We start from the raw sequence: 144,179 nt of genomic DNA, 5'->3' as shown, positions 1-144,179 counted from the left end.
CACCACTATCGGTTTGTTTAGACAATAAATTTAGTTGTTTCCAATCATAACATTACCGGTATTAGGAAAGTGCCTTTTATAGGCATAAAATATGGTGTAATGTGTTAGATGTTTCCCAGATGGGTCATAATATTTTTATCTTTCTTTATGATGTTTACTAAATACTACAAACTGTATTGTTTGTTCAACTTCAGAGATTTATCAAATCATCTAACTGGAAATATTTTGTGTGTGCAAATATTGGAATAAAATGAAGGGCAACATTATAATTTAAACAATTTAATTATTTTCTAACAAAGTACCATAAAATAAGCTTCTTCATGCGCAAATGAATCTGAAGACATATGAAGCATTTTAGCTCATGACTAAACTATGCCCTTTACACATAAGGTTTCAGGTATATTTGTAGCTACACGGCTTTGAAATGTCCTAGGACCTTTTTTGGCACTAAGCAGGTAATAGTCTTTGCACATTTCCCAATATATATTCCGGACAATTATTGACAGCATTGTAACATGTATTATTCATTGTTCAACACCAATATATCTTTCATCTCTAGGTTGTGCAGGCTATTCATTGTTCAACACCAATATATCTTTCATCTCTAGGTTGTGCAGGCTTCACCGTCAATGACACCAATATATCTTTCATCTCTAGGTTGTGCAGGCTTCACCGTCAATGACACCAATATATCTTTCATCTCTAGGTTGTGCAGGCTTCACCGTCAATGACACCAATATATCTTTCATCTCTAGGTTGTGCAGGCTTCACCGTCAAGGACACCAATATATCTTTCATCTCTAGGTTGTGCAGGTTTCACCGTCAATGACACCAATATATCTTTCATCTCTAGGTTGTGCAGGCTTCACCGTCAATGACAAAAATCAGTTGCTGGTTATTCAGGAGAAGCGTGGGCCTGCTGCCTTTGGGCAACATTGGAAACTCCCTGGGGGACATGCAGACAAAAGTACTTATCAGGGAATATCAAACCAGTAATTCTTATAAGGGAGATGATTATTTAGTAGTATTTATATGTGACCAAATATTACTACATGTACCTTAATGTCAACAAGGGCTTTCAATCAACTTTGAAATATTTCCATAGTTCAATACATGTATGAAGTGAAAATCCAAATTTTTTTAACAAGCCACAAGGTCGAAATCTGGTTCCTCTTATGTGTACATGTATATTTAAAAAAAAATAATCTGAATTTGTATGGCCCAGAGATATGGTATTTGGCATGTAATATTGTATTGTGTTCTTCTTTTTGCTTATATTTTTTTATAATTAAAATTCAAATACATGTACTTTCAAATATGGCTCCGGTCCGTGGAAGCATACTTCTGCCAGGTTTAGCTTAGATGGCTGTATATAGAAAGCCTTAGAACTTGTTGATAAAATTGGTCAGCTGCCACATTTATTACCACAAACCTCACAAAACCTGCTCAGATGTGATAAGTTTCATCAGGATTCAGGTTATTGCTGTATGTACGGCCTTTTAGTCCTTTTGTTCAGTGATTGATTCCCTTTACGTTGCACATATTTTAGTAGCTGTTAAGACATTTTCCCTTTTATAACATGCAAAGATGAAGCCAGCAAAATCTTAATAGATGTTTGTACATTGAATTTCCGTCATAATTTTAACAGATGAGATGTTGGGTGAAGCAGCAAGGCGCGAAGTGCTAGAAGAAACAGGGATAGACACAGAATTTTTAGGCATCATCTGCTTCCGTCACATGCTCAACTATCGCTATGGGTGTTCAGACTTCTACTATATCTGCCTTATGCGCCCTGTCAACGCAGAGCAGCCCATCAAAAAATGTGAGCAAGAGATTGCTGCATGCAAATGGATGGATGTAAGTTCAACATATGAATTGACTGGATAATATAAAATGTTAGAACGTAGATTTAGTAAAAACCCAGTTTTAAAGTCTGTTTGTCTGTATGTAGACACACATTTTCTGTAGTCAGTCTCCTACACCCCTTAAATTTAAGGCACTGTTCCTCATGATTTGAACATGCCTTGCGTTTTATATCACCATGTTAACACATTTAAAAAAGTATGCACCATTTTACAACTCATGCATTCTATATACATATATATATTCTGTACTAATGTTATGATTTTTTATATTCACTGATAGCAAAATACCTTTGCTGAACCTGCATTCGTCCACATTCAGTTTGTGACATCATGTCGTCATGAGTCTTTTTGAAAGTTTGGATATTTTTGTAGCCAGTCATGTTAAGGTTACCCTTAAAAAATAGGAAAACTGTTTCTGCTCAATAACTGGAGTTTAGATAGAGATCCTGCACAGAAATTGTATACAAATGTTGCTAACATGTAGACCTTGGCATTGTATATAGCCCTGTTGGATGAAGGGCAAAGTCACTGTTGTTTAAAATAGAAAATGTTAAGGTCACCGTTACTAAATATAGACCAGATGTTTCTAGTTAAGATCTTAAGTTTGGATTGGGGAGATGCGCCACATCTTGTGTGTATTTATAAAACCTGCAAATGTATCTTGAGATTTACACTTATTTTCATTTAATTAAATTAACGATAAACATTTAAGACATGGTTTTCTTATTTTTCTTGTTGTGAACACTATTTTCTGTGCACAGACCATTATGACCCAGACCTCTAAAGGGAAGTATTTTGTGATAAGTTGGCACTGTTGTTATAGTTGTTCAGTCATCATGGAACTTATTTGAAATCGGTTCATGTGGAGTCAAAAACTAGGTCATTAAAGTATATTAAAGATAAGGATTGTTAAAACTTTATATGCTGCATTAAGTTATGTGTGGTCAAAATCTAGGCCACCATATCAAATAAAAAAATTGTTTGCAAGGGGATTTTCTAGAGAAAAATGTGTTGAAACAATAATAAATAGCCCCATAGTCAATATTTAGTCACAAATGGAAGAATAATAGTTAAAACTATCTACTTTTATTGATAGGTGTACGATTAACACAATGAATAGTCACCAAACATCTCTTTGACAGGTGGACGAGTTTATCAGAGACCCAAACACTACAAGCGCCAACAATTTCTTTGCGGAGTGCTACAAGCGTGCATTTAAAGATGGGATCCTTATTACACCATCAGATGTTGCCTCGCATGACAAGAAGACCAATCACAGTGTATATTCTGTCAGTAGTATTGAACAATTAAACAAAAGCATGTGATTTGCCGTAATGCAGTACACCCCCGAGTCCTAAGTCATTTATAAATCCTTTGTAAAAAGGGCCAAGGCTCTTGTTAATTGAAATGGGGCTCTTTTGCAATAGTTATCTTTATGTACAACATCTGAAAATAACATTAAATCTTACACCAGCGGAGTGGTAAGCATTAAGTATTGCACTTGTCTGTATGTCTGTACATCAAGGAGCTTGTTGTTTTTATCTCTACTTTTATTACTAAGTGGATCTTGCTCAGTTAACTGACCTTTATGTGTAGATGGTGTTATATAACAAAAAATTAAGTGCAACGAGTTTTGGCAGAGTTACAGTCCTGAAATGTTGTTTTCAACTCCTCTTCAAAAACTGGACAGATCTTGCTAAAACTTGTCTGCTGAATGACCTTAAATGTGTAACTGATTGTTAAGAAAGGAAATTTGGCTGAGATGTGAGACAAGCTATTGCAGAATTACTACCCTTGGTCTGTTTTTTGTTTTACTTTTGCTGAAGAATCCAACTTCTCATTAACGGCTGGGTTGATCTTACTCTTACTATTACAGTTGAATGACCTTTTTTAAGAGTTGATAATCATTAAGGAATTATTGCTTCGACAGATTTAGGCAGAATTTTTGCATATTGTCTTAGTGACCACATTTTAAGGCCACCTGAGCACAATGTGGGTGGGGCATTATTTTTTCTTATATGGCTATAGTAAAACATTGTGTAAACTCTTAAGTCAAATTTATTGTCCAATCTTCATGAAACTTGGTCAAAAGATTTGCCCCAATTATGTCTTGTTTGAGTTCGAAAATTGTTCAAGTTGCTTAAAAACATTGCAGCCAGGGAGCAGGGCATTTGTCCTTATATGGCTATAGAAAAACCTTGTAAACACTCAAGAGGCCACATTTATTGTTCGATCATTATGAAACTTGGTCAGAAGATTTGTTCCTTTGATATCTTGGACAAGTTCGAAAATGGTTCCGGTTGGTTGTAAAACATGGCAAACAGGGGGCAGGGCATTTTGCTTATATGGCTATAGTAAACTTATTAACACTCTTCAAGTCACATTTATTGTCCAATTTTCATGAAACTTGGTCAGAATATTTTTTTAATGATATCTTGAACGAGTTTGAAAATCAGTTGAAAAACATGGCCAGCAGGGGGGGGGGGGGGGGCAGGAAATGTATCCTTTTGTGTCTGTATTAAAACCTTGTTCGCACTCTTTTAGCTACATTTATAGTTCACTCTTCATGAAGCTTGGTCAGAAAATTTGTTTTAATAATACCTTGGGCTGCACTGGTCAGTTCCTTTGCATCTCAGCTGAGCAACCTTGGCCTTTCAGGCCCTCTTGTTGATACAATGTGGATTTGTCCATGTTCAAACATTTCGTGGGGGCATCAATGTCTGTCACAACTATTACAGGCAGTTAAAAAAACTTAAAACTGGTTGTTAATTCTGTTTGTATTGATTGATTAAAGAATTGTTTGTTCAGTCTAAAAAATCTGTTGGTATGGATTATAAAAGACTTAAAATGTTATTGTGATTATGAATTTAGGAGAAAAGAATGCTAAAATGGTGGTGTGTTTGTTGGTTTTATTTAGGCCTTAAATTTGTTAAACTAGAAATGTGATAGTAGCCATCGGACATATATATGCCTTCTTAATCAGGTTTTGTCTGGAAACTATTCTCATGTCGAAAGAACTGAACCAAAATATGGAGTTGAACAATTTCATACGCTGGTTAATATACAGTCAAGTTACCATTACCGGATCAGTAGCATAATAAAGTTGTTCTTGTGAAAAGCAATAACTGTTTTGAGACTTCTTATACACCAGTTTGATTACCGGTAAATATTACCTTTGCTTACTGATTCAGCAGTCTTATTTTTAAACTCGTGCATTAACGGATCAGTTGTAGCCATAATGGATCATGTGATAGAAACCACTCAGGGGGCATCTAACGAGCTATTTTAACTGGAACGTGTTGTTTACAATGACCAAGTTACATTGCCAGTTATAAATTATAATCATTTTTTGTGTTATTGTTTTCTATATGTGATCTTGTATCTACACTTTATGCATGGTGTTCTTGTGTGCATTATCTGTTAAAAATCCTAAATAGATCGAAAAGATATGGGTATCTTATAAACCATGTAAATTTTTTTATTCATATCTAATCATCGATATTGAACATGGAAAATAAATAAAACATTAAGATTGAGATCATTTATACATTATAGTAAGAAACAACAAGATTTGTATATATTTTATTGTAATATATTATCAATACGCATATTATCACGCTTGATCGGTTATTTGTATGGGATATTTGTAATTATTATAACCTAACAGATTGGGTCCAAATAAAGTCACATGCTAATTTTGCTAAGGAAAAGTAAGCCTGTCAATCAATCTATGGCTGATTTCCAAGATGAATACATGGTTAGTCCTCATTCTTCATCTGTTCCACAATGTCCAAAAGCGTTGAATGTCCAGTCTGGCCTGCACTGACATCCAATTCAGAATGCTCCACGTACTCCCCATACATGTCGTACACAAATTTCCGCGCTTCCTTTGTTACCCCATTTTCCCCACAAACGATTAAAACTACATGCTTGCCATCTGATACTTTCATTTCACTCCTTTCAATAATGTTTAAAGGTGCTTGTTTATACAGATTCATAATTTTCTTATCAGAGAAGGAGGAATCCTCGGGTAAATCATCCAATATACTTGACTGTCTTAATACTTTAAATGGTCTTTTCTTTTCTTGTAAAGGCTCAGGAATATAGTGATCATCCTCTTCGTCATTTTCTGATTCATCTTCAAGTTCATTATCTGACAATTCCATTTCTCTTTCTGTTAACTCTTCAATCCTATCAACCACCGCAATGTTGCCTTTAAGAAAATTTTGTTCATCTTCTGAAAAGCAGTAAGTTGTACCAATTAACATATGCAATTATGGACAAATTGAAATGGACCTTTTTAAATACTTAATTCACCTGCATTCTTACAATATTTTATATTAGGTAGAACACAAATATGTAACCTTCACTCTTTATTCCATATTCAAATATTTGAGCCAAATGATGTCAAACCTATTTCAACTAGAAATGGCCAGCAGAGGCCGACGCATATCCCCACGCCGCATGTTTGACCCAGAGGCGCCCCAGTGTTGGTAATGGGGCCATGCATAGTTGAGATTGACTGTATTGTCATAAGAGATGTTCAGTATCAATTTGAAGTAAATTGATGTAGAAATGAAGAAGTTAATGTAAAATAAGTTATTTAGTAACCTAAACAAGATGTGTTTGTGAAACATAATGTCCCCCTATATGATGTTTGACCTTGTAGGATGACCTTGTGAAGGATGACCTTGACCTTGACATTTCACCACTCAAAATGTGCAGCTCCATGAGATACACATGCATGCCAAATATCAAGTTGCTATCTTCAATATTGCAAAAGTATTCATAAAATAAGCGATTTGGGCCACATATATTTGACCTCTGACCTTGAAGGATGACCTTGACCTTGACCTTTCACCACTCAAAATGTGCAGCTCCATGAGATGCACATGCATGCCAAATATCAAGATACTATCTTCAATATTGAAAAAGTATTTATAAAATAAGCGATTTGGGCCACATATATTTGACCTCTGACCTTGAAGGATGACCTTGACTTTTCACCACTCAAAATGTGCAGCTCCATGAGATACAGATGCATGCCAAATATCAAGTTGCTATCTTCAATATTGCAAAAGTATTCATAAAATGAGCGATTTTGGCCACATATATTTGACCTCTGACCCTGAAGGATGACCTTGACCTTTCACCACTCAAAATGTGCAGCTTCATGAGATACACATGCATGCCAAATATGAAGTTGCTATCTTCAATATAGCAAAAGTTATTGCAAAATGTTAAAGTTGGCGCAAACAGACAGACCAACAGACAGACCAACAGACAGGGCAAAAACAATACATAAAAATGAGTGAAAATCTCTGACCCTGCCCCATCCCAACCCCCATTACTTTTGACCGAGGGTTCAGATCAAAATTCCAAATAGTGCACTGTCACACATATGCTCATAGCTACCATGTGTGTAAGTTTCAAGGTTCTAGAGCTAATAGTGTAGGAGGAGATAGTGGCCAGGACGGAGGGACAGATGGCCGAGATAACCACATAATAGATTTCAAAATCTAAACGCGGACCCTAAGTTCAATTTCAAGGTCACAGGAGTCAAAATTTTTATGCGCATGGAAAGGTCTTGTCCAGAACTGATACACATGCGTACCAAATATGAAAGCAATAAATGAAGGGCCACAGACGTTATGAGCTTTTTTGGAATCGCTGTCGCAGATTTCGAAACCTGAACACGGACCCCAAGTTAAAAGATTTCATGCGCATGGAAAGGTGTTGTCAAGAAACACATGCGTACCAAATATGAAAGCAATATCTGAAGGGACACCGTAGGTATGAGCTTTTTTTAATCAAGGTCGCAGATCTGAAACCTGAACGCTGACCTTAAGGTCAAGGTCACAGAGGCCAAACATTTTATGCGCATGGAAAGGTGTTGTCCAGATACACATGCATAACAAATATGAAAGCAATATCTGAAGGGACACAGTAGTTATGAGCCTTTTTGGAATCGCGGTCGCAGATTTCGAAACTTGAACGCTGACCTCAAGTTCAAGGTCACAGGGGTAAAAAATTGTATGCGCATGGAAAGGTGTTGTCTAGATACACATGCATACCAAATATGAAAGCAATATCTGAAGGGACAGTAGTTATGAGCATTTTTCGAATCGAGGTCGCAGGAAAATCTCTGACCCGGCCCCACCCCAACCCCCATCACTTTTGACCCAGAGGTCAGACCAAATTCTGTCACTGTCGCTGGTATGCTCATAGCTACCATGTGTGTAAGTTTCAAGGTTCTAGTGCTAATAGTGTAGGAGGAAATAGTGGCCAGGACGGACAGACGGCAAAGATAACCACATAATCCCCACTAGTTCTCCGAAAAGCGTGGGGATAACTATGCCATTGAAAGCCTGCGGTTTTATCGGAGTTGTAAGTATCAAATAAACATACAGAAATATACATTTAGTTCACCATTTTATTGGCAATAAGTCTCGTCATACTTATTTAGCTGCAGATACAAATGTTGATATGCTTTGTAAAAAAGAGTTGCACTTGCAATTATAGAAAATTTACGCTAAGAGTATCCATTTCATGGATAAAGGTCATATTCACAAGCAAAGAGAAAAAGTCAACATGTTAAATTGAAACTTTGCACACTTTGGGGACCTTTATATGAGTTAACAAAACAAGGCCCTAAACTCTGACTTGCCAATAGGATTTATATGGCCCCTTTTGTTTTCAGAAAAATCAGGAAATGTTTGTGCACAACATTCATCTTAATCTGACCAGGCCTGGGTTGCATAAGGGGTCAGATGGGTCAAGGTTAAGGGAGGCCTGGGTTGCATTAGGGGTCAGATGGGTCAAGGTTAAGGGAGGCCTGGGTTGCATTAGGGGTCAGATGGGTCAAGGTTAAGGGAGGCCTGGGTTGCATTAGGGGTCAGATGTGTCAAGGTTAAGGGAGGCCTGGGTTGCATTAGGGGTCAGATGTGTCAAGGTTAAGGGAGGCCTGGGTTGCATTAGGGGTCAGATGGGTCAAGGTTAAGGGAGGCCTGGGTTGCATAAGGGGTCAGATGGGTCAAGGTTAAGGGAGGCCTGGGTTGCATAAGGGGTCAGATGGGTCAAGGTTAAGGGAGGCCTGGGTTGCATAAGGGGTCAGATGGGTCAAGGTTAAGGGAGGTCTGGGTTGCATAAGGGGTCAGATGGGTCAAGGTTAAGGGAGGCCTGGGTTGCATAAGGGGTCAGATGGGTCAAGGTTAAGGGAGCTATTGCTACAATTATACTGACAGATGACACATAACACTATAAATGACAAAGAAAAGTGAAGTGCACGAAATTATTTTAGGGGACAGGGCCTTTTCTTTTGGGAAAAGGCATGAATGAGGCACAGTTAAAGAAGGAAAGAAAGCCATGTAGTATTTAACCTAACCAAATGTCAACAGACAAAGTCAATCAATTTTCAAACCATTCAGGGTCTTGGTATCAGTGATGAAGACCTGAAGGTTAGTCGTGGTCGGCAGTAAGGCTGTAAGTTTTGTCCATGGTACGTCACAGAATGTTGGAACCTTCAGAGCTCCCAACTCCGAGTTCATTAAGATGGATGCATGCCACACATTGTAACTGCCTGAAACAAGTCATGGTTTTACTGGGAATCATATAATTTATATGCTCAAGTACACACATTTAATATTATTAACCCTTTGCATGCTGGGAAATTTGTCGTCTGCTAAAATGTCTTCTGCTGAATTTCTAAAATTAGCATTTTCTTCGATTTTTTTTTCAAAGAATACTATCAGAATAGCAAACAGTTTGGATCCTGATGAGACGCCACGTTCTGTGGCGTCTCATCTTGATCCAAACTGTTTGCAAAGGCCTTCAAAATTCGGTTCCCGCACTGAAAGGGTTAAATACCTATGTCATCATAGTACATGTACTGCAACAGTAAGTTCACACTGTTAAACATATAATTTGCCAAAGAAACTGCTATAACTTTTCAATAATGTAAACTGTGTAAAACACAAATAGCCTTTGAATAAAAAGTGTATAAGAACTAAGTTCAGTTGAATGTAAACATGTATAGCACTTTGTAACAGTGCATAAAATAATCCATCTAAGTGTTTTAGAGCTGACAGTGTATTCTTGTACACTATTGACTGTCAAGATAAAATGCATACTCTCAGTCAGCCTGCTTATAAATGCAAGTTATGTGCATGTTAGGAGTGTATGGAAAGACCAGTTTTAACAATATTCCAAGTTTCAAAATCACAAGATGCTATGGTATTTTTTTATTTGAATACTGATACCTTTGATTGTAATGAATTGATCACATCCAGTTGATACTGCTTCCTTCAATAACGCTGTTAGGCGAGCAGGGTCCATGACTCTGTCACAGATAAGTGTTACTGGATGTACAGTCTTTAATGGTTGGAGAACTTCGCCATCTTTGGGTTTCTGAAATATTCCTGTTCACGAACATGAGAAATAGGTACAGACATACAGTTGATTTCAAATCAAGTGAATATACAAAAATTACCATATGAACCATAAACAGGGGTTTCAATTGGCCAAAATCTAAAATCCTGAAAATATGCCTATCGTTTTGGGGCCAGAGCAAAAAAGGGTTAATAATTCATGTAACTTTGTGTACTATTGTATATAACTGTGTAAACAATATGTCAAAGTAAAATAATTTGTGTTTAAGATGACATTTTGTGACATAATCTTAAAATTCCAGATAAAAAATCCACTGATTTATATCAATATCAAAATTGGTCCTTAAGGGCCAAAATCCTGATTTCAGGCATAATCCTGAACTTTGACGCCTCTGATAAACATATAACGCAAAAATATTTCTTATGCCATATGCTGCAAACGTAGCTCCATACCAGTGTGAGCATTTTAGACGTCTGGTCCATAGCTACCCTTCTGCTAATGACTCACCGAAACCTTTATAGCAAGCAATTCAGCTCTTAACAAGACATTAAAAATGCACAGGCTGGTGTGAAGCTACCCTGATCAAACACGGCATAAGACCAATTTGTGAACAGTTATGCTCATATACTGCTGATTGTCGTTTCTGGATGAAAAAAAACTAATGATTAAAATTATTGCAAAAGCTATGCATAACTTGCTCATGGTGAGCTATTGGGATAGGGTGATTTCAGTAAACGTTTCATTTACCGTAACCCTTTAGATACATATTTTTACGTACCGTATTTGTAGTCCCTTAGAAAGTAAAATTTCATTAAAGACCTTTCTTACTAGATTCAAGTTTTAAAGGCCTCATTTATTACCCTTAAATACTGATGAGCAGCAAACAGCAAAAGACCTGAACAGACTGTGAGTAACTCGCAGGCTGTTCTGGTTTTATGCTGTTTGCATATAGCGCCATTTTCACTTTGCTCATGAGTGGGAAAGGGTAAAATGACATCTCCTAAAGTAATAAGCAGAATCAGATGAAATTTCAAAGGAACATACCATGAATGGCCCTCCAGGATAAAAATTGTTAAAATTGTTCAGGTCCGATGATTTATTAGGAAACAGGGCCGAAAGAGATTTAAATAAATATCTCTGACACCACAAGGACCAAAGGTTAAATAAGTGAAATTATGTGTATTATGTATGAAGCAGAGTATTATAACCCTCGACAATGTTTGTTCAAGTTCTGATCATGGGGTCAAATCTGGCCTAGCCCCAGATCACCAGTTCTGATCATGGGGTCAAATCTGGCCTAGCCCCAGGTCACCAGTTCTGATCATGGGGTCAAATCTGGCCTAGCCCCAGGTCACCAGTTCTGATCATGGGGTCAAATCTGGCCTAGCCCCAGATCACCAGTTCTGATCATGGGGTCAAATCTGGCCTAGCCCCAGATCACCAGTTCTGATCATGGGGTCAAATCTGGCCTAGCCCCAGATCACCAGTTCTGATCATGGGGTCAAATCTGGCCTAGCCCCAGGTCACCAGTTCTGATCATGGGGTCAAATCTGGCCTAGCCCCAGGTCACCAGTTCTGATCATGGGGTCAAATCTGGCCTAGCCCCAGGTCACCAGTTTACACAGACTCATTCAGGGAATACCTTTATAAATCTTTTCTGAAACCTCCAATGGCTTTTGTTATAATCATTTTATCCCATACAAACCCATACAAACCATTACGGAATCGTTTAACATTCATTTGTACAGAAGGTATCTTAAAAATTCTTGTTTAAATCTTCAAAGCCAATGCCATTCATATTTAGAATGTATCCACATCTAGAATTTTTTTTTATTTATCCGAATTTAAAACTGGCCTTGTCCAAAGATAAACATGATTTATATTATTTATAGAAACTTGTTTGAAAACTAGGCGTATGCGTTCTTGAGTTATCATTCAAAAACCATTTTACTATTTCTGGTCACCGTGACCTTGACCTTTGACCTAGTGACCTCAAAATCAATAGGGGTCATCGGCGAGTCATGATCAATGTACCTATGAAGTTTCATGATCCTAGGCCCAAGCGTTCTTGAGTTATCGTCTGACAACCGACCGACCTGACAGACGGACATGAGCAAAGCAATATACCCCCTCTTCTTCGAAGGGCGGCATAATTATGTAAAATGACAAGGCCCAGGGGTGTAAATAATAATTTGTTACGTAATATAGTGGTCCTCAATTAAGTTTCATAAATTCATGCCCCTGCAGTCGAGAGAGGCCCAAAAACAAGAGATCTTAAATATAAAATAATACATCTTAGCTAAAGTTTCTTGTTTGCAAAACTTTTTCATCATGACTACCAAAATATGCACAACCTGCGCTGCTCCAGCCATATATTTGGTAACCTAGTTTAAGTTACATGATTTTTAAAAATTCATTTCTGGTGCAGAATCAGTTTTGTAAAACTTACATTATAAACTTAATCAAAGCAACAAAACCACCCTCCCTCCTGTAATTGCTTCAAACAATGAATTTTCTTCACCATTTTGCATAAATTGTAGAATACTACATGTATACTTGTTTTTAACTGAGTAACTGAAGCTGAGTACATCAATGTTAATTGGTTTCTCTACTAACTACATTTTGTACAACATTTCAGAATAAATAAAATATTCCTAATCCACCACTTACTTGTTATGCTACATTTATCATATTGACATATTAAATGCTAAAACTTGATGATCAAGATGTTTGAATGATACTTCAGTGAAACAATTATGATGATAATGATTTAACAGGAACTTGTAATTTGATTTATTTTCATGTAAAAATATCATTAAACTGATTCATTTTTGAAAACTTGCAAATATCTTATAAAGAAATATTTCTAGCCAATGATACAGTCTAAGCAAACATAGTTTATGATCTAAAGTTAATGCCCCACCCCATAACCAAAAACCTGGTCCATGCTAGTACATGTATAAACAAGCAATATATTCAGAAAGTGCATTTGGTCTTAAGCAGTTCAACGAAATGTCTTACCTATGAAACCCTCTGGTTCTGACAGTTCAGTCCATACCCGCAAGTTTTTAAAGCTTGTCTTATAAACAGACACATCCTTGAAATCCACATGATTCAAGAAATCTAATTTATCAATGCCACTAAAGAACAAGCATTTAATTTTCAACCCAAGGGATAGGGCCTGCAAAACTGTCTTTTTGCCTTCTATCACTATTTCACCTTGTTCTCTGCCTTGCTTTGATTTGGCGTGCACCAAAAGACTACTGAAAAAGGATATAATTTCATTTATTAACAAGGGACAAAATTGTCACAAAAACAGGTTTTCATTGTGAAAAAAAAATCTGATAAAGGGAGAAAACTCAAACTGAACTTTTGAAATGAACAAACAAAATTAACCCCTTTTGTAAGTTTGTTTAAAAAAAATATATATTTTTAGTCGTGGGGACCTTGACATTGGAGATATTGACGTGATTCTTTCGTGCGACACACCGTCCCATGATGGTGAACAAATGTGCCAAATGATTTTAAAATCTCACAATGAATGACATAGTTATGGCCAGGACAAGCTTATTTATGGCCATTTTTGACCTTTGAACTCAAAGTGTGACCTTGACCTTGGAGATATCGACGTAATTCTTTCGCGCGACACACCGTCCAATGATGGTGAACAAATGTGCCAAATGATTTTAAAATCTGACAATGAACGACATAGTTATGGCCCGGACAAGCTTGTTCCGCCAGCCCGCCAGCCAGCCAGCCCGCCCGCATTCGCCAATCTAATAACCAGTTTTTTCCTTCGGAAAACCTGGTTAAAAACCTGGTTAAAAAAGCAAATGACATTATACAAAGTTTTAATTTGTATAATGATTAAGAAATTATAATTACTGAATTTAATTTGAAAGCAACATGCCTAATTTCAAGTATACATGTAGTTGTTAAAAGAAATTTTTTAGTATCATTATCAGAGTATTAACATTGTTCTTGAGGAACTTGCCCTACAGGACATCTTCCAGTGTTATGATACTCATCCCAGTGTTATTGGTACTTGTCCTATCTACAGTTAGACTTAATGCAGTAACGGTTAGTTAAATTAAGACTTAATTTTCTTTCTTTATTTTTTTTATACTAAAGTTTATTGTTCACTTCAAATTGATACTGAACTTCTCTTATGACATTAGGGTCAATCTCAACTATGCATGGCCCCATAACCAACCCTGGGGCCCCGCCCACATAGACCACACCCACCCAAAATTGCCTTTACTATAATTTCTTCATTTCTACACCGATTCACTTCAAATTGATATTGAACTTCTCTTATGACAATACAGTCAATCTCAACTATGCATGGCCCCATTACCAACCCTGGGGCGCCCCGCCCACATAGACCACACCCACCCAAAATTGCCTTTTACTATAATTTCTTCATTTCTACACCGATTCACTTCAAATTGATACTGAACCTCTCTTATGACAATACGGTCAATCTCAACTATGCATGGCCCCATTACCAACCCTGGGGCCCCGCCCACATAGACCACACCCGCCCAAAATTGCCTTTTACTATAATTTCTTCATTTCTACACCGATTCACTTCAAATTGATACTGAACTTCTCTTATGACAATACGGTCAATCTCAACTATGCATGGCACAATTACCAACCCTGGGGCGCCCTGCCCACATATGTCACACCCACCCAAAATTGCCTTTTACTATAACTTCTTCATTTCTACACCAATTCACTTCTAATTGATGATGAACTTCTCTTATGACAATACGGTCAATCTCAGCTATGCATGGCCCCATTACCAACCCTGGGGCATTATTGTATTTATTTTCAACTGCATCAGATTTAGCCCTGTTGTATCTTTATTTGTTTTATTTTCACATTAAAAATGTAATAAAACAACACGCCAGAATAAGCAGCTCATAATGGAACAAAAATAATCTGTGGTTGCAGCCAAGCTGTAGTTGCAATTATTCACAGCAGTGATTTTTTTTGCTTTAATTTGTTACAGCCTGTGCCATTTGAATTGGGAAAATTAGCGCGATAAACCGTGAAATTGGGAAAAATAGCGCGATAAACCATGAAATTGGGAAAAAATAAGCATTATAAATAGGATTATAAGTAACAGAAGTGATATTGTTTTTAAGTGCATGTTCAGGGAGTTTTCTAGAAAAGGAGTCTGGTCAAATTGGTTTTTTTTTTTATCAATAAAAGTGGCAAGTTTGGGAATGATTTATGGACAAAAATGACTAAATTCAAGTTATATATTTTGTAAGATGTTTAAAAAATAAAGTTGAGACCTAGATTTAAGAAATCATAATTAAGTTAGATTCTATATGAGACTTCTTTCTAAAAAAAAAAAAAAAAAAAAAAATTTTTTTTTTTTTTTTTTTTTTTGGAAGTTGAGCTTTTTTTGGAAAATTTTGGTCAGAATTTTGGGAAAAAACGTGTATTTTTGCGATTGGGAAGCAGCCGAAATTCAGCTGTAAATTTGAGCAAAAAAAATCACTGCACAGAATCAACAGTTTCAATGAAAACTTGCACATTTCCATCAATATGCACCTGTTGTTGCAATTTCACAACCTTTACAACTACCAGTGCGCAGTTGCCAATTTATAAAAATTGCTACAAAAACGTGCTCATTAAGAATGTTACCAACAATAAACTTTGTGTATTTTAAAGGCATACACGCATTACAAATTGTTCTGTTGTTTTCTTGATCATGAAAATCATATAAGAACAATCAAGACTCCATAACATTTAACTTGTAAGACTTTCTTTTGTTGTTTGCAAGGGGGCCCGGGGGACATTTTCCTTAAACTATACTATTGAATTTTATATATCCATCAACAAGTCATTCCACTTCTTATTTCAGCCAGTTCGCAAATGCTGGGTTCTACTGTCATACAAACCGTGATTAAATTAAAGACTATCATGAATAAGAAACCTAATCTTTCCTGACCTTGTAAGCATAGATTGCTGAGTTGGAGAAAACATGACATATGCTAAAAATTATTTTGCCCATGGGACCCATTTTTTCCACAAAAGCAATGAAGAAAAAAGTTATGCATTTGCAATCATTTATGATAAGGCTGTTTAAAGTTCATGTCCATCTGAAAAATAAAGTCTCGACTAATAAATTACTCATTAGTTTGTCGGTTTACCTTAAAGTTTTGTCACCTTTTTCCAGCCAGGTAAATTTTATAAGGTTTTCTTCATTTAAAGCCACCTTTTTAGGACGTGTTTCTTTTAGTTTTTGAGCATTTACTTGTTTCACACCTTCAAAGTCTTTCTTCTTCCGAGTAGCTACACCTAAATCTGTTGTCATTGTTTTAATGGGGTTCATGCCGGCTTCAGATTTTGAACCTTTTTGTATCATTTTATGTGTACTTTGATTAAGTGTTTCATTTAGCTTTTGAGCATTAACATGTTTGTCAACTTTAAGGTTTTTTTTTTTTTGAGTACTTTCACCTAAATCAGTTTTGATTGTTTTAATGGGGTTCAGGCGGGTTTCATATTTTGAACCTTTCTGGAACTTCATATCACTATCAGTCTGTTGATTTAATGTTGCTGAAGCTTTAGACAAATCCTTTTGTGTATAATGTTGCAATAGGCTGTCTTGCTTATGTTCTTTCAATGATTGAACATTTTTCTTTGGCTGACCAGCAAATTCCAATATGCTTCTCTGGACAGGATCATTAGGGTTATATGTTACAAACGCGTTTTTCTTTGGATTTTCGATCTTGCTTAAATTCTTAAGTCTTAAAACATCCTCTGATGGAGATATTTTAATTCGTGTATCAACTTTACGTCTTCGGGCATAATGACGCAAATTATTTTTCAATAAACTTGCGTAAAGTCCGAATAGATAACATGTTCTAATGGGCGCTGCCATTTTGTTTGTGTCCAATATTTTGTTTTGCGAAAATCGCATACGACCCTAAAGGTCACAATATACTAAATAGTTTCCCTATATAATTCAATGTAAAAGCGACATCTTTAAGCGAAAATAAATGCAACATTTTGCACAAAGAGACCCCCATAACCATACCTTTTCTTAAAGGCCATTCTAAGCGGAGTCGATTTGTGCAATAAAAAAGATATATCATGTACGAACCAAGAATGAACTTGTCAAAATCGACTGTTTTTGCAACTCTTTTTTTCGGCCGTTTTCTATTGGAATGTAACCTTTTTCAGTGCAATGTTTCACTATAATCTCCAAGTTAAACATATTTCAAGGATTTAGTAATGAGCATCTATTCATGCCCTACTACTTTCTCCAAAAGATAAAGCCAGTACAATAGTTTAAAGTGTACAACATGCCTTCGAATCAACTATGATATTTTTTAGAGAGTACAGCTTTATACTGTAACCTATATACTTTCTGACACGGTGATGTGGAATCAAAATTTGCTGTTTTTAGGTGGAATTTCAACTGCAGTTGCAGCTGCGGTTTATGTGTTTTGGGGACCAACGCTAAAAAAAGAAAAATCGCGGTAGGGAAATATAAAACAGTTTTACAACCTTTTTCATTTATTATGATATGGCTTGACACTGATAAAAAAGCAAAAGCATAGGCCTACATGCCATAATTTTTCAGACCGATTCCGGGACATTGAGTTAAATTGTCCGGGACTTTTGCCGATTTTACGGGACATGTATAAAATGTAGCGATATTTATAGACATATGCATTTTTGGTTATGTTTTTTTTTGTTTCGCATCGTTAATTGCAAAAGTTCGAAAGCCTATCCGAAATACAATTGATCTATTAACGTCAAATTAAACATTACTACTTCTGTTACTAGATACAAGCCACGTGTTTTCAGTGTAAGTGTTCTGAACATAGATGGTGACGTCACTGCGTTATTGTTATTAAGACCGGTGTGTAACGCGTAGTTGTTGATACGCCTTTATTTATTTATAACATTTATATAATAAAAAAATACAACAATACAGTACCGTTAGATCGTCGACTCAAATCAATTCACAATACATACAACCAATCACAATAAAACAAATACAACAAAACAGTACCGGCAGAACGTCAACTTAAAATCCGGACAGTCACACATTAGTTACACACTTGTTTCGCTGCTACACACATTTCACTGGTGATCTTAGTTTCGAAGCATTTCAGACGTGTGAACAACTGCCCTTTGCCCTTACGCAGCGGGAAATAATGACATAGTAGATTAAAGTCAATTAACAACCACATTAAACAATGCCGCCTTTTCGGTTTGACAGCGAACGTGAGACAATCGATATGATAACAGGACCCCTGTTAATTGATCGATTTTGACACGTAGCGTAGTCTGCCTATTCGGGTAGGCATTGTCATGGAGACGCTGCAGATATACACAGATTCGAGGTGCAGTTAAGCCTAAGATAAGGTACATGTATATATGGATTTTGTAAATTCCGGGACATTTGACAGATTTCTGGGACAGCGGGACTAGTTCTTCATTTCCGGGACTGTCCCGGACAATCCGGGATGTATGGCATGTATGGCAAAAGTTGGCAAAACAACACTCAACAGGCAACACATACTCTTCAATTAAATTGTTGATTTTGTTTGCCTGCTTTTAAAATAAAAAATATCCATCATTGACATGGAGTCATAGGAACTGCTCAGCCTTAAAATTAAAGGTTTACATTATGATTTTTATGATATATTTACTTATCAACACGAAGGGCCTGTTTAGGCTGTTAGGTTTACAGGCAACTCATACCTAAGTCAAGTCACATGGTGGTCAACTCGCACGTTGTTTGGTCAACTAGCAAGGCAGACAAGTCATACCTAAGTCAACTCGTACCTTATTCAAGCTATTGATGTGACAGTTGGTTCTAGATGAGTTATTTTTGCATAAACACAATTGAAAAACACTTTCAGAGTTTAGTTCAATAGTTTTTATTGCAATATTTTTACAAAATAACATATTTTTTGTGTACAAAATATTTATTTCCTTACCGCAATGTTTGCCTCGTCGCGTCAGACAGTAGACATATGAAAAGGTACATGGGAGGGGCAGTCCATGCTCTCCCATTTAGACGTCTGTGCCAACCTAAAGTAAAATTTGAAAGACAGTTAATGTTTCGTCTGTACTTTAAATAAGCAATCTATATGAACAATGGCAAAATCCACCACAAACTCCTCTACCTCCACTTCTCAGCACAACAGACAGCCAATCTTCTGAAGACAAAAGAAAAACATGGCAGTATTTAAAAAATTACTTACATTTTAAATTTCGTTTTAATTCACTTCAATTTTTATCAAAATTCACGTACAAGTTCGAGGGGGATCTGTTTGGCACAGTCGCCTCACGAAAATGTGCAAACTCATCTGGTTGTAGAATGGTTTTCGCACAACCTGAAAATAAACGCTACGTTAAATATCTCACATATGTCGTTTCGTAAAGATGATTTACAAGTTTATCGAATGGTAAGATACCACATACATAAAAGATTTCATTACCTAATTTTCATTTTAATTTTCTTTAATTAAATTTAAACCTGATCATAAAAGTAAAACTAATTCATTACAAGCTAAATTAACTTTAATTGAATCTTGCACGGTATACAACACCTTTTACACCATTATCCGTGTTGTGACAAATACTTAAGTACACTTGATTAATTATCATACCAATTAACTTTAATGGATTAATGTTTGGCCATTTGAAATATTGTTCGTTGTTTATAATACCTTTCACACCTCTTACACACAGATAATAACCTGTGAAAAACACCGACCACAAGTGTAAAAGAGACATTAATTGTGACAACCGTATATTCAGATAATTAAAAAAAAAAAAACTATCTATGATTTATACTTATAAACTACTTATAAACTGCTAATTATGTAATATCCTTCATCTACATGTATTTCTGAATTTTTTTTGGGGGGGGGTGCGAGTTGACTTCAAAAAGTGCGAGTTGACCAAAAAAGACGTGCGAGTTGACCCAAAAATGTGCGAGTTGACCAAATAACGTGCGAGTTGACTACCGTGCGAGTTGATTTAGGGACAAGTTGACCGGCACCCGCCTGTTACCATACTTGTATATAATTGTTGAACCAGGCATTACAAAAAGAGTTTTTACTAATTCCAAAAAATATTCCCATCACTAGTTACATCACATTAAAGTTATCATGAACTTTGGTTTTTGAAAGCTGGATCCTTCCCCTCAATTTTATAAAATTACCAGTCTATGAGAACCTGTTATGAATTTTAAGACAAAGCCCTTACACTTCAACTATGCAATGGTTGCGTAGTCTTGTATTATTATGCCCCCCTTCGAAGAAGAGGGGGTATATTGTTTTGCACATGTCGGTTTGACCGTCCACCAGATGGTTTCCGGATGATAATTCAAGAAGGCTTAGGCCTAAGATCATGAAACTTCATAGGTACATTGATCATGACTGGCAGATGACCCCTATTGGTTTTCAGGTCACTAGGTCAAAGGTCAAGGTCACAGTGACTCTAAATGGTTTCCGGATGATAACTCAAGAATGCTTACGCTTAGGATCATGAAACTTCATAGGTACACTGATCATGACTGGCAGATGACCCCTATTGATTTTTAGGTCACTAGGTCAAAGGTCAAGGTCACAGTGACTCGAAACAGTAAAATGGTTTCAGAATGATAACTCAAGAATGCTCACACCTAGTTTTTAGCTCATCTATTTTTTGAAAAAAAACTATGAGCTATTGTCATCACCTCGGCGTCGGCATTGGCGTCCTGTTAAGTTTTGCGTTAGGTCCACTTTTCTCAGAAAGTATCAATGCTATTGCATTCAAACTTGGTACACTTACTTACTATCATGAGGGGACTGGGCAGGCAAAGTTAGATAACTCTGGCGTGCATTTTGACAGAATTATGTGCCCTTTTTATACTTAGAAAATTGAAAATTTTGGTTAAGTTTTGTGTTTAGGTCCATTTTATTCCTTAAGTATCAAAGCTATTGCTTTCATACTTGCAACACTTACTAACTATCAAAAGGGGACTGTGCAGGCAAAGTAATGTAACTCTGACTGGCATTTTGACAGATCTATGTGTCCTTTTTATACTTAGAAAATTGAAAATTTGGTTAAGTTTTGTGTTTAGGTCCACTTTATTCCTACAGTATCAAAGCTATTGCTTTCATACTTGCAACACTTATTAACTATCACAAGGGGACTGTGCAGGCAAAGTTATGTAACTCTGACTGGCATTTGGACGGAATTATGGGCCCTTTATACTTAGAAAATTGAAAATTTGGTTAAGTTTTGTGTTTTGGTCCACTTTGCCCCTAAAGTATCATAGATATTGCTTTCATACTTGGAACACTCGCAAACTATCATAAGGGTACAGTAAAAGGACAAGTTGCATAACTCTGGTTGTCATTTTCACGGAATTATGGCCCTATTTTGAATTAGGAACTTTGAATATATGCTTGAATTTTGTGTTTCGATCCACTTTACTTCTAAAGTATCAAGGCTATTGCTTTCAAACTTCAAATACTTTCATGCTATCATGAGGTTACTGTACCTGGCAAGTTGAATTTTACCTTGACCTTTGAATGACATTGACTCTCAAGGTCAAATTATTAAATTTTGCTAAAATTGCCATAACTTCTTTATTTATGATTAGATTTGATTGATACTTTGACAAAACTACTCTTACCTAACATACCACAATAGACTCCACCCAAACCATCCCTCGTGCCTTCTCCCCCCCCCCCCCCTCGAATCCATCCCCCGCCCTATTTTTTTTTTTTTTTTTTTTTAAGATCATCTCACAAATGACCACCACACCCTCACACTATTCCCCACCCCCCACACCCCCCAAATTATTTTTTTGAAACTGCCAAAAAAACACAAATATTTATTTTAATTATTTTAGTTTTGAAATATCGTCCAACCATCGCAACCAAGAACCCCCTTTTTTCCGCATTTTTGGAAGATAATGTAATAATGTAATAAATGTCCACACCCCCACACTATACACCCCTCTTCACTCCACCCCTCCCTCCTTTGTGATTGAAATTGAGAGTCCCTTCACCTTTAAAAATAAAAATAGATGAGCGGTCTGCACCCGCAAGGCGGTGCTCTTGTTATCTTTCATTATTCTTTTGTATCCTTGAAGGCTGAAAGGCTTTACAGCCCTTGCCCCCAGAGCGGCTTAATTCTATATTTTATTTTTTGCAGGATCATTAGTGATGACAGCATGAAAGAGCTATACTAACTTTGCTTATTTATGTATTTATTACATGTATATACCTATAGAAGTATGTTTTGTTCATAGATTTTGAGACATAATCATATTATGTGGTGTTTGTACATGAATAACTTTTTTATCTTTGGTTTTGTGTTATTTACTATATAGCCTTGCATCATGCATACATGTAGATTAGTGTTCAAGTAGAACTGCTTTGTTAGTTGTTAAATATTTTATGTTAAAGAATAAAATAAACATTAAATGGGTGGATTTGGTCAGCTGTATGGGGAGGAGGAGGCTGAATATGTCGCGAAATTAGTCAGTGAAAACCAAGATTTGGTCAGGGAAAAGTCAGTGAAAACCAAGATTTGGTCAGGGAAAAGTCAGTGAAAACCAAGATTTGGTCAGGGAAAGATCAGTGAAAACCAAGATTTGGTCAGGGAAAGATCAGTGAAAACCAAGATTTGGTCAGTGAAAAGTCAGGGAATTTATTTCATCAGGTTGGTGGCAACCCTGATAAACTACATAGCAACTTCTATTTGGCTTACTGGGGGGCATAGTGTTTCTCAAAGAAATCTTGTTTGCTTTAGTGTTTATGCCCTGTTATTTTGCTGAAGCTTTTAACCAATGTGTTGCTCATGCAGCCATACTACTTTAACCCTTTGCATGCTGGGAAATTTGTCGTCTGCTAAAATGTCGTCTGCTGAATTTCTAAAATTAGCATTTTCTTCGATTTTTTTCAAAGAATATTATCAGAATAGCAAACATTTTGGATCCTGATGAGACGCCACGTTCTGTGGCGTCTCATCTGGATCCAAACTGTTTGCAAAGGCCTTCAAAATTCGGTTCCCGCACTGAAAGGGTTAAGGCATAGTCTTGAAATCATAATTGTTTAAAACTGACAAACAGATGTTTAAAATAATAGTATTTCAGAAACATATTATTACTTTTTTGTGTAAAGAGCATAGCAATTTTCTTTCAAAGTCCTACAAAGTCCTAGCAGTTCTCCCTTTAAATAAACTTTTATGCATATAAATCAGATGCCATTTAAGACAATTATTTTCTATGTGTCCTGTTGAAATTCTCTTCTGTGCTGGAATTATCCCTAATTAATATCTTAATACATGTGTCGCTTATGCAATAATTTTTTTCATACTTATTTTTTTTTTAATTGAAATTGTTATGTCAGATAAACTTTTTATGCTCCCAGTAGGGTGGCATAATAGCAGTTGAAATGTCCGTCAGTCCATCCGTCTGTCCGTTCGTCCGTCATAAAACTTTTACATTGTCAGTAACTTTTGCAATATTGAAGATACATGTAGCAAATTGATATTTGGCATTTATGTGTATCTCATGGAGCTGCACATTTGAGTGGTGAAAGGTCAAGGTCGTCCTTTAATGTCAAAGGTAAAATATAATAATCCAAGGAGGGTAACAAGCTTTAAAGGAAGATTATTTCTATTTATCGATTGGTTGGTACAGATAATTTTCACAAGGGAACTAATATTTTTAAAACTTAAAAGCGGCACAGTAGGGGGCATTGTATTTCTGACTAACACATCTCTTGTTCAGTAATAACATTGATTGCAGAAAGTCAGTCAAGTACTTTTATTGAACTCAATGCTTACAAGCCTTACAGGTAGCTATATGGATTTATAACTGCAAAATGTTTTACGCTATAGACAGCTAGATGTACTGCATGATGAATTGCAAAACAGGATGTTGGTGTTTCAGTGTGTTTTTATGCACCCGGTAGGATGGCATATAGCAGTTGAACTGTCAGTCAGTCTGTCTGTCTGTGTGTCCGTCCGAAAACTTTAACATTGGCCATAACTTTTTCAATATTGAATATAGCAACTTGATATTTGGCATGCATGTGTATCTCATGAAGCTGCACAATTTGAGTGGTGAAAGGTCAATCATCCTTCAAGGTCAACAGTCAAAAAATACAATCCAAGGGAAGTAATAAGCTTTAAAATGGAGATAATTTCTAAACCTGCCAAATGATATATTGAAATTTTATTTCACAGCAGTGCAATAGGGGGCATTGTGTTTCTGACAAACACATCTCTTGTTTTCCTTTAAATACGGGCTGGTAAAGGGACCCATTCCTTATGGAATAAAAGTGTATATTTTCCCAAATGGAACCTTAATACAATTTGCAGTTGAAGGTTTCCAAATAAATAAATCAATAAAGCTTTAAATTAATAAAGTTTATTTCCTATCCAGCTCTTTAAGTTGGACTTTTGTTATGAAATCACTCATATTTTCAATTCTAAAATATTTGTTATCGAAAAAACACAAACAATAATTTCCCAATTATAGTCCCTAAACAATAGGGCCCCATCCCCATTCCCAAAATGGTCATTGATTGGTCATTGTCGGCTCGGATACTACTTACATGTGCCCCGGGTACTCTTAAGTATACTTACATGTACCCTGGGTACGGTAAATATACTTTCAAGTACACAGTCGATAATAGACTGTACTTGAGTTATATTTCTGCCCAAAATCCGATGTTGTAAAACACGCTACCGATTACCTTAAAACGACATTGTTTATCTTAAACAAACTTCTCTTTAAAAAACTGCATCAGCATGCTTTTTGAGTATGAGTTTCGATAATATAGAGGCCATTTAACAGACAATGGACGTAAATGTGAACATAATTAATTTAAAAATAGCCGACAATGACCAATTTAGCGTGAACAATTCCTGGGTACGTTTTAGTACATTTACCGTATCCGAAGTACATGTAAGTATACATAAGAGTTCCCCGGGTACATGTAAGTAGTACCTGAGCCGACAATGACCAATCAAGCCAAAATGGTGGAAAAAAACACATCACACTGACACGTGACTGTGTTTGTGCCTTCAGGTGCGATTTTTGCTCATTTCAACTGATTTTGCCACGTTGAAAGTCAAACTTATTTACAAATAGTTATTAACTTAGCTTGATCTTGGGTTTTGTTGAACTCTGTAAGGGAGCGGGGAGAGAACACTTTCCTCCCCTGAGGTGGTTCTTGAATCCCATCCCTTGCCTTATGGATGATATACCTGCAAAGTATAATTTCTAACAATACTGTTTAATTGCATGGTATGTATGATTTTTGTACATTCAGGACTATGTAAAGGATTGGAGAATCTTGGAAACACATGTTTTATGAACGTGATATTACAAGCATGGGCAGCAACTCCGTCTGTGGTCAGATGGCTAGAAGAGTGGCTCAACAAGAACAAAGACAATGTGGGGAAAGGAAGCCTTGCTCCACACTTACTTCATACACTACATGGTATGGACACTATAGCCTTGCTCCACACTTACTTCATACACTGCATGGTATGGACACTATAGCCTTGCACCACACTTACTTCATACACTGCATGGTACGGACACTATAGCCTTGCTCCACACTTACTTCATACACTGCATGGTACGGACACTATAGCCTTGCTCCACACTTACTTCATACACTGCATGGTACGGAAACTGTAGCCTTGCTCCACACTTACTTCATACACTGCACGGTACGGACACTGTAGCCTTGCTCCACACTTACTTCATACACTGCATGGTACGGACACTGTAGCCTTGCTCCACACTTACTTCATACACTACATGGTATGGACACTATAGCCTTGCTCCACACTTACTTCATACACTGCATGGTATGGACACTATAGCCTTGCTCCACACTTACTTCATACACTGCATGGTACGGAAACTGTAGCCTTGCTCCACACTTACTTCATACACTGCACGGTACGGACACTGTAGCCTTGCACCACACTTACTTCATACACTGCATGGTACGGACACTGTAGCCTTGCACCACACTTACTTCATACACTGCACGGTACGGACACTGTAGCCTTGCTCCACACTTACTTCATACACTGCATGGTACGGACACTATAGCCTTGCTCCACACTTACTTCATACACTGCATGGTATGGACACTGTAGCCTTGCTCCACATTTACTTCATACACTGCATGGTACGGAAACTGTAGCCTTGCTCCACACTTACTTCATACACTGCATGGTATGGACACTATAGCCTTGCTCCACACTTACTTAATACACTTCATGGTATGGACACTGTAGCCTTGCTCCACACTTACTTCATACACTACATGGTATGGACACTATAGCCTTGCTCCACACTTACTTCATACACTGCATGGTATGGACACTGTAGCCTTGCTCCACACTTACTTCATACACTGCATGGTATGGACACTGTAGCCTTGCACCACACTTACTTCATACACTGCATGGTACGGACACTGTAGCCTTGCTCCACATTTACTTCATACACTGCATGGTACGGACACTGTAGCCTTGCTCCACATTTACTTCATACTAGGGATGTCAACGAATATCCGAATATCCGAATATTCGGTCCCGGACCGAATATTCGGATACTATTTTCCGAATCGAATATTCGGAAGAAAAAAATCATAAAAATCGAGTAATTTCAAAGACTTTGTATTCGTGAAATTTGCTTCAAACATTGTACAAAAAGTTGTTCCTCGTGTCATAATGTTTAGTCCGGATAATTCGTCGCTATGGTGATGACAGTATACCGGTCATAAATCCCGCTAATTGCCTAACAAAGACAGTCACTTTGTGTCAAAATTATGATAGGTTCTAATCGCATCGGCAATCAAAACACCGACCTGCACTTGATCCAATGACTCGAATTACATTTAAAATTATCAAAGATACGTTTAAGTTCAGTTCAAATTATTTATAGATCTAACTGTTTTGTCATGTAATTATTTTGTCGTCATGTAAATATTATGTTTCTCGTTCTATTGTTGATGTACAATATTAAAGCACGTGTTCGCTATGTAAATACTATGTTTAAGTTCAGCTTAAATTATTTATAGATCTAACTTTTTTGTTATGTTATTGTTTTGTCGTCATGTAAATATTATGTTTCTCGTTCTATTGTTGATTTACAATATTAAAAGTTCAAAAACAGTTTTCGTCATTCAATTTTAACAATTAGCGACGGCAATGCTGTGTCAATATTTAGTCACTTCCGGGGAACTTCCGGTAAAAACGAAAGTAGAATTCATGGAGTAATGGTACGGTAAACATAGTTGATTTTTTTCTAACAGATGTTGACCGAATATCCGAATATTCGTTCGGAAGGATGACCGAATATCCGAATACCAATATCGGTATTCGTTGCCATCCCTACTTCATACACTACATGGTATGGACACTATAGCCTTGCTCCACACTTACTTCATACACTGCATGGTATGGACACTATAGCCTTGCTCCACACTTACTTCATACACTGCATGGTACGGAAACTGTAGCCTTGCTCCACACTTACTTCATACACTGCACGGTACGGACACTGTAGCCTTGCACCACACTTACTTCATACACTGCATGGTACGGACACTGTAGCCTTGCTCCACATTTACTTCATACACTGCACGGTACGGACACTGTAGCCTTGCTCCACACTTACTTCATACACTGCATGGTACGGACACTATAGCCTTGCTCCACACTTACTTCATACACTGCATGGTATGGACACTGTAGCCTTGCTCCACATTTACTTCATACACTGCATGGTACGGAAACTGTAGCCTTGCTCCACACTTACTTCATACACTGCATGGTATGGACACTATAGCCTTGCTCCACACTTACTTCATACACTTCATGGTATGGACACTGTAGCCTTGCTCCACACTTACTTCATACACTACATGGTATGGACACTATAGCCTTGCTCCACACTTACTTCATACACTGCATGGTATGGACACTGTAGCCTTGCTCCACACTTACTTCATACACTGCATGGTATGGACACTGTAGCCTTGCACCACACTTACTTCATACACTGCATGGTACGGACACTGTAGCCTTGCTCCACATTTACTTCATACACTGCATGGTACGGACACTGTAGCCTTGCTCCACATTTACTTCATACACTGCATGGTATGGACACTGTAGCCTTGCTCCACACTTACTTCATACACTACATGGTATGGACACTGTAGCCTTGCTCCACACTAAATTCATACACTGCATGGTACCGACACTGTAGCCTTGCACCACACTTACTTCATACACTGCATGGTATGGACACTATAGCCTTGCTCCACACTTACTTCATACACTGCATGGTACGGACACTGTAGCACCACACATACTTTATACACTGCATGGTATGGACACTGTAGCCTTGCTCCACACTTACTTCATACACTGCATGGTACGGACACTGTAGCACCACACTTACTTCATACACTGCATGGTATGGACACTGTAGCCTTGCTCCACATTTACTTCATACACTGCATGGTATGGACACTGTAGCCTTGCTCCACACTTACTTCATACACTGCATGGTATGGACACTGTAGCCTTGCTCCACACTTACTTCATACACTGCATGGTACGGACACTGTAGCACCACACATACTTCATACACTGCATGGTACGGACACTGTAGCCTTGCTCCACACTTACTTCATACACTGCATGGTATGGACACTGTAGCCTTGCTCCACACTTACTTCATACACTGCATGGTACGACACTGTAGCACCACACATACTTCATACACTGCATGGTACGGACACTGTAGCCTTGCTCCACACTTACTTCATACACAGCATGGTATGGACACTGTAGCCTTGCTCCACACTTACTTCATACACTGCACGGTACGGACACTGTAGCCTTGCTCCACACTTACTTCATACACTGCATGGTACGGACACTATAGCACCACACTTACTTCATACACTGCACGGTACGGACACTGTAGCACCACACTTACTTCATACACTGCATGGTACGGACACTGTAGCACCACACTTACTTCATACACTGTATGGTACGGACACTGTAGCACCACACTTACTTCATACACTGCATGGTACGGACACTGTAGCACCACACTTACTTCATACACTGCATGGTATGGACACTATAGCACCACACTTACTTCATACACTGCACGGTACAGACACTGTAGTCTTGCTCCACACTTACTTCATACACTGCATGGTACGGACACTATAGCACCACACTTACTTCATACACTGCACGGTACGGACACTATAGCCTTGCTCCACACTTACTTCATACACTGCATGGTACGGACACTGTAGCACCACACTTACTTCATACACTGCATGGTACGGACACTGTAGCACCACACTTACTTCATACACTGCATGGTACGGACACTGTAGCACCACACTTACTTCATACACTGCACGGTACGGACACTGTAGCCTTGCTCCACACCTACTTCATACACTGCATGGTACGGACACTGTAGCACCACACTTACTTCATACACTGCACGGTACGGACACTGTAGCCTTGCTCCACACTTACTTCATACACTGCATGGTATGGAAACTGTAGCCTTGCTCCACACTTACTTCATACACTGCATTGTACAGACACTGTAGCACCACACTTACTTCATTCACTGCATGGTACGGACACTGTAGCACCACACTTACTTCATACACTGCACGATACGGACACTATAGTATAGCCTTGCTCCACACTTACTTCATACACTGCATGGTATGGACACTGTAGCCTTGCTCCACACTTACTTCATACACTGCATGGTACGGACACTATAGCACCACACTTACTTCATACACTGCACGGTACGGACACTGTAGCACCACACTTACTTCATACACTGCACGGTACGGACACTATAGCCTTGCTCCTCACTTACTTCATACACTGCATGGTACGGACACTGTAGCACCACACTTACTTCATACACTGCATGGTACGGACACTGTAGCACCACACTTACTTCATACACTGCATGGTACGGACACTGTAGCACCACACTTACTTCATACACTGCACGGTACGGACACTGTAGCCTTGCTCCACACTTACTTCATACACTGCATGGTACGGACACTGTAGCACCACACTTACTTCATACACTGCACGGTACGGACACTGTAGCCTTGCTCCACACTTACTTCATACACTGCATGGTATGGAAACTGTAGCCTTGCTCCACACTTACTTCATACACTGCATTGTACAGACACTGTAGCACCACATTTACTTCATTCACTGCATGGTACGGACACTGTAGCACCACACTTACTTCATACACTGCACGATACGGACACTATAGCCTTGCTCCACACTTACTTCATACACTGCACGGTACGGACACTGTAGCCTTGCTCCACATTTACTTCATACACTGCATGGTACGGAAACTGTAGCCTTGCTCCACACTTATTTCATACACTGCATGGTACGGACACTGTAGCCTTGCTCCACACTTACTTCATACACTGCATGGTACGGACACTATAGCCTTGCTCCACACTTACTTCATACACTGCATGGTATGGACACTGTAGCCTTGCTCCACACTTACTTCATACACTGCATGGTATGGACACTGTAGCACCACACTTACTTCATACACTGCACGGTACGGACACTGTAGCCTTGCTCCACACTTACTTCATACACTGCATGGTACGGACACTGTAGCACCACACTTACTTCATACACTGCACGGTATGGACACTATAGCCTTGCTCCACACTTATTTCATACACTGCATGGTACGGACACTGTAGCACCACACTTACTTCATACACTGCATGGTACGGACACTGTAGCACCACACTTACTTCATACACTGCAGGGTCACACACTATAGCCTTGCTCCACACTTACTTCATACACTGAATGGTACGGAAACTGTAGCCTTGCTCCACACTTACTTCATACACTGCATGGTACGGAAACTGTAGCACCACACTTACTTCATACACTGCATGGTACGGACACTGTAGCACCACACTTACTTCATACACTGCACGGTACGGACACTAGCCTTGCTCCACACTTACTTCATACACTGCATGGTACGGGAACTGTAGCCTTGCTCCACACTTACTTCATACACTGCATGGTACGGACACTGTAGCACCACACTTACTTCATGCACTGCATGGTATGGACACTGTAGCCTTGCTCCACACTTACTTCATACACTGCACGGTACGGACACTGAAGCCTTGCTCCACACTTACTTCATACACTGCATGGTACGGAAACTGTAGCCTTGCTCCACACTTACTTCATACACTGCATGGTATGGACACTGTAGCCTTGCTCCACACTTACTTCATACACTGCATGGTACGGACACTGTAGCCTTGCTCCACACTTACTTCATACACTGCATGGTACGGACACTGTAGCACTTAAGTTGGATTATTGAAACAGAACAGCTATGACATAAGTATTGGACATTTCTACATACATGAATAATGGTGTTATTTTAGAAAACAAGATGCCAGTAATGTGTTTTTCAATGTGTTGGATTTTAAAAGTATTTGATACCTGTATATTATTTTGAATGTTTTTTAAATTATTTAAATGAATAGGAGTAATTTAGCTTATGTCTTTGTTGAGGATTCTTTTGCCAATACAATTTGTAATTTAAAAATATAGATTGTAAAACAAGTTAAATCTTTTTGGGAAAGTTCAGCAGGGAGAAATGAAACTTTAAAGACAAGCTGTTTGGGCTAACTGGCAGTAAATAAACCATTGGTACGTAAAATATTATACTAGTCTTCATAGTATTATCTTTTTCTTCTGACAATTATTTACTTGATATGTTCTGCAGTTGTGAACCAAGTGGAGGATGAGCCAGATGATGTGCATTCACCAGCCAGCATTATTGGTGCCCTTCGATCTCACAGGTGGATCATATCACATGAACAACAGGTAACCTGTCTCCATCAAATGTACCTTGCTTGTGTTTGAGTAGTGTATGTGAATGTCAATAACTTGCTAAGGTGGCCTTGAATCATACCATGCACACAAACTAAGGCATATATGAGTCGTGTTCTGAGAAAACTGGGCATAGTGCATGTGCATAAAGTGTCGTCCCAGATTAGCCTGTGCAGTCTGCACAGGCTAATCAGGGACAACACTTTCCGCTTAAACTAGATTTTCGGTTAAAAGGGACTTCCTTTAAACTAAAATTACCATTAAAGCGGAAAGTGTGGTCCCTGATTAGCCTGTGCGGACTGCGCAGGCTAATCTGGGACGACACTGTAGGCACATGCATTATGCCCAGTTTTATCAGAACACGACACAAACCATATTTTGGTGATTCGTGTACCGATCAAATTCAAAAGGGTGGACATGAAAGTGCACAGACAGTTATTTAAATGCATTGGTAAACTGTATATCCAGAATGTCGTGTGGATAAAGAAACAAGGCTAAAGGGTTTGTCAATCACAGTATCTTCATGCCTAAATTAGATTTTTGCTAAGAAGCGACTTCATTTTTAAACTAAAAATGTCATAAAAGTGGAAAGTGTCGTCCCTGATTAGCCTGTGCAGACTGCACAGGCTAATCTGGGACGAAACTTTACGCACATGCATTAAGCCCAGTTTTCTCAGAACACGCCTCATATAACCAGATAAGGGTATACAACTTGTGTGCTTTGATTATCAGTCTATGCTCTATTGATTATAAGTTCCCCGCAACAATGCTAATTGGCTTATTTTGGATTCATCATTTCTATGTCAAACTGACACAAACTTTTCCAATACCCTCCAACTCTCTAAAATATGTTATTAAAACTTGCACGATTGTCCCTTGTGAAGTTTTCCAAAAGCATTATTTACTTGTAAATTTGACTTTTTATAATATTATTATTACAACTTGCTTCATTCATCAATTATGTTATGTTGCATCGCAAGCAGTATTAGATTTCACATTCCAATGTGTGGCTTTAATGTTATTTGTTCACCCTTAATCATACATTGTATGACATTGAAGGATGCACATGAGCTGTTCAACGTCCTCACCACAACTCTGGATGAGCAAAGTAAGAGCTACCCCAGCACTCCGTCCTGCTTTGACCTTCACGCACTGCAGGTGGGTTGACCATATAAGTTGCATTTTTAGAATATGGGTCTTATACCATATGCTGCCAGACTTTCTCCATCCTCCATGATATTTTGTCTGAGTTAAAAGAGGAAAGCTAAGCTCGCCCTACTTGGATTCATACGAGTCGCTAATGACATGCTAATCAGGTGCAACACTTTCCGCTTTTATGACATTTTACATTTAAATGAATTCTCTTCTAAGCAAAAAATCTAGTTTAAGCGTAAAGTGTAGTCCCTGATTAGCTTGTGCAGACTGCACAGACTAATCTGGGACAACACTTTATGTACATGCATTGTGCAGACTGCACAGACTAATCTGGGACGACACTTTATGTACATGCATTGTGCAGACTGCACAGGCTAATCTGGGACGACACTTTATGTACATGCATTGTGCGGACTGCACAGACTAATCTGGGACGACACTTTATGTACATGCATTGTGCAGACTGCACAGACTAATCTGGGACGACACTTTATGTACATGCATTGTGCAGACTGCACAGGCTAATCTGGGACGACACTTTATGTACATGCATTGTGCGGACTGCACAGACTAATCTGGGACGACACTTTATGTACATGCATTGTGCAGACTGCACAGGCTAATCTGGGACGACACTTTATGTACATGCATTGTGCAGACTGCACAGGCTAATCTGGGACAACACTTTATGTACATGCATTGTGCGGACTGCACAGGCTAATCTGGGACGACACTTTATGTACATGCATTGTGCGGACTGCACAGACTAATCTGGGACGACACTTTATGTACATGCATTGTGCAGACTGCACAGACTAATCTGGGACGACACTTTATGTACATGCATTGTGCAGACTGCACAGGCTAATCTGGGACGACACTTTATGTACATGCATTGTGCGGACTGCACAGACTAATCTGGGACGACACTTTATGTACATGCATTGTGCAGACTGCACAGGCTAATCTGGGACGACACTTTATGTACATGCATTGTGCAGACTGCACAGGCTAATCTGGGACAACACTTTATGTACATGCATTGTGCGGACTGCACAGGCTAATCTGGGACAACACTTTATGTACATGCATTGTGCGGACTGCACAGGCTAATCTGGGACAACACTTTATGTACATGCATTGTGCGGACTGCACAGGCTAATCTGGGACAACACTTTATGTACATGCATTGTGCGGACTGCACATGCTAATCTGGGACAACACTTTATGTACATGCATTGTGCAGACTGCACAGGCTAATCTGGGACGACACTTTATGTACATGCATTGTGCGGACTGCACAGGCTAATCTGGGACAACACTTTATGTACATGCATTGTGCAGACTGCACAGGCTAATCTGGGACAACACTTTATGTACATGCATTGTGCAGACTGCACAGGCTAATCTGGGACGACACTTTATGTACATGCATTGTGCAGACTGCACAGGCTAATCTGGGACAACACTTTATGTACATGCATTGTGCAGACTGCACAGGCTAATCTGGGACGACACTTTATGTACATGCATTAAGCAGACTGCACAGGCTAATCTGGGACGACACTTTATGTACATGCATTGTGCGGACTGCACAGGCTAATCTGGGACGACACTTTATGTACATGCATTAAGCAGACTGCACAGGCTAATCTGGGACGACACTTTATGTACATGCATTAAGCAGACTGCACAGGCTAATCTGGGACGACACTTTATGTACATGCATTAAGCAGACTGCACAGGCTAATCTGGGACGACACTTTATGTACATGCATTGTGCGGACTGCACAGGCTAATCTGGGACGACACTTTATGTACATGCATTGTGCGGACTGCACAGGCTAATCTGGGACAACACTTTATGTACATGCATTGTGCGGACTGCACAGGCTAATCTGGGACGACACTTTATGTACATGCATTAAGCAGACTGCACAGGCTAATCTGGGACGACACTTTATGTACATGCATTAAGCAGACTGAACAGGCTAATCTGGGACAACACTTTATGTACATGCATTAAGCAGACTGCACAGGCTAATCTGGGACAACACTTTATGTACATGCATTGTGCAGACTGCACAGGCTAATCTGGGACAACACTTTATGTACATGCATTAAGCAGACTGCACAGGCTAATCTGGGACGACACTTTATGTACATGCATTAAGCCCAGTCTGTGCGGACTGCACAGGCTAATCTGGGACAACACTTTATGTACATGCATTAAGCCCAGTCTGTGCGGACTGCACAGGCTAATCTGGGACAACACTTTATGTACATGCATTAAGCCCAGTCTGTGCAGACTGCACAGGCTAATCTGGGACAACACTTTATGTACATGCATTAAGCCCAGTTTTATCAGAACAAGATTCATATGATGATCTAGAGCTTTGCTCGACACAATTGGCATGACACACATATTCACATGAAGTAGCTTATAGTGTGTTGTCTCTTCTACCAATTGTTATGCCCCTGGTAGGGTGGCATATAGCAGTTGAACTGTATGTCAGTCAGTCTGTCCGTCCGTCCGAAAAAAACTTTAACATTGGCCATAACTTTTTCACTATTGAAGATAGCAACTTGATATTTGGCATGCATGTGTATCTCATGAAGCTGCACATTTTGAGTGGTGGAAGTTCAAGGTCAAGGTCATCCTTCAAGGTCAAAGGTAAAATAATAATAATTTCAAAGCGGCATTCTCATGAAGCTGCACATTTTGAGTGGTGGAAGTTCAAGGTCAAGGTCATCCTTCAAGGTTAAATGTAAAAAAATTTCAAAATCAAAGCGGTGTTCTCATGAAGCTGCACATTTTGAGTGGTGGAAGTTCAAGGTCAAGGTCATTCTTCAAGGTCAAAGGTCAATAAAACAAAAACAAATTTATTTTTTTCAAAGCGGCGCAATAGGGGGCATTGTGTTTCTGACAATCACATCTCTTGTTTCTAATAATAAAATACATTGCAAGCTTAAATGTTTAGAAATATATTTGAATAATTGTTATGTGTAATGTTTACAGGTATACTGTTATTTGAATCTCCAGAAATGAAGAGTTCCTTATACTAAAACTAACATAGTCTATTGCACAATACCCATATTTTAGAAATAAATCACAAATTGTTATGTAATCAGTAACAAGAACAAAATTGAATTATTTAATTTTTGTATCAATAATATCTTTAAAGAATAGAGGTCACAAAGTAGTAAAATAGTGAATGTCTGACATTATTTTCACCTTCAACTTCACAAAGCTTGGGAGGCAGAACGTCCTGTAATTTTCTTCTTGCTTTATCCCGTAAAAGTGAATATATACCAATATGAACATTTCATTATTGCAATTGAAAACCAATCTATAAGACTAAAGAATGTTATATAAAATTCATTAACAATCTTTACATGGTGCCAGTAATCAAGTATTGTTAACTTAAGTGAAATGTTATGCCTAGCTATTAAACAGTAACATATATTTGTTGTAGAAACCAAATTGTTTCAATGTTTTATGTAAAAAAATCTGCACAGATAAATGAGGATTTCCCAACAGAGATCATGTCTTATTATCCCCCGCAATAGGCAGAGGGATATTGTTTTGGTGAAGCATATTGGCAGGTGATATCAATTCAACAAATTTGCTTGTTTACATGAAGGAGTTTTCATGTTATCCTTTTCTATTGTAAAATAATTGAGTATTTATGCCAAAGTTGATCTGATTGAGATTTTCCCTTGATGTTTAATCTATTTGTATTAGAAAACAATTACGTATTTATGCAAAATTCGATCTGATTGACATTTCAAATCATGTGCAGCTTTATAGTTCAAATTTTTCTGTGGAGCAATGTGATCCTCCTAAGAAAGGTTGTGTTAGCATTGTACTGGTTACTTCAGATGTCTCAGCGCAGTGGTTCTGGAGGAAACCAAGAGCCTGTTCCGGTGCCCCACATGCTGCGTAACCGTGACAATGACAGCCCATTCAGGATGCTGATAGCCAGCCAGATGGAGTGTATTGACTGTAAATACCGCCATCCCGTCCGGTATGACCTCAATAGCACCCTGTCCCTGGCCTTCCCGAAAACTGCCTGGGTGAGTTTAATTTAAGTGGGAGCGTTCTTTGGACATATTATAGCTTTTGATAGACTTTTTTAATGACAGGTTATTATGTATGGCAGTATTGCTATAAATGTCATTTGCAGGGTAAATTCTGAATGTTGCCAAACAAGCTTAAGTGTATTTATAGCAAATAATTAAAGCATGAAAATCATTGTTTTTTATGCCCCTGCGTTCAAGTTCACCTAAAATTCAGTGATAATTTTAGAAATCAAAAGAATGAGTCCCAGGGACTCACAGGTTTTAAATCTATGGGTCTCAGAGAAAAAGTATGGGTCCCATCTATGAGCAGAAGAAAAACATAGTGGATCAGGGTATTTCAACATTTTAATGACAGCACATGGCTATCTAGTCGCAATTAAACAGGAAACTTTAAAAGGCAACTCAACAGTTTATGACTAGATTATTCAAGACTTAAACAGGCCATTGTACATCACATTCACGCGTGTGTAGTGCTACAAACAATAACCCCACTTGACCATTATAATAGATGAGCAGTTTTACGTCAATAATTACATACATATATCTCAACGACTGTAGCCATTTAGATGCAGCGTAATTAATATAAAAAGTTTCCACTTTAAAACAAAGCACTACAAGTTTTTATTCATCATTCAAATTAAAAGCCCAGGCTTACCGCGAGGAAAAATTACATTATTTCTTATTTTCGCATGTTTTATATGAAAAGCACCAGGACTGTTAATTTGTTGCTAAAAAATTTCAAAAATTTCAGAAAAATATAGTGTTATGCAACCCAAGATGCTTCCTATTGTTGAATACAAAATTAAGCTTTCCAATGACCCGGATGATTGATTGCGAAATAGTATCAAAGCGCTGAAGGCACTGAAGATGTTCGCTTTTGCATAATGTAACACGCAATTCATTTTTCAAAATCAATTGCAAGTTTGAAATGAACACACGCCATTCAAATTATAAAGTGTGTGTCATAGCGCACAGGTCGAGTTTTGTGTGCTCTTTTTATCATCCTTATTATTTCATAGAAATAACTTGGACAAAATAAAAACAACATGGCTTTTTGGACGTTCTGAAAGCATAGAAAGTATGATGAAAATGGTAATGAGAACTTAATATAAAGAAAATTTGCAGTCACCATCATATTAAATGAATATTTTGGAATATCAAATAACTATCTCACCAAGAATATAAATTCATAATGAAAGTTCCGTGTACAAAACTTTTGATTTTTGGCACCATATACAAATTCAAAATATACAATAATCTTCGTATCTTGTATGTGGAGGAATAAAAGTATACAGTCGAAACTGACCTAACAGCCACCTGAATTTACCGGTCACCTGCAGACAACGGTCAGTATGGAATCCCCCCGACGAAAAACACTCTATATTACACCTGAATTTAACGGCCACCTGTCCATAACGGCCAACGGCCACTATATTCAACTCCGAAATTCCTATTTGAACTGAAATCAACGGTCATGCGTCAATCGTCACGAAAATTAAAAACACTGCACATTATTTGTCCGTCTATTTTGCAGTTAAAGCGTTTGATAGCAGTAATTGCCTTTGATATTATAAAAGCGGACCGCTGCGAGTAAACAAATAATAAGGTGTTGAGAAGGTTTGTTTTCCCGGGATAATTGTGGGGGTTTCTTCAACAGAAAATATGTCAGAGTTTTTGACACGTTTAAAGTAATAATCGCTAATTAAATGACCGCTAAATAGTACATTGTACTACTTACAGTATTGAGTATCGATTTTAAAATAACATTTTCGGATCATTCTTCAAAAGAGCTTTCTAGCGTTCACAACACTTTTAAAAGCAATCGGAATAATAAATCACGGAATAACAATGAGTGGTGAACGTAAGTTCCTCACATTAGAGGAGCGAGTCAAGTGTTTGAAACTGTTTGAATCTGGAAAAAGTTCGCGTGTAATAGCAAGTGAGGTCTGTGTTGGACGTACGCAAGTGCAGAGTGTGCTTAAGCATAAGTGAGAAATTATGTAGGAGTATGAATCGAATGCAAATGTGAGTTTGAAGCGTTGTATTTTGTATGAGGTTGTTGAATTAAAATGCTTTTTGTGTGATGTTTGCGTACGAATAAATTTTAACAAACTTTTTGCGTTTTTTAACCAGGTTTTCCGAAGGAAAAAACTGGTTATTAGATTGGCGAATGCGGGCGGGCTGGCTGGCTGGCGGGCTGGCTGGCTGGCTGGCGGGCTGGCGGAACAAGCTTGTCCGGGCCATAACTATGTCGTTCATTGTCAGATTTTAAAATCATTTGGCACATTTGTTCACCATCATTGGACGGTGTGTCGCGCGAAATAATTACGTCGATATCTCCAAGGTCAAGGTCACACTTTGAGTTCAAAGGTCAAAAATTGCCATAAATTAGCTTGTCCTGGCCATAACTATGTCATTCATTGTGAGATTTTAAAATCATTTGGCACATTTGTTCACCATCATGGGACGGTGTGTCGCACGAAAGAATCACGTCAATATCTCCAATGTCAAGGTCGCCACGACTAAAAATAGATTAAAAAAAAAATAAAAAAATACAAAGGGGGTTAATTTTTGTTGGTCATTTCAAAAGTTCAGTTTGAGTTTTCTCCCTTTATCAGATTTTTTTTTCACAATGAAAACCTGGTTTTGTGACAATTTTGTCCCTTGTTTCTTATTGGAACGGTAAAATATCACCGTACTTTCGGTTTATGAAAGCGAATCCGCTTTTTAGACTTGTAGGGACGTGACGTCAACGGCACGTAACAAGTTTTATTTATTGAATAATCAAGATGCATGAGTAAACAATTATACTAGCGTTGATAAAGTCATTGCTTTAGTTTAATAACAATATGAAATTAAATCAATCTATAAGATATTATTCTGTATTTTTCAATGTACGTATATTCTGTTATTATGCTTAGATAACGGCAATGAGCATTTGTGTAACACCGTATGCAAACGACTGGGTGGGGTAACGACGTAGCAATACTACCAACTGACAAACCATCTTAAAATTGTGATCCGAATTCAACGGTCACCTGTGGACAACGGTCACTTTGGTCATTTCCCTTGACTGACCGCTGAATTCAGGTTTGACTGTATACACATTGCTGTTTATGCTTTACTTGTTACCCGAGCAGTTCACACAGTGTCAACAACGCTGAGATAAACATAGGTATAGAGCACTAATGCGCTTTTTAGGCGTAGCTGTTTTACTCAGTTTTCATCTAAGTGACTTTTACATAACGCCAACAGACAGGCATGAATATTTTCGAATATGTAATATGCTTATTAGAGATACAACCTCTGAATTTTTGCTACATCACTGCGTATGTGCTCAATTCAAAAGATGTAGCACTGTTCAGTGTAAGGAATTCTGGACTACTCTCTGTATGCTCAAACGACACAAATTGTGGCCCTGTTACAATTACGCGTTACAATCCATCTCGCAGAATTTCACTTTCGCCTCCAAGATGAGAAAACAATCATTAGCAAAATAGTATAGTGTCACGATAAGAGAAAATCGTTTAATTATCATACCACAATGTTTGCCCTACTTGGTCAGCACGTCTGGAAATCATTCCTAAATGTGTGGATAGGCTGCCATTATTAACAAGTTTGCTATTTTGAATTCTATTTTGTATCAAAAAGCATTGTTCTTAAATGTGGTATTTTCAATTCACAATGAGATTTGTAATGACCCTTGTCATGCGAAAATGGGTCTTATTCCATATGTGCCCATCACATAAATAGCCCACTCAGTTATCTCTCAGTCTGGTATGGAGAAACATAACATATTGAGCGATTTTATAGCGAACAGCATTGCCTGTGGCCTAACTGCGCAAATGCACATGTTTGGTTTAACAAACACTTGCCAAAACGCAAGACCCATTTTCGCATGACGGCGCTATGGACGTGTGATTTAAATGTGTCGAAAGAAAACTGCGTTTAAATCAAATATCAACATACGATATATTTCGATAGTGAGGAAAGATACTCATAACAAGGCATATGAGGACACATATAAAGTGCTCTCCCGTAGTATATTTTTTATCTACTCACACTAATGTGTGGTTTGACAATGCTAACATACATTTCATGCGGTGAATATGCAACTTACACGTGAAAAACACAACACAATAGTTTAACTTGTGTTAAATTGTATTTATTTATTTAGAAAAGTAAATTGCAAACTTTATTTCAAAGTCAGCGTATACGCCGACTACCCCGGTACATTTTTTAAAGATATTTATTGTTATAAATATATTTAATATAATATATTTAGTTGTTTTGGGTTTTACAGATTATAAAGCATTTTCGAGGTTGCTTATAGTATGCCTGTATTAATTGATGAACTCGTATCCAACTGTCTATGTATTGATAACTGTGAATATAAACAAGCTAAACCTTCTACTAACCTTCTACTAATGCGTTGCTAGCACCCGTAAATACAAAAGATCGCCGCTATCTGTTGAGAACCAAAGAACGTTTTCCAGAAATACCCGCTGTAGTAGCATGAACGAGGTTACGAAACAGGTCATTCGTATTATTATTATAAATTGTTTGTTATGTTCAGCTTTTGCAATTATGAAACATTTTTTTGTTTTTGTCTATCGTATCGCTGAAGTTATTGTTGAACTTATGTTCAACGTTTTATAAATTGAGAATATAAATAAGCGTAAACTTTTTCCCGAATCTATTAATAGCCTCAATTTACGAATGACCTGTACTACGTCATTGAGGTGTATGTGAGAGCATAACCTATTGCATTGTTATCGCCCGTGAACTTTCCTTTGTTTATCGACATGCAGGCACATCTATTTATAACCTCATATTATGAACGGACTGAGCAAAAATACTACGTCATGAAGACGCTGCAGAAAGTGGACTATTTTATTCATTCATAAACATTCTCCTCCGCGATACATTCAATATGATCATTGTTTATTGATTCTTTTCTATAAAAGCACCGTTCGAAACTATTGCATTTTACACGATATAAATATAATGTTTTTATTTGTGAATGAATATAATTGGAGAACTCAAACCTCTTGCATAAATTATACAATTTTTCTCGCGCGGATACGGGTAGTAAGCGGGTATTGGGCTCATAGTAGCTAAGGCGTTTGGACCTGAATTTTAGACTTACCACCTTAGACGGTCGCTAAGCGACCATCTAAAAATGGCGGCCATTTTTTGTTGATTTGCAAGTTTTTTGGTCTTAATTTTTTTTCTCTGTTCGCAAAGTATTTTTCAGTAGCACAGTTTATACACTTTTAGGATTGTGCGTCCACGGGACGTATATATAGCAAATGTTTGCGTCCTCTGCGATTTCTATGTGTACAAGACGCAGGACGCAGACCTAAAATTATCCCTGAAAATTACACTTTTTGTTTAACATCAATAACACATGCCATCTTTGATACTTGCATTGATGTTATCTATGAAAACTCTAAACACAGTAGCATCACCTGACCTTATTTTGACCTTGACATTTACATTCTTTTTTACTCATGGCTTATTCGAATGGGCAAGTTAATCATACTGACCAGGCTGTTAACCCTTTGCATGCTGGGAAATTTGTCGTCTGCTAAAATGTTGTCTGCTGAATTTCTAAAATTAGCATTTTCTTCGATTTTTTTTCAAAGAATACTATCAGAATAGCAAACATTTTAGATCCTGATGAGACGCCACGTTCTGTGGCGTCTCATCTGGATCCAAACTGTTTGCAAAGGCCTTTAAAATTCGGTTCCCGCACTGAAAGGGTTAATTGGGGAAACTGCGTTTATTGGAGCATCTCTTTATGACAATTTTATACTCTTGTGCAATTTTTCAGAAATAAAACAGTACTGATTTTAGTGTATTTCACAGTCAGTAAGAAAATATACTTCACATTTGTACAAAAAGTTTATAGACAGCTTCATGACCGTATTATTTCTAATGCTGTCTGATTTACTGCCATTCTCATCTATTATTTGGTACCATACTTTCTCTAGAAATCCATCAAGTTGGAGTCTCTCCTCCAGAAGTTCATCACTTCAGAGATTGTTCACAATGTTGAGTGCCCCGGATGCAGGAAGGTTCAGCAGCAGAAGAACAAGAAACTAATCAAGGAAGGATTCATTGAGGACACACCAAAATCGTCTTGCCTGAAACGACATACTATTGGAAAGGTATTGTGTTACCCTTTCTAAATTTTTGTTCACAAGCTCTGTGGTATGTGTCACTGACAATTTCTGTTAAATCAAGATATGGTTTTTGTCCCCTACCGGTGAATCCGGAGGGGACTTATGGTTTGCACTCCATCTGTCTGTCAGTCTGTCTGTCAGTCTGTCTGTCAGTCCATCACACTTTTCTGGACCCTGCGATAACTTTAAAAGTTCTTCATATTTTTTCATGAAACTTGAACCGTGGATAGATGGCAATATGGAGATTATGCATGTCATTTCATTTTGTTCCTACGTCAAAAATTCTGGTTGCTATGGTATGTGAGTCTTCTGACATGAACTACAGAGAAAGAGTAAATTTCAGTCCGGTCCATTGATTTTGACAAAGTTATGGGCCTTGGAAATTTTTCTAGATATTGAGCTGTCTACCTACATGACTTACAGATAAAGTGTTAGTTTCGTTCCGGTCCATTGATTTTTGGCGAAGTTATTGGCCTAGGACTTATTGTTTCCTACCGGTTTCACCGGAGGGGACTTATGGTTTGCGCTCCGTCTGTCAGTCAGTCACACTTTTCTGTATCCTGCAATAACTTAAAAAGTTCTTAATATTTTTTCATGAAACTTGAAACATGGATAGATGGCAATATGGACATTATGCACGTCATTTCATTTTGTTCCTACATCAAAAATTCTGGTTGCTATGGCAAAAATAGACCAGAAATACTGCTGAAAATGGTGGTTTTCTGGATCCTGCGATAACTTTTAAAGTTCTTTATATTTTTTCATGAAACTTAAAACATGGATAGATAGCAATATGGACATTATGCACGTCATTTCATTTTGTTTCCACGTCAAAAATTCTGGTTGCTATGGCAACAACAACAATTCTGACAACGGTGGAATTTCTGACAATGGTGAAGCCGGTAGGGGACTATATTGCTTGTCAATAGTCTTGTTTTAATTTTGTTGTGGTCAGCTTTCAAGTTGCTTTTTTACAATTTTTTTTTTGGAAGTGAAAGTGTTGAATGTTTTAAATTCTGTTTTGTTTTGTGCCTATTATAAGTATAGTAGTTGACCTTTTGTACACATAAACAAAGGTTTTGTACTTTGAATAATTTATATATAGTGCTACCTATTGTGAAAATAGGTCTTCTGTCATATGCACCCAGCGTCAAAGTCTTGCTGGTCAGGAGTTTATACTGTCTGCTTTTTAGTCTAGCAAAATTATATGGACTCATTAGGGGACAGAGTGTCTCCAGTCCAGACAGTGGGTGCTGGTCTAAATCTACTCTGGCTGAACATGGCATAAGACTCATTTTCGCATGACACAGCTCATGTAAATGTAAAATTCTATAGCACACATTAACTAGTTGAATTACTCAGCTTCATTTTAGTGCCTGCTGTTGCTCCTATGATTTGGTCAGCACAGAAATTTTAGATATTATTTATATGTCAACAAACAGGTCATTTTCAGTCTTATTTCAATATGAAATATGAATTTATTAGTATTTAATTTCCTAATGAATAAAGTATTATGTATTTTTCAAATTCTTCTGCTCACAGCTGCCACAGAGTCTGTGGTACTAAATGACAAGACAAACTTTAATACATGTAAAGCACTGTACGATCCCCTGTATTTCCTGTATATCTGCCTCTCTCAGCTACCGCAGTGCCTGTGTCTTCACATGCAGAGGACCCAGTGGCTGGACAGCGGGATTCCCCTCAAGAAGTACGAGCACGTGGTATTTCCTGAGACGCTGCACATGGACGACTATGTGTACACAAAGTGCGAGTCACGCAATGGGCTGCTGGGAGGGAAAGCTCTGTTCGGGTAAATTTCATGTTTCATTCTATTCTCTATTTATCACTCCAGGGTTTGACATTAATTTTTTACGACTGTTTAAGTAAATTTAATGATTCATTGATTTCCTATTTATCACACCAGGGTTGGATATTAACTTTTTTACCAATCAACCACTGGTCTAGTAACTTTAACATTAAATAAAAACAGACCAAATATAAACCAGAAAAACGTTATTATTTCTCTCACGTTTTACACAAAGTATCATACACAGATATAGAAAATGTAATCCAGATCGATTTGTAGAATCTTGATTTTTATTAAAAACTATTTTGATAACATGTCTCTTTTATTACAAATTTTAATGCACTCATTTAACAAGAGCTAACAAACAGATGTGTGGACCTGTCCAGCGCGAAAGCTGTTCAATGAGCAAATATCAAAGCATACAAAAATGACTTCTTTTTTGTCTTTACTGTTGTTTGCACTATATGATGACATTGTGTCTGTTGTAAACAAGAACTTCATTTGATCAATGTCGTTTTGGTCTGGATGTCTGTCATTCTGTCCCAAAACTTTAACCTTGCATTAAAGTTTTGCAATAACTTTTGCAATATTAAATATAGCAACTTGATATTTGGCATGCATGTGTATCTCATGAAGCGGCACATTTTGAGTGGTGAAAGGTTAAGGTCATCCTTCAAGGTCAAAAGTAAAAAAATACAATCCAAGGGAAGTAATAAGCTTTAAAAGGGAGATAATTTCTAAACCTTTCAAATGATATATTAAAATTTTATTTCAAAGCGGCGCAAAAGGGGGGCATTGTGTTTCTGACAAACACATCTCTTGTTTTAAATCAAGCAGAATTTACGAGTCAATATTTTTAAAAATCTCAATAGAGTTATAGAGCCCTTTTGGCAATTGTAGCTCTACCTGTGAACCAATAGAACCATATTGAAAAATCTGATTTTATGACAATTGTGCATATGGAAAATTGATCTTAACCAAACTTGCTGCCTAATCAGGGTAAAGCCTTATGGTCATGCCTGTATCTTAAAGTAGATTTTTGATACTTAAGTAAAATAATGGTTACAATATATTTTGTCTAAAGCTTATATGCACTATGAAAAAAAGTTTTTACAAAATTAATCAAGCTTTTTTTGTTTTCACTAGACCATTCAGGCCAGTCTCATGAGAGATTTTTCACCCAACTGAGCTTTTAATAATCACTGTCGTTCAGACATGCCCTATTGTGGAACTTGGATACCAAATAGAACTTGACAATCAGAAAATCATATGATTTTATTGTATTGTTTACTACAAATTCACTTACATTACTACAAATTCACTTACATGCCCCAATGATAAATTCACCTACAAATTGATGTCCTTTTTTGTATCAGATATATGCAAATGAAATGCTTTTAAATGTGTCCATTATACTTTAAAATCATTATTTTTATGTCCATTATTACACTGAAAATATATCAAATCTGTAAATGTATTTCAGGAATACTGTGGTACCCCTTCCCACTGTCTCGCCTCTCACCTCCCCAACATCTGGTCATCTGACGCTGCTAAGAGCACTCAACTACGACAGCCGCATCTCCACCCGTGGCCTCTCATTCCAGTCAACGCCTCCTAGTCCGCCTACAGCTAACCAGCAGTCAGACATCAATCACAACAGCCCAAAATCTTCTCAAGACTATACCTTCAAGCTTACCTCGGTTGTCATGCATTTAGGCGATGTGTTTTCTGGTCATTTTGTGACCTACCGTAGGAGTTTGTTGAGAAAGCGTGGCGAACAGTTCAGCTCTCAGTGGTTGTGCACGTCTGACCATGCAGTTAAGGAAGTTTCCCTAGAAGAAGTGCTAGCTACGGAGGCTTACATGCTGTTTTATGAGCGGGAATCCTAAAAATAGGACCAATACTGTTGATTAAATCAGACATTGACAATGATGAACACATTCTAATCAGAGAAAAAGTCATTCTTATTTTATCAATTATGCAATTCAAAGTTTATTAAAAACTAATATTCATTGCGTATTTGACTACCTGTTTGTGAATCAGTGCATTATGATGAGTTCTTGTTCTTCCAAATATTATAACATCAACCAGTAGTTGACAAGTTTGAAATTATTCAAGCAATTTATGTTTTATATAATTACATAGTTAATGTGTAATAAATACCTGATAAAAAGTCGGTTAGTGTATGGATATTATATGGACTAAATAATGGTGTATAAATGCTCAAAATCTTCATTATTGATAATCAAATGTAATGTTTTATAATCTTGATGTTATTAACACTGCAATGTCATATTTGCAAATGAAACATGTGCAATATGCAAGCGCTAATTGTGAGATATTTGGGTCATGCTATATTGGGCATCTTTTTTCGGGTGTCTTCAAACTTTACCTTGTTGCCATGCTAGAGGACACAACTTTCATCCAATTTTGAGGTTACTTGGTCAAATTAATTTTCTTGACAATATTCAGACGAAGTTGGAATCTGGGTCACATGCATCCTAAAACTACATTAGGTAAATATTTATAAAAAACACACTTTGTAATGTACCTCGCAGTCTTTGGAAGCCAGTTAGTTTAAAAATGACCAACCTGTGTCAAATAACTAGGTCAAAGAACAACCTTTTAACCACTAGAAAACGCTTGTCTACAAGGTCTAGGGTCACAACTGAACTGAACATTTCAGGGACATCATGCCCCTTGTATATATGGGTGTATGCATTTTTTTTGTTATATACACAGTGTTTTTTTTTTTTAAACTTATAAGCCACATATTACAAATATTGCATACATCACATACAATCTGTATAGAAATACTATCCATATTTGTATTTTATTTCAAATGATTTTGCCCACACATGGATCATAATAATATCAAGAAATCAGCACATAATCCCTTAAATCTTTGTATGTTGCCATGCAATAAAACATGCCAGATAAGGCGTTATTTAATGTTAGCGCTCATTTTTCAGCACATTTGCTCTATGTTTGGCACATCATAGTATAGTGACATTTCACAACTTGCACTGTTCTCATATTAAAGTTTTAATATTGCCACCATGCCATTTGTTGTTATGCAACCACACTTGTTAAAACATTTATGCTAAACGAAATACTTTTGCAACTATTTAGTGTTTTTTTTGTGCATTTGTGTTTATCAATATATAATTTCGGGGCCCGTCTTATCAAAGATCGTACAACATTATTACCTTACGATGCAATTTTTGAAGCGCCATAATACGTAACCGTCACATGTATAATTACTTTTGTTGAACATTTCCATTCATTTTCAACGTAGCTGTCAAATATCCTTCATATTTGAAACATACAAATCATAATCACTTATATTTTAAAATTACAAAATTCAATCGTAAGTTAACATTGTCGTACGATCTTTGATAAGACGGACCCAAGGTATTTATTTAGAAAGGCTAATGTTTTAAAGGGGCGTTTTTACATTTTGGAAAATTGACAAAATAAAACAAAATTATTTCTGAATCGCAAATTTTCGTTGTAGTTATGATATTTGTGATGAAACAGTTATACTGAACATTTACTATGCTCTAAAATATCCATTATATGCATCTGTTGATGATTTAAAAACCTGAAAGTTGCAACGTGAAATGTTTGAATTATTTGGAGAGGTCTGTTGTTGTCCTTATATTTTGTAATACTACGAGGATTGCCTATATGAAAAACATCAGTCATTGTGTAAGCACGGATGGCCGAGTGGTCTAAGATATAGACTTTTGCTCAGTGGTTCGAGCAGTCCGAACTTTTGGCACAATATTCAAATACAGTTGAACCCTTCTAAACCGGACATCTCAGAGACCGAGAGGAAATTCTGGTTTAGAGGGGAATGGACTATTTTACTTTCAGAAGGTCAATTACATAGCCTAATGTGGAAAAACACACACTTTCAGCAAATTTTAGTAGTTTATTTATATATAACATTCATTCATATTGCATCACATAAGAACATCCAATGAGACATACGGAATTCCATAAACAACAGCCTACTGTCTACTGCTGACTGCCAACTGCTTACTGCAAACTGTCTTCTGTCAATTATACTACTATAGTTAAATAGTCTACTGTTTACGGGCTACTGTCTACTGCTTACTGTCTGATGCTAACTGTCAACTGCTGACTGCCAACTGTCTACTGGAAATTTTGAAAAATACAATTGATAAATAACAATTGAGCATATAACAAGAATACTGGGCCAAAATATTACACCGTTGAGGAGATAAAGAGGTTCTGGCTAGAAAGCATGGTATGTCGTACAGGTACAGTACAAGTATATGGCTTGAAAGCATGGTAAACGTACAGATACAAGTATATGGTTATTGGCATAGATCTACTATGTTAGTAATGCTTTTCACGAGTTATTCAACGGACGGACAACCCCCCTGTGCAGTCCGCACAGGCTAATCAGGGACAACACTTTCCGATTGAACTAGATTCTCGGTTTAAATGGACTTCCTTTAAACGAAAATTACCTTTAAATCGGAAAGTGTCGTCCCTGATTAGCCTGTGCGGACTGCACAGGCTAATCTGGGACGACACTTTACGCATATGCATTATGCCCAGTTTTATCAGGACACGACACAAATCATATTTTGGTGATTCGTGTACCGATCAAGTTCAAAAGGGTGGACATGAAATCGCACAGACAGTTATTTAAATGCATTAGTAAACTGTATATCCGGAATGTCATGTGGATATAGAAACCAGGCTAAAGGGTTTGTTAATCACATTATCTTCATGCCTTATAACGGAAACAAAAGACGTAAATTATTCACCCACTGCGATTAATATCACCATGATCGAATGCAAACGAGTTCTTCCGCTCGATAATCGCGTGTGATTTGTCAGCGGATAGAGCGCCGTTGGGATACGACGAATTTTATTGAGACATATCCCGCTACCATCGTGTTGTTCCCATGTAAAACAAAATTGAATGTTGATAATACATCTGCAGCAGTGACGATGAAAATGAATGTAGAGCCGACTTAATGACTACGTTGTATGACCGTACACTGCGTACATATAAATGGGTAGGTACGCTCACTAACGTTAAATGACCGTTAACTCTTTCAGTGCGGGAACCGAATTTTGAAGGCCTTTGCAAACAGTTTGGATCCAGATGAGTCGCCACAGAACGTGGCGTCTCATCTGGATCCAAACTGTTTGCTATTCTGATAGTATTCTTTGAAAAAAATCGAAGAAAATGCTAAAATGCTAATTTTAGAAATTCAGCAGACGACATTTTAGCAGACGACAAATTTCCCAGCATGCAAAGGGTTAAGACAAAGACTCATGAACCAGCACAGTGGCAGCCTGATATAACCGTATTTGACCGTACTGATAAAGAAGTACGTGTGTTCAATCTTGTATGTTAATGACTACTTGGTAACTATGACCATACTCATACAGAGATACGTATATTCACTGTTAAACGTACGCACGTGCTGTCGTATATGACCGTATCAATATAACGCACTGATATATGCCGTAATGGTTTCGTTAAGAATTACTTTCCACCAGGAGACCTTTCCGGAACGTTACAAGAGTGTGCATCAAACCTCTCCGGTCGCAAGGCGGTTATAAGAACCCAGACCCCTACACCAGTTCCATATTATAAATTTAATTATACCCCCATTACCACTGGTAATGGGGGCTATAAAGGAGTCACTTTGTCGGTCTGTTGGTCGGTCTGTCTGTCCTGAAAATTTCATCCGATCTTCACCAAACATGGTCAGAAGTTGTATCTAGATGATGTCTATGTTAAGTTTGAATATGGGTCATGCCGGGTCAAAAACTAGGTCACGGGGTCACTTAGTGCGTTTTAAACCGAAAGTTTGTCTGGACCATAACTATGTAATTTATAGTTAGATTTTAAAATGACTTGGTTCGCCATATTTCGACAGTGTGTCATGCAAAAGAAGTACGTCGATATCTCCAAGGTCAATGTCACACTTGGAGTTGCTAATACATTAGCTTGTCCGGGCCATAACTTTGTCATTTATTGTGAGACTTTAAAATCATTTGGTACATTTCCCTTCATTGGACGGTGTGTCATGCGAAAGAATTAGGTCAATATCTTCAAGGTTAAGGTCACCCTTTGAGTTCAAAGGTCAAAAATGGCCATACATGAGCTTGTCCGGGCCATAACTATGTCGTTCATTGTGAGATTTTAAAATGACTTGGTACACTTGTTCATCATCATTGGACGGTGTGTCATGCGAAAGAATTACGTCGATATCTTCAAGGTCAAGGTCACACTTGGAGTTCCAAAGTAAAAAATGGCAATAAATGAGCTTGTTCGGGCCATAACTATGTAATTCATTGAGAGATTTTAAAAATGACTCTGTACATATTTTTTTTGTTCACAGTCATTGGATGGCTTGCCATGCGAAAGAATTCAATAGTTCAGGGGTCAAATGGCTATAGATGATAATGGCATAATACTTCTTAAATATCGCCATAAATTAGCTTCTCTTGTTTTGTGGAGACAGCATGCAAAATATTCTGTGTCAATGCAGCATGTGGGGGGTGTGCGTCACGTCTGTGACAAAGCTCTAGTTATACCTGGTATGTTCTGTAAAAGTACGCACTAGCCTTTTGTTCAATTGTGGGTGCTATTAGAACTTAATATTTGTAAAAATTTGAAGCGACAAAAGATTACAATAAATGACTGGGAATAAACATTAGCGGAGCTTAAGTCCTTTAGATCTTTTGTCCATCTCTTAGATTTCTTTGCAATTAACTGATCACGCATGCAATCACTACTGGCGTATCTCTGTGAAAATGGAGTGTGTGAAAGAAGTGCTGCAACGATAATGCGATCTATTTAGTTTGTTTTCTTATGCATAGTGTTAGCCAAAATACTTGTATATGGGCAGCGTAGTGCGAAAATGGGTCTTATGTTATATGTGCATTCGGGCGGTCTGGTCAAGAGTAACAATTTCCATTTTAGTCCGTCAATATGCAATGGTCTAATAAGCGGGCATAATGACTTTTCATTAGAGTTCACGAATATAAAGGCATATTTGGATCTACACTTTTCGGATATGTCTTAAGACCCATTTTCGTAAAACGCTCATAATATTTGAAGCTCGTATCAGGCTTTCAATAAAAGGATATTTTTCAGTTCAGCCAACAATTGTTTTAGGATGACTGTTCCTGGTTGTTTTTGCTTGCCATTGGCCATAATTTCACATACTAAAAGGGATAAATTGGACAATGCAGAATTGGCCCGAGACCCATAAACCTGCTAATTTGGAGAATTATTCGCAACGGAAGATGCGGCACTAACTTATTTCACGTACTGGAGCATTAGCTTCGTATAAAAATACAGGCTAATATTAGTTAGCAGGAAATACCCAATAGCGTTCAAAATTCGTTCCAAATTGTGTGGGTTAATACAAGTTTTGCTGTGACATACCGGGACTCATGATCCTCACAGAAATCAGCCTTATGACATCATGACCCTTCAAATTAAGACACACAACCATTTTGAACAATATTTTTTCGTACTACCCTGTGTACACATTATGGTAACTAATACTCGGTCAAAACTCAGTTTGCTTCGATAATAATCGAGCAAGTACGGATTTGGTTCAGTACATGCACTATCCCTAGAACCCCTGAGATGACATCGCTGTCACATTTGGATAAGAAGATCAACAGCTTCGCTAGCTGTCATATAGCGTATAGTGAGCCTAAAATAACCGACTGTGTCGTGATTGCGTTATGCCCGTTATTGGGTTAATGATGATATGATCGGATGGATATTACGAGTTGTATAAGTGTTTTATGAAGATTAATGGTCATTTACTAGTATATAAAACCGAAAATATATTACGAGTCAAGTGTTCGATTGATTCTTGTTTAAAGACGACTTGATAAATCATGGGAATATATAGAGAAACAATTGAAGAATAAAGAACACTACTATTACGTGTGCAATTTCATTGAGTGACAATGTCCGAGTGTTAAGAATTGTTTAATTCCCCCGCATTAGATTGTGATTGACGGAGATACCTGTTGTTCAGGGTATTCCATTCGCTTTATGACAATCTTTGAATGTGCCGAATACGTTAAACATGTCAGCATGATGGTATCTTTGTTTTTAATTTTGCTCGCGGATGTTTGCCTGTGTGGTGGATTTAAGATCGGATTAATGATGCCCAAGCAGACGCCATATCCGGGATTCCCGGACATATCAACTTCCGGTGGTGCTGTGGAGCTGGCGCTCGACGAAGCTCGAAATAAGTATCAGAAGGTAGTGTTTTTAGTAGCTCATTGTGGGGGGATTGTCACATTGCATACGTCCATAAATTTATTAACGAGAGGTCGTGTTCTGTTATACCAGTTGTGAATAAAACATTAAGTTTTCTCCTGAAAGGTGTCTGGGTTTTCATTGTTTGCTAAATTATTAAAATTAGATATAAGGGTTGAGGTCAAAGCGCATGTTAAAACAAAAACATGAAACGAGCCATGTATTGCTCGATTACCCACATCAATAAGTAGATTTCGCTTGAATTCCATGTACCTCGGAGTATGGACGGGTCCCTTGACGCCGTACCCGGGCTTTATTGAAGTATACTTAAGAGTAACTTGGGTTCGTTTCAGTAGCCTCTTAGCCGACAATTACAAATAAAGCAAAGGTAACAATCACAAAAGGAAGGAAATTATAAAGAATTTATTTAAATAACATATGCCTACAACTTTTTCCAATAAGCTTTTATTCGATTTATTTTATCCACCAGTATGCAATTTCGTATATTTATTTTTATTTAAAAAAAAAAGAAATATTTCGTCGACAAATTAATTTGCCGATTTTTGATTAAAAAAAAGAAATTTTCGTCGTTTATTTTCTGATTTGTTTGTGATACTTGTCTGCGATGAATCACGGGTGGGGGTCACTTGAGAGTCACTTGCAGGAGGTGGGCTCCATCTATTACAGGCCCAATGATTAGTCAATTGTTATTAAGTGATAATAACTTATCATTCTTCTTGCATGCGAATTAAGTCGTACCTTGTTATTTTTTGCTGATTGGTGGATCTTCGTGGCCGTTTACGAGAGTTTGAAGCGATGAAGAAAATGTCAGAATATTCTTATTCAATTACAATCATGGTCAAACTGGCGATGATCTCACATTTAGCGGAGCCGATTGGAGACTGTGCGAATATGATGGATAATAATTAGTATGAGCACATTATTTTGCTTAGTTTTAAATAAAGCTTCAAGTGCTTTGCTTCTTAAATATTTGATCATTTTAAGTACACTAATTGGTCAGAAATGTCACTTTCACCACTGGCTGATATTATGTTCTTTTCATACACGTTCACCGTCTGTTCCAGGCATAAAAGGTAAACTCTGCATGCGGTCTGATATCTCTAGCATTACGCTTTTCAGAAATTTAAAGCAAACCAGACACACACTTAAATGTATTATTGTTTTATTGATATATACTCAGCAACACAATTTTTATAATATCATCATTCTTTGCCATAATGTTAATTGGGCTCGATTGGTCATTTTCGGCTCGGGTGCTACTTAAATGTACCCCGGGTACTCTTTAGTATACATGTTCTTAAATGTTCCACGGGTACAGAAAGTATACTTAAACGTACCCGGGAATTCTAACGCTTAATTGGTCGTTGTCGGCTTTTTTAAAATTGTAATGGTCATGTGTATTTCAATATTTTGTCAAATGACCTCTATATGATTGAAACACATACTAAAAAATAGGTTGAGGCAGGTTTTGTTCGATTAGAATTATGTTATGTATTCCGTAACGCGTTTTACGACATGGCTTTTGTTTGGGAATAAAACTCGGGAACAGTCTAAATTGGCCGGGTGCGTGTTGTCATGTTTTCCGTACCCGGGGCACATTTAAGTACACTTAAAAGTAACCGCGGTACATTTACGTAGTACCCAAGCCGACAAAGACCAATCGAGCGTTAAAGGGTTAATTTTATATGCAACTTTAATTCAACAGTTGAATTTGTAACAACATTAAGGAAAAGGAAATTCGATTGTCGGTTAACATGTCACTTCGGTTTACTTAACTATGTGACAACACCACCTGATATGATCAACATATGCGGTATTAAATGGTTTTGCTGTGATGCGGAAATGCTCCTTTAGACCATAAACCATCCCTTCATGCCCAGGCTTATAGCTGTCCCAGCTGATATTTTACGACCAAAGTTCTACCGCAACAAATTGACGTACACCATCTCATCTTGAGCTTGTATTACTGCCCATGTCTTAAAATAAGATGCTGAGGATTAATTGTTATTATGCTTTTCGCTTTGATGTTTATATGACATTATTACTGTCTGTCACGACCTGACAACGGCCAGATATTTTGGAGCGTATTCGCGGATTGTCAATACACGATGCAAGCGTATCTTGCAGTAGGACGCAAAAAAGCATTGATCTCAACACAGTGCTTGTACCATGGCACATATTTAATAATATTGCATACTGAATATATTAGATGTGTATTTCGAGTAACCAAGTTCTTGGAATGACTATAAATAAAAAGACAAGTATATAATAGTATACGCGCATCATCATTAACCCATTTATGCCTAGTTGACTCTCCCATCCTTCTAAATTGGATCAATTTATTTCTAAAATTAGGGATGTCTGGTATATATTTTTCTATATTTAGAATATTTGTTACAGAAATTCTTTTAAGCAAACAGCGCAGACCCAGATGAGACGCCGCATTATGCGGCGTCTCATCTGGGTCTACGCTGTTTGCAATGTCCTTTTTTTCAGGACGGTAGGCATAAATGGGTTAAAAACACTAACTTTTTTTAATGATCCTCAAGTATACGATGTGAATAAGAGATTTGGTTTGCAGTAAGACGTCTATGTACACTTTTATACACGTTGCGAATAAAAATACACACCCTAATTATCGTTTTCATGCCATGTGAAAACTTTACCAAACTTGCTTATAAATTATTGTGTAGCATGTGAGAGAAATATGAGATGTCGCAGAGTTATCAGTTGCCTTATTGTCTTAGTTTCTTGCAACTCGCGGGTTTCGAGGGGACTGTGCGAGGCCTATCAGCTCTGTTTCGGTCATTTCAAAATAAACAGATTCCGCATATGGTGAATTTATTTTAGAGAGTAATAAAATTTTTATGAAAGGCTAGTGCGTTTTGAACGCGCAAGTGTTTTAAAAACACTCTTTAGTTTAAGGTTTTAGTCCAAGATGTATTGGTGAATATTGATCCAAATATTTTTTATAAATGCATAGTCGGTATTATTTTCTTTGTTTTTTTTTCTTCAGAATTTCACGCTAGTGTACAGTGACTCGGGTTGCGACGAGGGTTTGTCTATATTGAAGAGCTATGAACTTGGTACGTTAGAAAAGGTCGACGCCATTATAGGACCGGCATGCGCCAAATGTGAGTCAATAATAACCTAATATTGCTATTCAACAGTCGCGTAGATTTAGGCATCATCAGCAGCACCAGCTGCCGCCGCCACCGCCATCGTATAACTATTGTCTCATTCCCAACAATGACTCATTGGCGACAATAAGTATTACTGTTGCGAATATATTTTAATTCAACATTTAAGAAACTAAAAAAATGCGCATACCATCTGTATATACAGATTTCAAAACTTTGCAATCAATATCCAATACTCGGTCAGAATACAGCACACATCAGTAATACATTTGACAGCAGGGCACACAAACATGACAATAACAGCTCGCTAGTGTTTCCATTTCTAGAATTATATCAGCCGTCGTTTATACCCAAATTACTGATAAAAATTTGGAAACCCTCAACGACATCGTAGCTCGAGTATTTCGTGCTATCCGCAAGTGCTCAAACAAGAATCACCGTTTATCACTTCCTATCTGATCTAAGTCAATTTTCTGATAACGATGTCGCAGCCTTTTTATCCTCTTATTTGTTTTGCAAAGCGAGTCAATGAGCGCAAACCATCGACAAAGAAGGCCGCGATCCGGTCTCGATTGCTTTACATTGTCCCCACATCAGTTGGAATTTTGATTTAACTATCCTCTCACAAGAATGGCGTATTTGCGCACTTAATTTCACTAATCTTTTAATAAGCGTCAATATTTATAATATGAAGCTTTATAAGCTAATGTCAATCAGTGGTTAATAAATCAACCTTCAAATCGAATTACGGGATTTTTCTAATGTCACAGGCAGATATGGTGTATAACATAGCTATCTTTAAGTACACTAGATCATAACTAAACATCAATCTACCCCGACAAATGATATAAAATTTGGAATTTTCAAACGCAGCAAAATGGACTGTGTATTTATAGGGCATATGGCGTATTCTGTTGCTGACGTTTAGTGATTTTCAGAGTATAAAGCAAACGTCTGGTCTTGTTTTTATCTTAAACAATTACATTAATTTATGCAAGATTTCTTAATGAAAAATCAATAAAAGGTGCAGTATAACGTTCGACGTCGATTACGAGTTAAACGACAATTAAGGGTGTAAGCTTTTACAACCTATTCATCATTAATGCTTATTATGGGTTAAACGTTGAAAACCAATTACGTATTTAATGAATACCAATTACTAGTATGTTTTTACGTGCATCGCCAATAAGGGTTTCAAATACGAGAAGAGTAGTCAAAAGAAAATTTTGTGACTTGATACCATCGAAAATTAAATTATTCCGCGCTGTGTTTTGAAGTTGCTCCAGTACCAGGAGTACCACGCGAACGCAATTTGCTACCTTAGACATTCGGTTTATTGTTATATAAGTAACTATTAGAAGAGCATCTTGTGATATCTTGCGGTTTAAGTTTATCTAAATCAAGACGCTTCCAGAGATTAGCAAATCATCGTGTAAACAATGTAGGCGGTTGCACCTGTACATAATTGTAATGGTAAACAAACATGCCAGGGCATGAGGAAATTCATGGTTCCATTGACTTAATTTTTTTAGGGTACTTGTATGATCAGTGATGTGCTTAAGTATTAAAACACGTGCAATATGTTGTAAACATTTTTATTTAAAAAAAGGTTTCTTCATATTGACAAAGGGTAAAGGGTAAGCAATTTTGAATCAATGAAGCCGGTAAGAAGATCGCATACCAGAACCAATAAACCTCACAATGTTGACTTTTAAAGACACCTTAAAAAGAGGCCATACGAGCTCACCTGAGACACAAAGAAACTTTATAGGTCTAAACAAACCTTTCTTCTCGCAAGATTCACATTTAAATTTACCCTTTAGACCTGGCAGTCATGTTTTTCAATGGAACGGAAACATTTTCGAATTAGGTCTAGATAACATTATAAAATTCTGGACACATTTCGCAAAGATAGGGTACAACTGAGCTTAAGACGATTAATAATGTTTTACTATTGACATATAGGGACAACTTCCCATCACTGGCACTCAATGACATATAGGGACAACTTCCCATCACTGGCACTCAACTGAGATATCATCAGAATCGTCTGAGAAATATTTATGATCATTAAGCAAAGCCGTGTCTAAAAAATTTTTTCCATATGACCTTGAGACCTAGTTTTCATTTCACTTCACCCACTTTGAAACTCGACCGATATATCGGCACACATTGAATGACCAAGTTTCCGACTGACTATTGGGGTTATTTACCCTCGGGACTTCGGTTAAAAACCATTGCCCGAGCACACTGCTTAACATAGAACTCTGCATAAAAAGCCGAAAACGGCCATGAAATGGACAGCCCGATTTTACTGGGCTGTACCATTGGTGTAAATATAAAACTTTGCAGTGTTGGTGCGGTGCCTTAATAAAAATCTATTGGTTTAAAAATATATAACCTTTATATGAAGCGTTAAAAAGACGCAGTGCTATACAGTGAATAGGCCTAACGCGGTTAAAAAGCGGCGTTTTAATTGGTTGATGCGCTTATATAACGATGGCGCTGATTGGCCGAAATTTCTTATTAAGGATTGCCAGTAGGTCAATCCGTTTTTAAAATAGCTTTTCCCACGGCTGACTTTGTACTTTTAAGAAATAGTAAACAATGATGGTTTATATGCAAAAATATAAATGAAAGAACAAGAATGAGTTAATCCAAAAGAACTTGGAGTTGTTTTTTAGTATTAGATTACTATGTTTTGTTACGTTACTGTACTTATTATTAATTTATATCATTCATATGATGTTGTTATTGTATGTTATTCTTTGTATTGTTTTTAAGGAGGAGAGAGAGAAAGAATAGCCCAATTTTTATAAGTAAAGATGGTGAAAACACACATACTGTTGTATGTGGCAGCATCATTACCAGACCCACTGTTCAGTATATACTGCAATGGGTTTGTTGGAGTCTTTAGACTTTGTGATCTGTGGTTTAAAAATTTGAATCCAAATAGGACTATTTTAATATATTAATTATAGAAAAAAGGGAATACACAGATGTGTAATATGTTTGTGTAACAATATAATAATATTTGAGGGTTTTCCAGATCACAAAGTGGTTGAACATTGCCACAATATGTTTACATGCATAGTCAAGTACCATTTTTATGTGTATGTTTAAAGTTTAAACTAAATGCCAAACAACAAGATCTAATCATAAGAGAGATATGTTTATATCTAAGAACATTTATTAATAGGGATGCCAGAGCCTGATTTAACAGCTCTCAAATGTAGAGTGAAGTTGCATGTGCAAATGCAATTATATGAGAAGGAAAGGAAAAAAAGAAAAAAAGACAATATATGATATCACATAGAGTGTGTAACTCTCAATTATATATTAATATTGCAATTGAGTATTGAGTTGTTAAAAAGTTAATGAGTACAAGTTTATGTATGTGGCTCAATGTTGAACACTTGCAGACAGGGAATATAGCCGTAATGCTCCAACATAAGACCCTGTCTGTATGGAACTTAAGGAGGATTGGGCTATGGGAAAGAGAGATCCCCCCAGAGTGGCATTAAAACAATATTTAAAAGTGGGTTTAGTAATAAACCCTTATATGTTAAGGACAATAACTTACGTGTCTCCAAACGGTCACCTTCATAGGGCCACATAAAAATTAAGGGTAAGACAATGTACTTTACAGTTTAAAATAAGACAAAGACAGCTAAATTTGTACAAGATGTACATTATTTACAATATGTACAGGACTATATGCATTTATATATTTAAAATACATGTTGCCACCCTGGAGGGTTAAAAGGAGGAGAGATTTTTTGGAAGTGTAGGCCGATGTGGGTGGGGGAAAAGAAGAGCCAGCAGGGGTGGTGTCACTCAGTTGTACTAAGGGAGGTAATTGTGATGATGAAGTCTACAATGGTTGTTTCCCCTGGACCAGAGGGAGTGCACGGTAAATGAAAAATAGTGTGTATACTATTGAAGGAAAATTGATAATGGTAAAATGTAAAATGGTAAAAAGACCAAATATTACCTAGATACGTTAAGATAAACCCAAAAAGCTCTAATCTATCAAATATTATTAGTATACTGATGATAACATTGTAGGAAATAATACTAAAGTACCTTATATGGTATCCAAAATAACAATTAGACAGTAAAACCGAGGCAATTTGCTATATAAAATAGCAATTTAATATAAAAAATTAGGATATTTGCTATTAAAGTAGCAATTTGAACATGAGTTACTGCAATGATAATAAAATTAAGGCAATTTGCTATATAAAATAGCAGTTTTCACAAAAATAAGGAAATTGCTACACAAGATAGCAGTTATGATAATCCTTAATGTGCTCCAAGGTACAAGATTAGTACTTTCAGCAAGGTCGACAATACTTTGTCCTAGATAGGGCTAAATAGGTGTTTATAATGGTATAAGGCCCTGCACCGTGCACTCCAGTCCGACATGGTTCTTCGAGTTTGAAGGGGAAAGGGTGGGGTGTCAAAGAGGAAGGGAGGGGGTGCAATGCAGCCAACAATCCCAGGTTACTGGACAGCCTCGTCCTTTCTTGTAATAAGAAATGCCATAAAATATGATTATATTAAAAAACTGAAAAATGTAAATGGTGGACTAACGTCATGCTCTCATAAAAAATGTATTAAAATAAAGAAGACCAGGTCAATGCCATTGGCCTGATTTAGAAAGGGCGGGGTAGAACAATAAACCCATTAAAAACTAAAATAAAGGTTGTGTAAAAGCGACACAAATCCAACACAATTATTTGATTACATCAGGTTTGTGCAGAGATTACACATTTTTAAAAGAAAACAGTCACAAGACTGTATAATTAGGTGGGTGTTGGCTGCTCTCCCTCCCCCAATGACCTAGATTTTGTCAGTTATTTGACAATCTAGTAAGTATTTGGCGAGGGCAGAGAAGACCGGGCCCCTAGCTGCTCCCTTGGGGTCTAGCACGTTGGTAAGGTTAAAAACTAGTCCATGGGAGTGCAATGCAGCTTCAAGGTGGTCCCTCTGCACCTTATGGTTAGGACAGTGTAGCAGCATGTGGGGCGCAGTGAGAGGTTCCTGGCACCTAGGACATGCAGGGTCTATACCGAGGACATACTTTCCTGCGCCACCGGGTAATAGGGTGGTTCCCATCCTCAGGCGCGTGATGGCTCTGTCAAGCACAATGCTTGCCGAGTATCTGTCAGGCGGCCTGAGGGTTTTCGCAGGTCTAGTAAAAGTATGTCGACGGGAAGACAAATTGTCGGTCCGGAGATTCCACTCGCCCAAAACAAATTTCTTTGTCAGGGAGTAGATCTCAGAAGGTGCCAGGGGTTCCCCAACATCTACGGCCCCCCTCAAGAGGCCCTCTTTGGCCCCCCTGTCGGCCTGTTCATTCCCACTGATGTTGACATGTGCTGGACACCATACTAATGTGACCTTTAAAGATTTATCTAGGCACTGTTGATGAAGTTCCAAAATGCTAGCTAAAATATCAGGCCTAGATCTGCTATTTCTGTTTTTTATGGACTCAAGAGATGACATTGAGTCTGATAAAATAGCAGTTTTAGTAGGTTTATTGACCAATATCCAGCACAGAGAGAATTTAATTGCCAAAAGTTCTGCTGTAAAAATAGAGAGATTGTTGCTGAGCCTGTGCGTTTTACTAATGTTTTTTGAAGGGATTACAAAAGAGTTGGCTACCAAACCAGAGTTAGGGCATTTGGAGCCGTCAGTGTAGATTTTTAGATGCTCAGCATACATATTATCTATAAGAGAGAGAGCTTCTGACTTGATGAGTTGTGGCAAGTCAGTTTTCGTTATTTTATTAGAGAGTGATAGGTCAACATCAATGGGTCCAAGCGTCCAGGGGGGGGCCTTGGAGGGCCTCAGGTCTGCTACATGTACCTTGTCGAGACCGGCATCCTCAACCAGGGTCCTAATACTCGCACCAAAAGGTAGGGCGACATGCTTACGCTTAAGTATTTTCCCCTTGACGAAAGTGCCAGTCCCGACAAGTTTGTTTACGGGGTTTGAACCATGCCGAGACTTAACCCTGGCCCAGAAATTGAGGGACTGTTGTTTTCTACGCAAGTCAAGAGGTAACACACCGGCCTCCTCCTCTAGCAGTGCATCCGGTGTACAGTTTAGGGCTCTCAGAGCTATCCTTAGGGCCTTGTGTTGAATGGCATCAACCATTTTTAGGGCGTTTGGCTTAGCACATGCATAGATTTGGGCTCCATAATCTAGCTTTGGACGTATAAGGGACTTGTAGAGTGTTAAGAGGCTATTTTTATCTGATCCGAAACCTGTGCCTCTTAACATCTCATTAAATTTAGGTCCCTTTCGCACCTTTCTGCCAAATATTTAAAGTGGTGAGTAAAAGTTAACTGTTTATCTAGGTACATACCTAGAAATTTCACCACTTTTTCAAAGATAATTTTGGTGCCGCCTAAATTTAAGTCCAAAGAGTGCTGAAATTGTTCGCCAAATAGTACTCCTACTGTTTTGGTTGGAGAAATTTTGAATCCCCATTCAATTGCCCATTTCCATATGGAGTCTAAGCCTGCTTGAGCCCTCTTTTGCAGGCGTAACATGTTAGACCCCTTTAACCAAGTGCCTGAGTCATCGGCAAACTGGGAGATAACCATTCCTGAGTCTTTTACGGCATCAGGTAGACCGTTTACGATGAGGGAGAACAGAGTTGGGGATATTACGGACCCCTGAGGGGTTCCGCGATCAGTTATGGCTACCTCTGATAACTCCCTATCGACCCTGACCTGGATTTTACGGCCCTCTAGGAATGCTCTGAGGTAGTGGAAACAGTATCCAGTGATTCCATAGTCAGCTAGCTTTTTTAGTATGCCGAAGGTCCATGTTAAATCAAAGGCAGCCTGAAGGTCCAAAAAAATTGCTAATACTGATTGCCCTTGATTTTTTGCAGAAAGAATATCATGTTGTAATCTAGCTAGCTGATCAAGAGTAGATCGCCCCTTCCTAAAGCCAGACTGGAAGGGGTTTAGTATGTTATTTGATTCCAATAAGTGTTCTAATCTATTTTTGACCATTATTTCTAGTAATTTACCTGCATGTGATGTTAGACTTATTGGTCGATATGAGTTTGGATCATTTTTGTCTTTACCAGGTTTAGGAATTGGAATCACTGTGGCCTGCTTCCACTCGGTAGGTATCCTGCCTGTCCTATACACCTGATTGAATAGGTTAAGCCAGATTTTTAGAGTTATGGCTGGCATATTTTTAAACATTAAATATGCTATTTTGTCAGGCCCCGTGGCGGTGTTGCTCCTGCTGTTAATGGCACTTAATAATTCTGTAATAGTGAAAGGTAAATTGAGAGGCGTGCTATTATCCCCAGGCTCATTTAAAATATTTCGGTGCTCAGTCTCAAACCGCTTTTGATAATTCAGAGTTTCAACGGGAAGGTTTGAGTCACTGGAGACAGATTGGAAATGTCGTACCAAAAATTGAGCCTTGTCCCTTGGGGTTGTGGCAATTTCGCCTTTGTATTTAAGTAGCGGTACAGGAGTGAATGAATTTCCTTTAATTCTGTGAATTTTTTGCCAAAAATCCCTAGTATTTTTCTTATTAATGATAGCTGAATCACAGAATTCTTTCCAATTTTGAGTTTTTGCGTCCAAAATAACCCGCTTTGCCTGATTTTCGAGGGACCTATAATTAAGAAGATTATGCTCAGCGGGGTTCTTTTTAATGATTTTTAAAGCATTTTTACGATCCTGTACCGCATTGGAGCACGCCTCATTCCACCACGGGACCCTATTTCTGGCTTTGACCTTGCCGGAGGAGACCGGTATGCTACATTCCGCTATGGACAGTATCCTGCTGGTTAAGTTAATACAAAACAGATTAGGATCCTGGGAGTGAACATCTGCAAGGGAGAGATCTGAGCAGAGGTCCCTAAACTGAGCCCAATTAGCTTTATCCAATAAAAACTTTTGCTCCCCTGAGCATTGGGCCTCAGTTCCCTGTGCAATATAGTTAAGCAGGGTAACCTGTTGTGGGAGGTGATCAGATCCCATGGTATCTTTAACAGTTGCCCATGCAGACGCACTTGCTATCCTGGCATTAACAGCAGTAAGGTCAATGTGGGAGTTTAAACCAGTGGGGTTAAGCCTGGTTGGAGAACCGTCATTGAGCAGTATAAGATCTTGCTCGTCCAACCATTCTATTACCGCCCGACCTTCTGCATCTGAATTTATGGAACCCCAAGCAGGGTGATGTGCATTAAAGTCGCCTGTGAATATTACATCAAAGGGTCCTTTAATGGTCCTTAATTCCTTAAAGAGGCCGTTCAGAGTTTCAAGATCACATCCTCTTGAATATAAGTTGACCAGGATAAGAGGCCGGTTCTTGTCAATAACCAATTTAATTGCTAATGCCTCAATAGCAGTGCTACCATCAGATTTAAATTGGTTGTTCACTCCCAGGTGTTCATAATTAATTGTATTTTTAACATATATGGCAAGACCACCAGCAATATTTTGGTTTGAAGTAACATAATTCTTAAATTCGCAGTTATACCCTGGTATTTGCTTTACAGAAATATTTGAAAATTTAGTTTCCTGTAAACATATAATATGGGTATTAGGGTTGCAGTCAATAAAATATTTTAATTCAGTAAATTTGTTGGCGGAAAGACCACCAACATTGAATGATATTATTTGCAGGTTACTGTCCATAGTGGTGCGAAATTAACTTGCGTTTAATCTGATTAATTGAGTGGTGAGGAGATTTAACTCCTAGTTTGTGGCCTGCACAGGCCCCTTTGAGTTTCGCGGGGGTCCTGGCAAGCCGAACGTGTTTCTTATTTGCAGGGCGGGTACCGCTGGCCGGGGGGGGGGGGGGCATCCTGGATCTGCTACTACTATTGGAGGATCCCCAGTTCCAGAATGGATTTTATAAGTTAAAATTTTATCAGGGGGGATAACCTTTGTTATTGCTTCTCTGCAATTTTTGAATCGAGAATCAATTTTATTATAAATGTAAGATATAACTCGACTCCCAGTGGGCCTTTTCTGGTCCTTTATTATCTCAGCAACCAGATCCGCCAGCTCGCTGAGATATATTTTCCTATAGGTGGGACCTGTTGCTGGCGGACCCTTGATTTTAATAAATGAGTCACCAGCAAACGAGTTGCGTCTGCTGGTGTTGTCGGAAGGGGAGCTCATTGGGGATGTCTGGGAGTCGAACATTCTGGGACGGTTAGGGGGGACACTAACTCGGGGTTCCTCCTCTATTTCACAGATACCAGAGATAGAAAGGTTCTCCAATATACTGGAGTGCACTGACACCAGAGAGTCTCTCCCCGTGATATCAAACATAGAGTCGTCCGACAGTGTAGGACCACTACAGGTGGTGTCGCTAGCACCGTCGGTCAACGTGGTGGACGGGGAGGACCCCCTGGTAGCCACAGGAGGGCGTCTCTGAGTGGGTGGATCCCCCTGGATAGGCGATACAGGGGGGGTGGTGCATAAATCTGGTGTGTGTTTGGTTACCGGTTCCACAATAGTAACCTTAGGGGGGGATTTCCTATTTAAAGGTTGAGGGGGGGTACTCTTACCCACTAGCCCCTCAACTAAAGGACATGACCTCTCGGTTTGGGGCGTGATAATACCGGCAGAGGCATGTTTGGTTGATGACTTGGAACCGGTTGTGTTGATTGTGTTACGGGCGCCCACGCTGTGGCTCGCAGTGTCAGGCATAAATAGCCTGCTCTCCGCCTCGGACCAGGTGACCCCATAAAAATGAGCGAAGGTGGCTAAGGAGACAGCCTTCTTATAGGAGGGGCACCCCTGGTAGGAAGCAGAGTGCGGGCCGCCACAGTTGGCGCACCAACGTGTTTTGTTGGTGCACCTTCTCTGGCAAGTAGTTCCGGCGCAGCGGCAACAGGTAGTGATACTGGAGCATTTACCCCTGCTGGCCATGTGTCCAAAACCCTGGCAGTTAAAACACCGGGCAGGTTGGACCGGGCAGGGACGAATGTCAAGGGCAATATTCGTGCCCTTCACAAGTATTTTATTAGGGACTGGGATAGATGTAAGGAAAGTTATTTTGACCAGTCTCGGAAAGCCAGGGGGCGCAGGGCGATAGGGGTTAACCCTTTCCAAGTTAGTTATAGAGAGTTCGGAAAGGGGAATCGCAGGGCTAAATATAAGATTTCCTTGAAGTTCCATGAGTTCCTGACTTTCCGGGATCCCTGCTATGAAACCTGAAACTGACCTCATGTTTGAAGGTGATAAGGCCCGGACTGCGACGCTGCCAAGGTGGAAAGTCCCTCTAGAGAGTAGGGTGGCAAGCGCCTGAGCGGACTTGAGTTGCAGTAAAATGCAACCGGACGCAAGAGGCACAGTCCGCTCAATGAGTCCAGGGAGCTCCTTAGCCAAACACGAGGCCAGTTGAAATATAGTGAAAAAAAGACATAATGGGGCCTACGCTTCCAACTGACTGGAGGAGGCACTTAAAGGGCATGATGTTGTGAGTAAGATGATGGGAACCTAACCCTGAAAGTGCCTCCCCTAGTAAAGGGGCCAGGTTCTTGCTCTGCCCCTTGGATGTTTTGTTGTGAGAGGACATTGTAGGAATTGAATGAGAAAAAGAAATCGACAAGGTATAATGAAAGAATAATCACTACAAACGCAATCCTGGGACAATCAACCAATATATATAAATTTAATCTAATTGCCGTTAATAACCTGACAGTATAACATAAATAACACGCACCGCACCGGTAAATAACCCAAAAAGTTTATATAAATCAATAATAATGCTATGTTAAGTCATTTGGTAGTTGCTGTATACTGTAATATAAAAACCAAGAAAAAAGTTTCCGAAAACCAAATGATGTCCGAAATAGTGCTATTAAAGAATTTACGAAAAAGAAAAAAAAATAGTCATGGACGGGCAGGGAATCAGTAGCGGTAGTGTAGTGGATTTGGATTTCTCTGTACTTGCAGGGCCTCTCTGTTTTCCTGTAACTTTGGCGGTTAATTTCAGAAGCTTTAATATATTCTTTATTTACAAACAGCCAACATGGCGGCCGGAAACACGATCTGTGATTGCCAAGTTTGGTGTACATTGGGCCATAAATAAGGCCTCCAGTGCTAACACGGTACATGTTGACGACGAATTACGCATGGCGGACCAGGAACGACGTACAAACGTTCACCACAAAAATCTTACCGGAAACGCTCACGTGAAGACTAGAAAAAACAAAGACCGTGCTTTGTAAGATACCATGAAAACATTACGTTACCTTAAAACCTTACATTGTTAACATTTAACAACAATAGACTTAACAAAATATTGTTTATGACAAAATACGTTCTGGAAGACAGTATATGACATCACACAATTCAATAAAGGCTGTCACTTCATTCTTTATAGCACTATAATTGTGACAGAAAATGAAAATAACTTTTGAACAGCAAAAACACATATTTTAAATCAGTAATAAATTGAAAATAAAAGAATCAAATACACAAAACTGGCGCAAACATTATTTATAACAATATCTAGCTAGTTTAAAGCATAAACAATTATGCTAAAAATCATACATTCAGTAGCTCATAAGGCACAATAATATTGTGACAATATTATAATATATAAATTGTTAAAGCCATACAATTGCACATTTGTCCATATTAAAACCTTATTGTTAACAGTATTTGATACCAGTGGGCGAAATTCTATTAATAAGTATAGCATGCAATTCAGATCCACTATATTGTGACATAAACGTTTTGCTAATCAATAAGGCTTGATTGGTCATTGTCGGGTCGGGTACTACTTACATGTACCCCGGGTACTATAAAGTATACTTACATGTACCCCGGGTACAGTAAATATACTAAAACGTACCCGGGAATTTTAACACTAAATCGGTTGTTGTCGGCTTTTTTTTTGGAAATTAATTATGCTCACATTTTTGTCAAATTTTCTGTTAAATGGCCTCTATATTATCCAAACTCATACTCAAAAAGCATGTTGATGCAGTATTTTTAAAAGAGAAGTTTGTCTCATATAAACAATATCGTTTAACCGTAATCGGTAGCGCGTTTTACGACATAGGATTATGGGCGGGAATACAACTTGGGTACAGCCTAAAATCGACCGGGTACGTTTAAGTATATTTACCGCACCTTTGGTACATGTAAGTATACTTAAGAGTACCCGGGGTACATGTAAGTAGTACCCGAGCCGACAATGACCACTCGAGCATCAATAAGTAACAACTATTTGGCATCACTTCAAAGTTAAAATCACAGGACCACACGTTGATCATCATATTGTACTCAAGCCGTCAAACATAATATTATACATGTATATAAAAATGTAATATTATTAATACATTTTACTAGATGGTCAGTTACTTCAAACAAACTTAAATCAAAAGACAGTGTTTTAAAACAATTTTGGCTTATGATTTCCATTTTATTCCAGATTTGTTTTACTACAAACATATTAAAATAGACATTTTGTATAATATGAGACTTTAAAGATTCAATAAATGAAAACATATGATACAGAATTATCTCTTTATTATTTCAATTAGCTTACTGCCTAACTATATATTCACTGCACATTTTTGACTGTATATAATCATTGAAAATCCTTTTAAGGCTAACAACAACAACTTACTCCAAATGTTTAGACATACCTTTTATCTTCATTTACTGCCATATGAGAATACCGTGTACATAATATTTTTACAAAATGCATGTTGGATCTTATGACCAAAAACAACAACTATCAATGTTAAATTACCCAGAAAATATGTTTAACAATTAATATCCTGAGCGCAATAAACTACAGTATGAGTTTAAATTTAGTAGCAAAAAATATACGTCTGATTATAAAAAGTAAAAACATCCAAATTTTCAATTTTTGCTGGTAAACAAAAACATTTTGTAAAATAAATGTGAATCAGAATTAACAAATGCTATACGCTTTTACCTGGTTATTTCTTATTTTAGTAGTGAACATTGGTTTCCAGATCTACTTAACACCTGCTTTACAAAGAAAAGACTTTGTGTTTCATGTTAATAAGATAAGAACTCTTAATCATGTTCACTGAATAAACTATTACATCATAGTTGATGTAGCAAATGACGTAAAATTAAAGTAAATATCGAGACGAGTTTAGCTTCTCTTTCTACACGGTATTCTTTTTAATATTTTTTGAAGCCCAATTCCATATAATTTGGTAACTTGATTTTGATGCAAATGTGAAAGACAACTCCAAAATCAAATTGCATGCAAGAAATTTAATATCATACAGTAATCAAACCTACAGTTTGCAATTGTTCATATTTTAATAGGCACTCACAAAAATTGCATTTCAAGAAAATCCTGGTTCAATAATTATTTTAAGAACTTCCAAGAAATTACCACAAGAAAGTTGGTAAGTTTATGCTACATTCTTAAATTTTATTTACATTTTAAGTAAAATATCTTTGAATTTCATCTCTTCCATTCCTTTAGATTAAGATATGGACCGGTATTCAGATTTACAATTACCATAAATGCCCCAACCCTTAAAACTGCAAATATTTTGAAGTAACAATACACAGCCAACATCAATAAAATTCAAATACATCAGCATAACTTTTAAAAACATCCATCTTTGCATCTCCCAGTATCTTTGCATCTCCCAGTTTTGGGATGACAAAGCCCATAAAATATCATCAAACAGACGACATGCACACAAAATCCCACTGGAAGACAGAGCAGGATCAAAGCATCTTCACTTTTCCCTACCTCACGCATTCTTAAAAAAATTAAGACAGCTAACACGTACAAGATTCTCTGAGTAGATGAAGACATACAAACATATCATTGATTTCTTAATGTTTGACCACCGCAGATTCATAGAGGAAAAATTGAATGTATGAGAAAAACCCATAGCAAAGTGTGAACTTTATAGGTCTTAACAAGCCTTTTTTTCACAAGATTCACATTAAAATTCACCCTTTTGACCTGGCAGTCATGTTTTTCAATGGAACGGAAACATTTTCATACTCGGTCTAGAAATCATTCAATAAATTGTCTGGAAACGTTTCGCGAAAATAGGGTAAAAACTGAGTTTTAGACCATTAATAATGTTTAACTATAGACATATACGGACAACTGCCCGTCAATGGCGCCCATGCTTTTTTTAACAGACAAGAACAATTGCAAACTCAACTGAGATATCATCAAAACCTATGGTCTGAGCGATTTTCATGATGATTCATTTTACCTGACCCACTTTGAAACTCGACCGATATATCGGTACACATTGAATGACCAAGTTTGGTGAACATTGGGCCTTAAATAAGGGCTACAGTGCTAACACGGTACATGTTGACGAGGAATTAAGCATGGCGAACCAAGAACGACAGTCAAACGTTCATTACAAAAATCTTACCGGAAACGCTCACGTGAAGACTAGAAAAACAAAGACCGTGCTTTGTAAGATAACATGAAAACATTACGTGACCTTAAAACCTGACATTGTTAACATTTAATAACATTAGGCTCTTTACAAAATATTGTTAAAGACAAAATACGATCTGGAAGACAGTAAATGACGTCATACAATTCAATGCAGGCACTTCATTCCTTAAAGCACTAAAATTGTGACAGAAAATGAAAATAACTTTTGAACAACAAAACACATATTTCAATTCAGTAATAAATTGAAAAAGACAGAATCAAATACACAAAACTGGCGCAAAAATGATTTATAACAAAATCTAGCTAGTTTAAAGCATAAACAATTATGCTCATACTCATACATACAGTAGCTCATAAGGCACAATATTATCATATATAAATGGTTAAGCTGTACAATTGCACATTTGTCCATATTAAAACCTTATTGTTAACAGTATTTGATACCCGTGGGCGAAATTCTATTAATAAGTATAGCATGCAATTCAGATCCACTATATTGTGACATAAACACTTTGCTAATAACAACTATTTGGCATCGCTAATAACAACTATTTGGCATCGCTAATAACAACTCTATTTGGCATCACTTCAAAGTTCAAAGCACAGGATCACAAGTTGATCATCATGTTGTACTCAAGCAATCAAACACAAGATTATACATGTATATAAATATGTAATATTTTAATATATTTTACTAGATGGTCAGTTACTTCAAACAAAATGATATCAAAAGACAGTATTTTTAAACAATTTGGCTTATGATTTTCATTTTATTCCGACATTGTTTTACTACAAACATATTATAGACATTTTGTATATATTATTGAAAAGATGCAATCAATAAAAACATACGAAACAGAATAATCTCTTTATTATTTTGATGAGCTTACTGCCTAACTATATATTCACTGCACATTTTTGACTGTATATAATTATTGAATATCCTTTTAAGGCTAACAGCAACAACTTACTCGAAATGTTTAGACATACCTTTTATCTTCATGTCCTGCCATATGAGGTTACATTGTACATAATATTCTTAAACAATACATGTTGGGTCTTTTGACCAAAACAACAATTATCAATTTTAAATTACCCAGTCAACAATTTTAACAATTTAATATCCTGAGCGCAATAATCTATATGAGTTTCAATTCAGCAAAAATATACTACTGGTAATAAAAAAATAAAAACATCCAAAGTATCAATTTTTACTGGTCAACAAAATCATTTTGTAAAATAATGTGAATCAGAATTAACAAATGATAGGCTTTCGCCTGATTATTTTTTATTATGTAAACATTGGTTTCCAGATCTACTTTACAACTGCTTTACAAAGAAAAAGTTTTTGTTTTCATGTAAAGATAAGAACTCTTGATCCTGTTTGCTGAATAAACTATTACAACATAGTTGAAGTAGGAAATTAAGTATGTAAAATTAAAGTAAATATCAAGACGAGTTTAGCTTCTCCTTCTACACAGTGTTCTTTTTAACATTTTTTAAGTCTAATGCCCAATTCCATATAATTTGGTCATTTGATTTTGATGCAAATGTGATAGACAACTCCAAGATCAAATTGCATGCAAGAAATTTAATATCATACAGAAATCAAACCTACAGTTTGCAATTGTTCATATTTTAATAGGTACTCGCAAAACTGCATATCAAGAAAATCCCGGTTCAATAATAATTTTAAGAACTTCCAAGAAATTACCACAAGAAAGTTGGTAAGTTTATGTTACATTCATCATTTTTTTTACATTTTAAGTAAAATATCTTTGAAGTTCATCTCTTCCATTCCTTTAGATTAAGATATACATTCAGATATACAATTACTATTAATGCCCCAACCCTTAAAACTGCATATACTTTGAAGTAACACAGCAAACATCAATAAAATTAAATATACCTCAGATTAACTTTTAAAAACATCCATCTTTGCATTTCCCAGTTTTGGGATGACAAAGTCCATAAAATATCATCAAACAGACGACATGCACACAAAATCCCACTGGAAGACAGAGCAGGATGAAAGCATCTTCACTTTTCCCTAACTCACGCATTCTTAAAAAACTTAAGACAGCTAACACAAGGTTCTCTGAGTAGATAATGGAATACAATAACAGAATTGATTTCTTAGTGTTTGACCCCTGCAGATTAAGAAAGAGAAAAAATTGAACATACGAGAAAAATCCATAATAAAAGTACTTGTATATCTTTGAAACAACAGTTCCTTTAAGTTTTGGATTAATCTTAACAATCCAAATGAAAACCAAAATTAAATGAACAACAAACACGATGCTTACCGGTATGATGAAAAAGAGGTTAGACTTAAAGAACGCATAGAAAAGCATAACACAGACAAAACGTGGTACAATACAAGAAAGCGTTGACAATAGAAAGATTACAAATGATTTAAAGTTGATATCCTGTTTTTTGGCTGCATTGGCTCTGTTGCATCGATAATAAGCAGAATAATTCCACGTGATACTTGCTGTAGATAGGATCATACTGCGTACTGAAATTATACAATATAAGTATGAATCTGATATTTTTTCAAGTTAAACATATTATAAGTTTTCTATATGACAGTGAAAACTGTTTCATGGAAATAAAAATGCATATTCTTGTTAAAAAGATATATAAAAAAAACAACATAAAATGAAAATCATCATTCAAATGATAATTCTTATGACATATGATGACGACATACAAATTAATGCAGCTTCTTTGAAGTTAACTCCAGCAAAAAAAAAAAACAGATGAAAAAATTAGCAACAAAATGATGTGTACATGTTATTAATGAAATATAACTATATATTACAGAACAATCAACTTCTTAATAAAAATATGAACCAATGTGATAAAGGAATTAAGCCAGATTGTCTTAAGCCGGGTTTAACTATTTGAGAACTTGGAGCCAGATGTGAACAGCCACCTGATGAGCTCCTCAAAGGTCAAAGACTACCAAGTGTTGATAAATCTGCTCTTACTTACGTCTCTCATGGGAAAACGGCTTGTCAAAAGCAAAAGTGATATACAACTGTAAGGCCAACTGTGGGGCAGACTCCAAAAACACCTCTATGAAGTTGAACATGTAACAGTCTCTCTGGAGCTGGCGTGCTTTGCGTTTGTAGAAATCATGCCTATCTTTCGATGAAGTAAGTGATGCTTTCATGAAGTAATAAGTATACTGCAGTGTCCTGTTAATCAAAACAAAAACCCTGTCAGGCTCAAATATACATTCCTTATTATTCTTAGTCTTGCTGATATTTTACGATCAATAAACCAACAAAAGAAGTCTTCTTAGTCTTGCTGATATTTCACGATCAATAAACCAACAAAAGAAGTCCTAATTCTGAGTGCAGGATTACAAATAACAGTTTTGGTTTCATTTATCTGATCAAGTTAGAATACAGATTTATTTGATCTAATGCTGTTCATTGACAAATTAACATTTTTTGTTACAGCTGAGACAGTAATTTTCAAGTTATTTCAAGCAAAATTTTACATTTGAACACGAAGTGTGACCGTTGACCTATAGGTAGGGAGACAGGTTTTACATGTAACACAATGTCTTGTGATGGTTTATATTTGTGCTTTGTTATTTCAAATTGCATCAAATCATGGTCATGTTAATGATGATGAAGCAATTTTCAACTTGCATTCACAACTTCAAATCAGAAGCAACAATGCTTGCAAGTTTGAATGTTACTTGAAAAGCGAGGAGAAAACTTAAGGACAAGTTTGTGTTTGCTATTTAATTCTTGTCTGTCATATTGACAGTGATTATTGTAATTCCAGTATATATCCCTCCACATCATTAGGGATGGAGTTGATATTATCATAATTATTAAGATTTAAAAATATGTCAAATCAGAACTTCCCCAACATATGAAGGAAGTCTTTGTAATGCAAATCATCACAAGAGCTGTCAGAGGACAGCACGCTCGACTATTCGAGTGCTTGACAGTATAATGTAAGCCATCATGGAGAGGGGGTAAAATGTGGGTGTGTGGTCATTTAATAGATGATCTTTAAAAAAAAAAAAAAAAAAAATTGGGGGGGGGGATTCTGGGGTGGGGCGTGGGGGATGGTTTGGGTGGAGTCCATTGTGGTATGTCAGGTAAGTGTTGTTTTGTCAAAGTATGAATCAAATCTGATCTCAAATAAAGCAGTTATGGCAATTAAAGCAAAATTTATTAATTTGACCTTGAGAGACAAGGTCATTCAAAGGTGAAGGTCAAATTCAACTTGCCAGGTACAGTAACATCATGAAAGTAAGAAAGTATTAGAAGTTTGAAAGCAATAGCATTGATACTTTAGAAGTAAAGTGGATCTAAACACAAAATTTAACAAAATATTGAAAGTTACAAAGACAAAAAAGGGCCAAAATTCCGTTAAAAAGCCAACCCGAGTTATGCAAATTGCCCTGTACAGTCCCCTGACGAAAGTTAGCCAGTTTTCCAAGTCTATAAAGCCGCTAATACCTATGATACTTTAAAAGTAAAATGGACCAAAACACAAAACTTAACCAAATGTTCAATTAACTAAGTATAAAAGGGGCCATAATTCTGTCAAAATGCTTGATACAGTTGTCTGCTCCTGTTTAAAGATTGGGATCATGTTGGTAAAGAAGTATGCAAAATATGAAAGCAATATGTCAAAGGACATATAAAATATTTGAGGTGGTACGCAAACTTTAACATAGAGATAAATCTAAGTGAAAAAAGGGCCATAATTCTTACAAAATGCTTGATAAAGTTGTCTGCTCTTGTTTATAGGTTGGGGTCATGCTGGCAAAGAAGTATGCAAAATATAAAAGCAATATGTCAAGGTACATAACAAATATTTGAGGTGGTACGCAAACTTTAACATAGAAAATCTAAGTGAAAAAAGGGCCATAATTGTTACAAAATGCTTGATACAGTTGTCTGCTCTTGTTTATAGGTTGGGGTCATATTGGTAAAGAAGTATGCAAAATATAAAAGCAATATGTCAAAGGACATAGGAAATATTTGGGGTGGTACGCAAACTTTAACATTCCAACGCTCACGGGAACGGGAACGCCAACGCTGGGGTGAGTAGGATAGCTCCACTATATATATTTCATATATAATAGTCGAGCTAAAAAGTACTAATCAAATAGTGACAGGTTTTGCTGGTTCCAGTAGGTATTGTATAGTATGAGGGGTGTCATAGTTGCTCTAAAGTACAAGCCGCATCATGCGAAAATTGGTCTTATGGCATTAGCCAGACCGGCCTGTTCAATTGCACAGTCTGGTCAGGAGCTGCTCTGTCTGCTATAAACTCACACAAGGTTTATTGGTCTCATGAGATGACAGGGTAGCTCCTGACCAGACTGCACCGATAGAAACGCTGGTATGGAGCTATGCTGGCCACATATGGAATAAGACCCATTTTGGAATTACATAACTGGCATGTCACCTACCGGCAGATCAGGCCTAACACTCCCAGAGTAAAGATGCTGCCAACAGTTCTTGCCCACCATACAGGTCTTGACAGCAATTTCAAATCTAAATGATCCATTTCCTTGCCATCACTTGAATCACAAACTGCATCGACGGTGTCTAAAGTGGTTGAGTTTTCTACAAGCTTTTTTTGATAGCAATTGTTTGAAACATTGCTAGCATTGCTAAACTTTACTTCCATTTCTACATCATTTTTAGGCTCTTGACTTTTCCTCTCATCCACACCTTTGGCTTTAGCTCTACTGTCTATGATATGCCATGAGATGTCCACTAGCATGATTAAGATTGCAGGTACACACAAGAATATAATTGTGAATGTGAACTGAGCCAATGTTCTATCTGAAACAATACAATGTGTAAACTAATTGCTTCATAAGAACAAGTTTTAGGTGTAAATAGTGAACACAACGTATTGAGTTTAAATTTACGCCGTCTAAAATATAAAATAGTAATAAGAAGTGACCTTTATATGGAAAGGAATGACCTCAATTCAGGTTGAGGATGATTTGAGAAACAAATTATTAGACTTTTTAAATTTCAAACACATGCAATTTAGCTTTTACAACAAATGGATTTTAGGGTTGTGATTAAAAAACAACTTAAGGAGCAAAAATATCCAACCCTTGTTACTGGGTTCATCAAATCTTCACTTCTAAATAAGTCTGGTTAAGCTAAGAAAAACAAGCAAATTCGTAAAATTGATATCCCCCGCCAAATAAATTTTGTTTATGGATGGGTGTAGAACTTTAGTATTGTATATAGAATCCTTACCAAATAAGGCATATTTAATCAAAATGTGTGATTTTGACCTTTGTGTGCGACTTTGACCATGACCCCAGCAACCTGGATCTTATATTTGACACTCAGCTAGATGATGGAGAACAATTGTGGACAGTTATTAGAGAATCCCATGATGCATGGTAAAGGAATTACTAAATAATGAATAATTCATCAAATTTGTGACCTTTGACCTCAATGTGTGACCTTAACCTTAGCCCCTAGGATTATGGGTGTTAAATGTGAAGCACCCCCAGATGATTGAGAACAACTATGACGTGTTTCATGGCTCTGGCTCATGTGTTAATGGAGATAAAGCCCTAAGCTTATATTAAAAAGCATTTTTTTCAAGATACAAAGGGCCATAACTCCATTATTAACAGATGGTGTACAATGCCATTTGACGTGCATTAAAGATAGCCAAGATATGGCTTCTGACACAAAAGTGCTATATTAAAAAGCATTTTTTCAAGATACAAACGGCCATATCTCGGTTATTAACAGATGGTCTACAATGCGTAGCATTATCCTCCTATCCATATATATACTCATACCAAGTTTATATGAAATCCACCAAAGCACTTCCAAAATATTGCTCCGGACAGCTTACCCGTAAAAAATGCGGTTTGGTTAATTGATTGCCATATAATACATGAAATACTTTTGAAATGTTTGAGAAACCCCCAAAAAGGTAAAAAAACATTAAATAAAACGTCATCCTTCCTAAGAGAGACAACCCTAAATTAAAATTGAAACTATATCAATGTTTGATCATTGCCCTTGCTAAGTCATCTTCATAAAATATTTAATAATGTTAAGTGACCAAACTATTCATGAGCTAATAAATGATGAACATTAAAAAATTCACCAATGGTACACACACACATATATATATAAAGTAGCATACCAGATATATAAATGAGGTTTACTCCCGATTGTCCCACATTTTGATTTTAGGATTACAAATCGATATCGGAAAATCTAGGTAAGTCGCTAAAATCCAACTACAGTTAGATTCAAATTGTGGTCCACTTTCTACACTACACGTAGTCTGTCTCGATCGAAAGGGGTTAACTGTGGAGTTTTTTTTCATTGTTTTCTTGTGTTTATTACTATATTTTTGTTTGAATCAATAAACATAACAAACATCAAAATGCTTCTTAATACATTTTTATTTTCTTTACTAATTTATTTACTAAATATGAACACACATCGGCGTACTGAACAACAGTCACAGTCTGACATAGTTGCCCCTTCATGGCATCAAGTTGCTGGTCGATGTTTCTGTATTTTCTCTTCCTGGTGGGTCGGGTGCCCCGCTTTGAGTACTGTAGCTGTCTGATGTAGCTCAATGCTTCTACTTCTTGAAGCATTCGGATGAAGTGAAATTACAACACTTGAGTGAGGGTTTTATAATAGCAACTATTAATTTATTTATAACGCATGGATGTAGATTAATGAATGTTTGTCATTTTGGAAAGTTATTAAATAATATATATCTGTGTCCCATAATGCACTGCACTATTTTTCTGACAAATGACGTAAGCATATGAATTTGTTTATGAAATTCGTAAACATATTTCTTGTCATAAATGTTTAAGATTATATTTTCGTAAGTGATGTTGTAATTATATTGGATTATCGGATAAATGTGCACATTAGAAAAGCAGTATGTATACTGTTATCGTTCGATTTGGTTTATATGCATGTATTTGCGGATGACAACACAGCATGACAATACACAGGACCTATATTATAGGATATACTATACCTGTTTTTATAGCCCCCTTAAATAAATAAGCTCAAAACTTATAACACTGTCTGTTTATAACGCTGTTGCGTGGCTTAGACCCCGTCATCCGCGTTATATTGGAGTTACAGTGTAAAACTAGAAGTGGTGCGGCAGAGGCCAACGCGTATCCCCACGCCGCATAGATGTTATATTAAAAGGCAATTTTGGGTGGGCGCTCCAGGGTTGGTAACGGGGCCATGCATAGTTGAGATTGACTGTATTGTCATAAGAGAAGTTCAGTATCAATTAGAAGTGAATCGGTGTAGAAATGAAGAAGTTCTAGTAAAAGGCAATTTTGGGCGGGTGTGGCCTATGTGGGCGGGGCCCTGGGTGGGTAATGTGGACATGGATAGTCGAGATAGACTGTGTTGTCATAAGAGATCTTCAGTATTAATTTGAAGTCATTTGGTGAATAAATGAAGAAGTGATGTTAAAACAAAATTTTGGGTGGGCGTGGTCTATGTGGGCAGAGCACCCCAGGGTGGTGCACTATTTGGAATTTTGATCTGAACCCTGGGTCAAAAGTTAGCAGCATGTGCGTTGCATGTTGTTAGTAAAATAAATGAAAATGTCCTCATTTTAACCCATTTTAACCCCATAACTTTTGACCCAGGATTTAGATCAAAATTCCAAATAGTGCACCAACGCACATAATGCTCCTAGCTACCCAGTGTGCGAATTTCACTTTTGAAACCCTGTTCGGGCTACCATATGGAATTTTTCACTAGCCGAACCAAAGTTTACTTGCCCGAACTACTCATTCTGGACCTAGCAAATGATGGACATAAAGTATTACAATTTGGTGTTAATTGTCATATGGATTCATTTTTATTCTGGTGCAATGACTGTCATAGCTTATTTCTGTTTTGATAGTTTCACAGTGTTAAAATGACAGAAATAAGAAAAGGTCCACTAGCAAATTGTCTAAAATATGTTATACCGGTAGTACCCAATATTGTCTGCAAAATCTTTATATATGTCCCAGCGCTTTCGTTAATAGATGTCCAAGCGTAAATTGCGTCCCAAACTGGCAGTTGTACGTCCGTTTTACAATTGTGGAAGTCACTTGGACGTCCGATAATCTGCATATGTTTTCTAATACACAGGACATACAAATCACAACAGTTAATCTGGTCATTCATTCTGTTAACCGCGCTCCACGCTTAATCGCCATAAAAGCGACATAAGGTACTAGATCAACCACTGATAAGAGATATTAAAGTATCGAATAATAAAGTCACATTACACAGCCATGTATGCTGACACGAATGCAACACGAGAAATTCTCTGGTAACTTTCCAGTCGCCAAACTGAGCTGTTCAGCGTCCAATTGGTAACGAAAGTGGGTATAAGGGCAGGGTTAACTGGTGATCATTATTTTTTATTGACGTCAGTCTTGAAGTTGGCGTTTTTTCGCAGATTGATTCACAAGAAATCACAGTTTTAAAATTTACGTAATATCCATCGGTAATAAAACAGTACATGAAAGACAGTGTTGGGTATCATCATCACACCTTTTTCACCGTAAACAATTACTTGAACAACAATTGTGCCTTATGAGAAGTTAAATGCAAATGGTCAGCAATTACTTACTTATGGCGAGTAATTTGTGAATTTAATTTCAGTACAAGTATATTTCGTCATGTCCATTTATAGAACTGAATTACACAATTTTTCTACAGCCTTGTGATAATATTTTTATGTCCCTTGATGATGCTATGTAAAACCCGTGATTTAATAAGAGCGCGTCATTGTTGCTGACAGTGTAAAGTTCTACGCATGGAAAACGTGCGTTTAAATATAGACCATGTGCCTGGGTTGATCCGCATTTTAAACGCACGATGTCAAAAAAAATCGTCATTCAAACTCTCATCATGTCAACATAATCGGCATGGTGAGGAAACGCTAAATAAACGCTAGATATGGTTCAAACGATGGATGAAAATAATATTTTTGAGCATTTTTAATTTTCAAAAGTTGTAAACACCACTAGCCCGATCGGGCTAAGTACCTAGGAAAATTCAGTAGCGTGGGGATAATTTTTTTCTTTTAATTTTTTAATTTTTAATTCATATTGTGTTTGTGTGACAAACAATGAGTATATAATTATCGCTTTATACTTTGATCAAACTAAAAATAAAGCCCAGTTATGATCTTTATAATACTTTAATTATGTTTATAACGCATGCAAGTTTATCCAATATTTGTGGACATGGTATTGGATTTCTGAATGTGGGACAATCAGGAGGACACCATAAAGCAAACGAACCAGTTAAGATTTACAACAATACACAATAGTAGAGTAGTTTTTTATATGTAAAACAATTGATAAAAACTTCCTTACCATCACTGTAGTATTTCATGGCCAGAGCAATATCTGTGTAAATGTCGTATCCATACAAAGCCAGCCCAACTAGTGGCAGCAATAATTTCCTGATGCATTTAAAATACTTGTGTTTCCAGCAGCCTGTGGATCTTACGTCTTCAGCAATCGTTGCCTCTGTAAGCGGGATGTTTGATTCGTCCTTTTTTTCATGATTAATATTGTCATCTTGATTTTTTTCTTCTGTATCACATGAGTCAAAGTTAACAATGTCACTGTTTGTCAAAGTATTCCGGGAGGAATTAAAGCTCCTCGAAGGAAACATCTCCTCAGGTGTTTCAGATTCATGCCGATCAAACGCTACACGGTCAGCCTCAGATTCTTCACAGGAAGAGGACCCAGTAGACGACAAGTGGTTATCCCCATTTTGATTTGCATTTCGTTCCAGAGTATTTGGCTTTGAGTTCGTTTTTCTCAACTCTCCTCTGATTTCTGTCACAGTTTGTCCAGGAGAATTTTTTTGTTTAGTCTTGTTGCTTACAGTGTCGTCCACAGATTGGAGTCTAGAGAACATTTGTCCATCTACATCATCGTAATCAGCCATCCTCACCGCCTAGTTACAGTATACCTGGTAAAAAACAACAGCATAAAATTCTTACAAGTACCGCTATTACAAATTCCTAAATATGTATCTGTGTAAAAAAGCTGTTTCAATCCAATCATTTGTGCGATTGACCTTTTTTATATCAAATTCTGAAGTCTAGATTAAATAAATCCTATTCAAACAATATTTTTAATTTTTCCTTCTTTTTGTACGTAGCTGTTTAACCAAGCTTTTCACCTTAGCTGACCTTTGTAAGAAACCAATCAATTTGAATATAAAATTTCACGCCAGTAGGCCTGAAACTTGTCATAGTTTAAAAAGTGCAATCTACCAACAGTTTTCACATTTACATTAATATGGCTGAATGGGGCAAGTTCCCCACGTATACTTCACAGTACACCGATTTTCAAATTATACTTTTGGGAACCCCAGTATACTTAAAGGTACCCAAATCCAACAAAATAAAAAGAAAATTTGTTTAATTTGATGGAATATTGATTTTAATTCACTCGTGATCTTAGAAAAAAAATATTTTAACTCGTTAAAATATTATTTTATATGATCACTCGTGAAATAAAATCGATATTCCATTGAATCCAACAAATATCCTCTATTTATTTTATGCTTACAAATTATTATTTTTGTATTTTTGCCATTCTGGACAATATAATTGCCTGTTGGGCTCCCGCTTTGTTATCACATGTATTTTTAAAGGAAGCTTATCTGAATGTTTTTATAAAAATCAATTCAGACTAGTCACCCTTGGTCAAATTGTCTTTAATTGGGTGTCACAATGGGGAAACAAAACATATCTAAAAATAGTTCCTGAAAAACAATGAAAGTTATCAATAATTTTCACTGTTATTTTTCACTGTTTGAAACAATGAAATATCAGTTTTAATTCACTTATATTACTCTATAAAACAACGGCAAGCATAAAATAAACATGTGTATTTAAAGATCTTTGTATAAAAGCTATTGCATTAACTATGTGAACATGAAGTTTATTTTGATCAGGAAGATATTAAATGAAGATATTGTGATATTATTATGGTATGTCCATCATAGATTGTGTTTTCAACAATTGCATAATAAGTACAAGTTTTGATAAATTTAATTAGAAATATTCCACCAGATAGATAGAGAATAACATGTTACTGTCCTTGTAATATATCAGGCGAGGCTTAGAATAATATAATTATTATTCGTTATTTTATTGGTGCCGAGCCTGATATATTACAAAACGATGGGACAGTAACATGTTTTTCTGTTTATCATACCACACTTTCCTAAAAATCTGCAAAACAATCCATTTTTTATATCTAAAATGTACGGATCCCCGCTGATTTTGCTGATATGGCTATTACACGTTGACAAACATGTTTATGTAGCAACGGCGTTCGAAAAGACAACATGAATAAGCGTTTATTTTAAACATCGTATAGAGAAAAAAAGTTGTTTGCACTACGAATGGGAAGAGTATACCCGCTATAGTTATAAACGTCTTGAATTGGAGATCAGAAATGGACTTCAGCGACAAATTTTATTGAAGAACACACTTCACCGAATAGTTTGGAGCGCCATTTTGGAGATGTGTATTGAAATTGACATTTTGATGATGGTTTCAATATTGACATAAGCGTGTTAAAGGGACTGTCAACCATGAAGACGTAGAAAAAGAAAAGTTCTAAAATTCCTTATTTTTTTACAATTATTAGTTTATATTGATTAAAAATTAACCACTGGTATATTAAATTACTTGAAAAAAGTTAATATTTTCAGTATATTTGGTAATAAAATTTCGCGATGTGAAATCGAAAGTACAACGCGAAAATAGGTGACATAACGATATACACACTATAAATAACGCTAGTAGATTGATCATTTTTTATATTAGATATATACAATCCACTACGCATGCACAATTTGCATTCCTGGGTTTACCACGTGATGATAATGATCACTCTACTGGCGTTATTTATATGTAGCTGTTAGTTACCTGGTAGACATACCCAGTAAAATTAATTACCAAATATTCTGAAAATATGAAAACTTATTTACTTTTTTCAAGTAATGTAATTTATCAGTCGTGATATTTTAATCAATATAAACCAATACTTGAACAAAAATATGGTATTTTACAACTTTTCTTTTCTACGTCGTCGTGGTTGACAGTCCCTATAAATCATTTGTTTAAATTGTTGATGATTAGTATACAGTTATCATTCGTCTTGACTTTCTGTGCAAGTACAATTACTATATTGATATTTAATTTTGTATTGCCCCATTGGTGACGTCATTTAACTTCTGTAATGCGGGCTGTGGTGATTTAAACAAAATAAACGTTTTTGTAATTTATGACTTTAAACTAGAATAAAATATGTACGTTCTTGGTATCAAATTATTTGTTTTGTTAAACCTGATTCATGTTGATAGAAATTGTTGACTTAATTGCAAATCCCATATAACTCCAAACATTGACTGATATAACAACTTCCTGTTGACCATGATATAAAAATATATATCAGGCAACGTTTTATCAGACAAATATAAACGCGTTGGTATGATAGACCAATTTATTAAGCATGAGTGGAATGATTCACGATATTATTTATAATCAAATCAAATAACAATGTCTGAACCACCACTATAACAGATCTGTTCGAAGAACATGCATATAAATATTTCAAATATATATAGATGATTTGTGTGTTGCTGGCTGACCTATAAGCTTTCATTTATTTTCATTCTTTTTGAGTTTTCCTCTGTAAATATAGATATCTGATCATTAATATCTTATAAAGCGAAATAAGCCACGAAATCTGGCGCAAATACAACACTCCGTAATTGATTTGCGTGTGATGTAACTAAGATCTGTGCAGAAGAAATGCATTCACTATCTTTGATCTCATAGATATATCTTTTTATCGTTCATCAACGCTGACCACAATAAACGCCTTATATATTTTTTAAAGGTATTTCTTGTTTAATTGTATAAAAAGGAACGAAAGCATGCATATTTTCTTGCCAAGTAACCAATAAGCACAATAATGCTCATTTATGCTATAACTACATGTGCTATAACTACATGTATACTAAATTCAAAGTGCTTGTGATGCAGAGACTCCGGTGAAGAGTATAGGACCCTCTTTGCCCTCTTATTGATAAAAGCATTTCTTGTTTGAGACATGAAAGTATATTTTAGTTACATACACAGGGACAATTAAGGGACAGTTGAACTGTTATTTGCTTGAATAACTGTTTGAAACAGGAATTTGTATGAATATCTACAAGCCAGTTTTTAAATTGCAATATCAGATTGCCATCGAACAAGTAATTTGACTTAATGTGCTTTTTATAACGAGTAATAATAGATGCAAACCGTAGATGTTGAGTAATCAGTTTATGAAAAAATGCTCACTTATATTTGTAGCTTCTTAAACAATGAAACTGTTCCCTAAAATTTGTATCAGTGCATTCTATTAGAATACCGTGCATTTATGCATATTGAATTAGTATTCAAAACCCCGAAGTATTACATTTTCCTTTAATAAGGACTATGTTTTCTGTTCTTCTATTTAAAACTATTTCATCACTACCTCTTACATGTTTGCAACATCCTGAACTTGAACTTAAACTTGTCAAGTGTATATATTTCTAGTGTAACTGGATGTGGCTGTAATTGATTTAGGTTATTTGTACACGATCCAATTTGTGGAAGGTCTCAAAGTTTAAGAGGGTGAATCAGACAGGCACATAAGAAACAAGAAATATCTTTAAAAAAGATATACGGCGTTGATTGTGATTGAAGTTTATGGAAGGTAAAGATTTAAATGAATGAGATCAAGTTTAGCTAATATCTTTTTCTGTGCAGTTTTTAGCTGCATCAAACGCAGTACGGGATGTTACGCGGAGTTTTCGCGGCTTATTTTACATTATTACATATTGCTGGTCATAAACCTATAGATACAAAAAAGAAAACCAAAGTCAACCGGCCACACGCGAAGTCTCCGTACATATTTTAAATATGTATACGCGCGTTCTTCGAACAAACCTGTTTGAGTGGTTTATCGGGAATTGCTACGTGTATTTGATTCGATTATTAACAGTATCGAGAATCATCGCGCTCATACTTAATACATTAGTCAATATGCTGCAATAATACATTAGTAAATATGATGGAATAATTCTTGTTAATTAATTAAAAATAATATTTATCATGGTATTGTTGAAAACACATTAAGAATCTATTATTGACAAGCCATAAAATAATATCGCTGGATATCTTCATTTCACATCTTTCTGGTGGTAAAGAAAATTCCGGTTCACCTAGTTCACGCTATAGCGTCTTTATTATATAACTATTATATAACTGACCGCGAACTCCGAACAGCACAGAAGGTCTGACCTGTATATAAACTCTGACATTCAAACACACTAACCGCGAACTGACCCCTTATACCTCGCGGGTTGAAATGCAACACATTAAAGTGAGGCATCGCTTCCACTGCTCTTTATACTTTTACATATAACATGTTGACAGGAATATGGAAGTCAGTACTAAATATGAGAACATGGCCTTTAAGTACACAACGTTCTCGCGCTGAAAATCCTCTGAAAATAAAAGATGTACGCACAAACTGTATTGATGTCGAGATTGAGTGTAAAACTGTTCTATCTATAAAGCCTTTTTATTAGAGATAAAACTGTTTCATGCTGAACACGCAGTAAAACAGTGTTACAAAGACGCGGACATGTTTCCAATGTTCTAGTGGTATTATCAAATCAGCCAATGCAGTCAATGAAGTGTATTCATCTGTACTTGGCCGCGGGAAGTTTTATTTGAATTCTATTGGACGCTAACAAAGGTCAGGCTAAGGTGAAAAGCTGGCGTATACAGCTGACGCCGAAAAAATGCTTTTCATATTAGCAGTAAATGTATTCATAATATTGTTCCTGCCTGCTGAAAAGTCAATGCATCCAAAGTCTTATCAGATAAAGCTAACTTGTAACAAGGGCTGTTTGTAAAACATGCATGCCCCCCCCCCATATGGGCTGTCAGTTGTAGTGGCAGCCATTGTGTGAATATGTTTTTTGTCACTGTGACCTTGACCTTTGACATAGTGACCTGAAAATTAATAGGGGTCATCTGCCAGTCATGATCAATGTACCTATGAAGTTTCATGATCCTAGGTGAAAGCATTCTTGAGTTATCATCCGGAAACCATTTTACTATTTCGAGTCACTGTGACCTTGACCTTTGACATAGTGACCTGAAAGTCAATAGGGGTCATCTGCCAGTCATGATCAATGTGCCTTTGAAGTTTCATGATCCTAGTCGTAAGCATTCTTGAGTTATCATCCGGAAACCATTTAACTGTTTCGAGTCACTGTGACCTTGACCTTTGACCTAGTGACCTGAAAATCAATAGGGGTCATCTGCCAGTCATGATCAATGTACCTATGAAGTTTCATGATCCTAGTCGTAAGCATTCTTGAGTTATCATCCGGAAACCATTTTACCTTTTCGAGTCACTGTGACCTTGACCTTTGACCTAGTGACCTGAAAATCAATAGGGGTCATCTGCCAGTCATGACCAATGTTCCTATGAAGTTTCATGTTCCTAGGCGTAAGCATTCTTGAGGTATCATCCGGAAACCATTTTACTGTTTTGAGTCACTGTGACCTTGACCTTTGACCAAGTGACCTGAAAATCTATAGGGGTCATCTGACAGTCATGATTAATGTACCTATGAAGTTTCATGATCCTAGGCCTAAGCGTTCTTGAGTTATCATCCGGAAACCATCTGGTGGACGGACGGACCGACAGACCAACATGTGCAAAACAATATACCCCCTCTTCTTCGAAGGGGGGCATAAAAATAACTATAATGACTATGTTGGACAGATTTCACATTAGAAAATACAATTTACCGGTAACAAAGTGGAATGTGGAATATAGTTGCACTGTAGGTGTCAAACATAGTGGAATGTGGAATATAGTTGCACTGTAGGTGTCAAACATAGTGGAATGTGGAATATAGTTGCACTCAGGTGTCAAACTCAATTTCTATAGGATTGTCCTTAAATGGCGGCCGCCAGCAAAATGTACAATTTATAACAGTAAACTCAGGATGCTGCTGGTTCAGATTCTTATAGTCAGTTACAGGGCTATTGTGAATTCTTCAAATTTGGAAGTCAGGGGCCCGTCTTATCAAACATCATATGACATTCATACCTTATGATGGAATTTTTTTTAATATCATGAAAATGTAACCTTCACCTCGATGAAACCTTCATGTCTACAGTTAATTTTGTTTAGCATTTCCAGTCGTCTCCCAAGTATCTGTCTTATCTCCTTTAAATTTGGAACATACTTTCCATGGTTGCCGATATTTTTAAATTACAAATTTCAATCTAAAGTAAACATTGTCGTACGAATCCTTTGATAAGATGGGCCCCTGAACTGCCTTGTTTCTGGTACTGGAAGTTTTGCTTGATATATTTGCAAGTTTTGACAGTGTACACAACACAGACCCTGAATATTACCCTATTGAATTTTAAGCATTAATTTGTATGATTGATGCCAGGTTTTGTTCATATGGTGTTTAAATGGTAAACTCAAGGTAAAAGAGACAGATTTCTACAAAATTACCTTAAAGCTGTTGTTTAACTTCTATGATGAATCTTTTAGTTACATGCACATTTGTTTTTCAAAATCAATAAAATGCCATTAATCTATAATCTGTTTTTTCTATATTTTAATCCAGCTTTCTATTAAATTTCATAGCTTTTTACGGAATTCCATATAATTCTATGGAATTCTGAGGCGTTCTATGGAATTATATGGCGTTCTATGGAATTCCACAGCGTTCTATGGAATTCCACGGCTTTCAATGGAATTGAACGGCGTTCTATGGAAATCTACAGCATTCTATGGAATTCTACAGCATTCCATACCATATCAAGTCCCTCTTCTGTTGTTTTTTTTCACTTTTCCATTGACTGCATGGAATCGTATGGAAAGTTAGTGCCAATACTCTACAGAATTCCATCATACAATTTCTATGGAATTCCATATGATTCTAAGGCAGATCTACAGACGTGCCTAATCCAAAACTTAACCAAATTTTCAATTTTCTAAGTATAAAGGGCCCATAATTCCGTCCAAATGCCAGTCAGAGTTACATCACTTTGCCTGCACATTCCCCTTATGATAGTTAATAAGTGTTGCAAGTATGAAAGCAACAGCTTTGATACTGTAGGAATAAAGTGGACATAAACACAAAACTTAACCAAATTTTCAATTTTCTAAATATAAAAAGGGCACATAATTCTGTCAAAATGCCAGTCAGAGTTACATAACTTTGCCTGCACAGTCCCCTTATGATAGTTAGTAAGTGTTGCAAGTATGAAAGCAATAGCTTTGATACTTAAGGAATAAAATGGACCTAAACACAAAACTTAACCAAAATTTTCAATTTTCTAAGTATAAAAATGGCACATAATTCTGTCAAAATGCACGCCAGAGTTATCTAACTTTGCCTGCCCAGTCCCCTAATGATAGGAAGTAAGTGTACCAAGTTTGAATGCAATAGCATTGATACTTTCTGAGAAAAGTGGACCTAAACGCAAAACTTAACCGGACGCCGACGCAGACGCCGACGCCAAGGTGATGACAATAGCTCATTTTTTTTTTCAAAAAATAGATGAGCTAATTAAACAGGGGTATTTTTGTATGTTTTTTTTTTCCAAATAATTTTTCAGAAGGCACTCAATATATTGTTAATGCCAATCAAAATATAAGGATTTTAAAAATAATTTCATGAATGTTTTTAGCACGATGTACCTTTAAATAGTGATTCTTTATAAATCATAAGTAATTTAGGCTAATTCAGTAAAACTGATAAACTTTAAATAACATCAAGTTGACATGACACACCGGTAATGTGTATATTTTTCAAAAAATAGATGAGCTAATTAAACAGGGGTATTTTTGTATGTTTTTTTTTTCCAAATAATTTTTCAGAAGGCACTCAATATATTGTTAATGCCAATCAAAATATAAGGATTTTAAAAATAATTTCATGAATGTTTTTAGCACGATGTACCTTTAAATAGTGATTCTTTATAAATCATAAGTAATTTAGGCTAATTCAGTAAAACTGATAAACTTTAAATAACATCAAGTTGACATGACACACCGGTAATGTGTATGTCACACTTATTGCTAGCTTAAAAAGCATACCAGCTGTATTTCATATGTTTTCCCAAACCAAATCATGTCTGACATAGAGCTGTTGCAGTAACATGTATTACCAAAACTTAAGGTGCCAAAGCATACTGTTTGGTATAAAAGCAGGTTTTATTATAATGTTTTATTTGAACAGAAGTTTATCATTTTGTAACAGTAACAGTAAGTTTTATAGAAATGTATGAAATTGTAATATTTGTTGAGATACGTCTCTCTGCTTGTATTTGTGAACAGAGGCATCTAATGATAAACACATGGGTATTTATTCTAAACACTATCTAATAACAAACAACAGTTGTGGCAAGACAGTTTAAAGCTGTTGACTATCCTTCAGCTTTTTAGTTCTGTAGGCTAAGTAAACAGTTAACTAGATTAAAGCGAGGCATACAGCGTATATTTTGAATATTTTTCATATCTTAATTTTTGGACATTTAAAAATTATTATTTTTAAGTGTACGAAAAACTTAGAGTAATTAAGGTATATACCGGTATTAAAGCAAGAAATATGACCATGTCAGGATTTTTTTTTTACCAATTTGTTTACCTGTATTAATTTACTTTTAAAAAGATCTGGATTTAAGCAACCTACATACAAAATGTCTTCTAAGTAATCATTTTTCTTTTAGAGTCACACAAATCTTGACCTTAAAGGCCATACATGCAAACCCTCACTAAAATGAGCCTGTCATGTACCTACACAAATAATGTAAGCTCACGGCTAAAACATGGTATTGGTGCTGAAAGTAGTCTCACTTACTCAAAAAATGTAATTGTAGACACAGCATTTCCTTGGTGTTATTTTTAAAGCTCAAGGTATCCCCTACTCAAATCAAGTTGAATTTTATTTGATCATGCATGCATTATTTTTTTATCTAACATTTTCATCCTATGGTATAATACAAGTTACAGGCACTACACTAGTCATATAACATGCAAAAAAAACATAGCATAACTTCAAAACTTCAGATATTTTCACTTTAACATCAACTACAGGTTATAAACTGTTGAAATAAAGCAAAAAACCAAAAGTGATTACTATCTTAACAACAAAAATCAAAGCATTAATTAATCAGGTATCAGACCAAAAGAGAACCAAGCAAGAAACTTTTCAATAACTTTTATTATAGACCCACAATATAGCTTATTAGGCATTTGTCTGAAACCAGGAAGTATATTAAAACAAAATAAATCGAAAACGAGTGGTTTGAAAAAGCATAAGTTTTCATAAAAGGTAGAATTGCACGCTCATAAGTTTGGTTACAGACACTACCAAAATATATGATTCCAAAAACAGTTGCAGAATGGCATAAAACATTAAAAAATGCACTATAAAAGCAAGTATACATAAAAACATTGACTTGAACATTATATCAAATGATTTTTGATCTGTAAGAATTTTTGTTAAAACACATTTTTTGTGTACATGATCTGAGTTGGTTACAGACACTACACATGGGGTAACAATAGCTGTCCAGGAGACGTGTAGCTTGACAGTTCTCAGTGCTGGGCACATACAAGACAAAGAAGACTAATCTGACATTATGAGTTTGGCATCTCATATGAATTGGCACACCGGTATAGAGTTTCAAATTAATATAATCTAGAATTTCATTATGCAGCAATAAGCATTACCAAATAATTTGCGGAAAACTTTCCAAACATTTCAGTGTAAAAAAAAATGTAATTTTGCAAGCAGCAAATCAGTGATGTTTTTATAACCCTTTGTTACTCTAGCTATCAAGATAATCACAGAGAAGTTTAAGCTTTACGTAATGTTTGCCCTGAATTTGAATTTGGGAAGTCCACTTTCAATAATATCTCTGGATCTTGTGCGCTATAAACAAGATGACATCTATCGATTCCTGTAAACAGTCATCTCTTCCAGGCCAAATTTGCTTAACTTTCAAAATAAATGAATTTCAATCTGATTTCTGTTCCAAAGCAAACACTAAAATGTCCTTTGATTCCATTTATTTGCTCTAGCCTAGCAGCTAATAAGGCATCGTAGTTGTATTTTAGCTTCTCATATTTTCGTTTGTTCTCCCAATGCTTAACTTTCATGCAGCCAAACCTAGTCTTATTTTATCTTTTCTTTTTTGCTTGATTTATCTTTGCTTCCTGAAACAAGAACGGAAACAAAATTCATTTTCCGTTCTTCAAAGTTTCTGCTACTAATTAAAGTATAAGAATGTAAATTTATATACATGTAGTGTAAAGCATACAGTGCACATGTCTTCATTGATCCATTCATAAGCAAAGGAAATGATTAAATGCAGCCATTCAGATCAAAGTAAAAAACAGAAGTTACTTCAGACATGGTTAAAACTCATCACTTTAGCTCTAAAAATGATTTCATATATTCTTTGATAGCATGAACAATAATATGTTAAATGTGTAGGCATTGTAGAGTCTGTAACCATATGACCATCAAAACAAACTGTTTGATATTGTGTCTGATCTCAGTAAATTCTCAAATGGATTTGTTTGGATTTACTGTTCTCATGATATTTAATGCAAAAAACTATGTTTCCAATTGCATATTCTAGGAGATAATTGAGAAAATGCCAGTTTATAGAAAGCTACACTATGAAGACAATTTATTTACATTATTATGATAAATATTTCAAATTTCAGACAGAAAATGTCTAAATAATGCACCTTAGACATCAGCAATGTAATACAAAATACAATTTTGTTTCATTTTACTCACATATAACAAAAAAGGTTAAAGGCTTACAGAAGGAAGTTAGTGGTTACAGACACTACGAATTTTAGCGTAGCATAATCAAAATGGTAGATATATACCTGAGTCATTACAAGAGGTTTGTTCTTGTCTTCTCTCCATATTAAAGGGTTGTATCATCGTAAAGAACACAGTCTCAGACATATTTAGATAAATCATTTTAGAAAAAGAAAATCCGGTTATATTGTTCCTAAATAAATTGTTCATAAAATAATTCCACAAGAATGCTTACAATATTTCATCCCAAGAGGTCTTGCATTACCTATTTTTGCACATTAATCTATTGCACAATGTATGATGTAACATTCCAACATAAAAGATGGAACTTTCTCATGAGTAAAACAAAATATTTATGAGAAATAGAACAGGGATTTTTTTCCTTCTTTTTTACACATTTTTGTAGTGTCTGTAACTTTTTCTACGTAGTATTTTTTCAATAATGATAATATTTTAGCAAGGCAAATTTCAGCCAACTTAGACATGACATGAATACACATTAGCAAATGTAGTATTTATACTTTTGCATGGAAAAACTTCTAAACTATTGCCACATAAAACTTTCAATGGTTACAGACACTACAGAATTTTAAATAAAAAGATTTACCAATGAACTATCATTATTGCTAAAACCCCGGCTTATCTAGTAGTTTGAATGGGTTTTGTACTTATCCTAATACATAACTGAATTTTTTATGTTAATACAAGTTTAATTTACTGAAATTTTGTACCAATAATTGGAGTATAACAATAAGTATATGTTTGAATTTTAGTGTTGAAACAAAATCCCTGCTGGTAGTATTTTACTTATAAAATCCATGATATTTTACCTATTTCATTAATTCAAGCAGCAAATCGTACCGGATACAAGTTTGTGCATGATTATACCAATGTTTGCATCATTTGTTGCTGATATCAAGAGCATTTCTCATTTAAATCAAAAGATTTTTTCAAGTGAGACTGCATAACGCTAAAAAAAGGCCATTTTTAGAGCATGTTTCAAGGTATATCTCAAGAACGTGTAGCACTAGCCTCTTGAAATTTTCAGAAAAGTAAGATGGGTATATGCCAGTGTAGTGTACCTTTAGAATTAATTCCTATCTTGTATATTTTTTCTTAGCCATGGATATAACATAAAAAAATGCAAATCAGCACCAATACCGTGTTTTAGCCGACAATATCTGCATCCTTACTGAAGATATTGATAGCAAACTTAACAGTATTTTAAGCAAATGTGACCTTGACTGAACTAGCAACCAATGCATTTTTTCTCTGCAAAGTACCCATATCTGGTTCTATTAAATGTCATTTTGTTTCAATCGAATTAGAGTGGTTGCGGATATGTCCAAGAGTTACATGCACATTGTTAACCCATTTATGCCTAGCGTCCTGAAAAAAGGACATTGCAAACAGCGTAGACCCAGATGAGACGCCGCATAATGCGGCGTCTCATCTGGGTCTGCGCTTATGCGGCATCTCATCTGGGTCTGCGCTGTTTGCTTAAATGAATTTCTTTATGAAATATTCTAAATATAGACATAAATATACTTGACACCCCAAATTTTGGAAATAAATTGATCCAATTTAGAAGGATGGGAGAGTCCATTGGGCATAAATGGGTTAATTTCACAGGGGTCACTGACACTGTTTCCCTTTACAATATAGCTTCAAAATATGAGAATCTCAAATACGATAACATACCAAGTTGTCATAGTTATAGGACAGTTATTTGTTGGTAAAAGAAAGCACAATAACCAATTACAACAACAATGTGCAGACGTTAATGTATTTTAGCGGCTCATTTTAAACACCATTTGCAAAAACCTCAAGGACTGCACCAAACTAGTTACTCAATGATATGTTTGTTGTCATGTAATTACATATTTTATCCCATGACTGCTGCTGGAAAATTTAAATAAATATATATTTGGGTCAAACGCTACAAGTGACAAAAAGGTTTAAAAATTATAAAAAAATACATCCAGAAAGTGTGTCATCCGAAATCATGGTCCATAGACATTTGTGTTGACAGCAGGGATTTAAAGTTCACAATTAATTAGCCTAATATTTGATACCAAAGTATTTATGTCAGATATACAAGTTGAAAGAAAAAAACTTCACACACTTACTTGTGCTGAGCCTTACTTGTTGAGCAAAGGAAATTCGGCAGGTTCCTGTCACTCTTGTCTTGGTTGTGTTAGGCCTATGACAAATCATATTCGGATATTCCAAAGTTCTTAAAATAGAGTAATCCAATTATCTTTTTTTAAGCGGTTACGTCCCTTTATAATAACAGCGCATCTACATTCATTAAGGTCAACACTTACTAAACGTCCCATTTGTTGAATCGTAGATCTCATTCATTAAAAGGTCAATAACACTAATAAGTGTAATGTACTGTACACTATGGATCAATAAAAAAATTATTGCACCTGTTTACAGCCTCGTGTGGCAAAATAGTTACGACATTGCGTTACTTATCGATTCAGAAACACGTGCATAACGTGCTTCATTTCCTCTGATATTTTCCACGAAATCGAAGTTAAAGTACTGTGTTAACGTCCTTCTATGTTGTATGAAAAACAATGCATACCGGTATAGATTTTGCATACATATTTCGAGTATTAAGCTTCAGTTTATTGGCTAAATACTTAGTGTATATACCGATAAATGTACGATGTCTTAAAGGGATCTTTTCACGCTTTGGTAAATTGACAAAATTGAAAAATATTGTTTCAGATTCGTAAGTTTTCGTTTTAGTTATGATATTTGTGAGGAAACAGTAATACTGAACATTAACCATGCTCTAATATAGCCATTATATGCATCTTTTGACGATTTTAAAACCTAAAAATTATAAAGCGTTGCAACGCGAAACGATTGAATAATTTGGAGAGTTCTGTTTTTGTCGTTAAATTTTGTGAAACTACGAAGATTGCTTATATGAGGTATAAAATACGTCAAAAATGTGTACTCGGCGGAATAGCTCAGTAGGCTAAAGCGTTTTTACTTCAGGACTCTGGCAGGACTCCAGGGGTCACTGGTTCGAAACCTGCTCTGAGCAATGTTCTTCTTCTTTTTTTAATTTTGTTCTTGATTTTTTACTGGAGCTTTTACGATCCAATGTTTACATTTATCAATATAAAGCATTTAATGAATAAGTTAAAAAAATGCCAAAATCTGTGAAAAGGCCCCTTTAAAAAGAAACAAGGTTTTCATGCGCTTATTCATTTGTAAATATGACCTATTTTTCGTCATTGTTAACGTAAAACCTTGTAAACAGTACGGACCAACATGGGCTATATGTGCAACGTCATGCGAAATGTGTCTTATGCTATAGGCTCCCTTTTTTAAATTCGATTTAACCATGTTCAAACTTTTGGCTATTCCGAGACTAACCTTAGAGAAGTGTATATAAGTAGAGCGATTTTTTTAAAAACTGCCATCATTCAAATGTTGACGCAATTATATTATTTTCGTGTTATTTGAAGCAAAATGCAATGCGACTAAAATCTGTTTTCAATATATTTTGGTCTGTTTTGTTATTACAAGCGCTATTTCCAACTTAATGTGATATATGATATAATACCGCGTTGTGCGCTATTTCCAACTTGATGTGATATATGATATAATACCGTGTTGTGCGCTATTTCCAACTTGATGTGATATATGATATAATACTGGGTTGTGCGTTATTTCCAACTTGATGTGAAATATGATATAATACCGCGTTGTGCGCTATTTCCAACTTGATGCGATATATGATATAATACCGCGTTGTGCGCTATTTCCAACTTGATGTGATATATGATATAATACCGCGTTGTGCGCTATTTCCAACTTAATGTGATAAATTATGAAATAATACCGAGTTGTGCGCTATTTCCAACCTGATGTGATATATGATATAATACCGCGTTGTGCGCTATTTCCAACTTAATATATGATATAAAACCGCGGTGTGCGCTATTTCCAACCTGATGTGATATATGATATAATACCGCGTTGTGCGCTATTTCCAACTTAATATATGATATAATACCGCGGTGTGCGCTATTTCCAACCTGATGTGATATATGATATAATACCGCGTTGTGCGCTATTTCCAACTTAATATATGATATAATACCGCGTTGTGCGCTATTTCCAACCTGATGTGATATATGATATAATACCGCGTTGTGCGCTATTTCCAACCTGATGTGATATATGATATAATACCGCGTTGTGCGCTATTTCCAACTTGATGTGTTATATGATATAATGCCGCGTTGTGCGCTATTTCCAACTTGATTTGATATATGATATAATACCGCGTTGTGCGCTATTTCCAACTTGATGTGATATATGATATAATACCGCGTTGTGCGCTATTTCCAACCTGATGTGATATATGATATAATACCGCGTTGTGCGCTATTTCCAACTTGATGTGATATATGATATAATACCTCGTTGTGCGCTATTTCCAACTTTATTTAATATATGATTTAATACCGCGTTGTGCGCTATCTCCAACTTGATGTGATATATGATATAATACCGCGTTGTGCGCTATTTCCAACTTGATGTGATATATGATATAATACCGCGTTGTGCGCTATTTCCAACCTAATGTGATATATGATATAAAACAACGTTGTGCGCTATTTCCAACCTAATGTGATATATGATATAATACCGCGTTGTGCGCTATTTCCAACTTGATGTGATATATGTTATAATACCGCGTTGTGCGCTATTTCCAACTTGATGTGATATATGATATAATACCGCGTTGTGCGCTATTTCCAACTTAATGTGATATATGATATAATACCGCGTTGTGCGCTATTTCCAACTTGATGTGATTAATGATATGATACCGCGTTTTTTACTTGCAGTTGACTTATTATATGCCTCCAAAACACTAGACACAGTAACCACTCTTTGTAATAAATTATGTTGTCAAGCGCGGTTCCGTGTTGGTAGAACGGCAAACACACGATGCAAGCATAAATGAAATTTGAAGTGGTGTAACTACTTTTATTCGCATTAACGCATACCATCAAACAAAACTTTGCTGAAATTAAAGGTACAGTATCTCAAATATCAGCAATTGTGTTAAAAAAAATGTTTAAAAGGCCGACTTGTTCACTCACTGTTTTTCTGTTTTTGAAAATTCATTTTATGAGTTAACTAAAAAGACTATAATATTTGTATGTGCCCAAATCCCTTTTAGTCAACGCATGTTTGCTGTCACTTTTAGGCATGGAGCTGGCCTCAAAGTTAATGTCTGTGCTCAACCCTTCCATCCCCACCTTCACGTGGCTACCGCGCGTCGAGAAACTTACTCACCCGAATAACACCACCGTCATCAGCACGTATACGTCACTTGATGACATCACGCGCGCTCTCGTAAGGCTGATGAAAAATTTCAAGTGGACAAAATTAGGTAAGACGTTCAAAGGGAGGGAGGAAATGATGGATGCGTAAAAAAATATCAATACAGCTGTCTGTCATAATTTATTGGCGATTTTTTTTAAGCAAACGCTTCATTTTTATTAAGATTTTATAATTTAAAAGATGCATTTCGCTAAATACTATTATATGAACACACCATTCTGTAGCACGAAAACACTTTAAGTTAAAAGAACTAGGCTATTGAAACGTTACCACCACAATCTAATTGTGACTAAACACCATTATCCCAAATATGCAGGCGCGCAAGTTCAAGTGCTTGTATTTGTAATTATCATATTATCGTACAATTCCATTACTTAATTCAGAATACTAAATGCGCCGCAAAAAAAAAATCCGACGGACGGACGAGGGACATAAACAACGTCATAATAAAAATACAACTTTTAATAAAACATATGTTGGCATGGAGTTATATTTGTAGATCAATTGGTAGGATACACGTTTTTAAAAAATTGTTTTCCATGATTGAATATATCACCAAATTACGCCGCACGTACTTGTAATTCCGTTTTCAGCTGTAATAGCCAACAGAATGGAGATCTGTAGCTCTCTGATAGGGACCATCAACGACGTGTTCCCAAACGAAGACTTGACTGTCAAACGTATTTACCTATTTGAGCAGTTCGGACATCAGAATATAAGTGACACTCTTGAAGAAGTTCGTGACCACGCGAGGGGTAACACATTTTTAACTACGCCTAGTCACTTGAAGGACGACCTTTTGCTATAACTTTATTTGTTAACATATATATATATCGAATGATTGTTTCCCATGCGGTCCACTGCATTTGCATTTTTTGTATCAACATCAGCGAACGAAACAGAGCATGTAAACATGTTTTAGACGTTATATTATGACACTCGTTCACAAAAATTTAAAACGTAACAATATGCTTAGCTTTAAATTACGACAAGTACGTTGGCTGGTTTTTAACGTTTACTTTAACTTAGGTGCCATGAAAAAACTGACCGTCAGCATTAAGCTTTATCAAATGAGCTTTTTGGGACTTCGTGTAATGTTTTTATTTTGTTTGTAACTCGTGTCACAGTAATCTGTGCACAATTTTATATCACATGTTCGTCATTATAGACATCCCTGTGACTATCATAGCATGTTGTACTGACACTTATTATTTTGATCTAAACAAACTGTTTGACTTAACGTAATCTTGGTTTTCAAAAACGGTTTAACGGAATGGCAGATAATTAGAATATAAAAATCCGGTAGACGTTTCCGTCATTTGTGTTGTGACTGTGCCAAAGGTGGTAAAGCACTTGAATTGTAATTTCAGTTATCCTCATATGTATGCAGCCCGAGTATCTCATGGATCTGCTCAAGGTCGCAAGTGTCGTCGGCTTAACGTCAGATGAGTTTGTTTTCATTTATTGTCGCTTCGGCGCATCACCGGAAATGGAACTGATCGGATATCAGCCCTCAATTGGACCTGGTAACGGCGACCCGCTTCTCCTTAGAGTTATACCGCCTATCTTTCTTCTGTTTAAATAGCCGAAAAGTCTCTACACGGGATTTCAAACAAGTTCGAACCTCATCTTATTGTTCTAAGTTTTTTTAATGCATGTCGTCTAGCAAACGCTTCCGCGAAAGTCTTTTCTACTTTGGTTTTGCTTAAGCAAAATGTAACGATACAATTTAAGAACTTGTTAAATGAACTCTTGCCTTTTTAATTCACAAAGTTTGGAATAAGGAAAATTATGTGTCTAATAGTTACGTGTTTCATACGTATTCGTTTATTAAATAACACGACTATGCACAAATTATCGTTTAGGTGATTATCTTCTTTACACACAGCTTCTGTTCTTTTTCACGTTTGTGACAAATACCTGCTGTCTCTTACATGTGTAGTTATAGTATTCATTAGACATTTTCGCATTTTTAATTATAGAGAAATTCGATGATTTACTTTCACCGTTGCTACAAATATCAGCGTTTAATGAGGATGCCGCCGTTGTATCAGACTTTACCTCGTCCGTAAATAAGGTAACGGATACGCTACATGGATCTTAAAAAGATTGTAGTAAAATAAGTTCCTTCACCTTTGTTTTTGTTCTCTGACGAAATAACATGAGGCGGATATTGCATACACGATATATAATGTTATTGCAAAATGGGAGTATTACATATGGCAATATCAGTACAAGACATGTTAAAACAATAATTTTAGGTTTACAGCGACCAATGATGTTGCATGAAATTTAAGTTTAGGTTAAGGCAAAATCATTTGTTATTTAAAATACATTAGCAATGAAAAACACGTCGTTGTTTTTAACCAACGTTCTCACCGTCAGAGTGACGAGTTCGCTGTATCCATGTACGAGACGGTACTGTTGGCTGCAGATATAATCAACTCTTCAGATGGGTCGTCGATGAACGGAAAATTTGATTTCTCGCGTCTTAAACGTTCATTTACAAGTAGGTAATCTTATTTATTGCTTACAAACTTGAATACGAAGAATGCAAAATAGATCTATAAACACGCTCAACATTCAAAGTCACCCAAATACTGGTTTCAGCTCGATTCCGTTGATAGAGAACTGCAATGTATCTTTAATTTAAAACCTCTGTATTTATCATAAACGCACTTGCATTTTAATCATACTTCACTTATAAACTAGCAATCAAGCTATTGTTAGAGTACAGTCAGTCAACCAATTTAGAATAATCAGGCAAAAAAACGTGAATTCTTTTGACCACAATAATTTCTTTCGGGATATAGTGTCAATGTGAGAAGATGTAAAAATAAAGGGTAAAATTTATTTTGTATGGTAACAGGTTAGGCCAGACGGCATATGCAGTTTTTTTGTCAAAAATAGCCAATTAAAGTTCACCCTTCGGAAAATTATAAAAAAAGATCATTTAACTTACAAAATTAGTATTTCAAAACATTTTAATGGCATTTGTTTTCAATCAGCAAAAAGTTTATTTGAAAATAATAAAGCCTTCTACATCTATATGCACATTTCAAAACATAACTCATTCAATCAGTTCCGGTTAACTTTTTGCTGCATTTATCTCCCATGTAAGCATAATGCGAAAGCTTTCTTGCTTAAACTTTGTTAATTTATTTATTTACCTAATGTAAACATTTTGTTTTTATTGGGGCATTATGGAAAATTAAATACAAATTAATCGGAACTGCTGATTATCCGGAACTGGTTGACAAACTGTATAACCATGAGATTCGATCAATTTAACAACTTTTATTATAAAAAGGTCGTGTTACCATCATAATGAACAGAAGCATATATGTATATATGTATTTTTATCGTATATGAAACAATCTTATCTTATATGGAACAATCATTGATATCTTATAGCAAAGTTTGGGACCAGAGCAGTCTCTGTCTCCGGTAAAATATTGCGACCAGTTGTGATAACGCATTACCAAAATGGCGACTTCGCAGTTGTTATGCAAGTAAACGGAAGTCTGAATGATAGTTTTCCAGTCAGATTGGAAGGATCCCCAAAATGCGGATGGCAGGGGGAAAACTGTTTCAATAGCGACGCTGAAGGTATAACCCCGTTGTAATGTATAGCTACACTAACAAACGTGTTGAGTAGTAAACCAGCGATCAAAATATTAAAGTCTTAGAACGTTTTTAGCTAATCGATGAATTATTTGTATTATTATTAGCACACATGCATATCAAATCAATGTACTCTTTTGGTTGATATTTACAATAAAAACGTATAAAACTTTAGAAAGATAATAAACCTAATCCGGCGTGAGAACCGTGAGGACTTAACCGTGAGGACTTGCGAGGCGTGTCTCTAATCCACTCCTGGTCTATGTCGCTTACAATAAACTATTCGAGAAGTAAACATGCTTTCATGAATTTGTAAAGAGAATGATAGGGATTACTTTCGCTTTAAATCGAATTATAAAATAATAATGTAAAAATATATCAAACATGTTACGAATTACGATCATTTTGACGTTTTGACATTTTGACATTATGTTTGTTTGTTTGTTTGTTTATAAAATTACTATCATACAATGTCCACCAAGTATACTGTTTTGAAATTAATTTTAAATCGAAATATACAACCATATTCTTTTTATAAAAGCACACAAATTTAAGTATACAACATAAATTTTCGCATAGATATTTAAAGTTAGGAACATCCAATTTAGTTGCGTGAATAAAAAATGAGCACATGTAATGTTGGTATGTATTTTCAGACAAGAACAACACACCAGTCATCATTGGATGTTGCTTTTCTGTTCTCTTTATTCTTATGGTTTCGGTGGCCCTTTACCTCCGGTTCAGGTAAGTGCAATAGTTAATTTAACATGCCCAACGTCTATTGCTACATTCGCTACCTATCCAACTAAGTCTACGCCTTACTTTGTTTTATATCAAAAATAGATCGTCATGCACAATTGCCACGCCATCAACTCGTGCTTATTTTATTATGTGCCACGTCATGCTTAAATGGTTCTCATGCCATATGCGGCCACCGTAACGTCAGACAAGTCTATGCATTCGGATAGCCTGGTCAGGAAAGGTTTTGTGGTCTTACTAGCTGACAGGCGAACTCTAAACCAGACTGCGCCGGCTGGTCTGGAGCTACGCTGGCCATATATGTCATAAGACCCATGTACGCATGACGCGGTTCATATGTTCTTGATGCAATTATAAACTGATTATACGAAATCATTATAAATAATCTGTCTGTCTGTCTGTCTGTCTGTCTGTCTGTCTGTCTGTCTGTCTGTCTGTCTGTCTGTCTGTCTGTCTGTCTGTCTGTCTGTCTGTCTGTCTGTCTGTCTGTCTGTCTGTCTGTCTGTCTGTCTGTCTGTCCGTCCGTCCGTCCGTCCGTCCGTCCGTCCGTCCGTCCATCCGTCCGTCCGTCCGTCCGTGTTATGATTAACGCATATTCATTTTTAACAACTATTTCCGGAACAATTTGATGAAATTGCTTTTACATTTTAACACGTTGACAATAATTAGTTAAAATTGATAATAATCCGAATCGTTATATATTTTCCGAAAAACAAATACGACTGGGAAAAATCTGAAATCTGATTTTTTTTTTCGAATTATGCCTTGTACATTTATACAAAAAAGGCGCACAATCGATGTTGATATGTTACAATACAGAAAGTCCAAAATGGAAAAGGAATTACTGAGTATGGTTTGGAAAGTAAACAACAGCGAGATAAAGATGCGGCGACCTCGCCTGAATACACAAACCAGCATCCCCGAGCCACGGGCCTCCAACGATAACCCGAGCCCAAGGAAACGACTCATGCGAGCTGTAAGAAAATATGGAAATAGCATAACCTGTTAGGCGCTAGGCTAATATGACGCTTTCATTGGCATATTTTCCCGGAGAAAATCGTTCTAACCTTTAATGAAAAGTAACGTAAAATGTCATTATCGTATAATCGACTGAGATTAAAGATACTACATTGATTCGCTTAAAAACGGCTTTCATGTTAAATATATTGGCGGCATTTGCATAAAATTAAGCGATATTAAATAATAACTACTATAAAAGACACTACCTGGGCCCAGTCTTGCGTAAATGGGTGTTATGCCTTATGCTGTCATTGTATTCCCAGACTAGCATGCGGATGCACACAGTCTAGCAGGGAGCTACGCTGTCTGTTGTAAAGTCACGCACGATTGTCTTGTCTCATAAACGGACAGTGCAGCTCCTGACCAGACTGTGTGTATGGGAATGCTTGTACACAGACCGCATAAGACATAAAACCCATTTTCGTTTGAATCTGATATTGTGCTAAGCTTGATGCATATGACATTAGCCCCATTTTCGCATTGCGCGGCTCACAGGTCCTATGTTTTCAGGAAACAAGAGGCACGCTAGGTCTTGGCTCCACGAGCAGCATCGATAAGGCACTTCTTTTCGCCACCGTCGGATGCTATAAGGTAAGGAAGAAATATTTAGTTCATGATCTCTGAACCATTGTTCCATATATAATTAAATGGTATTCGTGTACTTACTGTTCTTCCGCAACTTGTTATATATTTTGAATATATATTTTATAATATTTATACATTATACTGCCGTTTTTTCTTGATTGTAGGGATCAATTGTTGCCGTAAAAGAAATTAAACAACGATCAATTCAACTTACACGCGAAACGCTGAAGGATTTAAATGCGGTAATATTGTTAATTGTACTCTATTTTCAACTTATATTTACGAGTTCGTCCATCGAGTATTTTTTTCAATTTCGAGACAGTTCACGAAATGTACTCGAGTCAATGTGTATGCAGGGCATTCTTTGGATATAGTTAAGTTTAAACATATTTATTTAAGCTCGATTGTATTGAAAGTACTAACTACTTATTTCTAACGCCCTCGAGTCCGTTTCTTGGGATCTAAAGAACGCTCCCACAGTGGGGATTGAACCCATGTCCGCCCGGTCGCTTGGCGGACATAAAGGATGTAAAGGAAGATATTCAATTGTTGTTTTCGTACATTAATGTATACTAGTTCTATTATATTTGTTCAATTCCTCTGATATATTTACATATTCCTTATGGATCTGTTACGAAATATACGCTACACAATGTCGTCGTTGAAGCTCCCGTTGTAAAATCCGTTGAAAGAACATGTTGCATATACAACCGAGATGCTCGTATGGTATTGGTAAGAATAAAAAGAGTCCCGATGGTTATCTTACCCATGCATTAATTAACATCGATGTAAATTAGGAGCGTGTTTTTATTTTCTCGTTCAATGCCTCTTATTCCGTTAAAAAGTTTGAGTTCGACTTGGTTTCCAGCTTCGAGATCTTCACCATGACAACCTCAATCCCTTTATTGGAGTCAGCGTAGAGCCGGGCAACAGCTTCATCCTGATGAAATACTGCTCCAAGGGCAGTCTTCAGGTCTTTGTTGCTTCACTGTGTTCTTGTATTGTTCAAACGTTTGCAGATTTGGTTAAATTCATTTAGTCACATAATGTAACATACTATTCACAGTTCCTCTTAATACTAAAATGTCACATTTTTTCAGGATGTCCTTGAAAACGAAGATATTAAACTCGACCACATGTTTAAAATGTCGTTCCTCTTGGATTTAAGTAGGGTAAGCTTTCACTTCCTTTACTGTTTGTTAATGAATGATGAAACAGACCATACATTCAGGATAGCTTATAGTTTATTTAATTTTAAATACAATGCTGCCTATTCCGTTCAAGAATAAAAAAGTTAAATACGCTACTTTTTTTATTAAACAATTTTAGTTGAATTCTTATGCAAATGTTTGACTATTTTAGGGTTTAGAGTTCTTGCACAAAAGTATTGTCCGTTCTCATGGCAACATAAAATCAAGCAACTGCGTCATAGACAGCCGGTGGGTGTTGAAGCTAACAGACTACGGGGCGGTGTGCACCCCCGCCGATGAACACACGCCGGCAGCGTCCTCGGCGGAGTCGGTGTCCGACTTGGACGCAGAAAACGATGTGTTCGCCAGTGCGTATTCACATGCATTATATTCATGAACTAGAAATGGCGCGGCAGAGGCTGACGCGTATCCCCACGCCGCATGTTTGACCCAGGGGCGCCCCAGGGTTGGTAATGGGGCCATGGATAGTTGAGATTGATCGTATTGTCATAAGAGAAGTTCAGTATCAATTAGAAGTGAATCGGTGTAGAAATGAAGAAGTTATAGTAAAAGGAAATTTTGGGTGGGTGTGACCTACGTGGGCGGTGCGCCCCAGGGTTGATAATGGGGCCATGCATATTTGAGATTGATCGTATTGTCATAAGAGAAGTTCAGTATCAAATAGAAGTGAATCGGTGTAGAAATGAAGAAATTATATTAAAAGGCAATTTTGGGTGGGTGTTGCCTATGTGGGCGGGACGCCCCAGGGTTTGTAATAATGCCATGCATAGTTGAGATTGACCGTATTGTCATAAGAGAAGTTCAGTATCATTTTGAAGTGAATCGGTGTAGAAATGAAGAAATTATAGTAAAAGGCAATTTTGGGTGGGTGTGGTCTACTTGTATGTGGGCGGGGCATTCCAGGGTTGGTAATGGGTCCATGCATAGTTGAGATTGACCGTATTGCCATAAGAGAAGTTCAGTATCAATTTGAAGTGAATCGGTGTAGAAATGAAGCAATTATAGTAAAAGGCAATTTTGGGCGGGTTAGGTCTATGTGGGCGGGGCGCCCCAGGGTTGGTAATGGGGCCATGCATATTTAAGATTGACCGTATTGTCATAAGAGAAGTTCAGTATCAATTTGAAGTGAATCGGAGTAGAAATGAAGAAATTATAGTAAAAGGCAATTGTGGGTGGGTGTGGTCTACATGTATGTGGGCGAGGCTACCCAGGATTGGTAATGGGGCCATGCATAGTTGAGATTGACCGTATTGTCATAAGAGAGGTTCAGTATCAATTTAAAGTGAATCGGTGTACAAATTAAGAAATTATAGTAAAAGGCAATTTTGTGTGAGCGTGGTCTATGTGGGCGAGGCGCCCCAGGGTTGGTAATGGGACCAAGCATAGTTGAGATTGACCGTATTGTCATAAGAGATGTTCAGTATCAATTTGAAGTAAATCGGTGTAGAAATAAAGAAGTTAATGTAAAATAAAATTAAAAAATGAGTGAAAATCTCTGACCCGGCCCCACCCCAACCCCATAACTTTTGACCCAGCGGTCAGATCAAAATTCCAAATAGTGCAGGGTCGCACATATGCTCATAGCTACCATGTGTGTTAGTTTCAAGGTTCTAGTGCTTATAGTGTAGTAGGAGATAGTGGCCAGGACGGACAGACAGACAGACAGACGGACAGACGCCGGAGATAACCACAATATCCCCACGCTTTTCAAAAAGCGTGGGGATAACAATTGTAATGACGGTGTGTATAAAAACAATTACAATTTTGAGGAAGTTTCTTTTAGTAGATAGTTAATTTTCAATATATGCATATTTTCATGCAATCCAATGTGAAGAAAGTGGTTGTACACATAAGATAAATAATATTTGCAATAATGCAAACGCCACTTATTTTTCAAATACGGATTTTAAATACAACTTTCGAATGAACAAACTTTACTTGTAATTTCAACAATCTTTGCAGTGTGTCTTTTAACAAAAATCTTTCAACGGCAAAGGAAGAATTTTCAAGAGTGTATATTGTTAATATATTTGCCAATTATATAAATATAAATATGTGTTCTAGAGTTGCTGTGGACGGCCCCTGAGCTCCTACGTCTGTCACGGCGACCTCCGAAGGGCACACAGAAGGGCGACGTGTTCAGTTTCGCCGTCGTCATGCAGGAAATCTTGTTGAGATGCCCACCATACTACTTCAACGGCATCTCCTCCAACAAAGGTAGCGCGGATAGGAGCAGCGAACAGACTCACAATTGATGAGTGGTGTCCGTAAACGAATCACAAATCAAAAGTGATATTTTCTACAATTTCCGCTGATTTGCGATTATGAAACATTTAAGAACACATACCAAAGCTACTAAAATGGATTTAATTGCCATTCTTTCTTAATTTAGATCATGATTTGCATAGAACATCTTCGCTTTGAACTGCATATAACAGACTGTTGAATTGAACAAAAATATGTAAGCCCTGGATCATGGAGTTCTCATGTGTCTACACTGTTTAAGCAATCATTAACCGAGTGCGACAAGGAGAAGATCCGCCCGTCCGGCCCAGGATACCAGAAGGAGCAGACGCCCCGGAAAGGCTCTTGCTCCTCGTGCGCTTGTGCTGGCAGGAGGTCCCGGAGTTCAGGCCAGATATACACGCGGTGCTTAAATCAATCATTGATATTAACGGGAAAAGGTAAGTGCCATGTTTCCGTGAACATATATCTACGATATAACTTTCCTAATGTGTGAGATTATATCGATATAAACCTGTTGCGTCATGCACGATTACGTATGACATACTATAAGTATTTTTATTTGTACATTAAGAAAAAAAACACAACAAAAACAATAGACTAGTATTCCATTGATATTAACACATTTATGCCTAGCGTCTAGACAAAAGGCCTTGACAAACAGCGTAGACCCAGATGAGACGCCGCATGATGCGGCGTCTCATCTGGGTCTGCGCTGTTTGCTTAAAGAAATTTCTGTAAAAAATATTCTAAATATAGAAATAAATATACTAGACATCCCTAATTTTGGAAATAAACAGATCCAATTTAGAAGGATGGGAGAGTCCACAAGGCATAAATGGGTTAAAGAAAAACACACTCCGTTGCTCGAATTCATTTAGTATTGTGTTCATGTTTCTATATTGACACAGCTTTTAAGAAAAGCTACGCCTTATACCCACACAAACGACGTTACGGATTCATTATCTTCACAATTAAATTTGCAAAGATAGTTGTGAGACCTTGAAAGCACAAAAATATTGTTTGCATGTTTTTTAAAGTTAAGTAAATATTGTGTTGTTCATTAATGGCTTTATAAGACACAGTCACCATTACTCCAAATGGCTGTTAATTGGATGGAAAAAGATTTATCGACAATCAAACTGTAAAACTTTGAACAGACCGTTTCAAGGCGGTGACCCCAGCTGTCTTCATCGTATGTGCGATTGCTGCATTTGGATTGGTTTTATGCTGTGTAATACTTTTGGCAATACATGCGTGCTTTAATCCCTTAATAAGGTGGTTTATGTCCTTCTGGTAAAATAAAGCTTTATCTTGTTTATTGTTTGATACCGCTCTAGGAAGACAAACATACTGGACAACATGATCACGATGCTGGAGACGTACAGTAACAACCTGGAGGAGCTTGTTGCCAACAGGACACAGGAGCTGGCACAGGAGAAACAGAAAACCGACACGCTGCTCTACCAGATGCTGCCTCCGTGAGTTCAGTAGTTCATGCTGAGTTTCGGTTAGAGGTTAGGGTTAGAGATTAGGGTTAGAGGTTAGGGTTAGAGGTTAAGGTTAGAGGTTAAGGTTAGAGGTTAGGGTTAGAGGTTAAGGTTAGAGGTTAGGGTTAGAGGTTAAGGTTAGAGGTTAAGGTTAGAGGTGAGGGTTAGAGGTTAAGGTTAGAGGTTAAGGTTAAGTTTCATGTTTCATCTTTTCCGGTAAGTACATGGAAAATGGTGATAAAGGCAGCATGATGTGAAATAACATTGCTTCATCACGCATTGCATTGTAAAGGAATAATACGGAGTAAAAATATGAGGTCTATTGTACAAATGAACACTTATCTGTAAGATTTAACTCATTTTCTCTGAATTTTTCATTGAGTCCATGAGGCGGGCTAAGCCCTGTTGCGTCCTTGTAAAAATCATCGCGTTATTAGATATGTTTACGTTGTAGAGGTTAAAGTAAGGGTATGAGTTACGGTTTGTTATAGCAGTGAGCAGTATGTTAGTGCAATGGTAAAAGGGGTGAGGTTAAGGTAAGACACACATGCAATGATAATGTTTTTTTTATAGAAATTTAAGTTAAAAGTTTAGAGTTTATGCATATATTCTAGGGTGATGTGCTAGGTTTTAGTTTGATTTAGAGTTAAAAGGTAGGTTTGAATCATGGGTTTAGGGAAATGGTTTGAAGTAAGGATTATAGCTGATGGATAAGGGATATGTACGGTAGCGTAGAGGTGACGGTCACTCCTCTTTTTTTTAAATTGCGTTCCTCTCTTTTCTTTAACGTTCCTACGACAAACCAACTCGAGTTAACAACTTACTTACGAGTAAGCTATGTCATTGGAACGCCCTACTAAGTCGAGGGAACGAGTATCCGATAGACAAAAATGGAATGCAAAACTAATGACCGTTAAAGAGGAGTTCAAATAAAAAATGTAGTAAATAAAGAACGTTTGAAATAAACACACGAGGGGAGAATTTCCCAAGCTTACTCCTCCCCACAAGTTAGTAAGTCGTTCCCCCGAGTTAGAATATCGTGGGAACGATGAAGAAAAAAAGCCGAGTCAATGTCACGTCCATGCCACAGTATATGTAGCTGTGGGTGTTGGTTTAATATTGAAGAACAGGGTTTATTATAAGACTCAGAGCTTTGATTATAAAGGTCGTCAACTATTATAGAACTTTCGACATAGTAGTTTGGTCAAATGATTTTAATAATGTATATATAAATGATAATTATTTTTAAATCAAACTATGGTTCTGTCCCTCAAGGCTTGTAGCGGAGCAGCTCAAGCGCGGAGAACACGTGGTCCCGGAAACATTCTCGGAGGCGTCCATTTTCTTCTCAGACATCGTGGGCTTCACGAACCTCTCCGGCGCCAGTACGCCCTTGCAGGTATTTACAAACATGCACGCGTTTGTTATCAACCGCCATAGGCGGAGGGATATTGTTTTGGCTTGTCCGTCCGTCCGTCCGGCACTTTTGTGTCCGGAGCCATATCTTGGAAGTGCTTTGGCGGATTTCATTGAAACTTGGTATGAGTATATATATATAAGGTCACACATTGAGGTCAAAGGTCACACATTTGATGAAATTTTCATTATTTAGTCATTCCTTTACTATGCATCAAGGGATTCTATAATAACTGTTCACAAGTGTTCTCCATTATCCAGCTTAGTGTCAAATATAAGATCCAGGTTGCTAAGGTCATGGTCAAAGTCACACACAAAGGTCAAAATCACACATTTTAATAAATATGCCTTTTTGGTAAGGATTCTACCATACTAAATTCGCAAAATGCCCTGATGTGATTGTTCTCAATTATCAGACAGTACAAGACCTATGTGTTTTTAACCAAAGTCAAGGTCACGCATCAAAGGTCACACATTTGTAGAAGTATTTATTATTTGGCGGGGGAAATCAATTCAACGAATTTGCATGTTACACTTCAATTAATGTATTTCTCCTGTATAATCATACCATTGTATACAGGGCATATGCTATTTAAATATTTGTGTACTGAAAATGCTTTCCATATTTTGTCATGTATACCTGGTTGTAATAAATAGGGTTGTGTTCACTTTTCTGTTATTTCGCTTTATTGTATTTCACGAAAGACCAATTAGTATCATTATTTGACATGCATATAATCCATGCTCTGTGAAAAGGGGGTTTAATGCATGTGCGTAAAGTGTCGTCCAAGATTAGCCTGTGCAGTCCGAATTAGATTTTTTTCTAAGTAAAACATTCTTTAAACAGAAAATATCATTAAAGCGGAAAGTGTCGTCCCTGATTAGCCTGTGCGGTATGCACAGGCTAATCTGGGACGACACTTTACGTACATGCATTTTGCCCAGTTTTATCAGAACACGACTCATATCACCATTATTACAGGTGATCGATCTGCTCAATGACTTATACACGACATTCGACGAGATCATAGGCATGCATGACGTCTACAAGGTACCAGAATTATTTGCTACAACTGTCTACAATAATAAAATATTCGAACGTACATGTAATGCTTATATTAATATTCATTATGTTTGATTTGTATTTATAATTAAATATAATTTGCAAAAGCAACGGGTTCATAAAACTGTCGGAGTTTTTATTTCTTATGACAATTATTTCAATTTGTACTTCGACTTGTAAAGTTTGTGTTCAAGAAAATCGATGTCAATTTACTTCATCAAATGTTTGTTATGCCCCCGAAGGTGGGCATATAGTGATCGCATTTCCGTCTGTCTGTCCGTCTGTCTGTCCGTCACACTTTGCGTTTAAGTTTCGAAAAATGCTCATAACTTCTATGTCGCTTCAGATGTAACCTTCATATTTGGTATGCATGTATATATGGACACGGACTTTCCACACGCACACACATTTAACCCATATGCTCTGACATTGAACTTAGGGTCCGCGTTTAGGTTTTGAAATCTTGGTTAAGGTTTCAAAAAAGCGTTTTTTCGGGGGATATGTCATCCTATGGTGACAGCTATTGTTTAAATTGAAACTTAATCAATTTTGGCGTCGTGATAATACGTCATAATAAATATGTGTAAAGTAATTTTCAATTTAGAATAGGTGGTGAACACCAAATGCAACATTGATTGAATTGAAGGATTTAATATATTTACAGTATAAGTGATGTTTATTGTCAATGATTTGAAAACAGGAGCCAGGACAGCGGACTAAATATGCTATAAAACAAAGTTTGCTAATAGCAAATGTATTTTACTTACATGTACATGCACATTATCGAAATACATTTTACCCTAAAGGACATTTTTACATAAGGTTGTTGTTGTTGTTTTTTCAAATGATTTCATACAATTATATTCCATTTTGCAAAAATATGCTACTGTTATTAAACGACTTCAAAAGAACCGCCCATTGGCCAAGTTTCGATGTATTAGTCTAAGATGTTCATTTGTAGGTAGAGACAATAGGCGACGCCTACATGGTCGCCAGTGGGGTTCCTCGTCACTGTAATCATCACGCAGGGGAGATAGCCAACATGGCGCTTGACCTACTTAGTGCAGTTACCAGCTTTCGGATCCGCCATATACCGGAAGAGAAGCTGCAGTTGCGCATTGGGCTACATACAGGTCACTGCGCAGCCGGGGTGGTCGGTCTTACCATGCCGAGGTACTGTCTTTTTGGAGATACCATTAACATGGCGTCTAGAATGGAATCGACTGGAAAAGGTACACATAATCAAAGCAGCAGTCGAAGTTCATAATATTACAAATCTTTTGTCGGTAAAATGTTCTGACAATTCAGACAATAATTCTCTCATGTTTTCAATCCATATTTAAAAAAGAGATCGTTTAACGGATGTATAATTTTCCATTAATACGAATAACAAATAATCATAAATTTACATCATTATAAAAAGTATTCACTTTTTCTCGGTGTTTTAGTGGATAATATATGGTCATCCTACTACTTATTTATAATTTATCAAACACCTCTTAAAGGGTCTTCAAGTAAAACAATTGAAACGTGATTACATGTATATAAATAGTTGTAGAGGATTATTTGCTTCGAATCATCCAGGAATATACTTTTATACACAGAACGCATTAACTGATCAAACTGTCTAGGATATGCTTCGTATTACATATAATATGTGGAAATGTAAAGCGAAATTATTGTGTACCATTTTGAATATCTTATACAATTATAATGGCGTCCTTTAAAGTTACGTTATCAAACGTGGCTATGTTGCAATATTTCAATATGTGTTGTTTTATAACACTACCATTAATCACGGTCTCCACCTCTTTTTTTAGATGCATTAATAAATTAGCCAATGCTACTTCCGAGGTGGCGCTAAGGAGCGGATGTTCAAGGTGAGTAGGTTTTATAAAAAAAATCATATTTCGCATTATTTAAAAAATCGACAAATGAAGTGCGCTTCTGAGAAGAATAATGCCTCGGAAAATGTACAGAAACATACAATCACAGCCCATTTGGAAACGTTAGGACCTGTCTAAGTTGTGGGATTGTAGAGTTTGTAAAAGCAAATCGATGTCTTTTGCCTGCGTGAAGAGCACTTTCTCGAAAAATTAAATCGCTAATTACATAAAACAATGGCTTTGAACATGTACAAGTTAATGCATGCACAAAACCATCGGATTCTAGCCGATCTAATAGATAATTTTTCAATTTTCAAAAAGATATGGAGCCAATGCCAATAACTGTGCGATATGTATAGAAGGTGGCGTCAATGCATATTTATAGCTATTTTAACGTGACGTATTTTATGTATTGTTCCTACGTATTATTTTTACAGGTCTTATATTTATATATGTAAATTAACAACTTAAGCGCATTTGAATCGCGTAAGTTTGTAATTAGAACAAGTAGTTTTCCAATAATGGCTTGATGGATTGAAACGTTTTTCTCTGTGAGATAAGAACATTAAACATTTATAATACTAATAAACGTTAAAGGAAAAAGGCCGAGGTATCTTCATTTTTTGGAGTTTAAAGTGGGTAAACAACATATATAAGCCTCATCGAATTCGTTGGCATTGGCCTTTTTGTAAATTAATTATTTGGATTACGGGAAAAAAACATCGTTCTGACGACGACATACATGAGGCAAAAGACAAAATATTTTTTTTTCAAATAGCATTAACTTTAATAAAGATAATATAATACTGTATTTAACAATATCCCAATTTTATAATGAGTATCGACCAACATATTTACAACGATTTATTCAAATTATAAATGGGGGCCGAATCAGCCTGAAATTGGGTCCGAATGGGCCTGAAAAAGCCGGAGTCGAAAAAGCTTCGTGCCGACAGAGCCGACAAGCGTTTCAAGCAAAAGTTATATCTTATATTTTTATTTATAAACTTTATAAAAAACTGTTGTAAATGAACATTTTTGAGAAAGTTGAGATTGGAATGATTGGTTTTATTGAGTAGTACATACTTTTGGTATATATCGTACAACCTGTTTTATTCAGGTTGCTGACTTCTTAATTGAGTAGATAAATGATATATTTAAAAACATACATATTATTATTTCAATATTGTTTTAATTTCTGTAAAGATTTTGGCCAACGTATGTACGTTGAAAAATAAAAATGTAAATATAAAAAATAACATCAGCTATAAAATATACGTAATGTGGTGATGTCATTGCCATACGACTGTTTATTCTTACATCGTGCATTGGCGCCACCTCCTATCATTAGCGCCATATCCAAAGAATTGGCCCCATCTCTTTTGGAAGAGTGAAAATTATATATTAGATCGACACGAAGCCAATGTTTTGTGCATGCAGCATTTAGTATGTGTTGTACGCAATAGTTAATTGTCGTTAGCGATTAAATTTGATCGCCACACAGGCAAAAATCATTGAATTGCTTTTAAAATCTCCACCATTCCACAACTCATAAAGGCTCTCACGTTTCCAAAATGACTTGTGTTTGTATGTTTCTGTAAATTTGTGGATGAATTAATCTTCGCTTAATCGCACTACATCGCCCGATTTTTTAAATAATGCGAAACATGCTGAAAAAACATATAAAACCTACCTACACTGTAGAATTATCCATGAAATTTCAAAATATCCGGACATGAGCGTCACCTCGGAAAGTGCATTGGCTTATTAATTAGTGCATCTAAAAAACGAGGCGGCGCCTTTGATTAACGGCCGTGTATAAACTAAGAATTGAAAACATATGCAAATAAACAAAATAAAGTCACTTTAAAGGCGAAGATAAGCACGGCAAATGAAACACATTTTTAAATTTATTGAAAATTGTATCGCATCAAAATTAATGCCAGATTCCACATAGTCAGCCTCGTTATTGATTTGTTTACTAAAGGGAGGCAACTCTTTCAAAGTCCATACATCTCCAAACAGAGCTGTCTTTCCTTGCTCTCACATACAATATCACAAGAAAATCCCACAGGTGGTTAGCGTGTGGCTATGACGTTAATGAGTGAAAACATCATTTTGAATGATAAATAATCAAACTATAACGGAAAATCAACTTTTCTGAAAAATAAATAAAATAAAAAAAAACACGATTTTTTAAAGTATTATATTATGAAAAGTAGTATCATTTTCTTTTGTATTTTTAAAATAATGTAATAGTTAAGGTTCATAATAAAAATATAAATAAATTACCTAAATTAAAAAAAGTAAAATTAACAACAGTAAAATTATTGTACCATGCTATCATCACATGGTTGGTGACGGCAAGGATTAGATCCAGCTATGCTGGTTGCAGTCAAATCTCTGCCCGGAGGTTGAAGTCTATATTGGTAATCTGAAAATGTTGTTTTGGACAATGATATTTCATCGTATATTTTGCATGCTTTCTTAGCTCTTCACATCCACGTAAGCATGGACTTTGCAGAGGCCCTTCGAGCACTTAACCAGGGCTTCCAACTTCTGGAACGAGGCGTCATAGAGGTCAAGGTAAGTGGACAGATCGGTGCAACAGTTAATGATAATTAAGGCCATAATAGATCTACCGGTAATTCGGATCCGGGTCTCATGTTTTTGGAAAACGTATAATTAATCTACATGTGGATCTAATCATAGTTGAAATGCGATGTGATTTTGAAAGGACTAGCTATGTATTGGGTTTGTACATCTAATTGGTGTCTTTTGTTTTATTTCCGGACTAAGAATTTTATATAAGCTGGTATACGATTATGAAACTGTATCGACAATATATGTTTAGCCGTTGATCAACACAATAGCAATTTTTGTTATTGAAGCGACATTATTATTCAAGACCAGCAATCTTATAATTGAACGAATCGCACACAATTTATTTTAAGACACGGTGAAGGGCTTTTCATTTCAAATATTCGTTAATTTCAAATGTAGGGCTATTGGTAATAAATGGGCAACGTTATGCAAAATGGGTCTCACGCCATATGCGCCCGCTGTCAAGTCGCGCAAGGTTATGTGCTCATTAGCTGTCAGGGTAGCTCCTGACTTGACTGCGCGGATTCGAAGGCTTGGCTTATAGCTATTTTAGCTGCTTATGTAATTAGAACCATGTTCCTATGACGCGGATCAAATATATTCGCATCGTTTCTAGGGCAAGGGTCTGCAGAAGACATACTGGTTGGTCGGCAAAGATGGCTTCAACTCAACTCTTCCTAACGAGATGCAAGTGTAAGTACTTATGTTATCTGTGAGATAAACAAAACGGCCACAATAAGTCAGTAATTTAAAGTTGAAAATCAGTTACCATTTATTTATGTATTTTAATATAAACTGATTTGTCTTTTAAAGTTTGAAGACCAAATATCTGGAACGGATGACATCGACTCGCCCCCATTCCCCTACAGACACGCACATTTCCACCGGAAGTCAGTTCGAGAGCACGAGCATGTACGGAAACGCCTTTAGGCGCGCCTCCTTTGCTATTCGCTTTATTCGCCAAATTTCCAGTCATTCACGTGAAAGCAGTGTTTATGGCAGTGACATGAACTTGCAAGACTTGAACGACAATTACGACGACAACAATGTTGAGGACGCTGGAACAATGTTAAAAATTCCAATTGACAATAAACTGAGTAATAATTCGAGTAGGCGGCCGCCGGAACTGGCGCCCCCGAAGCTCTACCTGTCGGACGGCACTCAGAGTTGCTCCAGCGAGTCTTCATGTGGCAACAGGCGGAAACGTAAAAAGTCGAAGAAAAAACGGCAAGAGGAGAGAGAACAGGGCTTCCAGATTCCAACCATACAGATCACCAAATGACATTGTTGAGAGCATATTTGAGGCAATAGTTTTAATGGATTGATTCTCAAACATATACAATAAAATACATTTATACATGTATACAGGGTAATGTTTGTTACCGTATGCTATTTTCTGGACTTCGGTTAATCTTAATAAAATCGGGAACATATAAGACACATATAGAATTTAAAGCCAACATTATGTATTAGTAAAGTGTTTTGTACCCTTTTAACAGTTGTTGCACGTCAGCATAGAAAGTGCTTTGTCGGACCGTATTTGGTACAAAAACGAATATGGTACAAGTTTGTACCATATTCGGCCGAATATGGTACAACTGTCTAATTGTACCATATACGTATCTGCAGTTTTGGGGTAAAATGCCTGACCGAATATGGTACAAACTTGTACCATATTCGGATGAAAAATGTACCACATTCGTTCCGAATATGATACACACTCATAATCGTAATCATCATCATCATCATCATCGTTATCTCATCATCATCATCATCATCATCATCATCATCGTTATCTCATCATCATCATCATCATCATCATCATCATCATCATCATCATCATCATCATCATCATCATCATCATCATCATCATCATCACATCAATTATCAACACCCCAATGATCATAATCGTTGTTATCTTTACCAACACCACCATCATCATCACCATCAAAACCAACATCATCATTTCCATTATCATGATCGTAATGGTGATCACAAAAGTTTTTTTTGTGATGATAATGACAGCGATGTTTTCGGTCGATAATGAGGATGTTGTGATGATGATGACGACGATGAGAATAGCATCATCATCATCGGCCAATAAACATCGCCATCATCATCATCACAAATATTTTGTTATCATCATCATCATTATCATCATCGTCGGCCGATAAACATCGCCGTCATCATCATCTAAAAACTTATCATCATCATTATAACCATCATCATCGTCCGATAAACATCGCTGTCATCATCATCCCAAAACGTTTGTTATCATCATCATCATCATCATTATCATCATCATCATCATCATCACCACAATCATCAAACCCCAATCATCATAACCACTGTCATCATCATCACCACCACCATCATCATCACAATTTTTTTACCATCATCATCATCACAAATGTTTTGTCATCATCATCATCACATATTCATTTTACATTTTGTATTTTATAATTTGTTTCATTCAAGAGATTCAACAAACTTGTACTTTTTTCATTTATTGGTATACTGACAGGATTTTTCAAAGTAATATTGAAGAACATAGAACAGCATTTAAATTTTAATCCAACTGTAGCATTTTGACAAGACATAATATACATATATGCATTCATTTTAGTAGCAGCCAAAATATCCCAAATGTGCTTCGTATAAAGTTACCAGTAAATGAGCAAATGACAACAAATTTCCGGTAGAAGAACATAATCATCAATCACAAAAATAACATAACAGGTTTCCAAACACCGATATACATGTATATTTCACCTGTAATGTCTGTACATGACATCTATGATATCATACCAACCGATTCCACTAACACGCAAACGCAGCCATGCGTTTGCCCATTTTGGCCCCTTGATGATTTCTTTTATTGCCGAAATAAGACCGCTGTTTCTGCCCGCTCTTGTTAATAGGAAACGAACGCTAACAGGATTTCTGTTACTAGTATCTAGTCCAATATCCGGCCGAATGTAAATTCTAGGTGTTTGCAAACTCATTGACCTTATTAAATCTCTAAAGGGTTTGCCGACCTTCGCCAACACAAACTGGATTGACGGGTTTGATTGTATGCAGAACTTAAAAATTTCAACTTGAATGTGAAGTGGTAACATCAGAAATGGAAAAGTCGTTCGCTTCTGTGCCCTCCTATTGTTTATCATATCTTGAAGCTCTTTCAGGGCTGAACACACAGAGACGTCACCGTTGTCGCCGGAGTCACCGTTGTCGCCGGAGTCACCGTTGTCGCCAGACGCAGCGTTGTCGCCGGAGTCACCGTTGTCGCCGGAGTCACCGTTGTCGCTGGAGTCACCGTTGTCGCCGGAGTCACCGTTGTCGCAAGAGTCACCGTTGTCGCCAGACGCAGCGTTGTCGCCAGATGCAGTGTTGTCGCCAGACGCAGCGTTGTCGCCGGAGTCACCGTTGTCGCCAGACGCAGCGTTGTCGCCGGAGTCACCGTTGTCGCCGGAGTCACCGTTGTCGCTGGAGTCACCGTTGTCGCCGGAGTCACCGTTGTCGCAAGAGTCACCGTTGTCGCCAGACGCAGCGTTGTCGCCAGATGCAGTGTTGTCGCCAGACGCAGCGGTGTCGCCGGAGTCACCGTTGTCGCCAGAGTCACCGTTGTCGCCAGACGCAGCGTTGTCGCCTGACGCAGCGTTGTCGCCAGACGCAGCGCTGTCGCCAGAGTCACCGTTGTCATACGACTGTTCTAAGCGTGATATTATGTCCTTGTACACGCGTTGATTGATACGGATACTAACGTAATGCATGCCAAATCCTTCTGGGAAATACCCCAATTCAATTGTTCCAACATCACCATCGAACTTTCCATCTGCTGACACAATTGATGAGTGTTCTAGTCCTCGGGTAGAAACTACCAGGCACTGCAAATTATATTCTCTCATAAGTGCAATGAGCGTGAGGTTGTCGCCGTATGTCCCATTCTTAGACATATTCTTAACGTATTCATCAAATGTTTCATCATAGACAAAAGTTTCATAGAAATATCTGTTTTCTACAATGTGATGGACTGCTTCCTTACGTAAAGCATCTACGTCTTTGTATATACCAATTTTACCAAGTTGATGCGATATAGCAGCAAATTGACAATTTCCATCCGGATTTGGGTCCATGGCAATATTCACCCCATCCAACAACTGCAGATTTTCATGGTGTGTTAAAACATGATAGTACTTAGTTCTGTGATTTTGTTTCTCTGAGCGGTTCTGTTTTAATTAATGTTTTTTAATTTTTCGTTGTTTCTCTAACGCAACAGTTAGGCTAGTCATGTTTTCGACCCCAACCGATTTGCTTACGAATCCAAGTTCGGGTTTGTTCGGTACTTGAAATGACACGATATAAACACCATTTCGTTTTACTTTTTCTACCTTGCCTTCGATAACATATCTTTTGGTTGGCACCCTGGATTTTCGAAAGGGATAGCGAATTAATACTGTCTCTCCTACTTTGTACTTGCTTGGGGAAGTTGCGTTTTTCAACAGCGACCTGTAAGCCTTTTTATTTGCTGGCCGTATGGTTTTCTTTATTTCACGAGAACTATGACGTTCTTTGGTAAAAACATGACTTCTTCCGTAGTAGGCTTCAAAGGGCGTGAGACCCCCAAGAACTCGTTTGAAACTTGTGTTTATGGCATAGGCTAAATCTTGAAGCCCTTCGACCCAGTTAAATCCACGTTTACTTTTTGTTGCAAATAGAATCTTGGCCTTTATAACACTGTTTGACCTTTCACACTTGCCCTGTGATTGAGGATGATACGGCCTACTATTGATCATTTTGATGTTGTACTTGTTCAACAAAAGTTTCATACTAGGGCCTTTAAATTCCAGTCCGTTGTCACATTGGATGATGTCAGGGGCAAGGTTAACCATCAACACGTCCTCTAATGCCTTTGCAACTTCACGCGAACTCTTCGTTTTCAGGGGTTTTGGCATAACGTACCTAGAATAAACGTCCACGACTTGTAGAATATAACTGTATGTGGACCCCTTGTAGCTAACACTTTGATTTTTCATGTTAATTATGTCAATCTGCCATCTTTTGCCTGGTTCCTCTTCTGTAATTGTCTTTGGCTTGTTTGTAAATCTCGGATACTTCTCATGGTAATACTTGCTATTGTACAGTATTTCAAGGATAGCTTGTTCCGAGAACCCCGTGTAATTTACTTTCAGTTTGTTGTAAATAACCCTTGCTCCACATCCTTTGTTTTCCATGAACATCTTCTCAACAAATCTAGGAAGATCTTCTTTCACAAGGACTTGCTTTCCGCCACACAATAAAGAACCCCGGTCACCAAGCTCGAAGTCCTTACGTTTTCTAATCATGGCCAAACAATTATTCTCTTCAGGTGTCCGTTTCTTCACAGGGACATCGAACGATCCGTTTAAACATCTGACAATAATGTCGTACTTCGACCTGGGCAAGCACCCTAATTGCTTCCTTTTTCTCCTAATTGCTTCCTTCATCTGAAATAATATAATAAGTTATTATACATTTATACTTCATTAGTTAATAGAGCTTGTATTGAACACCGCGTGTCGAAAACGAATGTCTCACGACATGAGCTGAGCTAAAATCACTCGTCTGATAGCTCCGCTAAAATTTACAATCCGAACTTCCGGGCAATATGCGCAATGAAAGTAGCAAGTACTTCATGTAAAGTTTCATTGAAATCCAACCGAATTCAAATTCAGGGGAAAAATAGCGGGCAAACTTATGGCGGTCAACGGACAAACGGTCTGTAGAAACCAATGCTACGTGGATGGAAGGGATATAAAGAAGGGGCCCTGGGGGCCTAGGTCGCTCACCAGAAGTCACGACTAGGCAGGGTTCGAAGGTCAAAGACCTATAAACTCCATAAAATTTAAAATGTTCAAATCTACAGATTACAGGAGCTCGATCTGATTTTGGTGGAAAATACACTTTCGAAAAAATGACTGTAGCTTAAATATTTTAGCAGTTTAGGAGTTACGCACCCGGAAGGAATGCCACGGACAATTGGATAGACGGACGGACAACTGCAAATGCACTCTGAGGGGGGGGGGGGGGGGCATAAAACATAAAAATCAATGCATGTTAAAACATCAATGCATATTAAGACAACTGAAAATTAAAATTATGTACAGTACTTACTGTCAAGAATTCTTTTGAAGTTTGAAGAAAGTTTGGATTTCAATTCTTTCTAGTCGAAAATCACAACTTTTCTTGCCGACCGCCAAGTCAAATATGGTAACTGACTTCTGAGTAAGACTCGTGTGCAAAATTCCCGCCTTTTTAAAGCGGCACGTTATCAAAGAAAAAATCGGAAACTTCAAAGCTTTGTCGGCTTCTCAGCAATATGACGTCGGAACGACAAATCAACTTTACAAAGTAATGTTAAGGAATACAGTCACACCTGTCTAAAGCAGCCAGTCAAACATCCTTATTTTTGGAGAGATATATTCATTTAAAAGAGCTCAAAATCTCTTAAATCGGATTTTGGTGAAAATACACTTTCGAAAAAAAAAGTTTTAAAAATTTGAAAATTGCTATTAATGATCTCCACGAAAGTATCTGGCCCGCCCGGGAATCGAACCCAGGCCGCCTGCGTGCCAATCTGACGCGCAACCGACTGAGCTAGCCGGCGAAACAGTTACACAACCAGCAAAATCCATGTAAAGTGTGGTTAGGTTAGCTGTTTCTGTTACTGCTAGTTACGACGACGACGACGACGACGACGATGATGATGATGATGATGATGATGATGATGATGATGATGATGATGATGATGATACTTTTGTCACTTCCAATATTAGGTTAATACAATGTATTTGAGTTTGAAAAAAAGTTTACACATCGGCAGACTATTTCATTTATTAAGAAATACATAATTTATGTACCATATACGTAGGCCATTTTCATTTTTATGAGTTTTTTTGGTATGTACCAAATACGTTTTGGCGAGCATAGAAAAACTTATTCCAACCGAATATGGTACAATGTTTGTACCATATTCGGTCGAAAATTGTACCATCTTCGGTCCGAGTATGGTACATTTGTACCATATTCGGCCGAATATGGTACAAATGTACCATATTCGTTTTTGTACCAAATACAGTCCGACAGTGCTTTCCATTCGGTCAGTATGTATTGTTTGATCCTAGCCATCGAAATTAAAACAATATTTCTGTTAACTCTTAATTATTATAAAGAATAAGCTGTTTAGAAATATCATTATTCTGGATTTTGTCTTTTATATTAAATGGGATGGCGTAAGAAGTCTTAACTTTAAAACGAATCAACACAATGCCAGATAAAAGCCAACTAAAGTGGGCGTATACAATATACACGTATGTTGATTATTTAGATTACGCATGACGATGTATAAAGCAATGACCAATCAATCTCCACGCAGAGTTGTCGTTTCTTGCTCTAACATACAATCTCTGCCACCACACGAAAATCCTACCAGATTTGGTAGGATTTTATTTTATTGGTTTAAGTAATGTATTATGAAAAGTAGTATAATTGTCTTTTACATATTAAAAATAGTGTATAAGTTAAGGTTCATAATAAAACAATTAATTACCTAAATTAAAAACAGTTAAAATAACAATGGTTAAATTATTGTACCACGTAGCTAGGCTATCATCACGTGGTTTGTTATGAAGGCAGGGATTTGATCCAGCTATGCTGGTTCCCATTTATATTCTCGGAGGTTAACTACCAATGTAAGCACGTCGGCCTTTGCAGCAATGACAATTACCCTTTCTGTAAAGACGAAGACATTATATATGTAAACACATACCACAGGAAACAATTCCAAGTATAACGAAGATCATCTAAAGATAATTTAATTATTTTGACTGTTTACTGCGAGGTACTTGAACATATTAATATACACGTGTACTCGACTATGGTTGAACATATTAATATACACGTGTACTCGACTATGGTAGAACATATTAATATACACGTGTACTCGACTATGGTTGAACATATTAATATACACTTGTACTCGACTATGGTTGAACATATTAATATACACTTGTACTCGACTATGGTTGAACATATTAATATACACTTGTACTCGACTATGGTTGAACATATTAATATACACTTGTACTCGACTATGGTTGAACATATTAATATACACTTGTACTCGACTACGGTTGAACATATTAATATACACTTGTACTCGACTATGGTTGAACATATTAATATACACGTGTACTCGACTACGGTTGAACATATTAATATACACGTGTACTCGACTACGGTTGAACATATTAATATACACTTGTACTCGACTATGGTTGAACATATTAATATACACTTGTACTCGACTATGGTTGAACATATTAATATACACTTGTACTCGACTACGGTTGAACATATTAATATACACTTGTACTCGACTATGGTTGAACATATTAATATACACGTGTACTCGACTACGGTTGAACATATTAATATACACGTGTACTCGACTTGAATTTTGGCGGACAGCATATAACTTACCAAAATGAACGTACGTAAACAGGGCTTGACCAGGATTATTAGACGAAGATCTTCTCGTAGTTGAGGCTTCAGCAAGATGATTTTTTAATCAAATGAAATGCTGTTCGAACATCGATTCAAATCAAGCCATAAGATGCAGATCTATAACCATTCTAAATTTCCGGACATTAAGAAGGAACAGTTCCCTGAAGTTTTGGATCGATACCATGAATATTATAATAAATTACAAATAGTCCGAAAACATTAAGTTTACATTGATTATTCCATTTATGTAATAAATATATATATCCTTTTACAAAGACGAATCCTGGAACATTGCAAAAAGACGAATCCGGAAACAATGCACGAAATGATTGACATACATGTATAATTAAACATTAATGCAATTGTCTTGATATCATTGTTTTGGAATTTGGACGCCCAAACGAAGAATAATTCCACATTATACTGACCGCAGACCTAAACGAACATGGAAATGAAAACGCAAACATCTTAAAATTATAAGCTTGCATCGTATACATGCAACAATTATATAAGCGGTAATAATCGTATAATTTGCCTCCAAATATTATATATTTGATATGTCAACGAAACAACAATCCCTCTTGTTTCATCTCGCTTTATCCCTGAAATACTTTCTTGTCTGTCGGAAAAAGCGATAAAATAGAAATCCAAAAGACAGAAATGCTATAATTGAAACTAAAGAATTCCTCGACTAATAATGAGTCTTGAGTTTCATTTTTAGTATATTCAGCTCAAGGAAAAAACCGCGTGATTTTTAGTTACAACTTATTTGAGAAGTTAACACACGAAACTAAAATACACTGATATGCTATTTGAATGAACGTTTGAATAATAGTTATTTCATTGGTAACTTGCTTAAGTAGTAATATAAAACATGACAAAATTTCTACTGAAACTACATTTAAGATAATATTTCGAAATTCAAAACTCGAAATTTATTATTTACGCACTTAATGTTAAACGATAAATATTATATATGTCAAAAGTGGCACTGAATCACTCATATAAATTTCACTTTTTGATGCCTGTGTGATATTAAATGGGCATTGTTTGCTTTAAGGTTATACTTTGTACGATAAGGTAAAACAACTTCCAGGGCATAAAACATCGTCAAGATTTGAAAACATTGGGTAGAATACTAATGTATTCTTATTAAATACAGATAATCGGCCTGGAACAAAGAGATTCAGAGTAAATTATTTTGTCATTTTGCAATATATACAATGTGGCACACGAAGAGAGCTTACGTATTATAAATGCACCAACCTGGACTCAATGACAGAGAAAGAGCAGGAAGATGAGGATGAAGATCGAAGAGACCGAGGAGAAGTGGATTGAGGAGCAATATGTCAACATTGACAAACACATGAGCATAGGCAGCAGTAACAAGGCATTCAGGAACCTCAATATCCTCACGAAGACCAGTCAGCTCAACGACAGTGTTTTTTAGACGCTGATAAGAACCTCCTGACAAAGAGTGCTGCAGTCATGTACAGGTGCTCCGAATTCTGCTGCGACCTTATAACTAACCGCTTTAGTCAGTCATCATTATCCTTTAAAACAATCCCTATTGAGAGGTGAACAACCTCCCTTCCGAGCCGAGTTCAGCAAGGAGGAGAGGCGACGACTGCATCAATTGAATGACAATGACAGCGGATGTTGGAGGATAATTAGTGGCCCAAGGTGTGTCAATTCTCTGGTCATTCTCCTACAGACAAAAGGGCAACCTCAAGATTTGCAAGAATCACTGCCCTATCAACATCATTAGCCATCCCTCCAAAGTCATGCTACGCATCATCCTAAACGGACCAAAATTAATGAAAATGGTGAAAAAACAACAACACACAAACCAAACACACGAAAGAACACACACACAAAAAACACACACAAACCTGTGATATTGTCAACCTCCTCCTCACTACCATCGTTTGCTTTCCTTAAATTGATAATTAGAACGGTTCTGCAACCATCTAATGCAGAAACGGTATTTTGATGTGCCACTACATCTACTATCGATTGATTAAAAGTTAAGCATTCCGAGATAAACCGTTTATAATGATTGATACTACAGTCGTAACCTACTGGAACAAGGGAACACTCTCTAGCACCTGATTCGTACTTAACCCATTTATGCCTAGTGGACTCTCCCATCCTTCTAAATTGGATCAATTTATTTCTAAAATTAGGGATGTCTGGTATATATTTTTTCTATATTTAGAATATTTGTTACAGAAATTCCTTTAAGCAAACAGCGCAGACACAGATGAGACGCCGCATTATGCGGCGTCTCATCTGGGTCTACGCTGTTTGCAATGTCCTTTTTTCGGGACGCTAGGCATAAATGGGTTAAGGTGGTAGCAGTCTAATGGGCATATTCACACATGTGTTGTATTACTCCCTCATCATAATAAATAATAATAATCCGTGTTACATTCTTTGTTTAATAACAAGTTACTCTTATCGCGTTATAAAAAGTTATAAGCATTTTGTTTGTGGAGAATAAATAAATCGCTCTGATCAGTCGGCGGCCCATTAACAGATGGGGCACAGGAGAAGATGGGATAATGAGAGATTTGATTATATTTGAAATGCGTGTCAGTTTCAGTGTTTGTGTAGAATACATTAATCGCTGGTATCATTTACTAATAATGAAAACGACGGACATTTCAAGATGCTAATTCTATGGCAATTGGTCACTTGCCTCACATAATGGACATAGAAGAGAAACTTATTTCCTACTAATGTAATTGTGTTTCACTTGGTTTATATTTGTAACAAAAAATCAATTTATCAATATATTAGTTGTTCAATGTTCAATGAGCATTACAACGAGAAAAGACTATATAAATAATATTTCCCAAGTATCTTTTGTGAAAACTAGCATACATGAATTAAATACTTTAAAACTGATAAATTGACTGCTAGAATCCTATACATATATGTTACTGTTATAAATAGCTGCTTTCATTTCCTAATGCGCTTTGCTTGTGAACATGTTTTTGTGCTATTGATAGTATTTTAAAATTTAGAGAAATAAAACGATTAAACAAAAAATACAAATACAATACAATACAATACAATACAATATTGTTAGAGGTCAGAGTAAGAGCTATACTAGTAAAAAATACTTTTGAATCTTTTCAATAATGTTTTTTTAAGGTCAGAGTCTGAGCTCTTATTTGGAAAATAGTATTTAGTTTTAGCTAGATTTTTTTCCCTTATAGTTGCATCCATTTATAAAGATTAAGCAATACCATATTTGGATATGAAGACACGTTTCTGTTAAAATTGAGTACATTATCTGTATTAAGAATAATATATTGCATAAGTTTTTATTTTGGTTAAGATTGCATAACTTTTAGATTCTGTGTGGAAATGTAAAAGTTTGGTTAAAGCAAGGCAAACATTGCTAGCTCTAAACATGTTTAGTAAAGGTTAATTTTGTTATCAAATATTTATTTTAAACACATTATGTGTGTTTAGTAATCTAATAGAAGATGTATTGAATACTTTAGGAAAACATTATTACAGAAGTAAAGTGTTTTTCTATCAAAATTACGACTAAACATATTGAAAAGAATATAAATCGGAGAAATATTTGACCTCTACCCATCGCCGCGCCCTTTCTTGGCTCAGAGACTAATTATCACTTTCGCGAATGGCCGGTGTGATCAGATCGATAGGCTATCGGTCAGAAACTTCAGACAGAGGATTAGATCGAGGGTAACCACCTCTCACTCTTGCCACGTTCAAAGACACATGGGTTCCTTATTTAGCGTAGGACGTACGTCATTTCAATGAAAATAGCTTCGTTAAAACTCAACTTAGCAGGTACGATCCCGCTTGTTACTGCCCACACGATCAGTAAAATATCAGGCTCTATGCGAATAAAAGATCGACTCGGCAAGTCTCATCTTTATTGTTATTCTAAACCTCACCTAAGATATCACAAATCGATAGAACAGTATCCGTCAAATGTATATGTATCTTCATTTTGCAAATTCCAGAGCGGAGGAAAACTTGTCAATGTTACCGACTACTGTCATAAAGCAATTGTTTAGTCTTACAATCTAAAACAGGTACAAACACAGCTTTTCAACTTGTTTAAACCACAGGCCGAAACTTCTCAAAAATACGCAAAACACTATAAACAGGATTAGCCGAAGCCTATTTTTTCAATTTCCCTTTAAAGTTTGCAAAAAAACGTCGAAGGTAATTCACGTTTTTTGTTAATACAAACGTGAACCTCTAGTGTGTATAACTCGATCAGATTTTTTAAAAAGGAATGTGATTAAATAAGGCTTAATTGTTTTAGAAATTGGGATCGTCGTATCTTTCATTCAAGTTAATCAGATTTGATAACCTTTGAATGCCAGTGCAATCTTCAAGACGCATAGTCCTTCAACGCTCAACCATTGCCCCAGCACCAGCTCCATGAAGTATATCGGTATCCCCGCCAGTATCATGGTCATCAAATAAGGTATGAGACAGAACCAGCTCCATTAAGGGCATCGGTATCCCCGCCAGTATCATGGTCAGCACAATCTCCATGAAGGACATCGGTATCCCCGCCTGTATCATGGTTATCAGATAAGGTACGAGACAGCACCAGCTCCATGAAATGCATCGGCATCCCCGCCAGTATCATGGTCATCAAAGAGGGTATGAGGCAGCACACAGCTCCATCTATTACATTGGTATCAACTCCAGTACCATGATCATCAGATAAGGTATGACAAAGCACAGCTCCATGAAGAACATCGGTATCAACACCAGTATCATGGTCTTCATACATGGTATGAGACAGCACCAGCTCCATGAAGAACATCGGTATCAACACCAGTAACATGGTCTTCATACATGGTATGAGACAGCACCAGCTCCATGAAGAACATCGGTATCCCCGCCAGTATCATGGTCTTCATACATGGTATGAGACAGCACCAGCTCCATGAAGAACATCGGTGTCTCCGCCAGTATCATGGTCATGAGAAAGGGTATAATACAGCACCACCTCCACGAAGTACATCGGTATCTCCGCCAGTATCATGGTCATCAGACATGGTATGAGACAGCTGCAGCTCCATGAAGTACATCGATATCCCCGCCAGTATCATGGTCATGAGAAACGGTATAAGACAGCACCAGCTCCACGAAGTACATCGGTATAAACACCAGTATCATGGTCAACATATAGGGTGTGAGACAGCACCAGCTCCATGAAGTACATCGGTTTAAACACCAGTATCATGGTCAACATATAGGGTGTGAGACAGCACCAGCTCCATGAAGTACATCGGTATAAACACCAGTATCATGGTCAACATATAGGGTGTGAGACAACACCAGCTCCATGAAGTACATCGGTATTCCCGCCAGTATCATGGTCAACATATAGGGTGTGAGACAGCACCAGCTCCATGAAGTACATCGGTATAAACACAAGTATCATGGTCAACATATAGGGTGTGAGACAGCACCAGCTCCATGAAGTACATCGGTATAAACACCAGTATCATGGTCAACATATAGGGTGTGAGACAGCACCAGCTCCATGAAGTACATCGGTATCAACACCAGTATCATGGTCAACATATAGGGTGTGAGACAGCACCAGCTCCATGAAGTACATCGTTATCCCCGCCAGTATCATGGTCATGAGAAAGGGTATAAGACAGCACCAGCTCCATGAAGTACATCGGTATCCCCGCCAGTATCATGGTCATGGGATAGGGTATAAGACAGCACCAGCTCCACGAAGTACATCGGTATCAACACAAGTATCATGGTCATGAGAAAGGGTATAAGACAGCACCAGCTCCATGAAGTACATCGGTATCCCCGCCAGTATCATGGTCATGAGATAGGGTATAAGACAGCACCAGCTCCACGAAGTACATCGGTATCAACACCAGTATCATGGTCAACATATAGGGTGTGAGACAGCACCAGCTCCATGAAGTACATCGGTATCCCCGCCAGTATCATGGTCATGAGAAAGGGTATATGACAGCACCAGCTCCACGAAGTACATCGGTATCAACACCAGTATCATGGTCAACATATAGGGTATAAGACAGCACCAGCTCCATGAAGTACATCGGTATCAACACCAGTATCATGGTCATGAGATAGGGTATAAGACAGCACCAGCTCCACGAAGTACATCGGTATCAACACCAGTATCATGGTCAACATATAGGGTGTGAGACAGCACCAGCTCCATGAAGTACATCGGTATCCCCGCCAGTATCATGGTCATGAGATATGGTATAAGACAGCACCAGCTCCATGAAGTGCATCGGTATCAACACCAGTATCATGGTCATGAGATAGGGTATAAGACAGCACCAGCTCCACGAAGTACATCGGTATCAACACCAGTATCATGGTCATGAGATAGGGTATAAGACAGCACCAGCTCCATGAAGTACATCGGTATCCCCGCCAGTATCATGGTCATGAGATAGGGTATAAGACAGCACCAGCTCCATGAAGTACATCGGTATCAACACCAGTATCATGTTCATGAGATAGGGTATAAGACAGCACCAGCTCCATGAAGTACATCGGTATCAACACCAGTATCATGGTCATGAGATAGGGTATAAGACAGCACCAGCTCCATGAAGTACATCGGTATCAACACCAGTATCATGTTCATGAGATAGGGTATAAGACAGCACCAGCTCCATGAAGTACATCGGTATCAACACCAGTATCATGGTCATGAGAAAGGGTATAAGACAGCACCAGCTCCATGAAGTACATCGGTATCCCCGCCAGCATCATGGTCATGAGATAGGGTATAAGACAGCACCAGCTCCATGAAGTACATCGGTATCAACACCAGTATCATGGTCATGAGATAGGGTATAAGACAGCACCAGCTCCATGAAGTACATCGGTATCAACACCAGTATCATGGTCATGAGATAGGGTATAAGACAGCACCAGCTCCATGAAGTACATCGGTATCCCCGCCAGTATCATGGTCATGAGATAGGGTATAAGACAGCACCAGCTCCACGAAGTACATCGGTATCAACACCAGTATGATGGTCAACATATAGGGTGTGAGACAGCACCAGCTCCATGAAGTACATCGGTATCAACACCAGTATCATGGTCATGAGATAGGGTATAAGACAGCACCAGCTCCATGAAGTACATCGGTATCAACACCAGTATCATGGTCATGAAATAGGGTATAAGACAGCACCAGCTCCATGAAGTACATCGGTATCCCCGCCAGTATCATGGTCATGAGATAGGGTATAAGACAGCACCAGCTCCACGAAGTACATCGGTATCAACACCAGTATGATGGTCAACATATAGGGTGTGAGACAGCACCAGCTCCATGAAGTACATCGGTATCCCCGCCAGTATCATGGTCATGAGAAAGGGTATAAGACAGCACCAGCTCCACGAAGTACATCGGTATCAACACCAGTATGATGGTCAAAATATAGGGTGTGAGACAGCACCAGCTCCATGAAGTGCATCGGTATCCCCGCCAGTATCATGGTCATGAGAAAGGGTATAAGACAGCACCAGCTCCACGAAGTACATCGGTATCAACACCAGTATGATGGTCAACATATAGGGTGTGAGACAGCACCAGCTCCATGAAGTACATCGGTATAAACACCGGTATCATGGTCAACATATAGGGTGTGAGACAGCACCAGCTCCATGAAGTACATCGGTATAAACACCAGTATCATGGTCAACATATAGGGTGTGAGACAGCACCAGCTCCACGAAGTACATCGGTATCAACACCAGTATCATGGTCAACATATAGGGTGTGAGACAGCACCAGCTCCATGAAGTACATCGTTATCCCCGCCGGTATTATGGTCATGAGAAAGGGTGTAAGACAGCACCAGCTCCACGAAGTACATCGGTATCAACACCAGTATGATGGTCAACATATAGGGTGTGAGACAGCACCAGCTCCATGAAGTACATCGGTATCAACACCAGTATGATGGTCAACATATAGGGTGTGAGACAGCACCAGCTCAATGAAGTACATCGGTATAAACACCAGTATCATGGTCAACATATAGGGTGTGAGACAGCACCAGCTCCACGAAGTACATCGGTATCAACACCAGTATCATGGTCAACATATAGGGTGTGAGACAGCACCAGCTCCATGAAGTACATCGGTATAAACACCAGTATCATGGTCAACATATATGATGTGAGACAGCACCAGCTCCATGAAGTACATCGGTATCCCCGCCAGTATCATGGTCATGAGATAGGGTATAAGACAGCACCAGCTCCACGAAGTACATCGGTATCAACACCAGTATGATGGTCAACATATAGGGTGTGAGACAGCACCAGCTCCATGAAGTACATCGGTATCCCCGCCAGTATCATGGTCATGAGAAAGGGTATAAGACAGCACCAGCTCCATGAAGTACATCGGTATCCCCGCCAGTATCATGGTCATGAGATAGGGTATAAGACAGCACCAGCTCCATGAAGTACATCGGTATCAACACCAGTATCATAGTCATGAGATAGGGTATAAGACAGCACCAGCTCCATGAAGTACATCGGTATCAACACCAGTATCATGGTCATGAGATAGGGTATAAGACAGCACCAGCTCCATGAAGTACATCGGTATCCCCGCCAGTATCATGGTCATGAGATAGGGTATAAGACAGCACCAGCTCCACGAAGTACATCGGTATCAACACCAGTATGATGGTCAACATATAGGGTGTGAGACAGCACCAGCTCCATGAAGTACATCGGTATCAACACCAGTATCATGGTCATGAGATAGGGTATAAGACAGCACCAGCTCCATGAAGTACATCGGTATCAACACCAGTATCATGGTCATGAGATAGGGTATAAGACAGCACCAGCTCCATGAAGTACATCGGTATCCCCGCCAGTATCATGGTCATGAGATAGGGTATAAGACAGCACCAGCTCCACGAAGTACATCGGTATCAACACCAGTATGATGGTCAACATATAGGGTGTGAGACAGCACCAGCTCCATGAAGTACATCGGTATCCCCGCCAGTATCATGGTCATGAGAAAGGGTATAAGACAGCACCAGCTCCACGAAGTATATCGGTATCAACACCAGTATGATGGTCAAAATATAGGGTGTGAGACAGCACCAGCTCCATGAAGTACATCGGTATTAACACCGGTATCATGGTCAACATATAGGGTGTGAGACAGCACCAGCTCCATGAAGAACATCGGTATAAACACCAGTATCATGGTCAACATATAGGGTGTGAGACAGCACCAGCTCCACGAAGTACATCGGTATCAACACCAGTATCATGGTCAACATATAGGGTGTGAGACAGCACCAGCTCCATGAAGTACATCGTTATCCCCGCCGGTATTATGGTCATGAGAAAGGGTATAAGACAGCACCAGCTCCACGAAGTACATCGGTATCAACACCAGTATGATGGTCAACATATAGGGTGTGAGACAGCACCAGCTCCATGAAGTACATCGGTATCAACACCAGTATGATGGTCAACATATAGGGTGTGAGACAGCACCAGCTCCATGAAGTACATCGGTATAAACACCAGTATCATGGTCAACATATAGGGTGTGAGACAGCACCAGCTCCACGAAGTACATCGGTATCAACACCAGTATGATGGTCAACATATAGGGTGTGAGACAGCACCAGCTCCATGAAGTACATCGGTATCAACACCAGTATGATGGTCAACATATAGGGTGTGAGACAGCACCAGCTCCATGAAGTACATCGGTATAAACACCAGTATCATGGTCAACATATAGGGTGTGAGACAGCACCAGCTCCACGAAGTACATCGGTATCAACACCAGTATCATGGTCAACATATAGGGTGTGAGACAGCACCAGCTCCATGAAGTACATCGGTATAAACACCAGTATCATGGTCAACATATAGGGTGTGAGACAGCACCAGCTCCATGAAGTACATCGGTATCCCCGCCAGTATCATGGTCATGAGATAGGGTATAAGACAGCACCAGCTCCACGAAGTACATCGGTATCAACACCAGTATGATGGTCAACATATAGGGTGTGAGACAGCACCAGCTCCATGAAGTACATCGGTATCCCCGCCAGTATCATGGTCATGAGAAAGGGTATAAGACAGCACCAGCTCCACGAAGTACATCGGTATCAACACCAGTATGATGGTCAACATAGTGGGTGTGAGACAGCACCAGCTCCATGAAGTACATCGGTATCCCCGCCAGTATCATGGTCATGAGAAAGGGTATAAGACAGCACCAGCTTTACGAAGTACATCGGTATCAACACCAGTATGATGGTCAACATAGTGGGTGTGAGACAGCACCAGCTCCATGAAGTACATCGGTATCCCCGCCAGTATCATGGTCATGAGAAAGGGTATAAGACAGCACCAGCTCCATGAAGTACATCGGTATCCCCGCCAGTATCATGGTCATGAGATAGTTCTTACATTGAAGGTATTTTATGTGATATGTTGTTCATTCGCTCTATCAAATCGTGTATCAACCCTAATTTTTGGCTCCACTTTAACTTACGTAATCAACCCGCTTTATATTCAATTACTCATATCGTTTCTGAATATATGCCATGTATTGAATTTATCGTTAAAGGATGTGAATTGTCTTAAATACTTTGGGCAAAGCTTCATATGCCTTAATTATAAGACTACTTGATTGTAACAATTATGTACTAACTGATATTTTTCTGGAGTTTCAACTTTCTTTAATGAATTTAGTGAAAAATACTTTTTTTCACTATACTGACTACGAGACATGGCGTAAACATAACATGGAGCTCATTTATTTACAAGGAACACCACAATTCAGCTTTATTTTATGTCGATTAAATTGTTTGTTGAGACAAATGCATTTTTTTTAATCCATTCAACAAACATTAATTTTTAATGGTTGCAAATTAATATAACGGCAAATAAGGATCGTGCAAGAGTGATTCAATATAAAGAATCACCATTATTGTATCAATTGCAATGAAACAAAGTTAATTAAAACTTTCAATTAATCCTATTCCAGATCTGAAAACACTATCTCTGCTCCGAATCCGCTTGTAGCCATATGAATTGTGTAAGGTCGGTTATAAATAACTTGTTTCTTTAAACATTGGATTGAATTTTAGACGAAAATAATGGGTTATAATTTACAGCGAATAAAAAGTCTTATTAATTTGCAACTAAACAAGAGATGTGTTTTTCAGAAACACAATGCCCCCTATTGCGCCGCTTAGAAGCTATAAATTTGACCTTTGACATTGAAGGATGACCTTGAACTTTTACCACTCAAAACGTGCAGCTCCATGAGATACACATGCATGCCAAATATCAAGTTGCTATCTTCAATATTAAAAAAGTAATGACCAAACTTTAACGAATGTTAAAGTTTTAGGAAAGAAAAATACAATCATATTTACCTTTGACATTGAATGATTACATTGACCTTAAATTTTCACCACTCAAAATGTGCAGCTCTGTGAGATACACATGCATGCCAAATATGAAGTTGCTATCTTCCATAATTCAAAAGTAATCAAACTTGAACCAAGTTTAAAGTTTTGGGACACACACATACAATGACACAATGACAGACAGGCCAAAAACAATATACCCCCGATCTTTCGATCCGGGGGCGTAAAAAATCGTAATGGTATGCATAGTTTTGTATTTCATGAAGAATTTTAGGGTATATTAATTTCTAACTGGTTTTAGAACAAGATTATCGCCTGCACACATGGTTAATTACATGTACTTAATAGTTTCGTTCAATGTAATTCTATAAAAGAGAGAAACCTACAATTTCACCGGGTGTTGTGTATGTTTAAAATGTCAAAATCTACAAAAAGTGAGGTTATAACATTATAATTATTATCACACGTTTAAGGGGTAATCATCGTCCATTACGTACAAACTAACGATCCTGATGTATTAGCAAAGATTAAACAAGAAAAACTGAAATATAAAACATGTAAGAAATGTCTCCCTTTTTTAGCTACAATATCGGCATGAAGCATGGTGATTCAAGCTCACCATTACTAGCTATGTTCTTTGTTAATGATTTAATCCTTGAAATAAATTCTGACCTACAAGGAATTGTAATTCTAAAAGATATTACACTTTTTTTTCATTAATATATGCTGACGATATGGTATTATTTTCCAAATCAATGTTCAAGAAAGCCTTAAATCAATCCTCAAAGACATAGCACGATCATGTTGTACTAACTGGGGATTTATAATGATAAATGTCTGTAAAACAAAAGCGATGGTATGTGAAAACGCCAGACATACCCATCTAGATATTTCAATTTACAGCACTCCAATCGAAGTTGTTCAGTCATTCAAATACATAGGAATGCATCTTTCAAAAATGGAAACTTTCTAAGAACCCCAAGACACTTTGCACAACACGCTGTATTCTCTCTTCATAAATTAACAGGCGTCTCCCTCTGGTTCGGGGGAACAGTACATGAGCCCTTAGGCAGGGGAAGATCAGCGGCACTCTTCAAAATAGGGGAAATTTAACCAAAGCATACAAAGCAATGAAAAATGTTTCTTAAAAAAACTTGTTTAGTCTTTGTTTACCATCTGACCACTGTCTATTAAATATGAAGCACCTTATATCACAATTTTATTTTATTTTGAACATTTTTATCCAAAATTGGTCAAGTGTCGGGGGAATTTTTTATATGAAATGGAGGCAAAATATATACTTTTTTGGAGGGGAAATGGGGCCTTATTTCGGTCCCCAAAACCAGAGATTAAGACCCCTGAATTATTTCAGATTCTTAAAAATACAGAGTTGCCAATAAATAAAAACCTTAAATTGTTTGATATATTAGTTGGTTCCATATTAAATTACTGCTCCAATGTATCTATGGGGCTTCCTCCCAACAACCGACATAGAAATAATTCATACCCGATATTTAAGACATATATTTGGAGTAAAAAGGTCAACAAGTCTAGCCGCACTATACGGAGAACTATGAAGAGTTCCACTATATATTTATCATAAATATAATATCATAAAATATTGGCACAAAATACTCTCAAAACGAAAATAGCATTAATTGCATAGTTAATCGAGTTTACAACATATTGAAGAAAGACGACTAAGAAAATAAGACCATGATTAAAATCTTATGCATTGTTTATATATTCATTTGAAGTGAAAACGTATCTCAATGCAGTGATAATTTTTCGTGTGCGTTTTGCGTTATTTGAGCATAAACATTACCAAAGGCGCATGCGACAAAAATATTTGCGTCTAAAAAAGCTCATTGATTCTCAAGAAAGATACTTGTCAACACTTGACACAGCCCAAATTTTTCCGCATTTTATCGGAACGCAAAAGTTGATTTTTACTGTAACACCGGCTATATGTGTACTACAGCATACGTCATTCGTATCTGCGTTATATACTGGTTCTCTGCTTTGTGCCTGAACTATAAGGTTGACGAAAAACCATCAAAATGTTCGCATCGCTTTCTGAACTGTCAAAATGCCACCCAAAAAAATAATTGAAACCCTGTCAAGATCAATTAACTTTGAAGGCTGCATTTGGAATTGCCGAAAGTAATAAACATGTAGCATCATCCGAGAGCGTCAGCGAGGCAAGTTCGTTTTCGAACAAGTTTTTGCTTAAATGGCTCTATTCAAAGAATTGAACTCGGAACTCAGTGTTAATGTTATGTGTTTTTAGTTATAACAAACTCGGAACTCAGTGTTAATGTTATGTGTTTTTAGTTATAACAGTTACTTCTAGACATTAAAATGTTTATGAATCATTAAAAATTCATTGATGTTTTAAGTATTTTTATAAATAATTTGAAAACCAAAAACTCTCATTGTTTTTGGAAAAAGCTCATTGTTCAGCACACGTGCACTTTAAAAACTCATTGGTTAAACACTGTCAATGTTATTAAAAAACACATTTAAAGAACGCCCATGCAAGATTCAGAGCTTCATCGCACCAACTAGCAATTGAAACAGGTCAGTACAAAAATATTCCACAAGACGATTATGTACATATTTTAATCATGTAACAGGCACGTGTAGAGTCACTTTATTTTAGTTTGCTCAATGTTTGTCCTTCGTGTTAACACATTTCACGAAACTGCGAATTGAAGTACCTATAAAGACGGCGGCTGTACGTGGCAAGCGGCAGTTTTGTTTCAGATGCCAAGCATTTTTTGCAGAAAAGCAAACTTTAACTCGTGTAGTTTGTTAAATACTTGATTTTTCTTATTGATAAAAGAACCTTAATATTCACTATTGCATCCTTATTTGATGCTATTGGACATCGTCAAGACAGCCATGGAAAATCCGATGACTTCATTACCGTAAGTACATATTGTTTGTTGGACATTTTACGGCAGCACATCGAAATAATTTTCTTCATTTTAAGTTTGAATTTATTAAACAAACACTATTATTGAAGAATATACTAAAAAGGAACTGTATTAAAACGTCTCCAAAACATGCTTTGCTAAGAATTGTGAACCATTTTAAGCATTTATGTATACCAAAGAATGAATTTCGAAAAGACATTCATTATTGAATTATTTGTACTTTTAGAGACGCCTATGGCTCCAGCCGACTGCGAACCCTGAAAACACCGAGCCCCAAGGCGCGGATCGTCATCCTGGGCTCGAGATTCGTTGGCAAAACCACGATCGCCGACTGGTTCGTGAAGAGGCGAAACGCGACTGAGCTGAAGTCGACGAAAAGTCAGCAACAAGTTTTCATGTCGCCTGACTTAAACGTGGATCTCATCGACACCGACGAGACGGCGCTTTCGGCGCTCATCAAGATGAACTTACGCCGCGCCGAAGCGTTCGTCCTCGTCTACGCCGTCGACGACTTCGACTCGTTCGAATACATCCGCTTTATGCGCGACACCATAGTGAGTATGCGTACCGCTGATGTTCCTATAGTCGTCGTCGGCAATAAGAATGACATCAAGGAGCGCAAGGTACATCCGGTTGTCGCCGACTGCTTGGTCACCGTAGAATGGGAGCATCCGCATGCGGAGGTTTCAGCGAAGAACGGCGACAACGAACTGACGGCCATTTTCGAAGAGCTGTTTCTACACCCGGCGCTCAACAAGACCCTCATGACGGGAGTTTTTGGATCGTCGCAAACGACGACGTTGAGGCGGAAGACGCTTCCGAATGAGGTGACGCAAAGCACGTCAATTCATTTCAAGCCGCAGGAAAAGAAGTGTCTGCAAATGTCAGCGTTTCGTGTGTGGACTTTGGTGAAAAATATCATCAAGAAGTAAAACGAGGATAGACGCGTTTATCTTGAACGTTGGATTTTTAAATGACGATGGTAGATGAGAATGTAAATGTACGTTAATTAAATATTAATATGAAAAAGAATGTTTTATGGAGATACATTAAATTTGTGTAAACATTTTGTCAATTTGTTTAAGATTAGTATTATTTTAAATGTATTATTTAGGCTTAGTCGCGTGCGACCTTAAAGGGGCCTTATCACAGATTTTGGCATGTTTTGAAGTTTGTCATTAAATGCTTTATATTGATAAATGTAAACATTACATTTTAAAAGCTCCAGTAAAAAAATAAAAAAAATAAAATTTAAAAAAGGAAAATAAAAAGTAGCCCGCAGCAAGTCTCGAACCAGTGACCCCCGGAATCCAGAAGTAAAAACACATTAGCCAACTGAGCTATCCTGCAAAGCATACATAACAAGCGTATTTTATACGTCATATAAGCAATCTTTGTAGTTTCATAAATTTAAACGACAACAACAGAACTCTCCAAATTTTTCAATCGTTTTGCGTTACAACGCTTTATAATTTTTAGGTTTTTAAATCGTCAAAAGATGCATGTAATGGCTATATTAGACCATGGCAAATGTTCAGTTATACTGTTTCCTCACAAATATCATAACTTAACCGAAAATTTGCGAATCTAAAACAACTTTTTTCAATTTTGTCAATTTACCAAACCGTGAAAAGATCCCTTTAAGGTATAAGTCGAATGGTATATTTCACATTTTTTAAACACTGTTAATTGCTACAAATAGTTGAATTCTTATTTGTTCTTTGTTCATATAAATAAATCGGATAACGATACTTTATATTTGTTCTTTGTGCTGCGCATGCTATCATACACATGTACTGGTAAGTCATACATTTGATCTTTTTACAACGGTTGGGAACGAATACTTAATTGGTATTCGAATACTCGTTTTGCAGGATTCGAATTTATTAGAACACTCTAGTTTTAAAATACCCGAATGCCCTGAACAAAGTTCTGTTTCTGATTACCACACATACCATTATAAATCTTATATAGTCTTGACAAGGGTAATAGATTAATTACTTTTAAAAGCTTTAATTGATCACTATGTTCTCATTTGATCCATTTCATATCCATAAGGTAGAAAACCTTTTCGGTTATCATTTGATCGTTATCCTAATTAATTTTCAAACAAGACTTTGTCTTATCACCCGAGCGCGTGCGATAAATCCAATCACGAGAGTGTGGCATGAAGAATTCATTTAACTTTAAAGTACAGTGTAGTTAGAAGATAAAGTGCATGTGTATCTAGAACTTCGAGCTGGTTTGAAATGAATGCTCCAGAGCCTTAATCAATAGATATATTGCAAAAAAGTATGTAGGTTAATACCTGTGTAACTAAATTAAGATCTGCCAGTATTTCGATGTTTATGATGTCCTTGAGCGCCCCATGTGATTAAATCATTAACCAGCTTGAAATTGCTGCTATAATTGGAAACGTGTCCCAACTCACGTGAGTCTAATAAGCAATTTAGGTAGGAGTTCTGGAACAAACTTGAAGTCTTTCGACGAATTTCGAATTATAACTGCAATGTACATCTATGATCTGTTATTTTAAGATGTAAATGGTGGTCTGGTCTAGTATTGTTAGAGGATGCCGGGGTACCCGGTGAAAACCCACCTGTCCAGTGTGATGAACACCAAGCAAACATGCACATTTCTTGCTCGGAAATTGAAAGCCGGCCCCCGAGGTGAAAACCGTGTGAATACATCAAAACGGTCAGCAAACTAAACTATGATTAGATAATCATGGCTTTATATAAGGATATTTAAATTTAAATGATTAGTCATTTGAAATAAACCCAAGTCGGGGTTCCTGTGTTTCGTTAATTGCAAGACGCTGAACTGTGAACAGCATGTGCATTATGTTTAACATTAGAGTAAACATTCTGTATCCTTGCAAACGGACAGATAAAAACAGTAAATCGGTGGCAGCAGTTATGAGAACGAGACCAGGAACATTCATTTTCTCTAAAGCAAACATTTGCTTTTCAGCCATATATACAATAGAGACAATAACGAACCGGTGATTGAATTAGTGAAATCGTTCATCATCAGTTTCGCGCGCGCAACGCCCAAAGGTTTAAATCAACGAAGTCATACTAATAAAAGTATAAATAAATTCTGATTGTTTCCATCGCGAAGTTTGCTGCCGCAGTTGGCTTTTCCGGCATCTATCACCGCGACGGACTCTGCTTTGACGGCAAGCGTCGTTTCGGATGTCGCGCTGGCAAAAAAACAGACCCCGCCTTGCACTGGCGTCAGCAGTACATTGCATGTATTACTTGTGGCGAATGATACGCGTTTTTTAACATTCATCTAAAAATACAAAAGCTGGAAATATATTTCACGTAATGTGCAACATTACGCAAATACATGTATACGTTTATGATGACTTAAGCAAAAAACGGTCGCGATTACTGGCAATGACATATATAATTCCGGCAAAAGCTCAAATACACCAACACAAGTAAAACTTAGCTAAGCTGTACTCGTTGAACATCAAGGGGCTGCGCACGGATATTGACGATTAGATGTTAGAATTTTGATATTGTTTGTATATGCGAAACGTCGAAGCTGAAAAATGGCGACCTCGAAATCTGTATAGTATTGAACATGAGTATCACTATTTATTAGTCTGCCCTGTTTATGATCATATGAGAGAACACTATTTCATTGATAACTGGTTACAAAGTACACTATCAGCATATTTATTTGTGCTAATTATGAATGAAACTAGGCAGCAAGCTATTTTTGTATTTCGTAGATATCTTGACGTTGCATATACGTTACGGGCAAGTTTACTGCAACTGAAGTCATAGACACATATTGTGTATATTGTGTGCGATCCTGTTCCATTCGTAAATCCGCTACGAAACAGAATGATAACATCCGCCTCCGATATTGGTTTAAATACATCTAACTAACGTTTTAATGTTTGACTACATATCAAAAAGCATTTTTATTACGTAATACGTCGCACCATTGCTTGTGTTTATATTGTAAACAATCACACTACTTATGATTACTTCATGTATTTTTGGTCCTAGGCCTTTCAGTAAAAATAAACCTATTGTTGCAGTTGCTGTTGCTGTTTTTGTTATTGTAAATGTATATTTCAAGAGGCTAACTTGGCGTACATCTGTTAAGATGTCTAACATTTCTATAATTCTCAGTAAGGAAACAAAGTGCTGCTTGTAAAGCCAATTTTAACAATCGGACTACACTTTTTTTAGCTTTAGCAAATATTACGGGACTGTTTATTCAACTTAACGGAGAAACATACACTGAACTCTGAGAACACTGGTCAACTCATAGAACGTACGGAACAACTGAGGCTAATGACATTTTACAAACATCTGTTTGATCGTTTAAATAGAAGTTATTTTTAAAGGATCGGGCCAGTGAATGTTTTCTTTACTAATTTCTACACTTGCCGAACTTGACAAACATCAAACCACACCACATTATATTCTACTTTAATTTCAAAGCAAGGTAAAATACAATTTGATCTAAAGAAAATACATTACACCAACTAGTTAGTACTTTGTTAAAGTCGTGTCTTTTTCCGCCAACATTTTGCTACCATGTTCCTTTATTTACAACGC

At 37.0% G+C, this 144,179-nt stretch overlaps 5 protein-coding genes across 9 annotated transcripts in view; 3 read left to right on the top strand and 2 right to left on the bottom strand.

The window, feature by feature from the left end:
* Window positions 1–4,757, top strand: part of LOC127862301 (uncharacterized) — an 8,788-nt gene extending 4,031 nt beyond the window's left edge. The window contains exons 6-8 of the mRNA XM_052401377.1: window positions 854–967; window positions 1,649–1,857; window positions 3,008–4,757. Of these exons, the coding sequence (XP_052257337.1) occupies window positions 854–967; window positions 1,649–1,857; window positions 3,008–3,190 (506 nt within the window). The 3' untranslated portion in view covers window positions 3,191–4,757. The remainder of the gene's footprint in view (window positions 1–853; window positions 968–1,648; window positions 1,858–3,007) is intronic.
* A 674-nt stretch (window positions 4,758–5,431) lies between these two features.
* LOC127862088 (uncharacterized) lies at window positions 5,432–17,180 on the bottom strand. Of its 2 annotated transcripts, XM_052401051.1 has the most exons (5): window positions 16,424–17,180; window positions 13,275–13,516; window positions 10,124–10,282; window positions 9,286–9,444; window positions 5,432–6,102 (listed from the first exon to the last, which is right to left on the bottom strand). In XM_052401051.1, exons 1-5 carry the CDS (start codon window positions 17,152–17,154, stop codon window positions 5,624–5,626), a joined length of 1,770 nt encoding a protein of 589 aa, XP_052257011.1. In that variant the 5' UTR covers window positions 17,155–17,180; the 3' UTR covers window positions 5,432–5,623. The 2 variants fall into 2 exon arrangements, with proteins under 2 accessions (XP_052257011.1, XP_052257020.1); XM_052401060.1 differs by lacking the exon at window positions 13,275–13,516 and having other exon boundaries at window positions 16,424–17,179.
* A 250-nt stretch (window positions 17,181–17,430) lies between these two features.
* Window positions 17,431–48,993, top strand: LOC127862118 (ubiquitin carboxyl-terminal hydrolase 30-like). Its single transcript, XM_052401107.1, has 8 exons — window positions 17,431–17,755; window positions 25,577–25,747; window positions 32,149–32,249; window positions 33,315–33,413; window positions 37,293–37,487; window positions 43,490–43,666; window positions 45,322–45,491; window positions 46,972–48,993. Exons 2-8 carry the CDS (start codon window positions 25,618–25,620, stop codon window positions 47,375–47,377), a joined length of 1,278 nt encoding a protein of 425 aa, XP_052257067.1. The 5' UTR covers window positions 17,431–17,755; window positions 25,577–25,617; the 3' UTR covers window positions 47,378–48,993.
* Window positions 48,994–53,117: 4,124 nt separating this feature from the next.
* On the top strand, window positions 53,118–118,008 carry LOC127861951 (atrial natriuretic peptide receptor 1-like). 4 transcript variants are annotated; one of them, XR_008040379.1, is made up of 24 exons: window positions 53,118–53,778; window positions 56,813–56,930; window positions 98,607–98,792; window positions 99,337–99,498; window positions 100,114–100,269; window positions 100,726–100,820; window positions 101,129–101,252; window positions 102,158–102,352; window positions 103,024–103,111; window positions 103,946–104,102; window positions 104,657–104,737; window positions 104,896–104,973; window positions 105,600–105,704; window positions 105,832–105,903; window positions 106,094–106,289; window positions 108,007–108,159; window positions 108,449–108,626; window positions 109,527–109,667; window positions 110,952–111,075; window positions 112,075–112,143; window positions 113,117–113,328; window positions 116,533–116,627; window positions 117,262–117,338; window positions 117,459–117,530. XR_008040379.1 is itself a non-coding variant. In XM_052400730.1 (24 exons), exons 1-24 carry the CDS (start codon window positions 53,566–53,568, stop codon window positions 117,925–117,927), a joined length of 3,603 nt encoding a protein of 1,200 aa, XP_052256690.1. In that variant the 5' UTR covers window positions 53,121–53,565; the 3' UTR covers window positions 117,928–118,008. The 4 variants fall into 4 exon arrangements, 3 of the variants coding, with proteins under 3 accessions (XP_052256690.1, XP_052256697.1, XP_052256712.1); XM_052400730.1 differs by having other exon boundaries at window positions 53,121–53,778; window positions 113,117–113,387; window positions 117,459–118,008; XM_052400737.1 differs by lacking the exons at window positions 53,118–53,778; window positions 56,813–56,930 and adding an exon at window positions 98,299–98,432 and having other exon boundaries at window positions 113,117–113,387; window positions 117,459–118,008.
* Window positions 68,004–95,600, bottom strand: LOC127862098 (XK-related protein 6-like). The gene is made up of 5 exons (XM_052401070.1): window positions 95,488–95,600; window positions 81,781–82,387; window positions 76,828–77,206; window positions 74,373–74,578; window positions 68,004–73,893 (listed from the first exon to the last, which is right to left on the bottom strand). Exons 2-5 carry the CDS (start codon window positions 82,361–82,363, stop codon window positions 73,298–73,300), a joined length of 1,764 nt encoding a protein of 587 aa, XP_052257030.1. The 5' UTR covers window positions 82,364–82,387; window positions 95,488–95,600; the 3' UTR covers window positions 68,004–73,297.
* Window positions 118,009–144,179: the final 26,171 nt, after the last annotated feature.

The sequence above is a fragment of the Dreissena polymorpha genome, chromosome 1 (genome assembly GCF_020536995.1).
Source record: "Dreissena polymorpha isolate Duluth1 chromosome 1, UMN_Dpol_1.0, whole genome shotgun sequence".
Classification (NCBI taxonomy): Eukaryota; Metazoa; Mollusca; class Bivalvia; order Myida; family Dreissenidae; genus Dreissena; species Dreissena polymorpha.
The sequence above is the reverse complement of the archived record's forward strand: the minus strand, read 5'-3'. Positions and strand labels throughout refer to the sequence as shown.

Bases quoted from the DNA above. Each gene is read 5' to 3' on its own strand.
- LOC127862088 (XM_052401051.1), bottom strand. From the start codon at position 17,154: ATGGCAGCGCCCATTAGAACATGTTATCTATTCGGACTTTACGCAAGT. The intron at 13,517-16,423 runs GTAAACCGACAA...ATCCTTTTTCAG, and splicing joins AAAGGTGACAAAACTTTAAG to TAGTCTTTTGGTGCACGCCA. The intron at 9,445-10,123 runs GTATCAGTATTC...GACTTGTTTCAG, and splicing joins TCAATTCATTACAATCAAAG to GCAGTTACAATGTGTGGCAT.
- LOC127862118 (XM_052401107.1), top strand. From the start codon at position 25,618: ATGAACGTGATATTACAAGCATGGGCAGCAACTCCGTCTGTGGTCAGA. The intron at 25,748-32,148 runs GTATGGACACTA...TATGTTCTGCAG, and splicing joins CTTACTTCATACACTACATG to TTGTGAACCAAGTGGAGGAT. The intron at 37,488-43,489 runs GTGAGTTTAATT...TACTTTCTCTAG, and splicing joins CCTTCCCGAAAACTGCCTGG to AAATCCATCAAGTTGGAGTC.
- LOC127861951 (XM_052400730.1), top strand. From the start codon at position 53,566: ATGACAATCTTTGAATGTGCCGAATACGTTAAACATGTCAGCATGATG. The intron at 102,353-103,023 runs GTATAACCCCGT...ATGTATTTTCAG, and splicing joins TTTCAATAGCGACGCTGAAG to ACAAGAACAACACACCAGTC. The intron at 113,388-116,532 runs GTACACATAATC...ATGCTTTCTTAG, and splicing joins AATGGAATCGACTGGAAAAG to CTCTTCACATCCACGTAAGC.
- LOC127862098 (XM_052401070.1), bottom strand. From the start codon at position 82,363: ATGGCTGATTACGATGATGTAGATGGACAAATGTTCTCTAGACTCCAA. The intron at 77,207-81,780 runs GTAAGGAAGTTT...GTATTGTTTCAG, and splicing joins CATGAAATACTACAGTGATG to ATAGAACATTGGCTCAGTTC. The intron at 74,579-76,827 runs GTAGGTGACATG...TTTGATTAACAG, and splicing joins GTGTTAGGCCTGATCTGCCG to GACACTGCAGTATACTTATT.